The sequence below is a fragment of the Coffea eugenioides genome, chromosome 9 (genome assembly GCF_003713205.1).
Source record: "Coffea eugenioides isolate CCC68of chromosome 9, Ceug_1.0, whole genome shotgun sequence".
Classification (NCBI taxonomy): domain Eukaryota; kingdom Viridiplantae; phylum Streptophyta; class Magnoliopsida; order Gentianales; family Rubiaceae; genus Coffea; species Coffea eugenioides.
The window spans coordinates 492,216-635,612 of NC_040043.1; the positions used below are offsets into that span (position 1 = coordinate 492,216).

Genomic DNA, 143,397 nt, shown 5'->3' on the forward strand with positions numbered 1-143,397 from the left:
TTTCATTATTTTTGTTTTTCTGTCATAAAAAATAAAAATCACGTAAGTAGGATTATACATATATTATTGGCAAGTAGTTGTTCTCATTTTTTGGAGAAAGCATATCACTCAAAGGCTTTATTTGGAAGCAAAGCTTTGCAGCTAAAAGAATATAGTAAAATTTTAGTTTCTTTCTTTTGTTTGAAAATCTTAGGTGTAAAGATGCTGTGAGATTGAGTGGTTAAAGCATTTCCCATACACAAGGAGACAAATGAGAAAGATGTGAGCTAAAGGTTTGTGAACGTTCATAAAATGCTAGTGTAATTAACAAAATTTTTATGAACCAAAAAATTAGTAACCAATAAGTACTCAAAATCCTCCATCGGCCAAAAAAAAAATTTGTCAAAACTTGTTCACCCCTATAAGAATAACAAATTTAGTACTCCAATATAAATCTTAAAAAGATTTTTTTTATGTTTATTCTTCTTTGCTATAGTGACTTACCTTTTTTTTCCCTTTTATTTTATGTCAAAACTTCATAACTAGGACTAAAAGCTAAAATCAAGAATTCAAATAATTTCGCGTTTACTCTTTAGTTAAAGGTTAAGCTTGTCATAAACAGCTAGGTCAAAGTTTCAAACATTGAGATTAGATGAATTTTTAATACGCGTCGTCTCTATAATTTTTCAATACCAATTTGGCAATTATGGAATTAAAATAAATAAGATAAATCAAATTATTAACAAGAGGTTCGCCTTTAAATAATAAGGCAAGTCTCGAGTTACTTTTGCTACATAAGTGTGTAAATTCTTTACACAAGATTGCATGTACTTTTTGGAAAAGTGGTAATTTAATTTTTTTTTTTTATAGTGAACCAAACTTTTTGTCTAATGTGGTTATTCTGTGCCTTTAAATACACGATAAGAAAGAGCCTTAAAATTAATAATGTTACCATTTATGAGAGACCAATATACAGCAACACGGGCCAGGCAACCCACTCTCTAAAGAGAGTACAGGCCTTCCATCCTCAAAACATTAATGTTTGGCCCAAGTATTGTCACTAATTGGCCTGCAACATCCAGTTGTTTTGTTGCCCATGTTTCTATTTTTATACAGATCATGACAAAATTGCAAAAATCCATATTGGCCTCTTCCGTCTGTTTTGAGAGATTCTGGTTTGTTGGGCTCATCAATGTTAATCCACATTGAACGAAGCACAAAAGATGCTGTTTTTGATCGAATATTTCTTTTCTAATATTAGCACAATATTTTTTTATTTTTATTTTTTGCCTTTGGCCGAGAAAGCGGTGAATTGATTTTTTTTTTGATAGAAAACGCAAGGCCAATGTTATTAATGAGTTAGCTGAAAATCGTCCAGCACAATTTGTTTGACAAAGTCGGGAGAAGAATTCCATAGATATTTAGTCTTTAATCAATTGTGTTATCTGCATACATCTAGATATGTTTAATTGGAAATCCATGTGTAAAATAGACAAAATTAAGGGTTGCATTGGCGATGATACTAATGGCTCATCAATGTCACAGCAGTAAGCAACAAGAATGTACGTTCAAGGAAAAAGTTGTAAAGAAAATTAACATGATATTGAAATTTCTTGCAGTCTGTGAAATCCCTTTTCTAGTTAGGAATATTAAGAGTGCTACAAAGTCAATGAGACTGAGAGTATACTTAAGTCAAGTATTTTTGGAAGTAAATTCAATTTAGATGCCTAGAACATCAATTAAGCATCAAAACCTTGACGTCATAAATATCTAATTAGTAACTTGTGGATCGAGTTTAAGGAGGTTGATCATTATTAAAAGTAGATAATCCATATTCAATTAATTCACTTTTTTTAAGATATGCTTTATGCCCCTTTGGAAAACTTTGACTGAGCCTTGACTTGTAGTGTCTAAATACTAATTGAATTAAGTTTTTCAGAAAGAAATTAAGAATTTCAAATAGTGCTTTCCTTCAATCCCAACTGTAGTATTTGAAAAGCACCTGCATTTGTTCCATTAATATGTAAAAAATGGTACACACTAGTTTAAAATACACTTCTTGAAGACCATAGTATTGGTCAAAAAAAAGTACCACAAATATAATCAAATTATACAACGTTATAATCAAACTATGATTCAGTAGAAGAGCTTTGTAATAGGTGGATCGGATGAATGATATTCTCTTGTACTTTGGCCACATCTAGAGGCTGGATTATAATTCAAGGACATATAGAAGTTTCCGACCCCTGCGTCATTAGGATCACCTTAAAATGTTCCAGTCAGAAGGATCCCAACTTTCTACCGGATCATTACTTCATAACTACATCTTTTTCCTATTTCTTTCGTAAAGGCAATCAAGCAAAAAGATTAGTCTTTAACTTGAAAATCTAAAGATTCTTGTGCAAGAAGAATGGAGAAAAGAAAACTGCCACTGTCCAGCTTATTCCCTCGTCAATTGTCCGCTAAAATGCCAAACTATGTTTGCCTTGTGATTCGCCAAATTTGATCCTAAATTTCATTTCTTCACAACAAAAGAAAATAAAGGGCATTATCAGTAACAAGAAAAACATAGAAATGAACAACATAACTGCCCAACCTAGATGATAGTAACTATATATCACATTCTTCCATTTCGATAAATCCAAACTATACTTCCTCAATAACCTTAGTATTCTCCGTTCCTCATCCTATAAATCCCAATCCATTCTACAAAATCAATTCCTCCCTTTCCCAATCCCTTTCCAGCACTACCGCATTTATTTTAATTTCCTTCCCATTTCTTGTTTTCAATTATGGGATCGATTTCAAGACTTTCCCGGGAATCCCAGCAAAATTTGTTAAACAATTATAGAGTGTATGCTTCATTTTGCGGAAAGGATCCAACCTCAGTTACCAATATTTCTAACTGGATAGAATGTTACAACCCCTCCAACAACTCATGGCATAGGGTCACATCCATTCCAGGGCTAATGCAAAATCAGGTTTTGAAAGGGTTTTCAATGGTTTCCATTGGAGACATGCTCTACATCATTGGAGGCCGGCTTTGTCTCAAGGAAACAACCAGTGATTTCTCCAATATTACCGATGAAATCGACATGAAAGTCCTTCCAACAGTGCTCAAATACGATGCTCGACGTGACTTATGGCTGGAGTGTGCACAAATGATCATGCCTAGGTTTGATTTTGCATGCACTGTTTGCAAAAACAAGATTTTTGTCGCTGGAGGACAGACAACGATTGGCAGTGCTAAAGGGATTTCATCAGCCGAGCTTTATGATCCGGCCCTCGATGAATGGAAATCTTTGCCTGACATGAGCACGTTGAGGTACAAATGTGCAGGTGTAACATGGCTAGAGAAAATCCTTATTGTTGGAGGGTTTGCTGAAAAAGGGGACAACGGTAGCCCTGGACCATATATCATGGAAAGAAGTTCAGCTGAGGTTTTTGATTGCCAACTAGAGAAATGGGATTACAAGGCAATGATGTGGAAATTGGACATCCCACCAAATCAAATTGTAGCAGTCAATGAAAGGCTTTTTAGCTCGGGTGACTGTTTGAATGCATGGAAAGGTCATCTTGAATTTTATGATGGGAAATTGAATATGTGGGTTATTGTTCGTGGATCGAGTTTGGACAATTTGTCTGCTCCAATTTGTACAGAAACTGATTGGTCACCATTGCAAAGGCTGTTTTTGACCATGGCTCCAATAGGGACTTATTTGTATTTCTTGGCAGGCTATAAGGTACCAGGGGAAAACTCAAGAACTAGAACTGAGGTCCATGTTTTTGATACATCAGTAAATGGAAATGGATGGAGAAGCTTTGAACCAGTTGAAGAAGAAGGTGAGAAGGAGCTTTGTTGCCACTCCTGTGTCCTAAAACAAGACCACTGATGATCAGTTTCATGAGCAGTTATGATGGAATTGGAGGAAAATTTTACATTGTTTTATAGAGCAAGACATGAAACATTGGAGTACTTGGAACATGTACAAGGATAATGGCAATAAGTTTTACAAGAAATCCTAAATGGAAAAAAAAAATATTTTGTTTTCTTGGCATAGGTACGTGGCTATAAGTTTATACATGAGTAAAAGTTGTTACACACTATAGTGATAATTTATCAAAAATGTGTTGCTCAATATAAAAAAAAAAAAATCCCTAATAATGCTTTCTCGGGACTCGAGATAGGTCCAATTGGCTCGGACTTGGGGTACAAATAATTGTCACGCCAACCATTTTTACCAGTTTTTTTTCAATTTCATAAAATGTATATTCATTTCTTCAGAATGTAACTTGTTTTAAATACAAAATAATTATAGAACAAATTTTTATGAGTTTCACTCATAATCTTATATAGTGCATGCAATAACCTGAGCTTTATATCTTTTTCTTTCGGCCAATCTTAATCATCAACTTTTCAGGACCATCCCTACCAGAAAGCCGGTTGGCCCAATGGAATAATGAACACCATCGACTGCTACAATTCCTCTTCTTCTTCTTCTGTTCTTTCTTCTTTTTTTTTTTTTTTGCGTAGAAACTGCTCCACCTTGCTTCTGTGCATCCATCCCTTTCTTGATAATCAAATAAGGGTTACTAAATCCATCTTGGCTCGAATGAGACCAAGACGCATAGCATCTGTGCGTGAATTACATCGTTGCACAGCGAAGAAAACGATACATGAATACGTTTACTTGTCTCCTCCCTTGTTTGACAGTTTATCGATCTGTATGTCTAGCAGAAAAAAAAAATCTCAAATTTTTCACATATGTTTTGCATCAGAAATGGTCTATTCTAGTGGAATATGCCTCCAATCTCCATACAATACGTAAAAAATCATGATTCGCTTAAATCGCTTTCTTTTCTTTTTGTTTTTTTCTTCCTGAAACGATAGGAGCTTAAATCGCTTTCAGACATAGTGGAAAATAGGACTGTAGACCGTGACAAATCGTTTGGATGACTTCTAAAGACAAGACAAGCCTCCTAAATTATTTATTTGGATTTTCTTGTGGTATTTATCTGAGCCAATAAGTTTATTGATAAGCAGATGTATTCCTCCTTTTGCTGTGCTTATTATGTATTTTTAGAGCATAGAGAATAACGAAACTCGTATTTATTAGTCATGTTGAACCAAAAATAACCAATTTTGAATGGCTATTTTTTTCAGGAAAATTTTACAAAAATTTGAATGGTAATAATGTTCTTCAAATTCTCTTGATATAAACGCCATGCATACAAACTTGTCCAATTGAACCAAAAAAAAAAAAAGCAGTAAAAAACAAAATTCAACTATTCTATCTGTTTCAAAACAAAGCTAATTCAGAATCTTGACATATTCCAGAGAAACGCTCTTTTTTTTTGGTTGGTGTTATCTGCCTGTAGGGAAAATGTGACCTTAATCAACATAATCTGACCAATCAAGTAAAGAATGAACATTTACAGTTCATACCAATGTACCACTCATTCCACATAAAAATTGGAAGGTAAAAGTTGAGTTAAACTTTTTAATCACTTTAGCCGAGTGATTATGGATCACAGGTAGCATACACTACAAGCAAGGATATAATCAAATCGTGTCGATTCAGAGTAACGCACTATTCTAGTATGTAGCATTATTTATAAGTAGGGTTCAATTCTCGAATGGTACTCAAGTTAAAATATTTGAACTCGAGTTCATGGTTATTGACTTCTTAAAAATCAAATCATTATATCATACTCAATCTCAATTTAATTTAGTTTAATTGAACTCAATCAAATTTAATTAAATTCAATTGAATATAAATGTAAACTTTCAAATGTCACGTATTAAATTCAAACTCGAGAGTTCGATTAAGAAAAACTCGAAACTTATGAACAATTCAATTCAACTCTCACATGATTGCAATGCACACCACTATGCATGAGCACTAATTCAGCCAAATTAAGGAGGCTAACCATCTAAATTATCCACCGTTGGTGTGCTGCAAAGCATCAGGACAAGTGGTGTCAGAATGCCGTGGGACTGTGATCAGGATCAAAAGGGCATCCCAGCCCACCCAGCGGGCAGTGCAGAGTGCAGACTACGGATTTCAGAGGTCGTCAAACCATGAAAAGGAGAGAAAAGAAAGAGAAACATTAGAGAAGAAAATTCCAACCACGTGAGACCTCCAAACGTATTACTCCTAGTACTTAGTAGTATTATTATATTAACTGCACGGGCCTCCTCTCCAGAGTCCAGTCTCCTGTTGCGGTAGTGGTCCTAAAGTCCAAAATCTTCTCCCAAATGTTCACCGGTGCTGCAATCTTTTACTCACCCCGTGCCTCGACTGTTTAAACATTTTATTTTTTCTACAAATAAACAAAAAAAATAAGAAAGAAAAAAGAGAGGAGAGATTATTAGGCCTTTTTTTTTTAAAACCCTTTTTAGTTATTAATTAATGCTTCGACCTTTAGAAATATACTGTATTTGTTCGAGTAGAAATATCTTTTTTACAAAAATTTCAAAAACTTGCCATCTAAATTGCTGATGTGAGATAATTAGAGGAAATGTTGATGATATTAAAGTTATACAAAAAATAGTTTGAAAATTAACTCCCCATTTATGAGAGCTAGTTGACATTCTCATGACTAATGTCTTATGCCATCATTAATTAAAGAAAAGAAGAAAAACTTCTATGTGTTCAGTTGAAGTTTTTTTAAAAAAAAAAAACTTATGTACACCATTAGTATTACAATAATATTTTCACAAATCTTAATCATATTAAGAACACAAGAAGTTGTCCCTAATTTCATAAAGATCATGAACAATTTTCATTGAGTGATCAAAATGTATCTTTAAATTAAACACAAAATAGATCTAGCTTTTTCTAACTTGTTTGGAATGCATTTGACAGGATAATGATGGGTTCTTCTATCTTTTTTTTTTCTTGTTTCTAACATATGTTTTTAATTTTATTTAATATATTTAAAGCTTTTTATGCCGAATGGGAGAGTAAATTCAAGGCAAGAAAAGTCACCACTGTTAAATCACGAGTTATCTAACTTTAACATGGGATTATTGCTAACCCATAGAAATTTGACTCTTAAACTAGCTCTCATTGGCCACATAGAATTATCATCACAGTATCTAAGCTCCAACAACATACTCTATAGTATCTCAAATAATATATTTGCAATATTATTTAGGTTGCTATCCATAATCCTCTTAAAATTAAACAAAAAAGAAGAGAACAAACAAATCTAATCCTATTAGTAATCTAATGTAATCAACTCTCATCCCCTAAGGGCCCCAAACATTAGAGCCAAATCCCCAGAAATCAAGAGGAAACTAGCCATAAAATAACTCAACTCTAAACGGAAACCAAGAAACTCCTGCAAATTTCTGAAATCTCTTACCCCATCCCAAAGCACTCTCTCTCCTTCTCTGACCATTCTCTGCTCTCTGACATTTTCTTATTGGGGTATAACCTTGAAAGTTTCCCCTGACCTGATCACCTCACTCCCTCCCACTTCGAGAACTGAAAAAAGTTGTCCATTTTCATCAGCCAACACCAACCTTGTCTCTGTTTCAACAAAACAACCACTGGGTCTTTCTCTGTTTCTTGACTTCTCTCCATTTTCTGCCATTTTTTCTTGCCTTTGTTCCCTGAAAAAACCCAAGAAAAACCATCCCTTTTCACTAAACATGCTGAAAACCCCACTAAGCTAGCATAACATCAGCACCATGAGAAAAAGATCCCATTTTTCTTGCCTTTTTTTGGGTTTCTTCAACCTTTTTTGATAATGGGAATATTATCAGCTGCAGCACCACCACCAAGTATAGCTCCCGCAGTGAGCAGTGGTGGTGGGGTGGAAAGAGATGATCCTTGGAGGAGTTTTGATAATTCTGTTAATGCGGTTTCTTTTGGTTTCGTTGCTACAGCTATTTTGATATCCATGTTTCTTATCATGGCCATTTTCGAGAGGTTTCTCCGGCAAAGATCGTCTGCCGCCGGTGGCCAGAACCGGTCAGATCTCGAGGCACAGTCGAGGGTTCATGGAAAGCTCGACTACCCATCTCCAAAAGTAAGCTTTTTAAAAAAAAAAATCTTGCTAATAAAGTTTATCTAATTCTATGCATATGCTTTTTGGTTCGTAGTTTTTATTCCAGGATTAAGGAAAAGATTAGTGGATTAATTTTGTTAATCATTTTTTAGTTGGAAAATGGTAGTATGGCCTTTAGTGGTTAGTGTATTTTTTTCATGGTGTTTGAGGTGTAATGAGTGGGGTTACTAACTTTGTGATGATAAATTTTTCTTTCTGGCTGTAATTATAGCTAATACTTATGCTTTTTGACTGTGATTATTGTTGTTTTGGAGTAAGGCTTGATAGATTGATTTCCACAAATTGTTAGTAATTCTGTTGTTGGTTAAGGATGGGTCCTGTGTATAATGTCTAAAAAAAATATGTCTGATTTTGTCTGTCTAAGTGTGTGTGAGAGAGAGAGGGGGTGGGGAAGAGAAGATTTGTCGTACCTTAGAGCATTTAATGGGAATAATGCAAATTGTTATGAAATAAATGTCAAAATAGATAATAATTTTTTATGGTATGAGAAAGTCCATATTTTGGTGGTTGTAAATGGTTTCTCTATAGTGGTTTGCTTTTCAAATTGATGTCAATATATATTTTTCCCTTTTATGAGTGATCAGTGAATTATCTACTTGAATAGTATAGATTTTATTTAATATTAAAGAAATTAATTGAACTTTGATTCACCTTGTACATGTATAGAATTTTTTTCTTCGTTGAGCAATATAACCGGTGATGTTAACAAAAAAAAAAAAGAAAATCTATTATGAATTTTCATTGTTGACCCCAAAAAAAGAATTTTATACAAGTCTTGTTAAAATTCCATGAGCAGTACAAACTGACTTTGTTCAGCAGTTAATTGCTTTCTCTTAGTCTAATTATAGCTAACTTCAAATGCCATTTGACTTATATGATCTTAATCATGATTGCTTTAGTAGACACTGTGCTGATTATGATTCGATCTTTCGCATTGGTTTTCAATGAAATATGCCGAATATTGATTAAAGTGGCGTTTTGTTTTGGTTGGTGTCGGATGTAGCTCTGGTATCTTGTATATGTGACATCTTCAGTAAAATATTTTTAGCCCATTCCGGCTTGGATGCTATGGCTTAACAGCCTAGGATTTTGGTGATACTGATAAATTTGTATTATAACTGACCATCAATTTGGTAGATCATGATTTCATGCATACTCAAATTAGAAGTGCATTTTTCTTTATGCTTTCTTTTCTCTGTTTCTTGCTTTTCTTTACCCCTTTAGCTCTTCTTGTTTCAAAAAGTTGTCTCACTAAATCATATGACCTTTTATTCTCCTTCCCCAGAATGCTTTGTCTTGGGCCTTAGGCCTTAGATAACTGCATTTGCGCTAGACCAGAAGGGATGATAAGGTAATTTAGATGAACTTCTATAGCTGATTCCCAACTTGGAGGTGACACCTTTTCTTGAGTAATTATAGGCTTTACAGGATGCAAAGCCAAAGTTGGAACAAATTACTTTCTTACAAGATGTGATTTGTTGTTCTAAAGTGAAAACAACCAACAGACAAGGATGTTGCAATCAGGGTCCCAGTGATTCTATATTACATGCTCTATAAAGATTTCAATAGTAGGCCTTCTTATGTACTCCCATGTTGGTATGTCTCTGGTTTAATGCTACTTAGATGTGATTCAACCACCATAGACATATTTAATTTGAGAATTTATATTTATGCACTGTTTTGTGAATAGAATTTTACTTTTCGACCCATTGGCTTAGAAAGACATAGCATCAGCAGATCACTTCTTTGTGATTTCTTTTTACAAAAAAGACTGGTTCTTGCCGGTTAATTTAATCACCCGACATTTTTCTCTAGAAAAGGTTTGGTTTTTCTCTTATTTTATTTATTGTGGTTAAAACTGTGGTTTGCAGTGCTGAGCATAGTCTGTCACTAGTTGTGGTCTACCGTATCTTAGCTTAAGCTAATGACATAACGTTCCATGATCTCCTTGGAAAAGGAGTGGGATAATTTGGATTTTGTGTGGGCTTTATTCTGTAGTACTATATCAAATATCCTATAAAAAATTCTTAGTGGGCAGTGTTACAACCACCTTGATTTATTGGTTCTTAGAATCAGCAACTTCCACTTCTCAAACTATCAATGGAATGGAAAAGGATACTGCTAGTTTGTGTGCTGCATTTATTTAGTAATATCTGATTTGCCTTTACAAATCAAAACAGATCATGTCTACTAAAGTTGGCAACTTCTTCAATTTATTAATCCATTGTTATTATTAAAAGCTTAGCATCACTTTTCATATCAATCATGCAGAAGTTTCCTTTTTCAACTTTTAAGTGGTAGCTAACTAATTTCAATATTCAGTGATCTGTGAAGCTACCTATATAGGATTTTCTCTTGTAATACAGTTGGTAGAGGACATTGTATAGTGCTGTCTTTTTTTTTTCCCATGGTTGTTTGGGATATGTAGGTCCTCTATTTGTCACAAGCATGTGACATTGTCTAAATTTGTCATTAGAACCAGTATGGTAGTTAGGTTTTATAAATTACAAGGTCTAAAATTATCTGGAAACACAACAAAAGAGTCTCCTGCTTGTATATTTGCTATCAACAATAGCCAGGACCTCCACTTGGGGATGGTTGTTAGAGACTGGAATTGTGTCACCATCTGCTATGACACTTTGCCCTGTGTAAGCAACTTTGATGTTCCCAAGCACCCCTTATGATGTGATTGAGTTGATCATTAAGTAAAGCTAACTTTTTTGTTATCCTCGAGTGGTACCTAATCCTTGCTCTTGCTCCTTTTGCAACTTCTTCTTTCATATGTTTCATTGTCCTTTTCCAGTCTCCTTACCTTTCACCTCTTACCATTTGGACACACCTTGCTTGTAGTAGCGCTGAATTTGTTGTAGCCATTTAAACACCACTTGCTTATCCAAAATTTTAATGGATTAATTAAAAGTTAAGATGTCTTCCGCAGCATCTGCTTTCCTTGAACTCTATTTCTGTCTTTTTATTTCCTACTCATTTTCTCTGTTTTTGCATGTATAGTACCTTGCCCTCACAACAGCGCGCACACGTACATAGAGAATTACAAACAACAGGATATTCTTTTCTTTTCTTTGGTAGGGAGTGCATGGAAGGAGATGATAATTGTCTCTCAATACATGGTACATCCCAAAAAACTCCTCCCATAAATAAGTTAGCGCAATCCACTGTGCATCAGACGGATAAGGTCGCATCCTATGTGTTTTCTGGCCATTAGTCTGCACTAGGATTTTGCCTGTAGGGAAAGAAGGAATTTTTCCTGTTTATATCTGCTCTTTTACTTGAATCATTCAACTTTATTATTTCAGTCTTCAGATTTGTCCACAGAGCAGCTCTCTAATTTACTTTATTTACATTTACAGATGAGTATTTATGCTAGAGGGGTATCAGTGCTGATGCCTGGAGAAGAAATCCCAACCTTCATTGCTCATCCAGCTCCAGCACCATGTCCCATGGAGGGCGTCGCACGGCCCCTCCATCAACATAATCTGCTTCCCTCAAACACTTCAATGCATAGCCGTATCAATCAGTAAATAGAAGAAAGCAAAGCTCAAGAAAGAACACAAGATTGTTCAGGGATTTTTGTGCTCTTCAACAAACTCAAGCCTTTGCAGAATCTGTAGACGTGTAAATCAACTTTAATCCAAAAAAAATTGAACTCTTCGCAATTTGTGTGCTTGTATCATTTTACATGTACAGTGCACGCTAGTTTTTCCAAACAGGTTCTGCCCTAAAAGGTTTTTTTAGTTTGTTGGGCTCTGTTTCTATCTCATGGAAGATCATGGTTATTTGCTCTTGAATTTCTTGTTTTCGCTGTCCCTTTATTGGTTCAAATTTCAGGTACAACATTCGTTGAAAATCTTGGAAGGAGGGAAACAGAAACTAGTAGATGGTAAGTAGGATACAATATTATAAGGTGTCTAAACTCCAGACATTCTAGTTATTAGCTATTCAACTAAATAAAACGAACACATGCAAGTCCAATAGGAAATAAGTGGAACCAATTGTATCTCAATCTGACTTCAAATTTCCCAAATTCAAACCATAGTACGATTGTGCACAAAAATGGGTAGGTAACTAGGCATGCACAGGGCCAAAATCAACACAGATGGCTTATTTTTGTGCAGAATGCAACCAAGCTTCATTTTTTAAATTGAATAAATATGGAAACAATTATTGCTTTAACTTTGTAGCCTTGTGCACACCAAAATATAACATAACATCCAGCATTAGCACTGCCCCATTTTCATGAATGCTGCTGCACTGGCTAACATATTGGATAAGAAGGAAAGAATCCAAGTCAGTCCAACCATCTTTGGATTTATGGATTTCTCATGTTTCTGGGCTTATTCTTTGAATGATGCAGAAGAAGTACAAGGTGTATAATTATATGAGTTGTTTGAATGAACTTGGCGCAATTTTTTTTTTTTGAGATAAAATATTATACTTTCATTAAATCTCCACTAATGACAAAAATTATATCGCGTACGCAGATACAGTAGATTCAAAGAACAGAAAACAGATATTATAAATGTAGAGAATTGATAAAAAAAAAAAAAAAAACATTGTAGAGCTCCAATAGTACTTAAAAATCAGGGTGTAATAGATAAAACATTTGTAACCCCAATATCTTGCGTGCCTTGATTGCGAAATATTTCGATTAATTGCTTTCAAGATCTGATATTAAGGGTGAGATCGGTCGAGATAGACCTAAGAAATTCCATATCTGACAATCAAATTTGAGAAAAACCTCAGATCTAACAACAAAATAGAAAATTCTGCAAAAAAAAAAAAAAAAAAACCCACCGGAAAACTCTAGGAGAGGGGAAAACTATGACTAGGAAACCTAGGAAAAATGAAACTATGGCGCATGGTTTGTTATACAAGCTTGGTCATCTTGAGGTACATAGTGCTATATTTGTGTAATTTCATTGATTAATTTTAGTATAGATAATACAAAATCAAACATATTTCTTGTGTCACAAGATTTAAAAGTTGAATGCTTTGAGATAAAATGAACTTTTGTGTAATACATTTTTTGTAGGTAGTAAGGTTTGGACATTTTTGCTTTTCTTGTATTGTCCTTTTCCTTTTCCGGAAGGGAAAAGGACACACTATCTACAGTATCTAATATTGAACGAAGCTTCTGATTTTCTTTAGAAGAAAGAAGAGAATTTGATTTAGTTGAGCCTAACTTGAACAACTGCTTTTTTTTTTTCCATTTTTTAGAAGGATAGGGGGAAGGAGAAAGTGAAAATACCATCTCACCATTACTAATATTAGACGAAATTTCTGATTATCTGCCAAATTAAAAAAAAAAGAAGAAGGAGAAGAAAATTAATAAATCACTTAAATGTTACCTCCTAAGTCCTAACCAAGAATTAAACAAAACATGTTATTTTTTCATTATGGCATTAAGCGCCAGCAAATGTTTGCAAGACAATTATTATGATAACTAGGTGACAACCAACAAACCATTTATCAATGCACATTAAGAACCGAAATAGAACTATACCAACAGCTGTTTGCTGGTTCAATGAGAGATCAATCAACTGCTTAACTCAACATGAAAGGTTCAAATTAAGTGGAATAGGCCTTTTTTTTAATCTAAATCATGGTCGTCTGAATTGCTATTTTTTGGAGTTTTATAGAAAAATATACTGTAGCGATTTAATATATGTGAGATAAAAAAGTAATTGAAAAATGTATTCACAAAAAATATAAAAAATTTCTGCAAAAAATCAAAATCCAAATGAGGCCACAACAAAAAAATTATCAATTATCGATGCATAAGTCTAGAATTTGATACATAATTACAACCTTAAGGAGAATAAAGAAATGCCCTGTTTATCAAAAAAAAAAAAAAAAGAAAGAAAGAAAGGGTCCCCCGAAAAACATTTGTGAAAAGTAGTACTAAATAGCTATTCATGTGCATAAATAATAATTAAAAAAAACTTCTCAGGTTCAGTGGATGCTATTAAGAGACAACAAAGCTGGGGTCTAGAAAAACATTTGGCTTCTGTTGCCTCATGTGTTTCTACATTATGCAGGGCCAAAAAAAAAAAGCAAGATAATGAAATGGAACCCGAAAAAGAAAATTAAAGCTACTAGCATGATACAATTACCTATTAGTAATTCTTGGATTTCTTAATGCCTTGAATGTAAACTAATGAAAGATTCCAGTTTCTTAAAACGTTGTATCTTTGCTAACAATGCCATGATTTCATGTGTAGTAATAATTCTCAAACAACCCTTTCTTCTACATTGAAGACCAGAATTGTGCTAGTTGCATGACAATTACCATTCTTTGGATACCTTTATCAACAGACACTTAAAGGAAAGGGTGGGGGTTTTACTTGTACTTTTTACCACATTCTTGACTGAAATGAAGTTGAGTTAGAGAATTTTTTTTGTCTTTACCTCTTCAAGAATAAATTGGAATTTTTGAAGACCTCTTCTTTTTTTTTCCCCCTTTAACACCTTGTATTTTCAAGTTGTAATGAATAATGAGGCTAATGCAACCCACCTTCACAAGACAATTTGGCATTCAAGCCAAAAAAAAGCAAAGGAAAGGCACATTGTGCTCTCACCTCCTACCACAGTATTGTCTACCCAAATAGGGAACACAAGAAGTTTCTCCCCAAGCTATTGTCCTATCTATCACACATCCCAATAGGGAATTAGGATTAGTGATTAGGGATATTAGGGATCACTTGCTTTTGAGTCTGGTCCTCAAATACCAAACCAGCCACAACAAAGAGAATTTTCACATCTTTGGTGGATTTTCATGTGCATCTCCAATATCAACAAATGAATTTGATCTTTTTGTTCACTTTCTTGTACATCTCAAACATCAATAAAGAGGGATTCTTTGGAGATTTCAATCAAGAGAAATTGAGCGGGATTTCACTTTAACTTGTTAAATCCTTCTCGAATCAAATGAAGTGGAACATGAGTTTTTAAACCTTTGCCTCTTCAAGAACAAATTATTACTTGAAAAGAGCTGGTAATTTCAATTTGTAATGAGCAAAATTTGAGGCAAATGCAGCCTACCCTCACATTATATTTTGGCATGAAAGCCCATAAAGCAAAGCAATGACCTTTTCGTTAGTCAATCTTCCACCACAATAGGGGGCAAAACAAGAAGTCATTTCCAACCCTTGTCCTATCAGACATCTCAGTATCTCACCGAGGAACTAGGAGTAGGTACATCACCTCATCTAAATGTACGCTATTGACTTTTGGACCTCAATTTGAAAAAAAAAAATCAATATCAGGAATTTTCAGTTTTGGGGTGAATTTTCATGTCTATTTTCCAAAATTATGACATCCTATGCTCCTCAATAAGATAATATATTTACAAAAATCGACTTTGCCATGGCATGGAATGACAAATAGAAAAAGCACTGAAACGACAGAGTATAGAATCTTTAGCATGTTAAACGACTGCGTTTCATGGAACTTCATAATGCTTAATAGCTATAGAAAGATGAAACATTCTAAAGAAACAAGCGGATTCTCCAGGGACTCGCCAGCCTCCCCTGAAACGTCGTCGTTACGTCTCTCAGTGTTGTTGTTCTCTGGCAATACGACATCGTCGCTGCTCTTCTCCACTTTAACGACGTTATCTAAAGCCCTCGCCGGCGACCGGCCACCAGCCCGACCATTTTCACTCAACCCCGGACTCCGGTACCTCACATTCTGACGAGGACCCACTTGGCCACGTGTTACCGGAGACCTCGAACGTCGAGCTGAACCTTCACCGGCGTCTCGCCGGAGACCATTCGGTGGTCCCATTCCACCACCCACATTCCTGCGATGAGAAGCCATCGCCCTTCCCTGCGCCGGCCTAGACGATACAACAGGCTTCTTCTCCGGAGACGGCAGAGGTCGTCTGGCCGGCGATCTGACACTCCTCTCCCTAGCTCCAGCTATATCTCCGGCATTTGTCCTTTTCCGGCGAACCCTGACTGGAGACTTCTGGTTGACTTCTTCTCCATCGTCCCTCTTGTCCATTGCTGTAGCAGTTGTCGTGGTGGAGAAACTCCCAGTGAAACTACACAGCTCCGACTGCTCAGACGCTTCAGAGATAATATCTTCAGCTGGCTTAATCACAACCGTCGACTCTTTGGCTGGTTTAATCTCAGCAGTTGATTGAATTTGAATCTCCAGTTCTTGATTTTCCGGCGGTTTACAACGGTCATTTTTCTTGTCTACTACGTCTGGGACAGAAGGTTTTGGAATGGGAGTTTCAGAGAGGACAAGGACTTCTTTCACAGTTTCTTCTTCCGCCCGGGGCGGTGACCGCAGTGGCTTCGGCGGGGAAGCTCCGCCACATTTGTCACCATCTTTGGACGGTTTTTTTTGAGTGCTCAAACAGCAACCCATTTGGCAATGCTAGACAAAATTGGAGAGCTTGAATTTAGGAGATGGTAAAATTGTCTTTATCTATGTAGTTCAATGGTTTTGGGGTTAGTGAAAATAAATATAAGACCGTTTACACGAGTGTCTAGGGATACTGAGGGGGCATGGGCATTGTTTGGAATGACAGGATTTGGGGGGATTTGCCTTTGTTTTGGGGTAGGGTCCTAGAGGAAGAAGAGTAAAGAGGTGCTATCTGATATTGGGATTCGGAAAAAGAATTGATAAGGTTGCTAAGCAAAGGGCCAGGAGTACAATTTTGCTGTGAAATGGAATATTGTGTTCAAAAAGACTTCATTTAAATTGTGGTGTCATGGATCAAATATACTTTTGTCACTACTACATGGGGTCAGAATGGGTGAATTTGTAAGTATAATTGTGCTAATTTACTTTCTTCTTTAGTAAACTTTCTCCAAGAAACACACAAGAAAGGATTAATGGTCATAGTAGGCTTTGAGTTTTGTGATTAGAATAAATGTGTACTACTTTTGTTGAACACTTCCAAGTTCACATTTTTGTCTGAATCTTATGTAAAGATTTGCTGACCATCTTTTTTTTCCCAACTTAATAGCTTAAAAAAAAAAAAAGAAGCTTTTTTCCAACTTACTAATGCTCATATGGTACTTCCAAAAAGTTCATATGGTAGTGTTGCATATTAATACAGGACGATTAATCTTTTCTACACTTAACAATATATACACTATTAAGTATTATCGTTGAAAGAATAATAATTATATATAAATTTAATTTAAAATTTAATTTTTGTACATATATCATAAATCTAATAATAATAATATATACACTATCAATGTGTATAAGATTTAGTCAATACTACGTAATATTGGCCAAACTGTCATAAGCTACGACACTAATCAAAGCAAAATATCAGCTCCTAAAATTAAACATATAATTTGAAAGTTAACAAATGTGGTGGAGGAATTCTTACTTTACTCTGAAACTAATGTATAGTTGTGCTGATATAAGTCTACAAGTGTAGAACAGTAGAACTACTACTGTATTTTTGAAACTTGAACTGTTAAAGTACTCTCAAAAAACTATTCCCAAAATGCTCATATTATGTTTTCTGCTGAGAATCCTTTGCGTGCCAGGCTTAAAGTTGTGAACTATTTATAGTACAAATTTGCGTCATGGGGTTTTAGTGATTTACTGGCAAGCATTAACTAATTTTACTGTATCACCAAATCCAACTTATCTATTTTTCTTCCAAAATCTTTTGTCCACAATTGTGAACTTTGCAGCGAGACCACGAAAGACTGCATTCAATGCAGGCTGATAGCTCCATTTTGCACAAATGTAAATACTTTATATTAAAAGGATAAAATTTCCACTGCCAAAAGTATTTACTATTTGTCTTGTTATTACTAAAAGACGGCCGGAATAATCCAAAATGTCTGTGGAAAAATTTCAAAATCTCAAATCAAACAAGACAAATTTTGCCGACTGTTCTTAGAGCATCAAGCCCATGTTTGGTACTGCAATAGAATTAAACTCAATAATGGGCTGGCTTGAACTGCTATTTTTAAGAATTTTTATTAAAAAAATATATATTGTGATAAATTGATGTATGTGATATAAAAAAATAATTAAAAAATATATTTATAAAAAACGTAAAAATTTTTCTGTAAAAAATCATAATTCAAACAAGGCCAGTTATTTTGAGCAATTTAAGCATGATCATCTATCACATTCAACCGTTGGGCAAAACCTCAATGGTTCAAAGATAAAATGTAGAGCACACATAAAAATAATAATCATATGCAAATAAACAATTGTTTTTTCTTTCTTGGAAATTAGCTGTTAACTTTGTAGCTGTTCATTAGGATACCTTGACTTCAATAGAAGGGAAAAGGAAACTGCATGTTCCTAAATCAGCGGGCTGCGGAGTTTGATTCAACGGTCTTGTGATTAACAACACAAGTGTATCATTATGCTAATCATCAAAGCAACAGCCATGAAGACTGAAGAGTGTTTGTCTCTTCTTTAGGAAATTTCACGGCTCCTGAGTCCCCACCGTATATAATATACTCCACTCACCAAAACCACGAGGCAACACAACAGCTCAAAAGGCAATCTATGCCAATTTCCAAGTGACAAAAAGTCTGGGCAACTTAATGTGTATTTTTTTTTCTTTTTCTTCTTTTCCCATTCTCTTCCTATTTTATGAAGAAGTTAGAGCAAATGATAAAAGAATATAGAGAGGAAAAACACATACTTGAAAAATGATGGGTTACACCGACCTTTCCAATCTCACATTTTCTTGGTATTCGTACGTCGTAACCACGAGGCTCCATTTCAAATTTCTAAAACTGTCACATTTCCTTGTTTCGCCATTCACGTTTTTAGTCATGGACTAGAAGGATTATTCTCGTGAGGCCAACAAAAGTTGAATCCTCACTTATTTTGACCAGAAAAGAGATGCCACAATAACTTACCGTCCTCTTCAATTTCAGAACGCTTCAGAAATCTAAAATTTGAGATGGGAAATTACAAAGCTCAATTATCTGCGTTGCGGGTTAACGATAAGAAGTAATTTAATGAAAGAAATTCCATCATCACATCTTTAATACTTGGGCATAATAGAGGCACACGACGTACGTGATACATCATAAAGAATGAAGAAAAAATTTGAATACTGTATATCATGTTTGCAATTTTTTTTTAAAAAAAATTGAGTTAGCGAGAAGTGGTTGGAACCTTTCTTTCTTTTTTTTTTTTGGGCAGAGTTTTCAACTAAGTCATGGTAGATAATAATCACCCAAATTTACCATACAGGTGATAATCACGTAATATCCACCCAAATAGTAATTTGGAGGTTTGAACTCACTCATCCAGGCAACAGTCCAGTTAAATACAAAAATCTATCATAAATAAGAGCCCTAAGAATATAATGTCGTACAGAGGATTTTTGTGCTTCAGCCGTTCAAGCACAAAATAACCACATGAAATCTACTTTGACACAAAGATCATAAATTCAAGGCAATTGCATGAACAAAGGCTATCTGATTAGACATACAAAAAGTATTTGGACAACTAGAGACACATTTCAATTGGCAACTCTACAAGCGCACAATGAAATTCAGATGTCCATTGCATTCGCTCCCTGTTCTGTAGATGACATAGCATTATTAAACCGAAAAAAAAAAAAGAGGCTGATTACTAGGAACTTTGTCCATTCCTTCATCCATTATCAAATGGATTTTTTCCTGCCCCTTTTTATTGGGGTTTAAAGGGAAGCCATCGCAGGTAATCCAAGTGCAGCAGAACAAAAGCGAATTTAAGCGCCCCATTCACTTATGCTACAACAATACAATGATAACCAATCACATATTAACCAAGTTAACCTTCCTTCAATCTCATGTTAAGACGTTTTAACAAACCTGCTTTTACAATGATAAACCCAGAATTGGACATTGAGCAAAAACGAAGCCTTTGAGAGTAAGTAGACTAAAGTCCGTAACTCAGTATTATAACATTATCAAAAGAACAAAACCCGGGAAGCCGAAAACAGAATTCGACCTACTAAAACTACTCTGCCTCAATCCTCATGTTTACTTCTCTGATGAGTTTGGCCCCCTCTTCTTTCCAAAGCCAACAACTGCAGGCAATCACAAATTTAAACAAGACTTAATGTGCATTTTCTGTATGATACTAGTACAAAATCGATTGTAAATTATTTGAGATATTTTTACTGTAGCATTTTTTGTGATGTGATGTATGTGAGATAAAAAGATATTGGGAAGATAAAAAGGTGTATTGAAAATTGTAAAGATGATGTAAGCAAATAAAATTGGGGAAATATGAAACAATCCAAACAAACCCGTCGAAGTAAGAAACAAGAACGTTTAGCCATTCTGCAACATATTTCTCTAATATAATCATTGAATTAAGAAACTTTTGATAGCATAAAGCATAGAGTAAGTAATCAAATGGAAATGAAAAAGGACTAACATGATAAATAAATCCCTATAGTAAGAAAACTAATATTTCCGAGGTAAATACCTTTTACACAAGTGAGTCTAGATTGATAAGAATTTTTTTTTTTTACCCGCATTGTTGAAGCTGGAGCTCATTATTCTACTAGTAGGCATATTATCTCAGCCAGTCGCAACAAAATTCTCAATAAACTTAGCAGAAATAACAAATTCATCCTCTAATTTCTAATTTCTGCCCTAGTAATTGCCATGTACAAATGATATGAAGCATAATAAATAAAGAGACAAGAAACGATAAAGTTACCGGCGGTGACGAAGCGGCGGTTGTATTGCATCCGCTTGTGGGCGCGGCCACGGGGCTTCTTCTTCTTATCCTGCTTTGCCACCTTCGGAGTTTGACCTCTCACCTTACCGGCACGAGCTAATGAACCGTGAACCTTACCTGCCGTCGTTCCAAAAAATCAATAACTAATAGTGCCAAAACCTTAAAAAATTCGATTCAATAGCTAGCTTACTACAGAATCCTAGTACAATTAACATATGAATCGATCAATAACTTGAAGGTTGTGGAGATTACCCATGGCTAGTTCTGCTTCTTCTTCTTCTTGTGCTGCTGCCGAGAGGTCTGCTACGAGCGAATCGTGCCGGGAGGATGAACAGCTTTCTCGAATTCTAGGGTTTCTGATTTCGACATAATAAAGGGAACGAGTAGGAACGTGGACCGTCTGGTTTTGGGCCTAACAATTTCAATTTCGTGCAATAATTTGGGCTCATTTTGTTAAACTTAACGTTCGAGGCCCAAATGCATAAATTCACTGGCTTTTTTGGTACCCATTTCTCCTGAAAACGTCACATGGATGAACAAATTACAATTATCGAGCAAATTTTATTTTTATTGTTTTCCCTCTTGTAGTTTATTTTCATTTTATGTATGTAGAATAAAAAGAGAGTCGAAAAGATAAAAAAAATTGGTTGAAAATGCGTATTTAGAGACCAATACTAGAAACTTTTGCATAAGATTATATTTGTCAGCATGTACTCCGGTGAAAACATATTTATCATAAGCTGTGTTTGGATTCATGGATTTGTTCTGCATACATTTCAAATCCATTTATTTGAAATCTTTTGTATGCGAATTACGTTGTTTGGACAAGTAATTTTTTTTTTTTTTTTTGAGAAAATGGTTTCAAATTCATTTGTGAAATCACTGCTTTGATCAATCAAAACTAAGAATTTAAAATCCTTTTTTTTTTCAAGTTAAACGTGACATTATTCAATTAAAAGTTTTATTTTTTGGATATAAAAAACAAGCATCCACAAGGATCAAGAAAAGTTACTACTTCCTTATAGCTTTAACATCTTCTATAAGTTTATACAGAACCTGATTGTGATTTGTAAGGTATACATCTGCATGTATTTATACCTTAGACTTTATTCCTTAATAGTAATGCGACACTTGAGAGGTTCCATCTGCATCCACATGCATTTGCCTGCAGTGGAAGTGGTCATTTTTGTTTCTTCTTTCGAAACTGAGGACATTGAAATGGAGATGAAGGCAAATTTTGGATGCAAATAGGTCTATGAAATTTCATAATTTGTGTACGAAGTTCTTCTCTTGCCCTCCTGAAATATTGATCTGATACTATATATTTGCCCCACTTCACTTTTGCTTTATAGAAAAATTCAATGTCCATTCTTTTTAAAACTTACAAAATATTTATATTCAACATTCACGAGTCACCCTTATATAATGCAGTTGAAGTTTGACAAAAAAAAACATTCACGAGTCACCCCTTTCATCATTTCATGTAATCTGCCATTGAACACTCGTCTTTTATTTCTGAACCATGCAAAAGTAAACAGGCACGCATGTATAAATTTAACCAAGTTGATCATGTTTTGAACAGTCTTTCCCTCTTTCCGAGAGTCCACTTTCTTCCTCTCGAGAGTCGAGCCTGTCTACCCGATTGTGGAAGTTCAAACTTTCAAAACTTTCAAAACTTCATACCTTGATTTTCCAAACTTCTGCCCGCCACAAACCATTATGCCATGAATCTAGAGATAAAATTAAGGAAGCTCTAATGTGTTGGATCTTGTGGTCAGTAACCAGCTTACCTTCAGACACATTTATGACTTTGGAATAAGAGGATCTTTTGGCTCCTTAAGAGGATTGAACCAGAAGCTCACTGGTGAACCAGAACTTCAACTTTTACCACTCGTCTTTGTCAGCGCTTGTGACAGGTATGGTGGAAGCTTTGTTTCCTAATGAGCCTTGTCTGTAGCTGTGGTTTTTTTGACTTTTGTTTCAGTTTTCTATATTAGCTTGCTGACTATAGTTAAGTCTTCCAGTTAGCATTTTGTTCCATCTGAGGGTGTGTGGTTTTCTGGTTTAGTTTTCTTCTTGTTAATAATCGTGTGTGGTATCCTGGAGTATTCCTGTGGAGCACCATGGCGGAGGAACTAGCAGATATTATGCAGAAATTTGCATTATCTGAAAAGGAGTTAGGAGGGACTGCTCTGGATCTGGATGATGTAGATAAAGGTATAAAAGAGTGTCAGCATAGTTTGGTGGGGAAGATAGTAGGAGAGAAAATAGTCAACTTTGTTGGAGTGAAAAACTTTGCTAACCTGGCATGGGGTTACCCCAGAGGGATGGTAGTCATGGTGCTGGGACCAAACATGTTCCAATTTATTATCCCCTCAACAGATGATAGAGAGAGGATTCTAGATGGAGGACCATGGATATTTGATAGCCGAGTTCTAGTGATGGAGGAGTGGTACGAAGGTGTGGAGGAGGACGAAAGAGCCTTTAGGACGGCCCCCCTATGGGTACAGGCATGGAACTTACCAGTGCACTGGATCTCTAAAGAAGTTGGGTGGAAAATAGGTTCCATTTTTCAGGAAGTAAAAGAGGTTATAGTCCCTCAGGTGGGAGGGAAAGAAGGAAGACATCTGAAACTGTTGGTCCTAGTAGATATAACATCACCTTTACTCAGAGGTACCACAGTTAAGCTGAAAGGAGCATTGAAATGGATAAGTTTCAAGTATGAAAGATGTCCGGACTTCTGCTACAGATGTGGAATAATAGGGCATAGTGAGAGGAACTGTAAGGTTCCCATTACAGTGGAGAAAAGTTTATCTGATAATCAATATGGACCTTGGCTCAGAGCAAATTGGGGGAAAGGATCACCACGGAAGGGGCAGAATGCAGGTAGAGGTAGGCAGGATAAAGTTGTATGGGGGTTTAAGGATGGGGAGTTGGTGCCAAATAAAACACCTGAGCCAATCCAAGGAAAAGGACAGGAAAAAACAGGTGCTGGAAAGGCTGAAGCATCAAGTAGAAATTGGAGGCAGACAAGAAAGGAAAATGATGGTAATAGTTTTATGAACTCCCAAACCCCAGCAAGTGAAAACCTCAACATGTACAAACCGAACATTGGAGGAGTTAAGGAAAATCAGGCTCGGGTAGAGGAAAAGATACACTCTAGTAACTCTGTGGAGCAGACTGAAATAGAGGAACAGGGAACGAACAGCCAGCAGACTTGTGCTGGCAAGGGAGTGGATGACACTGGAGCAACAGATGAGATAATGGAGATTGAGGGAACAAACCAAGAGAAAAAGCAAGATGCTGTACAGAAAATGGACAAGAGGATTAAAAGGCAACTAAAATCACCTGTCATCAAGAGATTACCTCATCAGTGCCAATGATGGAAGGAAAAGGGAGTGGAAATGGTGAAGGCAACTCGTTTAAGAAAACTTCTTCAATGTTTTGACGACGGAGCATATTGTACTTCTGATGGACAATGTGCGGGATGTGAGGCGGGCTATCATTGTGGTTTCATTGGTCGACGCATCCCCAAGGCAATGTTCAATGTGTTTGTGGATAGCACGAAAAAGGTCTCCAATGGATCTATTCCTGTGTACCAATATCATACTTATCTGCGGTATTGTTTGAGCGTTTGTTGCATCAATTCCAGGAAGACAATCAGCTGTCTTTGCAACCAATCAATCTTCGATGCTCAACTCAGATGTTCGAAGCAATACTGGATCTTGTGAAAGCTGAGAAAAAACGACCTTGATATATGATTTCTTTAAGCTTCTTAAATTTCAAACCTGATCAGTTCGACGGAGTATCAAAAGAAAGATTCAAGAACAAGAAAGCGAGCAAGAAGTTGCAGAAGAAGGCGTATGTGCGAAGTTGTTCCTTTTTGAAGAGCAATCTTCAAGAGTTTGAGCCTTATATCCAAACAAATCAGTGAAGAAAATGCAGATATTCTGCCGTGGTTTAACCCTCCAAATTTAATGGAGGGGTTTTCCACGTAAAAATCCTTGTGTTTAATTTGTCTTGTTTATTTCTTTCACTTTCATCATTCGGATTTGTGTTCTTGAACTAACAGAAAAGATTAAACGTGTAACAGAATCAATTGATTAACATCTCAAAAGAAGCAAAAGTTTATAAAGCCATTGGCGTCCACAAAATCTAAAAGCAGCAATAATGAAGAAGTTAGAAATAGACAGTCGTTTCTTCTTTCTCGTAAGGTGTGACGTAAATCTATCTCAAGGATATCTGAAGTCAATATGTGACCAGCTTAAATCTATTCAATGAGATCAATGAAGGCACAGTTTCTTTGCCATTCAAGAATTCACACCCTGGGCAAGTTTTCAACTGCATTTACAGCCCTGCAATTTGGACAGTCGAGCAACAAGAGAAAATAAAACAAAACAAACAGCACAGATCATCCAGTGAACAATTCTATACAACAGATGCCTCTCAATTACGATACACAATGAATCTAATCAAGAATCTCCTTTGAAGAGATGGGAATCAATAATTGTACGGGGAAAAAAATATTATGGATGACCATCCATAAAATAAACCACAAAGCCTCAAACGTGGAGTACTCACACAGAGGCAGCAACTGGAATCTAATACGCACAATATCTGCATTTGATAACACATGAGATTCTTTCAGATACAGTATGATTGCACAAATACGTGAACTTGATGGCTTGGAAGATTGCATATGTTATGTCGCTGCCTTGCCGGTAACATCTTCCCGGTTTGAATACAGAAAATGCTGCCTAATACTCCATGGCAAAACTGATAGTAAGTCAAAGTACCGTAAATATGAATCCTGCTTTACAGCACAACTCAGCTGCTTCCAGGTATGGAATCTATGAAGATGATGCAGCACGGTCTGACTCAATCATGGATTTGATATAGTACTCGCCAGCCTTGTAGGAGGACCTAACCATGGGACCAGATGCTACATATCTAAAACCCTGTTTATAAAGGAGACATTTGGGCAAAATTATCAGCTTGATTGACATAGATAGGCTAACAAGCCATTGCAAGTTAAAAATCACTATCCTAATACTTTGAGCACCCAATTCCTGGCATGAAGAAGTGTACTTATGCTAACATAGGAATGAAAAACAGTCATCCTAGGCATCACAAATTCATTCTCAGGTCAACTGTTACAACACGAAGCACATATTTTACTGAAACACTTGCAGTAAGGTAGCTGTACATACAGTCACAATTGTTACAGATAACTCAATAAGTCCCCAAACTTTAATGGCTTGGGTTCAACCAGAAGTGCTAATAGGGTTCAAAAGAGACGACTAATGCAGAAAAGCAGCAAAAGAGCCTGCAAGTATGATAAACACTGTTATACTGGTCCAGAAGATGCGCCAAAATTTTGTTTGCTCCAACTACACAGGTAAGAACAAGATGAGAATAAAATATTTATGGCCAATTTTTGAAAAGGACAAGATGGATAGTAATAAAGGTAAGCCACAGCTTTCAAGCACTTGATTACTAGACAGAAGCTAGTATGCTATAGAAAGCAGAAAGAAAATTCAAGTCTAATCCAGACTTTCGCTATTCACACAAGCAGCCCAAAAGCATATTTTCAAAGGCAATATCGAGGCATAGCAATGCAGAAAGTCTTTAGGTGAAATAGCAGTCTTCGAGCACTTTCTTCTTTGCACAACTTATGGTGACAATGAAAAAGATTTCACAAATATATAAATTTAAATGTACAGAAAAGGTGAATATTATTCAAAAATTTGAGAGATTTGGGGAAAAAGTGATCAAAACCCAAATTTCAACAGCAAGAGTCAAACAACAAAGACAAGAAACTAGTGGCAAAAAGAAATTTCTGACGTCTACATTGTACTTGTCAGTGCCATAATGCATAACAATAGCACCAAAAACAAATTAAGCATTTAAACAAACAAAGTACCAGCAAACTTTTCTACTGAAGGAATTAATAACTATGGGGTAGTGACACGAACCATTTCCATGCCGAGAACTCGGTATTTCTCAAAGGCCTCAGGAGTAATGTACTCAGAGACTGACATGTGGCGTTTTGAGGGTCTCATGTACTGACCAAATGTCATCACATCAACACCTGCCGCCCTGACCTTCTCCATTGTTTTCACCACTTGGTCAGGTGTTTCTCCACACCCTAACATGATTGAAGTCTTGGTGAGTGTACCAGCAGGAGCATAATCCTTGGCCTTCGTTAGAACATCCATGGATTGCTTAAAATTGGCACGATGATCTCGTACTACACTCTGAAGCTCTTCAACGGTTTCTATGTTGTGAGCAAAGACGTCTAGTCCAGATGTTGCTACTTTCTCTACACAGCTAGGATCTCCTCGAAAATCAGGAACTGCAGATTAAGTAATGAAAGACGTATAAATCAGACTAAGAAACTGAAAAAAAGTAGTAACCATTTTCTCAGAGTCAATTATTGGTGATGATCTAACTTGGCACATTAGACCAAAAATTTGGCATTTGCATTATTGTAAGAGGCTTATCTGTGCCAAGTCATAAGGCACGATTGGCGTCCTCTGTATTTAATCATTTCAGCAGATATAATTTTCCATCTACTTCTCCATACTCATATGATTAATTAAACCTTAGAAGCACAAGAGTTCATACCTAATGCTTCTATGAGCATATTTGGCTTCAGTGCCTTCAACTTCTGCACAGTTTCAGCAAAGTGACCACTTCCTTGATCAGGTAAATCATCACGATCAACACTAGTAATAACCACATAATCCAAACCCCATGAAGCTATTGCTTCAGCCACATTTGTTGGTTCATTTGGATCAGGAGGAGGTGGAGTGCGTGAGGTCTTCACATTACAAAATCTGATAACATTTAAAACATTCAGCAAATGACTCCATTGGAGGTGAATCGTTTTTGTCCACTCAACCTTACTTAGTCCCACATTTATTGACCATTCAACAACAGAATATCAAGCAAAAAACAACTTCTCTTCCGACTATTTCCAATAAAAATCGCATTTTTAACATGTTCTACCTTAATTAGATTGTATCATTCACATCCAAAGTATCCGACTTTACACAAAAAAAGATCCCAATAACAAAAACCCACCCATAAAGTGTCCAAAAAAAAACCCAGAAATTAAATTCCTCACCTGCATCCCCTAGTACAAGTATCACCAAGAATCATGATGGTAGCCGTGGCAGTCCCAGTCTCTCCACCAGACCAACACTCTCCTAAATTAGGACATTTAGCCTCTTCACAAACAGTATGAAGCTTTAACTCCCTCAACTTTTTCTTAATATGGGTATACTTTTCTCCGCCAGGGATGGACTCCTTCATCCATTTAGGCTTTGGCAATGGCTTTTTCTTGGTGCCAACTTCCACAGAATACTCATTTTCTGACTGGAGCTTTATGAAATCTGCTAAGGTTGGGGACTCCTCAACCAAACGCTGCCTTAATCCTTCTAGAGTCTGAGCAAATTGGGGTGATGGCTGAGGTGGTAAGGATGGATTGAGGGTTGAGAAGAATTTTGTGGCTTTGAGGGATCTTGTGAAGAGGCCTGTTAGGCGGGAATTCATTGCCATTGTTATTACTGGCTATTGGAATTCTTCTTGTATTCCCCTTTCCCCTGTGTTGATTTCGGGGATTTTGAGGATATGTGGGTTCGATTTTTTCTGGGACGATTCAAAGATTTGTAAAAACTTTGTGGGGATTTTGTTAAGGGATCGGTGGGTGTTTGATGGATGGCTGTCAGATGCTGAGGAGGAGAAAAGGTCATTTCACCAGGATTTCAACGATAATATATTTTTTCCGGACGAAACCACGTCGTTCATATTGTTACTCAATCAAAACTGTGTCGTGTCAAAAGCACATTTGTTTTTAGCTGAATTGACTTTTAGTTAAGGGTGCCAACTGCCAACTAATTGAATCGAATCGAGTTGAATTCGAACCCCACTCCATCGAGTAAGAGAGCTCATGACTTGATTCGGATCGCGGGATAATGTATAGAGTTTATAAATTCGAACTCGTTTCGATAAGTCTCAATCTAGTTCTTGAGTTTTATTGAGTTTGAGTACTCAAACAAAAACTCAAACTTTGTTAAAACATAAATTCATAATGATCATTTCATAACTCAAATAAATATATTATATAAATAATAGAATTACTCAATTAGGCTTGATGAGCACTCGAGTAGCATATAAGAGAGTTTGAACTTAACTTGAGACTTACAACGAGTAATTTGAGTTTAAACCAAATATTTGATAGAATCGCTCACAAGCAATTCGCAAGCATTTCAACTTACCCTGTGCCTCTACTTTTAATTAGGAAAAAAAATATTCAAAATGTTTCTCATATTTTACCAATTGGTTTTTTTCGTCCTTTATTTTTAAAATGATAATTTTATATCCCTTATAAAATCAAGTCAGGTGCGTTTGATAAAATTGAAATTTGAAATTTGAAATCTGAAGTATGAATCCATTAAGTTATTGAATTATTAAGTACTAAATCTAATACATTTAAATGTATGTCATATTTAGTGATAAGTGAATAGCTTATCACTTAATTTTGGGAGCAAATTTTGTCTAGAAAATTTAGTATCATTTAATTAATTCAGATATTTAATTTTTGGTTGTCAAACAGTCTCAATACGTTAAGATCTGAATCCATTAAATTTAAGTATTGAATTGATTTATCAAACATGGCTTGTAAAATTTGATCTCAACATAAGTTTTCGACCATTTTTATCTTGATTTCATCATGTAAATTACATGTGGTTATTTTTTAGAGGCAAAAATATTAGATTCCATTTGGAGTTTAAGCAAATGATCCAATCATATTCATTTTTGTCTTTAAAAAAGTAGGATTTGACCTGAACTATGTTCATTTTTTCTTGAAAAAAATGAGATCTGACCCAATTTATATTCATTTTTACATAAACAAAGTGGAATCTAATTTGTTTGTACATAAAAAATGACTACACATGGATCACGTAGTGATTTCAAGATAAAAAATGATCAGAAACTTGAATTTGTAAAATATGTGAGGTTCAGCTATCGAGCTCTTAAGATTTGGGTTCCATAGTTATTTTGGCCTACTTGAGTTCCAAAAAAAAAAAAAAACCTTAATTCAATCAAATTTAATTGAAATTAATTTTTGTATTTTTAAAAAGGTACGATTGACATTGAATAATAATAAATAGATAAAATAAAAATACATAAGAGACTCGATTAAGCTCGACTAGTTTTTTAGCCTCACACGTACATATTGCAGCTCTATAAATTAACACATATAAGCTACTTGAATTCAATTCAAACTTTAACCATGCAAAGTACGAATGCAATCGAATCAAGTCAGTCTGAGCTAATCGTGAGATTACTTGATCAAAACTCGAATCTGATATACGAAGTTCGAAAGCTCATCTATGTATCACATCACCTAAGCTCGATTAGGTTCCATTGAATTCGATTAAGCTAGATCCCAACGAACTTGAACTCTGACTCAAGTGAACTAAAACTAAATTGAGCTCTGACAAGCCCAATGTACAAGTCTACAACTATCATTGCGAAGAAATCTAAATCCAAGTTGATGTTGTGTTAAAAACCAAATTGGATCCTAACACAAGGCAGCAACATTTTTAGGCAGTTGGACATAATTGTATTCCATGTCGTACGAGGCCCACTCGCATGTTTGCAGATTGTCGGGTGTTAAGTCTTATAAATAGGTTTGGTTCGTAGTGTTTAATGACTAGTGGTAAAAATGGTTTATGGGATTTGGCGTTAGTTTTGTTGGATAGGAGATTCTTTGAAAATAAAAGATAATTTAGAATAGCATGAGAAAAATTTTTGTAATGTAATATATATAAAATAAAAAGGTGATTGAAATATTTATGACGCAAATTGAATAATGTTTGGAATTTTGTTTAACAAACCATGCTAACCAAACAGACCCTAATTTCAAGGATCAATAAAAACATGAGTAGACATTTACATGATAAATTAAGTAGTATAAATTTAGTATACTAATGAGGAATAAAAACCCATCGAAAAATCATTTGTTTAGATAGACACATACTCATCCTAAAATATATGCCTAAAGATATATTGTACGAAATCTTCATACATTGTTCAAATGAAATCAAGTCTATTAAGAAAATATTCCTGTCTTTCACAAAATTAATCATTTGTTTTGGAAACAATTTCTTGCCTTCCTGAGAAGAAATGATGAGGATAAAAAACCCATGTTGAAAGTGCCAACGAAGGAAATTAAACCAAGCTAATTTAGTAATTTAATTAGCTGTTTATTTGGATGACTGTAAAAAGTTTTAGTTATGGAAGTTGCATGGAATCATAGCCCATGCTAAGTTAATTTAGTACGTCTTTCCTTGGTTTTTTTTTTTAGAGGGTAGCCTTTCTTTAATTCTTTGTCATTTGTCCAAAGCCCCAACTCGAAGCTCATTTGGTTGGTAGGTGCAGCTTCCTTACAGTGTAGGTAGTGTCTAGTCCTATTAGTATTTGATTTTGCAAATTTTCTTTTACGAGTGGGTTGAGTCCGTTCGGTAAATTATAAATTGGATGCCAGTGTTTTATTATTATTTCTTTTGAAGAGAGAGTTAATAAAGTATAATTTTAAAGAGATGAGTCCAATTTAGTCGAGTCAATATAGTAGATTTGAAAAAAAATTAAGTCGAGTCGAGTCGAGTCTTGAGAGTGGATTTGAGAGAGAGTCTCATAGTTAAATTTTGTGAATTATCGTGAACAAAGAGTTACAATTTGATATTGTAATTATTGAATTTTAATGCTCCTCATCTTCCCACATATGTGTTAAAATTGCTTCTGTTGTATCTTTTTTTTTGGCAAGAACAGGAGCAGCAAAGCCAATTTTGTATAGGGCAAGAAACTGCAGTTTGTTGATCCAATTACCATAGCTTGACGTGTGAGTTAAAATTTCTTTCCTCAGCAAAATAGAGAAAAGAAAAAATGCTGGCAATTATTTACTCTTGATGATTTCGTGTTGGTAAACAATTGGGTGCATGTTTGTTTGATGTAATACGCTTCTGTGGAGTCTTTCGGCATCAGAAAGTAAAACATCTAAACTGTGAAGGGCTCCACCATATCTAATCAAACGTTGTCGTATGTGAGTACTAGGGTGTAGGGACTGAAATTTGGGATTGCTTATTAGCTGGAAAACAAACTCGAAAAAAAAAGGGAATAAAAACCCTTGGCTGCTCACAAATCCAAAGGTTCAATCCATTATCCCAAAGTAGTCCATATTTATTGTAACAATGAATGTGACATAACGACCTTTTGCTATTGTACTACCTAATCTCAATTGTGAAAGGATGATGTTGGTCCTTCAAAAAATAAAAAAAGGATGATGTTGGCAAGTCTTTATTTCATTTTCACTTGCCAACTTTGTCCTTATAGTTTCCATGTTTGTAGTATAATTATAAATCCCTTTGAATTTTTCTTTTTTTCCTGCTATTATTTGCTTTGATAAATTCGATCCCTCCCAGTTACATTACAAGGAAAAAATGAATATCTTTTCTCGTATATGTTATAAAACATTAAAAATGGCAGGAAACAACATTCTCGAAAATTTGTCGTTAGTTCTAATTAAAAACCACATGCTTTTGGAACTAGACTGTGCTCATTAGAGTTCTCAATTGAATTCTTTTTCAAAAATTGCTTGTTTAATACTTTTGAGTTATTGCAATTTGTAGATATTAAATTATTTGAGTAAAATATAGAGGTAAAAGATAGAGAGCATATAACTTGCATAAACCCTAGAAAGTATGTACCTAGAATATGGCTTTGTTCTAATGAAACTCATGATTTATTTTAGTGGTTCATATTTCAAATTTGATAAACTTTTGTAACATATATATATATATATAAGACTCATGACTAGACTAGTTCGTTAGGTAAAATACGTGGTCATGATAAATTGATACTCCGACATATTTTCAATGCCTCAATCATTTAGTTTGATTTCTTTGAAGAACTAAAATGATGGCTTGATACTTTTCAAGGTTGTATTGCTCATATTTGTCAAAATTTGGTCATCTCAAAAGGTAGCAATAAAAAGACTAAAAAGTTCAGAAAAGTCCCAAAAACAACACGGCAGAGGTTGCACTTTTGGACCAACTGTGCTTCACATTTTCACCTTTCCAGTTGGAAATTTTCTTCCTATTTTAAAAGACCCTTTTCCAATTTGTTCTTTACTGCACAATGATATTGCCTTTTTTTCTACATTGTTTTGCCAAGATCGAAGTTGAGAAGAACACCAAAAAAAAATTACAAAGCATTGTACAGATTATTTCTGTAAATCACATTATTGTTCCCTTTCAGAAAGAATAGATTCATCGGTCGATCCTGTCAGCAGTAAATTGTCATAAATTATTGTACTAGACATTTCTTTTCAAGTTATTAATCCGAAATCAAGTAATTTTTGGATTTCACAAACTAATGAAAAAAATTCTTTTAAGAATCCCATTTTCATCCATCAAATGTAATTACAATCCAATTTACAAGAATTTATTAGTCAAGAAAACTATAGTAATCTCAATTAATGTGAGTTTGGAAAAAGAAAACCCCATTGTACTATAGGGTCTAAAATGTCAATTAAGTGAAATGGATTAGCTTAATCAAGAAGTATGGAGCCTCATCTCACATCCTATGCAAGGAAAGATACATCAGATGGATTCCATGATAAAGGACAGGAGTGGACCTCTTTCAGCTTCAGGGGATAAAGACGTTTATCCTTTCAACCTCATTTTCTTTGTTTATTTAATACATTTCTCTTTCTGTCCGTTGAAAAGGTTTGAGAAAAAAATTAATTAGCTTTGTCAAAAGTGGCTTTCCCTTCCATAGAATTTTGAAGCTTATGTTTACACGCAATAGCCAACATGTTCCAATCTGACGCTTAAAACCCAACAATAAGCATTAACTTCAACATAGTAGTCTTGTACCATATGTTTCTGTATTTTTAGTGGTTGATGTTAACCAGTTTGTTCATTTCAAGTACTAGGATTGATGGTCCAATGCTGTGTTCCTCGCTGTCAGGTTTAGGATTCGAATAATAAAAAAAAATGACCAAAACAATAGATCTTCATTTACCTATCAAATGTCAATTTATGTAATTCAAATTATAATTTATTATCCAATATGGATAACCTATTCTTGTTCCATTATATTTTGTAAAGAATTTATAATTAAATAATAATTTGTCTAAGAATGCTTAGTGGGCATTGGTCAAGATAGTTTTAGATTGTTTAATGATATGGCAGGATGGAGGACGAGTGAGATGTTCTGGTTTCGAGATTTCTCATTTATACACAAGAAAAAGAAGAAAAAAAAAATAGATTTTGTGTTTAAGTGAACTTAAATCGAGTAAGTATTTAGACGTAGCAGATTATGAAATTTCATATCAAACAAGTACTTTTAAAACGAATTATATCTAACATTGGTCTAAATTTAAATTTAATCAAACAGCAAGCAATCTCTGTGTCCTTGACATGATTGGAATATTTTTCTTATGGTATAGAAGAGAGCCGGGAGAGATGCCGATTACTGAGGATAAACATCTTATCTGGAGAAACGCGGATGAACTCTCTAGGAAATATTGCTCTTGAGCAGCTGAGAAATTCAACCATAAACTTCCAAGCAAAGGACATTAATATAGAACTGAGAAAAGTAGCAGCCCCTGAATAGACAACGATACCAAATTTTCCGTTCTTATCAAACTCTTATTCATAGCCAGGGGTCTTTTTTTACTGTTTTTTGAGGTCAAAAGTAGGCATAGGTCAATAGGTAGAAGTTTGATTCTCAAATGGGAACGGGACATTATTGGTTCTTTGGCGTCTAGGCCCTTCGAACCATTTATTTGATCATTACTTACAATTAGGAACGCGAAAAGTTTGACAAGTCGAATTGAATTTGTTCAGGCCTTCAAGATTGTTCTTGAAAGATTACATAAAAATCATTTTCTTTTGAAGATCAAAATGTGCACTAACACATTTAAGAGTAACCCTTATCTACTTGAGACAGTCACTTTTACCTACAAGTTTTAGAGCCATTAGTGACATAGCTGAGTTGCTTTTATCTCTTTTGCTGCTGAGTTTTTTCTTTCTTTTAATAATAAAAAGTTTAAGACAAGAAGACATTTAACCGATTTTACGATCAAAATATATCATTAATACATTAAACAACTTACACTAATTCATACAAATCACATATTAACGGTGTTATATTCGTTACGATCAAAATATGTCACTAATACATCAAATCACTTACAATAGTTCATACAGATTACATATTAACGTGTTATGTTCGGTGGAAGAATTCAAAACCGATTACTCCTATCACAAAGATAGAATCCTTACCACTTGAATCACAACAACATGTTCGATTTAAATAATTGCTGCTCTGGTATCATGCATAGCTACAATCACTAAAAGAGAGAAAAAGTACATTTTGTATACATGGTCGACTAGATTCCAATGTGCCAACCAATATGAGTAAATTAAAAATCTTCCCCCCCCCCCTCTCCCACCCCCCTGTCCAGAAGTTAGAAATCCCACCGGCTGATATATTGTACATGGTCTGTCGATTACACATGTACAAGGCTTTACTATGACATGGAATTCTCAGGAAGTGGGGGCCATTTGTGGTGTACTCATTACTTCTGAAGAAGAACCGTCCTCCTTTTACGTAAAAATTGATAGACTGAATTGACTCTTTTGTTTGTAATGGAATCTTGAAAAAACGGCTCGAAGGATAGAAAATATCCCTCCCGTCTATTTTTTTTTTTACACAGATTAAAAAGTTTAGTTAATGTAATTATAACAATTACTTTTTTGTTCATATTTCCTCAAATGTCTCTTATTAATATTAGATCACTAATTCAAAGTAAGAGACACATATTGCTATATATATATTGTTCTTGAAACTTAGAGTACTAATGTAAGAGTCAATCTAATTCATACAAATCACATTAATGTTGCATGTTTAACTAAAATGAACAACAAAATTAAAATTGTCCAACAATCAAACTTTTTTCGGTTCGAAGCCATTAGAAGGCAACTAATACATTCAAAAATTTTTAATAACTATGTACATTAAATATGGATATTTAGTAAAATAATAAACTAACTACTCTTTAAAAAAGGAAATAGATCTATATAATTTGAGACAGTCACGAAAGAAAATTGAGCCTATCCGCATGAGAGACATTGTTGGTATAGAGAATTTTATGCTGTAATACCATTAGCCTGTCCAGCATAAAATTCTCTATATGCTGTAATACCATTAGCCATAGTTGGTAACTTTGATACTCTATGCCATTAGCATGAACCAAACTTTGAAGCATTCTCAATCTACAAGAAACTAGTAAAGCAAAGCAAAAAGGAGCATGAAAATTTGCCGTCTTGGATTTTAGTAGAGTTCTAAATCCAATTCCCTCACGCTAATAAACTGAATACACAAAAAAACATGCACACAGAAAATCTAGAAGATCAGATGAGCTGTATCCTCTGGCTCGCAGCCCATTGATATTTTACCACCCCAAGTGTCAAATTTTAACAGTGGCGGCTGTTATTTACTCATAATTGTCTGTTAAAATCCTAAAGTAACTACAGCTCGTCAAGAACACCGCCTCACGCGTATTTAGACCACACTCTCCATCACTCTCTGATGCCTACCAATAATATATATTCTTAGATTCGCTTGTTGGCTCTTGACTTCTTGTACTTAGAGGGTACCTTCACGCGCCTGGAGTGAGTCTGGGACTTTCTGTGCACCTTCCTCCTTGTGACTCAAAGCAGATAGATATGCATGTATGACTCCCACTCAAGACTTAAGTAGGTCATTTTGCTGAGCTTTTGTTCTTTTTAAGGCGAGGGGGGGAGAGAGAGAGGGGAATTTATCAATAGCTTCTCTTTGCAACTTTCTACATTCTGCCCTTTTGCCATTCTTTTTCCTTTATCTATTTCCTTCCAGCTTCTCTTCCTCTAACAAAGCTGAGAACTTGTTTCTCATTAGATTTGCACTCTTCAATCTTTGAACAGTGAGGTACAAGGCCCATGTTTTAATTTCTATTTTTATGTTTTGGGATGCTTTTATTTTAGCACAATTTAGCATAAAGTTCTCTGCTTTATGTGAGCTAATCAATGCTTTTGGCAACTTTTTAATGGCATTATTTGCTAATAATTTACTTAACAGTTGGCATGTCAGAAAAGTTTCTTGTATCTCTATTTTTGTCAAAACCTTCACAATTGCTTAAGTATGAAGCTAAATTGTTGTTCAAGAACTTTTTTTGGGCTCTATGAAGTGCATTTCTTATGCAGCTATGAGGAATTGACAATTTTCTTCATCTGGGATTGTGTTTTTTGGGAGGAAGACAGATTTGTTGAATTTTGAACTTTATTAGGATCATGGACATTATTTGCTTTTGATTATAATTTTTTTAATATGTTGTTTGCAGGTTTTGGAGTGTTTTATGTATTGGTTATACAGAGTGATTTTACATTGAAGAAGAAAATTTTGTTTTGGATCAATGAGTAGGAAGAGATCTAGTGCTGCTTCCTGGGGGATAGAGATTTTTCTGGGGTTGATTTTGATATTTGCTGTCAGAAATTCAGATGCATACACCAACCCTGGGGATGGTAAGGTTTCAAAAATTTTTTTTTTTTTTGTGACGGGGTTAATTGCTTTGGTTGCTTTGCTAGAAACAGTGGAATGAATTGTATAATGTTAATTTGGTTTCTGTGGTTGGACATTGGATTTATGAAGTCGGGATAACTTCATTAGTTTGTCAGTTTGGATTGGTTAATTGAAGCTTCTTGCTTTTCCAAATTTAACTGTTCTGGACTTTACCCGGTTGAATCTGGAACTTTTGTTCCGTTTCCCCAGGCCCTGATTTTTAAAGCAAACTAACTGTTCCTTGACTATGAGATGAGAATGTAGATGTATTACCAAGACATAATAGTACACTAATCAGTTGAAGTCAAATGTATTGACATGCTCTGTTTTTCAGCAATTTCATTTGATGTTCATTAACCATTTTGGTTTATGCCTCGTCAGAGCTTCATCTATACTGTCGAACAGTTTCATTGTCATTTATCCTTCTCCATCATGTATGTCACATTTACTGTAAGTTGCAACTTCATGAATCAACGTGCTCACATTGCTTTTGCCGTTAACCTATTATTGTAGTTGCGGCAATTAATAGTCTATACATTGCAATGGGATCACCCACTCTTCCCGGATGGGTTGCTAGTGGTGGAGACCCATGTGGTGAAGCTTGGCAAGGCGTCTCCTGTGACAACATGAACAACATAGTTTCAGTGTATGGATTCTGCACTTTCTTCTTTGGTAAATATCTTAAATTAATTTATTTGTTCTCAAAGCTGTGTTCTCTTGCAGAAAACTCAATGGTGCTAATTTGGGAGGAGAACTGGGTGATAACTTAGGAGCATTTACTACAATTACTACAATGTAAGTGCATATCTCTGTCTGAAAAGTGTGATATATATTCTATGGACTCTATCCTGTAGATATATGCATTTGATTTAATAATGTTGAAAATGTATTTGCCAGAGATCTGAGCAACAATAACATTGGAGGTAGTATTCCATCCAATCTACCAGTTACCATGCAGAACTTGTGAGTCCTACACTCCTTGAATGCAAAATGTTGTATTTGCCAAATTTGTTTAAACTTTTGCTGGGAGATTAAATTTCTAGCTTTATGCTAAGCGCCTGCTTAAGCGAAACATATGATAGTCTTTACCTTTGGCAGTTTTCTTTCAGATAACAAGTTTTCCGGAAATATTCCTGATTCTATATCCAGTCTAACACAGTTGTCAGCTATGTAAGTTTGTAAACACTGCTTCGAGTTACTTTTAGGTGTATGAAGGTTATTTTCCTGAGCCACATTTCTGCTTGTTATTTCAGGTCTCTGAACGACAACCAGTTAACTGGAGAAATACCTGATGCTTTCCAAGGACTTGCTGTTTTGGTCAACCTGTAGGTCCCCATTGCTGAAGCTCTCTATGTTTGGCATAAGAAGGTGGTTGACTTTAAGAAGAACTAATTGTTTTTGTTTTTTAATTTTTGTATAGAGATTTGTCGAGTAACAGTTTGAGTGGGCAACTGCCATCATCAGTACAAAACTTATCTGCCCTAAGCACTCTGTAAGTATTCAACTAATATGGGCATTTAGATGGTACTCTATCTATACAACTAAACTTTACTTCTTGATGCAGCCATTTGCAAAACAATCAGCTTTCTGGAACTCTAAATGTTTTACAGGATCTTCATCAACTAACAGATTTGTACTCTTCTTAACCATTACGTATAAGTTTAATTCATTTTTCCCGAGAATGACTATTGCATTTTTCACTGATCTCTCACCACTCCCTCCTTGTGTGTTACAGAAATGTAGAGAATAATCAATTTTCAGGACCTATACCCGAACAGTTGTTGAACATTCCAAAATTTAAGTAAGTTCCAAATACTGAAAGTTGTTAAATGCCGTTTTATTGTGAAGGAGTTTTAGTTTTACCAGAAATATCTTACAAAAGCTGTTAAGTCTATTTAATTCCATGAAATTGAGGGCATTCATATCGTTCAACTAAAAAGAAAAAACTAGTTTTTCCCCCAGTTTCCTCTCTTTCTTCCCTTGCTTTTCTCTAGCAGGTTTTAAGGTGGTTGATAGGCTTTCCCTTCTCCTTTTCCTTTCCTGTGTGTCCTTTTAGATATGGAAATAGAAGTCCCTGAATTAAAATATCTCAGGTTACTTGACAGATTAAATGGTTGGAAATTAGAATGGCCATTAATTTCACAAATTACAAGTAGAGCAGCTCTTTGTAGTTGATTGACAAGAACTGTACTATTTTTATAGTTCAGTTGGTTCCTATGTATTTTTCCAGTTTTTCCTTTTATTTCTGGTATCTGATTCTGATTTCAATCTTAAAGTTTTAGCTTCTACTTAGCTAACAGGTTTGATCATGCAGAAAAGATGGAAATCCATTCAACAACAGCATTGCTCAGTCCCCTCCACCTGCATCGTCAGCAAAACCACCTCCTGCACCGCCATTTTTTGGGGCACCAACTTCTGTGCAGGCACCACCAACTTCTGTGCAGGCACCACCAACTTCTGGACGAACCCCTGGAAAGCAGGCTGATGGACCATCTGCAACTGCAGAATCAAACAATAAAACAACAAAGAAAAAAAGTTTAACCACCAAAAGGGTTGTCTGGATTTCCATTGCAGCCGTGTTATCATTTTTAATATTGGTATTGGTGCTCCTCTTATGTCTGCCAAGGCGCTTTAGACAGAGGCGTGAAACACACAGAATCCCCAAGCCTCATGAAATAGCTCCATATGTAGGAAACAGAGAGAATCCTAGAGACAACAGTTCCTTGGACCAACCTGGTCATCGTCAAGAGAAAGGTAAGGCTAGTTATGGTTATTTGTTGATCTGTGTAAATTACTTATCTTTATTGAAGAATCTTTATGTCCTCGGTTCCCTTAACTTGTCAAAGCAGATTCGCGGGTGCCAGTTGAAATGCCAAAGGAAGAGCTTCAAACGGGCAAAAGAACAGGAGGTTTCATTCCAAAGCCACAAAATGTGGAGGCAGATTCAAAAAAGATGAGTGCAATTCCAAAGAGAAATGATCATGAGATAGACATGAGTAGATTTGATATTGACTTGATGTCACCACCGCCCCCACCACCTCCACCACCGCCACCTCCACCTCCACCTCCGCCACCGCTGCCTCTTGTTCAGGAGAAGGTTGTTGTAAAGCCGCTTAACACAACTGAAGATACAACAGTGAAGCCTACTGCCAGACATCTTCCACCAACTTCCGTGAGGTCATATACAATCGCAGCTCTTCAGCAATATACAAATAGTTTTTCTCAAGAAAATCTCATTGGAGCTGGAATGCTGGGGGCTGTGTATAAGGCTGAGCTTCCTAATGGGAAGGTATGGTTTGAGTTAAATTTCTTCAATTCCAACATTCTGACTTTTCTTCTAGCTCTGCCTTCTTTGCCTTTCAATAATTTTGCTCATTTTGCCTGGGTTGTTTTCTGATAACATTACTTTAAGCCAGTGGTTCTACTTCGTTACTTCATTTTCTAACTACTTCAGACAGGATTTTCGTCATTTATCATGCATGTTATGCAATGATTCATCGTTGGCTTCTTATCTATGATTTCGTTTTATGGCTTAAGCTTATCAACACGGCTCACTAACTGTTGAGTAAATTTGTCAGAATTTGATTCTGATAGCTGAGCTAGATGAATATTGAAAAGTATGGGTGAGCTGCTAAGGTCTTTAGAGGTTGCAGTCAGTTGAGTTTTCTACGATGCCGTAAGCATTGTACAGTAAATGCATCCTTTTGTGATGATAGGTTTCTCTTCTATTTATTTTGTATGGATGGTTGAGCACATAGAGTTGGAGACTCTGACAGAATGGACTGAATGTCTTGTTTATGCACATTAAAGCCCCTTTTTGAGGAAGTACTAAACATATTTGCTATGAACAAAAATGGATTACAAGTTAGATAATGTTGAGCAGTCAACAGCTAGTTTCTATTTCCCAAAATATGTTTCATAAAGTGCTTTTGTGCGAGAAGCAATCTAGTTAGCCTGGTCAACATCAACTCTTATTGTTTTCAGTTAGTGTTATTGAATGCAATGTTGGCATTTTGAAACATGGGAAGAACTGTCCTTGCAAAGACTTGGTTTTGCATAGCCTCCTTCCTCTGGGGGAAAAGAAAGAAGACGAAGAGATGAAAAACAATTCTCTCTTTATTTTCCAATGTGCATTCTTTAGTTGTCAAAAGTCCTTTTTTTTTAACATTTTGGAAACATGAGCAGATTTTATCATTTGCCTTTCTCTTATTTTGAGCATGTTACATTTCTATATGATTTTCAGCTTTTAATCTAGTGGCGTCCTGATATTAAATTTCTCTTTCGGTCTCCTTTTCCTTTATTTGTAAAGCAGTCTATGAATTTGAAAGAATATACTGGCCTAATAATTAAAGATTGTCGATCCTCCTGCAGTTGCTTGCTGTCAAGAAACTGGACAAAAGGGTTTCTAATCAACAAAAGGATGATGAGTTTTTGGACCTGGTTAACAATCTTGACAGAATTCGTCATGCTAATGTTGTTGAACTCATGGGTTACTGTGCGGAACATGGTCAAAGACTTCTGGTTTATGAGTACTGCTGCAATGGATCACTGCAGGAAGCTTTGCACTCTGATGATGATATTAGAAATCAACTTTCATGGAATGCCCGGATCAGAATGGCTCTTGGTGCTGCAAGAGCTCTAGAGTAAGTATTACTCTCTCTTCCAAGGTGCTTATATTAAAGAGGTTCTATTTGCTTATCGTGTACTTATTAATTTAGGCTGCTTCATAATGCAGCTAAAGTAAGTCTATCTGTTGCAGAGTGCTTATATTAATAAGGTTCCATTTACTCACTGTCCACTTAGTAATTTAGGCTTCGTCATCATCCTACTTCTCCCTTCCTTTCTTACATTTCAATCTTCCCCCTCTCCCACAGGGTGGCTATAGTAAGAAGCTTAAAGAAGGGGGATTTGGGTTCTAACATCTCAAAATATTTTATGTCTTTAATTTTTGAAATAGTTAATATCACTTTGTAAAAGCACTGAAATGTTTACCAGAAGCACATGTCCATGTCATTATCTGGTTGTCCACAGGCAGTGGAATTCTTCTCTTTCTATTCAATGATCTTTGTCTTATGATTTTTCAACAAGTATTCTGCATTACTTGCTTGATATGTAACTCAAACTTATGTAACATCTATACTACTAACATCTGCTTTATATTAATAAGGTATCTGCATGAGATCTGTGAGCCACCTATCATTCACAGGAACTTCAAGTCTGCCAATGTTCTTCTTGACGAGGAGCTAGCTGTGCATGTTTCCGAATGTGGTTTGGCTTCTTTAATAACATCGGGAGCTGTTAGTCAGGTAAATATTATGATCCCTTGCCAAAGTACTTGTAATTTGTATACAAATTTAGGAATGAAGATGCTTTTGGTACACATTTGTACTGACTCGATGCTTGCAATACGGTAAAATGAGAGCGTAACGTAGCTAAAAGAAGATCCATGAATTATGATGATGATCAGATGGTTTATCAGTTGATACTTAAAACCAACAGGTCCATGGATGATAGTGTGGGCAAAAATTAGACAAACCTCCTCTGAAGCAGCAAACTAGAAACAAAATGAATTTGATCCTCGTGATATAGGAAGAGAGAGTAGTCTGCTATGAGTGAGAAAGATTAAGAGGATTTAGTAGCAGCTTGGATAAGCATCTCCTTAGATGAATATATCTTCTGATTAAATGAATCTGCCTCATTAGATCTTGGTTGTATTATCATCAGAATTGGAGGTTAGATTATAGCATCTTGTGAAAGACTGTCTCTGTGGGCAGATCCATTTAAAGGTTAGCTGGAGATGTTTGGAATTTTGGTGGCAATTTCTTGTATGTGTTTGCCCAACTGTGTCAAATATACACACATTGGTCAAGTTTTCTTTACTTTGCTATCGGTGTATTCTCTGACAGTGCAACCCCTGCTGCAGGCTGTCAAAAAAGCAAACGATTTAGAGAGACACATGGGTGGATGGAATTAGAAAATATATCTTGAGGGGGCAAATTTCTATATGTGTAAACTCAAATGTATAAGTTAATTGCGGAGGCAAGAATTTTAATTTATGAAGAGAGTTTTGAAACCTTTTTAATTTCGTAAAAGAAAAAAATTTAAAATTTATAAAACTTGGGGACTGTGGGGCCCACCCCTGGACACATGCATACTTTGTATTTGTCTATTTCAAACATTTCCATGACTTCCCTGGACACATGCATATTTTGTATTTGTCTATTTCAAACATTTCCATGATAAGTCATGCGCAAGCTTGGAGGCCTTTATACTGAGATATTAACTGTATATGCACTTGACAGTATGGGGTTTTCTTTCCAACTTAAAATGGCTATGAGAGTTGAGAATATATATATAGAGAATCTGAAAGGTAAAGCTATTAAGACATGCAAGGCCACTATTTTGTTATGTTTAGATTCTGAAGAAATTGCCACAACCAAATACTTTTTTTTTTTGGGCTCTCCAAACAGTCAAAACAACTTTGACAGCTTAAGAAGAATAAACCGAAAAATATTTATTCTCCTGCCTACTGTAGCATTCTTGAAGACCAGTTGGCAAGCATCTGTTAGAGTTGCTGGATTTAGCAAGGGTTGACTCCTTTAATTTTTTTGATAAACCAACAATTTTATTTAGTCAGTAGATGTGTAGCTGTTCTTTTTGGAGTCGAGAGACATTGGATAACTGACTTGTAACCTCTTATGCTATGCTACTACCAAACATAAAATATGTAACAGTAGCAAAAAACCATGGGGCAGAATGGCAAGAGGACTCTTCAAGCCCTTTGCATAATATTTACGTCAGGCAATAACTTGCAACTCTTTGTAAGTCTGACAGCGATTTCTATTTGAATTTCAGTTGTCAGGACAACTTCTTACTACATATGGATACGGTGCCCCAGAATTTGAGTCAGGAGTTTATACTTCCAAAAGCGATGTTTACAGCTTCGGGGTTGTGATGCTGGAACTCTTGACTGGTCGAATGTCATATGACAGGTATACAACTGCACAGTCGTCCTAATACTATAAATTCACCTTTTCTCATGATCTAATCCAATACTTATCTCTTTAATCAAATATAGGACAAGGACTCGAGGAGAACAATTTTTGGTCAGATGGGCTATTCCACAGCTTCATGATATTGATGCCTTATCAAGGATGGTTGATCCTTCTCTGAATGGAAGATATCCTGTTAAATCTTTATCTCACTTTGCTGACATTATTTCACGCTGTGTCCAGGTGAGTTAAATGTTGTCCTTCTTTGGACCAAGGAGTGCAGGACTTCAATATTCTGTCTGTTTTAGCTGTTGATTATTGCACTAGGAAAGATGAATGCTATATGGCCAAGCTAGCAAAGATGAATAATGATATCCAAGCTATAAAATCCGAAATAATAGCGCATGTTCCTCTATTATTGGGCTAACCCTTGACATTAGGATGGCCTGTATTCAGTGAGGGGAATCTACCTCACTGACTTACCAAACCCACCATAAATTTGAGTAAAATATTGGCTTGTTTTCAGATTTGTGATCAAGTTCAAGGATTTGTTATGATTGGGATGAATGGCCTTAGATTGGTTCCCAACTTCCCATGGTTCAATCCCTGGCTCCCTTAATGGTTGGAAGAGCGAAGATGAGGGGGGTTTAGTAATAAAAAGTAATACTTAAGAGCAAGTCTTGAGAATCTGAGTGTTTAAATTGGTTGGGTCCATCCTTTTACAGGTCCAAATATCACATGGCAGATAAAAGTTACCTTTGATCAAATTGGACTTAAAAAAATCCCCTTTACTTTTAGTACTCAAACTTTAGTGCTAGACTTACCAGATTGTTAGGAAAAACATAATTACAAGCAACTTATATGCCCAAGTTTCTGTGCACTTAGTATAACGAACTAATTGTTTCTTAACTCAATTGGTCTATGAATTACCTAAGGTTACATTACTCCAACACTCCACCTGAGAGAATTATTAATGTTTTAGATTGGAACATGGAGATGCATGCTCTTGTTGTAGTATTAAGCAAGTAGAAGTCCAGATATTCAATTATCTTTCTGCCTATAACTCTGGTCCCCCCTTAGCCCTAGTTTAACCTAAATATACATAGATAACAGTATGCTGGCACATGAAGAAACCTCGGAATTACCTGAATGCAAGATTTTGCTTTGCACTTGCATATAGCATAGTCCGGTGAAAGAAATTTTCCCATGTAATTGTAGGCAGGTGTGGCGAATGGTTTTGCTAGTTCTTACTACTCACGACTACAAGGCCAAGTTAACGGCTGAATGCGACTAAAGCACATTGGGCACCCGAGTTCATTTCTTAGAAAGTTGTATGCAAAATCATTGTTGTTTCATTGGAAAATGAAGGAAAAGGAAAAATTGGGGGGAGGGATGGGTTGGGTGGTATGGGGGGAGAGTAAATGAGAGATTCCAGGTTCGAGACCTCCCACTTACACCCAAAGAGGAATAAAAATAGGAAGAGTTGAAAGGAAAAAGAAGCCACTGGCCATTTGGTCCAGTGGTCATCACCATTAAAGGTGATGCTGGAGGTCAGGGGTTCAATCCCTGCCTCCCACAAATTTGCCACAATTTGTGGCGGTCTTAATTGACCTTCATCGATGGAGTCTGTACTCACATCGAACCCCTCCCCTTTCCCTTAGACTAGGCTAGATTAGGTTATAGGACATCTATCGTTGCGACAAAAAAAAAAAAAAAAAAAAAAAAAGGAAAAAGAATTTTTTTCCTCCATTAGACTAAAAAACTTAAAAAAGGTAGTGGTGAATATTGAATAGGTACATATCAAAATTGTGTCTTTATCCTGCAAAGGAATCAAAACCTCTACTTTCTTGTATAGGAAACATACATAAAAGAGAGTATAACTTTCTTTCCAGGAAGTCTCGAGTACTGTGTTATTGGGATACTCCCATTGGTGGTGTCCTCTTATCATTTCTTCCTTGGCTTCAATGAATAAGTTCTAACATAGTGAGTTTTTCATGCAGCCGGAGCCAGAGTTTAGGCCTCCAATGTCTGAAGTTGTGCAGGATCTCATAGAAATGATACGGAGGGAATCTCCAAACAGATCAGATGGCAACTGACTGAGATTATCAAACAAGAAATGGTGAATCAGTTTCTCTGAAGCTGCAAAACAGACAACATTTTTTTGGAAATTGACTTGGGATAAATGATCAGGAACCAACCATGAACTCGATTCGCCTGCTGACACGACTCTCAATTCTTTCATCAAGGGGGCGCCTGGAAGAAGGTTGCTAATGAGTAGTTCAACAACCATTTGGTTGTCTGGTAATCCTGATTCTTGGAATTGGTTAATTATCGACATTCTAGTATGACTTTTGCAGTGTGTAGATCCACTTAACCCAATTGTTTGATAGGTATTATTTAACATTAATTGTTGATAGTGAAAATCATTTAGCTGTATCTTGTTATTGCTGGGCTACGCCCATTATTTTGTATGGATGTCTGGGGGCAGTGTTGAAAAGCCCTACATTGTACAATAATTAGGGCCTCTAGTTATAGTGTATTTTGATGATGATACCAAATTTTGTTCATCTGAGAATGAAAACTATTGCAATTATGTTAAAAGGTGGTTGTGCAAAGTGTGCTGAAAAGGGCAAAAACTACTACTATGAGAAGAAAAAGCTGTTGTCAGATATTCCTTCAAACTTGCAATTAAGTCATGTGACCCAAAAATTGGATCCATGACTAGTGTTAGTGCCCTCCCGGGTTAGGATCCTGTTTGTTAGATTTCTCTCCTTTGGTCTCTCCATTTATTCATATATAAATTTATATAATGATATAAAATTATGTAATTGTGTCATTATTTTTCTTTTGATCTCTAGATCAATATTTTGAATATTTGATTTACATGGAACATTTGAGCGGTGAAAAATTGATAACATTAGGATAAATTTTATAACGATTAATTAGATGGCAAAACTTGGTCAATTTCATGTGAAGTTCTGTGTGTAACTAGCACAAGTAATGAAACATATTATGATGAAAGTTGATTTTCAAAAATAATTTTTAAAATTAATTTTATTGAGGTGTAATCAGTAATGGAGAGAGATTCTCTCCAATGGGAGAAGAGTTTAATCCGTACACTCCCAAGAAGAAATTTTAATACCATTCTTGAATTGTGTGACAAGAAGAAACTTTAAAGATGTACCCCAAAAAATTTGCTAGCTAGTAAATTGGATTACCCCTTTATTAGTGAGAAATTTCTAAAATTATGCTGATTTTTAAAAAAATTCTACAAAAGGGGCATTTTGTGTATGGTTTTCTATCCTTAGGGTCTTCGCATTTAGCAAATGCGAGTTCTTTTAGCTCACAAAACAATTTCATCTTAAGATATTTTCTTGGGAATAAAATGAGAAACTAGAAAGGAAAGAGGAAAACCCAAAATTAAAAGAATTGAAAGGCTAAAAAAATTGTATTTTAGGAAAGTGATTTGAATATTTTTTTAATCATTTAAGGAGAAGATAGATCTTTGCAATTTCTCTTTTTTAATTTCAATCATTAAGGTGAAGATTTTTGTGGGAAAGAGGAAGAATTAAATAAAGAAAAAAGAGAAAAAGAAATAAAAGAAAGGAAAATAAGGTAAATAAAAAGTCAAAATAATGCAAGGGCAATTTTGTCCTAAAGGGGGTTAAGTGAGCAAAATTAAAGGTTAGGGGGTAAACTGAGAAATGGGGTATTCTTTAAGGGGATAAAATGTGATTAACCCTAATATAAATCCACATAATATTCAACATTATAAAACTTTTAATTCCATTTTGCTGCATACACAAACTCATTCAAATCCAGAACGTTATATACTTTTGAAAATCCATTTTTCTTGATGCATAAATTACATTCAAAGCAACACACACATATATATATATTCAATCTGAAGTGGGAAGTAGCATATAATTTCTACTACCTCTTCCTAGGCACATTAGTTACTTGCTAGCAATGCTAACTTGTACTGACAACAATATAGAGTATGTTTCTTGCGGTAATTGTGCCTTCTTAGAGCATTACTACGGGAGTTGAGGCCAATCCAACCAATAGAAAGGCCAGAAAAATGCATGAATGTGAACATGATCTTGGAGATGCAAAACAAGAGATCGATGATACAATAATGATGCCTGTAACCAATACAACGTTAGCAACCTCAGATTCAGTGCTTGTTACTGCCAATGGCCAGCCATGATCTGTTGGTGTTCCAAGTTCACAAACATAGGCAATAGATTTTTAAGCAACTTCAGAAATGGAAATTGGTCAAGTTGCAATTGTTTTTGTTTTTATGAGTTTGAGATCTGACAATTTTGCTTTCATGGCAATTTTGGTATCGAACTAGTTGAACTGTGAATTTCAAACTATTGTTAGAGTGCATGCACGTACTCATCATCTTGTCAACTTGCTATATGCCTTTTAGAAAAATTGGACATTTTTTTTTAATGGAATTTCTTTTCTATTAGAATTATTTAAAGTGAGGGATTGGAATCTTAACTAATTTGTTTATAATGAGAATGGGATTTATATTAAGTTATATTTACGATTTTAAAGAGCAACAAATCATTGACTCGTCGGGCCAGGCCTTCCTCGTAAAAGCAATGAGAAAGAATATAATGCAATCTAGAGGTTGAAATTTCATCTATTGACCATTATGAGCATCTAGAGGTTGAAATTTAGTTTTCACACCCTTTCTCGAGGTTGAAATTTGCATCCGAGACTTTTATACTATTCTAATTAAATTGTTATTAAATGTGAAGAGCCAGGGAGAAAAAAAATGTACGGCCAGAAGATAATGGCAATTCTTTCACCGGAGACTACATGCTGCTACATTGCTTTGTTCAAGAAACAAACAAAGGCTTTTTTTTTTCTTTTTCTTTTTTATGTTTTTAATGCTTCTCTCCAGCGTTGGGCAATGAATTATGAGAACATTAGTGTAATGTAATGTAATATAATATAAGTTTTGGCACATGTGCAAAGATGATTGAAAATGCATTACAAGTGGAGTCACTTTACCCAAATACAAAAGGTTGCCCCGAAAGCAAAGAGTTGGTTTGGTCCTACCTCAACCAATGTCTATAGATTCAATTATTTCAATGGTGCCCACAAGCCGCGTGGTCCTGGATTATCTCAAGTCTTTTCTTTTCTTGGTGCAGTACTTTTTTATTAGTTTTCCAACTTGGTAGGAAATTTCGTTTTGGAAAAATATGAAATGGAAGATAAGTAATGGATTCCCTGCTTTGTAACGCTAGCTGTTGAATGTTGCTCATCTCTGCCTGCAAAAAATATAGTCCAACTATTCAACTTCAAACAAAGCATTTTACCTTCATCTGTTAAAGAGTTTCCCTTGAAGATGGCTGACACCGTGCTTAGTGTGATCTTGGATAAGATACTTCCACTTGCTGCCGCCGAGACCAGCCGGGCATGGGGTGTAAAGAAAGCCCTTCAGAAGCTCTCCAAGAAAGTAGAGATGGTGGAAGCTTTGATTTCTGATGCTAAATGCAAGCAATCAACAAGCAAAGCAGTGCAACTCTGGCTCAAAAGGCTCCAGTCCATAGCACGTGATGCTGAGATCGTGTTGGATGACTTCGGATATGAAGTTCTGCGGCAGAAGGTTGAGAATCGGAAGCGCGACAAGCTACGCAACCTCTTTTCTATTTCTTCCTCAAATCCTATTTCCTTTCCTCTACAGATGGCTAACAAGATCAAGAATGTTAGCGCATCTCTGGAGGAAGCTTACAAAGAAGCAAAACGGATAGGGCTTCATCCAGCTCAACTACCCATGGCATCTGCTGATCACAAAGAGGATCGGTGGACTGCTCCTTTTGTGGACGAGTCAGAAACGGTGGGAAGGGAGGCTGAGGTATCTAAAGTTGTGAGCATGTTAATTAGCTCAGACTGTAAGAAGGATTTACCCGTCATCTCAATAGTTGGGATGGGTGGCCAGGGTAAAACAACCCTCGCACAGCTGGTGCTAAAAAATGAGAATGTAACGAAGCATTTTGATAAAATAATATGGGTTTGTGTGTCTGATGATTTCAGAGTGGAAAGGCTGTTGAACCATATGCTTCAATCCCTCGGGGATCATTCCCTCGGGGAAAAGAATGCTGAGACGACAACCAAGGAAGCATTGGTAAGGAGGCTTCAAGAAAATCTGAAAGGAAAAAGTTACTTGCTTGTCCTTGATGATATTTGGAATGACGATCCACTGAAATGGAATGACATGAGGATATGTTTGTTAGCAATTGGGGGTGCTCCAGGAAGCAAAATATTGGCTACCACACGTAGCGATGAGGTAGCCTCAGCAATGCAAACATCTGGTTTGCATCATCTAGACATCCTCTCAGATGATAATAGCTGGATGTTGTTTGAAAAACTAGCATTTGCAGACGGTGGTGCAACAATGACTCAAGATCTGGTGGGCATTGGCAGAAGGATACTGAAAAAGTGCGGCGGCGTGCCATTAGCGATCAAAGTGATCGGGGGTTTGTTGTATTCCAAAAAGGATGCCTCTGAATGGTCGAAGCTTGAGAAGAGTGAAATATGGAACGAGTCGACCGATATTGCAAAACGAGTCATGTCTGTCCTGAAGCTGAGTTACGAGAACTTACCTTCATGGTCAGTGAAACAATGCTTCGCAAGTTGTTCCATCTTCCCGAAGGACGCTGTCATGGAAAAACAAAGCTTGATACAGATTTGGATGGCCCAGGGATTGATTAATGATGCCAAGGGAGGAGGAGGTCATTTGCAAATGGAGGATATAGGCAGTGAGTATTTCAACGTATTGCTTCGGAGTTCTTTGTTGCAAGCTTCTCCTGAGTACGGAATCAAGTACGGCGGGATGCACGACCTTGTGCATGATCTTTCACTGCAAGTGTCAAATAATCGTTTCTTCAACACAGAGGATGGCATGGAAGTCAGTCATCATGATGAAGTTATGCATTTGACCATCATTGGGAGTCCAGGGAAGGTGTTAAAGAATATCGAAGGGATTCCTCCAAATTTGCAAACGCTTTATTATCTTGAGGGTGATGGTATTATGCTCGAAGACATCTTGGAAAGGTCTAGATACCTTTCTGTATTAAAAGTAGGCAGCTGGCATGTTACTCATCTCCCGAATGCAGTGGGTAATATGAAACATTTAAGACATCTTGATATCAGTCGAACTAAAATCACCGCTCTGCCAGATTCCATCACAAAGCTCTACAATTTGATGACCTTGAAGGTACGTTGCTTGGAAGAGATACCTAAGAAGTTTGGCAATCTAATTAACTTGAGGCATCTCGAGTTTGCTAGAGGGGGGTCCGGATGTTTGTTCCCTGGAATCGGGCAGTTGGCTAATCTTCGGACGTTGCCCCCCTTCAGGGTAAGCCAAGACAAGGGATGTCAACTTGAGGAGTTGGAACACTTGCGTAACCTCCGAGGCAAGCTAAAAATTTCTGGACTTGAAAATGTGAGCAGCTTTGAATCCGCAGCAAAAGCAAAGTTGTCCGAAAAATCAAGCATTCAAGGTTTAAGACTTTCGTGGAACGGCACGAAAGAAGATTGCGACGACAACAGTATCAACAGTGTCATGGAAGGTCTCCAACCTCACCCAAACTTGAAAAGTTTAGCCATTGAGGGTTTCGAAGGTTCAAGGTTGCCGTTGTGGATGGTACTTCTTCGGAATCTGGTACGCCTCACGTTGGAGGAATTGGGTAAGTGTGAACAAGTACCACCACTAGGGGACTTGCCTTGTCTCGAGTCCTTATGCATGGAGTCCTTACATAATGTGAAGCGCATTGGGGCTGAATTCTATGGTCTCCTTGCACATCTCGATATTAATGCAAGGAGCAGCGCTTGTAGTAGTAGCAGAGAGGCGAAACCAATCACTCTGTTTCCGAAACTGTCGCGTTTTGAGTTGCGGAACATGGGAAGTCTAGAGGAGTGGTCAGATGCAATGGTTCCCTCGGATTCTTCTTCATCAATTAAGGTATTCCCTAATCTCCGGGACTTGACAATTTCCGATCTCCCCAAGTTGGCTGTTCTACCGGATATGGAGAACTTGACATCTCTTAAGGAGTTAGAGATACAAGAATGTGGAAGTTTGGCTTGTATAAGGAATTTGAATAGCCTTGCATCTCTCGAATCCTTACACTTATATAGCTGCCCTGCTTTATTAGATGCTTCTCTGGATATGGAAAACCTACGTGAATTAATCATCTCAGGATGTGATAAGTTGAATCCTTCTTTGAGTAATAATCTTGAGAAGTTCACGTCACTCGAGCGGTTGGAGATCCGCTCTCATGACCCTGGTTGTTGGCCAATTATGGTTCTCCACCGTCTAGCCAACCTCAGATCGTTGACTCTCGGTGGCTTCTCTGACATCCTTGACCTTGATCATTTCCCGTGGCCACACTCCATCACCAATCTCGTCTCGCTGGAAACACTTCGATTGTATGGATGGCCAAAAATCACGTCTCTCCCAGACCAAATTCAGCATATCTCTACCTTGACGTCTCTAGAGATATGGGAGTTTGAGGGGTTGGAAGTTCTTCCAGAGTGGATGGGTAGCCTTCGGAATCTTCGAGAATTGTGGATTGGTGATTGCTCTAACCTCAGACAGTTGCCCTCCGCAGAAGCAATGCGACACCTCACCAATTTAAATGAGCTACGTATCTACAACTGTCCTCTTTTAGCAAAGAGATGCATCAAAGGAAGTGGCGCAGAGTGGCCCAAGATTGCACATATTCCCCTTGTTGTTATCGATTTCAACAAAGTTTGACTGGTTTCGCATTAGGGAAACAAACCCCACTGTAACTGTAAGTAGTTAATAATTATTTCCAATGTTCTGTTTTAATCTCTACTTATTCGGTTTGTTTAGAATTCTATTAGTAGTGCTTTTTTTTTTCTTATATATAATCCCCGGAAGGAAAAAGGAAATAAAAAACGCTACTGCTTCCTTTTAAATGGCCATATCCTTCAATTGCTCTTTACATTTTCTTTTCCGTAGATTCTTTCGTCCTCCTCCTTATCAGTCATTCTTTTTGTTTTTTAAAGGGTCAGAATCAAGGCAACTCATCCATCGTCACAAAAAAGAAGAGCAGTTTTCTCAAACTGCCTCATTATTGATTCCAGATGTCTGCTGATTATTGATTCCAGTATTCTCTCCTTTGAGGTGCATCTTCTCTGTTTTTGTTTCAAGCTGTAACTTGAAAGACAGATTAAAGTATTGATAGACATTTTCCTTTTTTAAATAAAAAGATTCATTACATTGTCTGAAAGACTTCAATGCACCAGGGATTGTTTTAGTAGTTAAAAGTAGTAGACTCTGAAAATTTACATCTTTTTGCTAGAACAGACATGCGCATGTATTTTAAAAGAAAAATTACAAATTGACTAGGAACGGAATAAATACTTTTGTTCTCTGTTGTTATGTAATCAAACTTCGGGCCAATAAAATCTAACAGCTCTGACCTGCACCTCTATGAATGACTCATAACAGGATTTTGGGTTTGGCATTTAATAATGGCTTGCTAAGCTAATTCTTACACGTTCTACTATTTTCCTTTTTTCTTGATTCAGCAAATGACTGCCAATCTATTTCTTGAGCTCATGTCTGTTATGCTGCAGGGACAGCAACCAAAGTATTTCCGTGACCTGAGACCACATTCAAATGTTTGGGGGATTTTGATGAATCCTGTATGTTGAACAACAGCATATAATTTGGGATTGTTTGTTGACGCAGTACCTCAGTGTGTATATCTTTATTGCTGTTTCTCAATGTCCAACTCTATTGTAAAGTGAAACTTATAATTTTCATTAAGATTCAGTGCATTTGGGTCCTTGAGCTTATCAAATAAATATGAATGAGAGCCAAACTAGCAAAGGAGTATGCTCAGTTCTAATCATGGAGTAGTATTTTATTTTTCTGAAAAAGACTTATCATATTTATTATTCAAAGCAAAAGGATTGCAGGTATTCGATTATGTCACATGTTGCCTTCAATTATATACCAATTGTCGCGCCCCACTTTTTGAAAAATAAATGATATGTGAAATGTGTGCGAAGTGTGGTGTGAACGTGTGCAACATGAAAAGTAAAAGGCCATGGGACTTTGGAAAGCGACGATTTGGCCAAATGAAATTTAAAAAGGGTTTTTTAAATATGAAAACGGAGTCGCCACTTGGTATAGATTTGGGGTGTACCAAGTCACCCAAAAAGTGTTTTTTAGAGACAAAGTAGTAAAACCCTTTTTAAAACGACTCCTAGTCCACGTAAGCCAAAGAAAAAGGTTCGGGGGTCACATTTGACAAAGGGGAAGGCAAGGATAGAATCCAAGGCACCCCTTTGACCTAGCCAAGGCTAGTTGCGCGACTTAAACCAATTTTTCCTAGTTTTCTACCCAATGTATGTTCGCACGTTGGATATGACTATATGAATGCAAAACGGAAAGAAAAATGCAATCCTAAATTCTACGATGTCTCTTGTGAGGCTTTTGGTCCCAAACCACATGAATTGTGGCGGCCAACAAAGGAACACCTCATAGAGGTCGATTAATGCAAATGAGACTCAAGTGTGCAAGTGTGAAAGTGTATGAAAGATGCAAGAAATGTAAGTGCAAGTGTGCAAAATTGTATAAAGGTGCTTGTGTGAAATTGTAAAAAAAAATCCAAGTGTTTTCGTGTGCAAGTGTATGAAATATAGTGATAAGTACATATAGGTGTAATTAAGTGCAATTTTGTGAAGTAGAAATCAAAATGAACAATAAGGAAAGGAAAATGTGAATTGAAAAGAATGAGTAAGTGATAAACGAGAATGAATGAACCTAAGGGAATGCATCAGGTCGGGTATGGGAATGACTCCTAACTTTTCGACTTCGATTTTCCCTTTGATTAGAAGGCGAAACTAGCGTGCTAAGGCTATCGAGTAGCCACACTCGCTCGTTTCCCTTATCAGAAGGGGACACTCAAGCAAAATGAACCCTATAACTAGCATGAAATGCAAAAATCCTAAAATGGAGGGAAAAGGGGTTCGAGGATCATGCCAAATGATAAAACTAAGAAAAAATGCATGATATGTAGTGAACAGGCAAATGATGTGCTAACGAGGGGAAATCCCTAAGGGTCTAGCGTTGGACTAGCCCATTCTATGAATTCCGACTAGCGTTGGACTAGCGGAAACGTACATTCATCCATTCCATTCATTCATGGCTATGAAAGCAAGTAGACATGCCAAAACACTCGTAAACACGTAACACGTAACACTTAGCATGCTCGACTAAATGCAAGAGCCTAATAAAGCAATTAAACATGTAGCAACAAAACAAGCAACCAAGGGGAAGGGGAAGTGGACCAGATGCTCTCCGAGCACTATCTATTACAAGCCAAGAGGTGTACACATACCCCATAAAAGCATAAAGGGGAAGGGGAAATGGACCAGATGCTCTCCGAGCCCTATCTATTACAAGCCAAGAGGTGTACACATACCCCATAAAACTTAAATAAAAGTAAAGAGCAAGTAAATGCATGCAAGGAGGTAAGGAAAGCGAAGTAGACAGGCATATTCACATAACACGTAGGAGCACGTAAGGTCAAATGTAGTGCAAATGAGGGATAGAGTGTACCTCCCTTGAATTGACGCCCCAATGAAGTGAAATTATTCAATTACCCTCCAAAATAATAAAAAGGTCAAGGCACCACTTTATTTAAGAAAAATTAAAAGAAATGTGCAAAGCAAAACTCACTTGATCATAAAATCCCTAAAGTCATGACTTAAGCGCAATTGAAACAAAGCATGGTAGTTAATTGAAGCAAACAAGCAATGGAGTTGCACAAATTGAAATTACCAAGGACCAAATTGATGAAAATTTTTAATTACTTGGGTCCTAGTGGAACAAGGAGAGACTTGGGGCCAAAATGCAATTTTGAAAGTTGATTTGCATGCAAACCATGCAAACCCACGAAGGAATCAGGCTTCTGCAACTACTTTCTTCACTCTAGCAACCGAAATGAAATTTGCTGCACTTTCTTTTCCAACATTTCAAACCCAAACATGCAATTTTTGATCCAAACTCTTTCAACCAAACATCAAAACTTTAAACTAGACAAACAAAACACATGATCTCAACATCCAAACAAGCTAAAACTTAGAATGGAATTCTGCAAATCCTGGAAAACATGTAAACATTGAAGAACGAAAACTGCTGCACTTTATTTCTACCATGTCGGCTGCAACTTTGCAGCTTCAACCCACGAGACAAAACACATGAAAACTGTTGTAGCTTTAGGTTCAGCATACAAGCTCACCATCAATCATTTGACCCCTTCTTCCAAAACACAAAAAATTAACTAGCATAAGGTGATAAAACTCGTTTTTGTGGGCTGTTGCATGATAAAAAAGTGAAACACAAGGACGGACGCAGCTTGTCAAGAATCCCGGAAATTTGCAGCCCAACATTCATTACATTCACATGAACTCACGCTTAGGCAAGTAACAAAGGAATTTTGAGGATAGAGAGGGACCAAACATGCATTTTAACTTTATGCAGCCTAGTCGAAGCTCTCCTCTTCACAAGAGCTCCTGCAACTCTCAGGTGCAATGCACAAACATTTTCAGCAGGACAACACAACAAACGTCTGCAAATTTCAGACAAAAAACACCCGTAGGTTTGTCCACCTTATTTCTACATGAACTTCGTCCCATTTTGATCAATGCAATCTCAACAAACCTTTTGAGTATCCAAACAGAAATCTCACAGAAGAGAAAACTAAACTCATTTCTGGCATCTTAAAAATATGGAAACAAATTTCTGGACAGAATGAAATGGGCGAAACATCATGCAAACAAAAACAAAAGACCAGGAGACCATTCTCTTGTGACTTAAACGAAGACTTCAGAAGTCAAAATACAATTAACCCAACCATGAAATCATCACAAAATATAACCATTCCAACTCCCTGATGAATTCCGACCACAGAATAGCTCATTCGCAGCACCGCAAGTCATCAAAAATTCAGGACAAACAGTCAACGCGAGGGAAAAGAAAAATTCACATAATGATTCTAAAATTTCATGACATATTCGGAACCAGCCCATGGGGAAATTATCTTCATTTACAGGCAATAATGGGCATAAGCTAACATGGGAGAAAATATACTCACCTGAGTCGCTGGGACCAAAACAAGAATTTCTGCTGCGTCTCCGTTCGAAGTCGAAACTGGTGCAATAAAGGCAGGGCAGCTCCTTTGTGGCCAGATTTGACGATCTTCCGGTTGTTATTTGTGAAAAATTTCTGAGCAAGGAATCCTCCCCTTACTCCCCACTTGGTGCAGCAACAAAAATCTGCTCAAATTAAGCAACCAGGAAGGAGATAATCGAGTTTCAAGGTGTGCCGAAAACCAGCATGTTCGATGAAAATTTGCAGAAATTGTTTCTGGTTCTGGCCTTCCTTCCTGCCGCTATTCTCTATCTCCCTTGTTCCTGTTTTCTTTGGTTCTAGTTGACTCAGCCCATAGCTTTCTCTCAAAACCTTTCTTGAAACTCTCTCAATCCCTCGGCCCTCTTCCACGGAAGCTCTCAAACTCTCGGCCACCCACTCTCAGTCTTCTCTTCTGTCTTTCTCTCGCAGAGCTCCTTCGCTCTTCCCCTCTTTTCTGTTCTATTTTTCTTTTATCCAGCCAACTCTACTCTCCTCCAAAACCCCCCTTGCACTTAGCCGTAGCTGCCCTTTTGCTTTAGTTTCCCTTCCTCCGTTCACTCCCTGAAAACCTCCAATCCCCCGTCACTCTTAGCTCCCCAGTTTTTCTTTTTTCCGTTAGCTCTCTTCTCTCCGTAGCCTTTTTCTATCTTCACCCCCAAAAAACTCTCCCCGTATCCCCTCCTTTCTTTTTGCTCCCTCAAGCTTTTCTCCTGTCTCTCCTATTAGCTTTCCCTCTACAGCCGTTCACCCCCTCTCGGATTTTAGTTTTGGCCGTCAAACCTTTCTCTCCCCAAACCCTCCCTCTGGTTTTTTTGTTTTCTTTTGTTCTTCCTCCAGATTTTGCAGCCGTCGATCCTTACCTCCTTGGCGGCTGCTCCCTCCTTTTCTATTTATATGAAGCCCCCCTCCTCTAACCTGCAGTCCTTTCTTACCTATTTGCAGCCAAGGCTCCCCAGTCCTTCCTTGCAAATCCTTCCCTGCAAGCTGCGTCAAAACGTTGGATTGAATGCAATCTCAACAAACCTTTTGAGTATCCAAACAGAAATCTCACAGAAGAGAAAACTAAACTCATTTCTGGCATCTTAAAAATATGGAAACAAATTTCTGGACAGAATGAAATGGGCGAAACATCATGCAAACAAAAACAAAAGACCAGGAGACCATTCTCTTGTGACTTAAACGAAGACTTCAGAAGTCAAAATACAATTAACCCAACCATGAAATCATCACAAAATATAACCATTCCAACTCCCTGATGAATTCCGACATTGGATTGAATAAACAAAAATAAAACTAGAAATAACAAAATGCCACTTTCAATCTTCCATTTTTCATTTTTTTCCTTTTCCATTTTCCATTTTTCATTGTTTTCCTTCTTTTCCTTTTTTTTCAAAATAACTTAACAAAAATAAGTAAGATGCTAAAAGATTGATTTTAAAAGACATAAAACACATTTTTTTGGAACACTTTTCTTTTCCCTTTGAGAACTTCTAGCTAAGATGGTTAAAATAACTAAAACTAAATGTAAATAAAACTAAATATGACAAATAAAAATAGAACAAATAAAACGAATAGTAAATAAATAAATAAATAATAAAACACCAAAAATTTGGTGTCTACACCAATGTTAAAAATTTAATCAAATTATTTCTGTCTTAACTCTGAGGACCCGTCCAACATCAAAAAGAAAGGAAAGGATTGGATTGATACATGACTCTAGACCCATGGGTTATTTAGCAATTTGGTTTAATTGTTTTGACCCGCGATTTCAGTTTAAATGCTAACAGATTTTGCATGGTTTTTGCCTGGGTTGAGTCTTGGCCAATATGTTATTTCTAGATCCATGGACTACTTAATAACTTGAGTTAATTATTTTGAATCCATAGTTTTAGCTCAAAAGTTCTTTGGCCAGGATTTAAATTAATCATTTTAAATTTGTGGTTTCAACTCAAAAGTTCCTTAGGTTAGCTCTTGAGGCTAGGGCGTTACAGTACCTAAAGCTTACCATTTTTTAGGCCTAGCATGATTCTTCTCACTAAATTCCTGATACATAGTGTTGAATTTAGATATGCCTGACTTGTGTATATTGACAGTTAAGTTTTCATTGGGAAACACCATTAAAATATATATATATATATATATATATATATATATCACTTCCAAAGGTTTCTAAGGAAACAGAAGAGGGTGAAACGTTCTTTCTTTTTTTTTTTTTCCCCCTAAGGAAGTTAGGAGTGTGTACATTTTAACAAAAGAATCAACAAGTCATTACAAATGATAGGCAGCTTCCTAATTTTGGATCAAGAATCTCGCAAGTTGATTTCTATTCAATTCAAATCGATTCTTTTTATTTTTGTAACTTTTGTTGTAAATTCATACAATTACAGTTTGAATGTAAATCCGAATTTATCAATCTATACAAAAGTTGATGATTATATCAAACTATACAACCTACGCCAAATATAATAAGAATTACACGAATCAGTTTGAATTGGACAAACTTAATTTATTAGGTATCTGATCATCCCATTTTTTATATAACTATGAATTAAGTAGTTGAAACGGTGTTTTGGACATTGTTGTATAATAGTACGAAGAATTACTTAAAAGTACAAAATTGGTACAGCAAAAATCTACAGTTCATAATAATGAATTGCAATTACCGAGTCAGTTAGCCAGTTGGCGGGTCCAAGACACCAATGTTTCCCCAGCTCATATAAACCCAATCCCCTGTCAGGCCTCTGGATCCATTTCTGTCTAAAATTGAGAATTAATTCCGGAATTGAGGAAGATTTGGGGGAGATAGGAAGATTGGGGATGAAGAGTGCACAGACGAGCAGGGAGAATTGGGATAGAGGGAGAAATAGAGAGAGAAAGTAGCAAAAGAGGGAAATTCTGTTATATTGCTGAGATGTCTTTTTCCACCAATCACTGCTGTACAAATAAGATGAAGTAACCGACTCCGAGTGTTGCCAACTAATTCTGTTATGCGGACAAACGACGTCGCGCTACTTAGCTTGGGTCTTCCACGACGTCGTCCGACTTATTACTAACTCTGCTAACAAATAAATGGAACGACAACGTTTGCGCATTGGGGCAAAATCAATTGGTCTAATTTGGGAAATCAATTGCTGCGTCCTGACATTGAACGACAACGTTTGCGCATTGGGGCAAAATCAATTGATCTAATTTGGGAAATCAATTGCTGTGTCCTGACATCCCCCGCCTATTTGCAGCTCCAAAGCCACCGGGGCCAACTTTGGTAGTTTCCCTGATTTTGCCCCTCAATTTTCCCGGGAACCCCAAACGATGTATAAGTACAACCCCATATCGAAAAACATATTAAAACTAAGTCATTTAAAAAAATATTAACAAAAGAAAAACCAAGTCCAATTCTTGATTCCATACGTTCTCATTAACATAACATTCCCATTTTGGCAACAATATCATACAAAATCTTCAAACCCGTTTTATATTCTCCCCAGATCCGAATTTTTGTGTTATTTTCTTGAACATTTTAAAAAGATAATATCATACTTTCTTTTTTGCATTGTGCATTTTCATTAAAGGGTTCTTCTGATAATGGCTGGCCGTTACGATTCCAATCCGTTTGCTGAAGAAGAAGTGAACCCTTTTGCGGTAAATTCCCATTCTTCTTCTTCTTCGTCTTTCAACAATTTTAGAGTATTATTTTTTAAACGTCTCAAATGTTCGAAAGTGTATGTGTGTGCATTCAGTGTGTGTGTGTGGTTTTTTTGTAATGCTTGTTCTTGTTATCTTGTCAAAACTTGTTATATGCTTTGATGAAGAATCGAAAAGTTTGATGGTTTTCTGATAATAAGATTGAAACCTTTTCCTTTTTGTCTGCTAGAATTATTTGCTGATGATCATATTGAGCGTAGCCCCAGTTCCACCCCCCACGTGGACCACGGTCTTCAGTCCCTCAAACCCTCTGTCAACTTCCAAAATCTTCTTCATGGTAATGGTGGAGTGATTAGACATTCCCTGGTTAAACACCTTGTTGAATCTGGGATCGGTTCCGTGATATTCCGTAGGCCCTGTTGAAAGGGATTCCTCCGTCAAGAACCGCATCCTTTAAGTGATACCTGCAGCTGGTAAAATAATTAAAGCAGCAAGCCACTAAATTAAGTGCTCAAATTACAAGTTTATAAAGGATCAATTAGTTGAGTTTTGAGCTGATTGGACCGGAGCTAGCAGCATTAATTGATAATCTCAAAGCATTTTTTTTTTAATTTTTTTTTAAGAAAAGATGCCTTTTATTATTTTTTTTTGTTTTGTTTTGTGGGCAGGGAGCTGATTGGACTCGTAGGCAAAGGTCACACAGAGTACGTATTTTCTCGTTAGGTAATCATGGAATTAGTGCCAAAATGGACACCTTGAGTAAGGAGTGCGCAATTATATCATATGCATCAGCCATAGACAATCAAATTCTGAACAAATAATTATATCATATGCATCAGCCATTGTGTTGAAATTTTAGATACCGATCGACTACAGATGAAATGTATTCCAGTGCAATCAAGGAAATTCTTAATACACCGATGAGGTTCCCCATTTCTTTTATGTTTATGGTTATTTCTTTTATGCAACTTAGCATCCTGTTTTCCCATTTCTTGCCCTTCTTGTTGATCAGTGGAAACACCCTTTTTTTTTGGCTGGGAAGATATCATTGGATCAAGATCCCACCGCCAATTCTTCAAATAGGATTGATAGAATTAGTGCCCTTCTCCTTTGCCAAATTTTGTCATTTCTCCCCATGAAAGAAGCCGCAGCCACCTCAATTTTATCTCCTCGATGGCGATACCTTCTCACTTCTATTCCAGTTATTAATCTCGTATTTAATGACACTTCAGACGAATTAGATCCTATTCAACGTGAAAATTCTCATCTGAAGTTCTCTAGATTTATTGATTTTTGTATTAACTTGATACGGCAACGTAACACAGCTCCCATAAGAAAATTTGGGCTCACAATCTTCCCACCGTGGCTATGTGAACGGTTTCAGTTGCAAATGGACTCCTTGATATCTGCTTTACCGTTGTGCAATGTTCAAGAACTTGAGATTTTTCTGTTTGAAAATGATGCTGAACGATCAAATCTATTGGGAATATTTACATGCAAAACACTAGTTGTTCTGAAAATGGATAGACAAGTTGATTTGGATATACCCAATTCGGTTGCTTTACCAGATTTGAAGGTGCTGTGCCTGGAATGTTAAATTTAAATTTTGCATAATTGTCATTAATCCAACAGTGTCAGTGTAGAAAAGATTAATTTAAAAAATAATCTAGCAAAGAGATTCGCAAATTGTTCCAAACATATTTAAACTAAAAACCAATAACAAAGATAAAGAATACCAAGAGTACCAATTAGACTAGGCCAAATGAGAAACAAAGGAGAAAAAGCAAATAAAAGAATAATAATAAATTAAAAGTATGTGATACTTTTTGGGCTCCTAAAATCGGAATCATGTGGTGGTCAGGCGATGTTTTAAGATTAAAAATCTCCCAAAATAGTTTTTAAAATTAAAATAGTGCGATTTGGAAGTGAGAAATTAAATAAATACAAATGCAACAAGTGAGGGACTATTCCCATCATTTCTCTAGATAAATTACAGATGTTGAAATTGCAGATTTTGGTTAGAAGCATGGCGCCTAGTTTGTATCCATTATAGCACTCTTACCAACCAAATTGTTTGTTTTGCGCCCATTCTAGAACTAGGGAAAAGAGTCTCAATGACCCTTCAACTCTTTCTCAGGTAAAGTTTTAGATTTGGCCCTCGATCTAATAAAATAGCATATTTATGGTCCTTCCGTCAAATCCAGCAGTTAAAATTGACGAGAAGCATCATCTCGTGCGACACGCGACCAAATATCAAGGGCATTATGGTCTCTTTCCTAGAGAACAAGTTCAAGATGTCGCTAGGTCTTCCGGTGGCGGCAACGGCAACTGCGCCGATAACAATGGGGACAAAGAACCTCTACATCATTTCGGTGAAGAGAAGCAAAAGTACTGGGCTGCCTCGGAAACGATTTTATCATGCTCTGGCACATCGCAATCCATTGAGTGATTCCCATTTCCCTGTTCCTGTTGCCCATTCTCAATTTGATTATTCCAGTCATTATCCTCAGATATCTAATGATTCCAAAAAGATTGTTTTGCGGACATAGGTTGTGGTTTTGGAGGGCGTTTAATTAGCCTTTCGACGCTTTTTCCTGAAACCCTTATGATTGGAATGGAACTCAGGGATAAGGTGACAGAGTACGTAAAGGAAAGGATTTTAGCACTGAGGACTAGTAATCCTGGGCAGTATCAGAATATTTCAGTGGTTCGCACTAATTCGATGAAGTACATTCCCAATTACTTTGAGAAGAGGCAGCTTAAAAAGATGTTTTTTCTTTTCCCGGACCCTCACTTTAAAGAAAAAAATCATCGCCGTCGTGTTATTAGTCCTTACTTGCTGGATGAGTATGCTTATGCTCTTGCAGTTGGTGGAATTATTTACACCATTGCTGATGTGGAAGAACTGGGGGAGTGGATGAAATCTTGTTTGGAGGGGCACCCATTGTTCGAACCCCTTACCGTGCAAGAGCAGGAAGATGATCCAGTTGTAAAGCTTTTGAGTACTGCTACTGAGGAAGGACAGAAGGTTGCACGAAATGGTGGACAAACATACCAAGCAGTGTATAGATGCAGAACTGGTCCTATTGAATGATCAATCAGGCTTATCGTGAGGAGAAGCAAGAGCAACGGCAGCAGTGGTGGTGACACAGGTGGTGGGGTGGTGGAGGGGTCGGTGGGGCGGAGGTGCTTGGTAAACCATTCAGAGACTATAATACCCTTGATATTTGATCGCGCATCTCACGAGATAATGCTTCCTGTTAATTTTAACTGCTAGATTTGACAGAAGGGCCACGAATATGCTATTTTATTAGACCGAGGGCCAAACTTTTATTGTTAATTATTGGAGGATTAAAACTTTACTTGGAAAAGAGTTGGAGGGGCATGGGACTCTTTTCCCCTAGAACTATTACCAACCAAATAGTTACTTCTGGACTTTAAATTGGGTAAATTACTAATAATCTTCTAAAAAATTTGTGTATTGTCACATGATTCCTTAATGTTTTAAAATATCTTTATAATCACTCTATAATTTTGTGTAAAGTGAAAAATGGATAAAAAGTACCTTCAGTTATAGCAATTGATTCAAAAAACTATAAAGGTAATGCGGTAATGTGCGAAACCACAAGGGAATTTATTAGTAATTTACCTTTTTTAGTTTGATTTGTATGAGAGCCAAAAAATATTTAACTAGATTCTTTCAAATTAAATCCACCATGAAAGAATAGGGTCGGACAAATTGCCTGGACTTAAAATTATGATTTGTTTCCACAAACCAAGGTTTTGTTCAAGCTTTAATTAAAACTTGTGAGTTACGACGACCATATATCATGTATTATAATCATATAGAATACTAATTTCGATTATTTAAAATTAAGTACAGGCAGCCATAATATAAAAGTACGATAACGTGCCATGCCATGTACCATTTTTCTATCCCAATAAACAATTGGTATGAATTAATGTCTTTGAATCCCAACTAACCATGATATAAATCCACAGAATTTTCAACATTATTAAACTTTTATTTCCATTTTGCTGCACACACAAACTCATTCAAATCCAGAACGTTATATACTTTTGAAAATCCATTTTTCTTGATGCATAAATTACATTCAAAGCAACACATTATATTCAATCTGAAGTGGGAAGTAACATATAATTTCTACTACCTCTTCCTAGGCACATTAGTTGCTTGCTAGCAATACTAACTTCTGCTGACGATAATATGTATTTCTTGCAGTATTTGTGCCTTCTTAGAGCATTACTATGGGAGTTGAGGCCAATCCAACCAATATAAAAGCCAGAAAAATGCTTGAATGTGAACATGATCATGGAGATGCAACAAGAGATGATACAATAATGATGCCTGTAACCAATACAACGTTAGCAACCTCAGATTCAGTGCTTGAGACTTCAGCTCTGCATGTTATCAGAACTTCCATTTTGACCAATATTCAAGAAAAGCACCTCTCTTACTCCAATTCCGCGTTTATCCTGACCTTCTTGTTGTCATTTACTACAGGTGCTCTCCCAATATTCTTGCAAGAGAGTATAATTTTGATGAGAGAGACCTCAAGCGGATCCTACAGAATATCTTCATATGTGATAGCAAAGAGGGGAATATCTCCCAATGGATTCAAAGAGTACGTCAGTGAAGCTGAAGCAGTGAAGGATAAGTGCCTATGGTTCAATTGGCATTGTAAGAGTTCGCCCCCTGCTGTACCTAGCTAGCAAGGTTTAGTTTTTGGGTGATTTTGCAGGCTTGATGTAGATGATTTGTTCAGTGTGAATTGCTAAGCACTTGAATGTATTTAGTGAGCTTTTTGGCCTTGTACAATAAAATTCCTATGAGGTCACTGGTACCTCTGTATTCTTCACTTTGTGGCAGTCACTGTAAAGGTTCTCCTTTCTCTCCCTTTTCTTCTTTCTTTTTCTTGGTTGTCCCGTTGCTGTATTGGCTGTAGCTGACTACCCCTAGGTACATGACATTTCTCTCAACTAAGGTTTTCCGTGTAAAGATCGCATTCACTGAGCTGAGTTGGATTGTATTAGTGGATTGTAAAGATCTCTTATAATTTTGTTGCATTCCTTTACTACTCCACTTCACTGGCTAGTTGGACTGAGACGCAAAATCGATGGATTCCTTTATTTCTGTCTGGTGGCTTGGATGGTTCTCTCAAAGGAAAATTCTTTTGCAGCTGCATTCATATCAGGAATGTCTTTGATTGCAGGCATCATGGGTGCGTTCTTCTTTTTTCTCGGGGTACTTCATATCTAACAAAGAAATACCCAAGTATTGGCTCTTCATGCACTACTTGAGCTTGATGAAGTATCCTCTTGAATGTCTTCTACTAAATGAGTTTGGAGAATACAGAGGCAGAGGGAAATGTGTAGAAGGTGTTGAAGCAGGATGTTTGATGCATGGTGATGCATTCTTGAGAAATCTAGGCATAGAAGAGTCACAAAAATAAAGTAACTTAGTTGTGATGTTGGCTTTCATCGTGGGCTACAGACTTCGCTGTTATCTGACTCTTTGGTATAGATCTTGCAGGACCAGAAGTTAGAAGCAACTAATGATACCCATTGCTGATAAATTTCCAGGGTGACCCTTTGTATATGAAAAACATGAGGAGCAGAGAAATGATCATGTTTTGAGAGCATGTTTTGAGAGTCAATTAGGAGTCTCACAATTACCAGCCTAATACACTTAGACTTGTTATAATGCCACTGCAAAATATTCATGAAATAACACTTTTATCCTTTTAAAAATGATCAATTGTTGAGTGGCAAAAGCTATAGTTGTCATTGCACACGAGGTTTGCTGTAGAACTAAAATGTGTGCTTTGACGATATCATTTGCCAATATCACTTGAAAATATCCCTTAATATAGATCAGATTAGTGATTGACCCAAAAAAAATAATTTTTTTATTCAATAATGCACTGGCATTCTGAGCTTCTGAATAAACAAGAAACATATCATTTCTGTTGTCTTCTGCGTATTTAGTTGGAAGTAGGTGTTTTGAAGTTAATCTTGTCAAACTGATGACCTTATGTATTATATCATCCAAATGAATTAGTTGCATGCTATGCCCATGCACGTGGAAATTGGAATGCATCTTAAGCCTCTGTGCCTGTTTATACAGTGTTGATTTGCCAGTTGGTGAATCAAGTTGAATAATGTCAACTCAGATGGTTGGCAACTAATCAAATCCAAGTACATAGCAAAATATTTCTGCCTGAAGGTGTTCAAACTCAGATTGGATTCATGGGGTTTATCCTGACCTTCTTGTTGTCATTTACTACAGGAGCTCTCCCAATATTCTTGCAAGAGAGGATAATTTTGATGAGAGAGACCTCAAGAGGATCTTACAGAATATCTTCATATGTTATAGCAAACAACCTAGTGTTTGTTGCCTTCCTTTTGCAACTATCTCCTCTTTACTACTCCACTTCACTGGCTAGTTGGACTCAGACGCAAAATCTATGGATTCCTTTATTTCTGTCTGGTGGCTTGGATGGTTCTCTCAATGGCAAATTCTTTTGCAGCTGCTTCAGTGCTCTGGTACCGAATTTCATATCAGGAATGTCTTTGATTGCAGGCATCATGGGTGCATTCTTGTTTTCTCGGGGTAATTCATATCTAACAAAGAAATACCCAAGTATAGGCTCTTCATGCACTATTTGAGCTTGATGAAGTATCCTCTTGAATGTCTTCTACTAAATGAGTTTTGGAGGATACAGAGGCCGAGGGAAATGTGCAGACGGTGTTGAAGCAGGATGTTTGATGCATGGTGATGCATTCTTGAGAAATCTAGGCATAAAACAGTCACAGAAATAGAGTTACTTGGTTGTGATGTTGGCTTTCATCGTGGGCTACAGACTTCTCTATTATCTGATTCTTTGGTATAGATCTTGCAGGACCAGAAGTTAGAAGCAACTAATGATACCAATTGCTGATAAATTTCCAGGGTGACCCTTTGTATATGAAAAACATGAGGAGCAGAGAGTGTTGTTATGTCTTTAAATTAGAGAAAATACCCTTTGTATATGCACTTTTCTTGGTCAGCTCTCTTGGCGTTCCTGATGGTTCGTTAAGCCCGATTGCTTTCAATTGGATTGAAGCAAACTCCTGGTCCTATTTTCAACACTAGCTTCTTGTATGTGATAAATATTTGCATGTGCTGAAGAGAAATTGGAACATCTCTATTTTGTACTACCAGCCAATATGTTAGAATTTAGAGCTTACTTCTACTGAAAGCTGACAAAAAATAGTTTACCGAGACTTATATTGAGAGAGTTGAAAAATGATTTTAGATTTCTCATTAAATAACTCTCTATTATTAATTGAAAGTGTAAGTAATAAGTCTACACAGATTTTTCGCGACAAACCTCAAAACAACACTATTCAAATCTCCCCTAACAAATCTCAACATAACATTTAGAACTCAGACAAATTTGAACTAGTCAAAAGCAAAAAATGTGGTACAACTCTAAGAACTAGGCTTATTCAATTACTAATTTATTTTATTTTAGTGCTAAAATAAATGTAGAAATGTCACATATCTCAGTATATAAACTTCTCTTGGATTAAATGAATGAAGTCCCTGTAATGTGATTAGTTGAATTATGCATCGTGTATTGTGTATATCATATTTGCAATGTTCAGTCAGTAGTTTCTTTATGAGCTCGTGCTGGTGGGCAAACCTTGAATTTGGACGTATGATTAGGCATTTGCATAGATTGCATTATCTTGTCTGACAACGGGAGCCCAGGTCTGGGCACACTTAATAATAATTATTGACCATTATGAGCATCTAGAGGTTGAAATTTCAATGTTCGGCAAAGTTTTCACACCCTTTCTCGGGGAATCTTTCACTCATCCCTTCTTTAAGTTTAACACATTTGCATCCGAGACCTTTATATTATTCTAATTATTGTTATCATAAGTAGTATTTTTGCTTTAACATGTGAAGACCCGACCAAAAGCCAAGGGAAAAAGCCAAAAAAAATGTACTGCTAGAATATAATAATTCTTGGTGGAGACTAGGAAATTTCGTTTTGGGAAAAAAATGAAAGATAAGTAATGGCTTCAGTGCTTTCTTTGTAACTCATAGCTGTTGAATTTTGCTCATCTCTGGCTGCAAAAAGTAGTCCAACTATTCAACCAAAGCACTTTACCTTCATCTGTTAGAGTTTCCCTTGAAGATGGCTGAAGCTGCACTCAGTTGTGTTAGTGTGATCTTGAATAAGATACTTCCACTTGCTGCCGACGAGATCAGCCGGGCATGGGGTGTAAAGAAAGACCTTCAGAAGCTCTCCAAGAAAGTAGAGATGATGGAAGCTTTGATTTCTGATGCTAAATGCAAGCAATCAACAAGCAAAGCGGTGCAACTCTGGCTCAAAAGGCTCCAGTCCATAGCACGTGATGCTGAGATCGTGTTGGATGACTTCGGATATGAAGTTCTGCGGCACAAGGTTGAGAATCGGAAGCGCGACAAGGTACGCAACTTCTTTTCTTCCTCTAATCCTATTTCCTTTCGTCTAGAGATGGCTAACAAGATCAAGAATGTTAGCGCATCTCTAGAGGAAGCTTACAGAGAAGCAAATCAAATAGGGCTTCATCCAGTTCAGCTAACCATGGCATCTGCTGATCACAAAGAGGATCGGTTGACTGTTCCTTTTGTGGACGAGTCAGAAATGGTGGGAAGGGAAGTTGAGGTATCTCGAGTTGTAAGCATGCTAATTAGCTCAGACTATAAGAAGAAATTGCCTGTCATCTCAATAGTTGGGATGGGTGGCCAGGGTAAAACAACCCTTGCACAGCTGGTGCTAAAAAATGAGAATGTAACAAAACATTTTGATAAAAAAATATGGGTTTGCGTGTCTGATTATTTCAAAGTGGAAAGGCTGCTGAATGAGATGCTACAATCCCTCAGGGAAAAGAATGTTGAGACGACGAACAAGGAAGCATTGGTGACGAAGCTTCAAGAAAATCTGAATGGAAAAAGTTACTTGCTCGTGCTTGATGATGTTTGGAATGACGATCCACTGAAATGGGATGGCATGAGGAGCTGTTTGCTCGAAATAGGAGGAGGTGCTCCATGAAGCAAAATATTGGCTACCACACGTAGCGATGATGTAGCCTCAGCAATGCAAACATCTGGTGTACATCATCTAGACATCCTCTCAGATGAATATAGCTGGATGCTGTTTGAAAAACTAGCATTTGCAGACGGTGGTGCAACAAAGACTCAAGATTTGGTGGACGTTGGCAAAAGGATACTGAAAAAGTGCGGCGGCGTGCCATTAGCGATCAAAGTGATCGGGGGTTTGTTGTATTCCAAAAAGGATGCCTCGGAATGGTCGAAGCTTGAGAAGAGTGAAGTATGGAACGAGTCGACCGATATTGCAAAACGAGTCATGTCTGTCCTGAAGCTGAGTTACGAGAACTTACCTTCATGGTCAGTGAAACAATGCTTTGCAAGTTGTTCCATCTTCCTGAAGGACGCTGATATGGAAAAAGAAAGCTTGATACAGATTTGGATGGCCCAGGGATTGATTAATGATGCCAAGGGAGGAGGAGGTCATTTGCAAATGGAGGATATAGGCAGCGATTACTTCAACATATTGCTTCGGAGTTCTTTGTTGCAAGCTACTCCTAAGTACGGAATCGAGTACTACCGGATGCATGACCTTGTGCATGATCTTTCACTGCAAGTGTCAAATAATCGTTTCTTCAATACAAGGGATGGCATGGAAGTCAGTCATGATGATGAAGTTATGCATTTGACCATCCTTGGGAGTCAAGGGAAGGTGTTAAAGAATATCGAAGGGATTCCTCCAAATTTGCAAACGCTTTATTATCTTGGGGGTGATGGTATTATGCTCGAAGACATCTTGGAAAGGTCTAGATACCTTTCTGTATTAATAGTAGACTCCCTGGGTGTTACTCATCTCCCAAATTCAGTGGGTGATATGAAACATTTAAGACATCTTGATATCAGGCGAACTGGTATCACTGCTCTGCCAAATTCCATCACAAAGCTCTACGATTTGATGACCTTGAAAGTATGTTACTTGGAAGAGATGCCTAAGAAATTTGGCAATTTAATTAACTTGAGACATTTCGAGTTTTCATCTGCTATGGGCCAATCATGTTTCTTCCCTGGAATTGGGCAGCTGGCTAATCTTCGGACGTTGCCGCACTTCAGGGTAAGCCAAGACAAGGGATGTCAACTTGAGGAGTTGGAACACTTGCGTAACCTCCGAGGCGAGCTAAAAATTTCTGGACTTGAAAATGTGAGCAGCTTTGAATCCGCAGGAAAAGCAAAGTTGTCCGAAAAATCAAGCATTCAAGGTTTAAGACTTTCATGGAATGGCACGAAAGAAGATTGCGACGACAGCAATATCAACAGTGTCATGGAAGGTCTCCAACCTCACCCAGACTTGAAAAGTTTAGCCATTTGGGGTTTCCAAGGTTCAAGGTATCCGTCGTGGATGGTGGCAAAGGATCACTTGACGGTACTCCTTCGGAATCTGGTAGAGATCAAGTTGAGTGGATTGGGTAAGTGTGAACAAGTACCACCACTAGGGGACTTGCCTTGTCTCGAGTCCTTAGAGATGGAGTCCTTACATAATGTGAAGCGCATTGGAGCTGAATTCTATGGTCTCCTTGCACATCTCGATATTAATGCAAGGAGCAGCGCTTGTAGCAGTAGCAGTAGCAGAAAGGTGGAACCAATAACTCTGTTTCCGAAACTGTCGAGTTTTGTGCTGTGCGACATGAAAAGTCTAGAGGAGTGGTCAGATGCAATGGTTCCCTCGGATTCTTCTTCATCAATTAAGGTATTCCCTAATCTCCGGTACTTGAGAATCGAACGGCTCCCCAAGTTGGCTGTTTTACCAGATATGGAGAACTTGACATCTCTTGCGATGTTAGAGATATGGAGATGCGGAAGTTTGGCTTGTATAAGGAATTTGAATAGCCTCACATCTCTGGAATCCTTATATTTAAATGACTGCTCTGCTTTATTAGATGCTTCTCTGGAATCCCTACGTACTCTAAGCATCTTAGGATGTGATAAGTTGAATCCTTCATTGAGTAATAATCTTGAGAAGTTGACGTCGCTCGAGCGGTTGGAAATCTTCTCTCATGACCCTGGTTGTTGGCCAATTATGGTTCTCCACCATCTGGCCAACCTCAGATCGTTGACTCTCGGTGGCTTCTCTGACGACCTTGATCATTTCCCGTGGCCACACTCCATCACCAATCTCGTCTCTCTGGAGCGTCTTGAATTGCGTGGATGGCCAAAAATCACGTCTCTCCCATACCAAATTCAGCATCTCTCTACCTTGAGGACGTTAGAGATAGGGGAGTTTGAGGGGTTGGAAGTACTTCCAGAGTGGATGGGTAGCCTTCGGAATCTTCGAGAATTGTGGATTGTTGATTGCTCTAACCTCAGACAATTGCCCTCTGCAGAAGCAACACGACACCTCACCAATTTAAATAAACTGTATATCGACACCTGTCCTCTTTTAGCAGAGAGATGCACCAAAGGAAGTGGCGCAGAGTGGCCCAAGATTGCACATATTCCCCTTGTTATCGACTAGGGAAACAAACCCCACTGTAACTGTAAGTAGTTAATATTTCCAATGTTCTATTTTAATCTCTACTTATTCGGTTTGTTTAGAATTCTATTAGTACTTTTTTTTTTCTCATATATAATCCCCGGAAGGAAAAAGGAAATAAAAAACGCTACTGCTTCCTTTTAAATTGCCATATCCTTCTTTACATTTTCTTTTCCGTAGATTCTTTCGTCCTCCTCTTTATCATTCTTTTTTTTTAAAGGGTCAGAATCAAGGCAACTCATCCATCTAATATATCTACCGCACTTCTTATATATATATCTACCTCACTGACTTACCAAACCCACCATAAATTTGAGTAAAATATTGGCTTGTTTACAGATTTGTGATCAAGTTCAAGGATTTGTTATGATTAGGATGAATGGCCTTAGATTGGTTCCCAACTTCCCATGGTTCAATCCCTGGCTCCCTTAATGGTTGGAAGAGCGAAGATGAGGGGGGTTTAGTGTGACAGCCCCACCTCCCCCTAAGGCGAACCAGAGGGTTCGGTGGGCCGCCTGCCCAAGTCTCGTCGGGACTCAGTCATTCACTACAGTCCTCAAATAAATTACAATATAAGTCACAAAAGAAAAATTCAAATTCAAACCATACATGAGATAATCCGTCCATTCACATGAATAAGCACTACAAGCTCTTTCTTCGCCTCGAGCCCTGTGGAGGGGAATAAAATAGTTTTGGGGTGAGCTAAAAGCTCAGCGAGTAACCAATAAAATCAGTAATCAAATCAGTTTCATAATCGTTCATTTCAATGATGTTATGAATCAGAAATCCAATGTACGTTTATTGCTCTCGTGAGCCAGTGAAATCATTGCACCTAAACACCCAACGCTCAAACAGATCCTTTAACGTTAACAGTAAACAGAGAGAGGGAGCCCCTTTTTGAGCTCCAAATAAACATGAACAGTGGTAGAGACGTTGGTGTTCAGCACAGGACTTCCCAAGTACTCATTTCAAGCCAAATCATGTCATGAACTCACATGCAAGCACGCATGATATGCAATTGAATAAATAATGCAAGAAAACGTTCAAAAGTAACTTTGGAACAGTTTGGAGATTACTCACTTCACGGCTCATAGTCCTCTTCCACTATAGACAATTTCATGGATCGAACTCAAGTCCTTCAATTCCAGTTCAAAGCAACCAAATACTATCAAAGTTCGGACAGCATTTCCCCCTCACTTTCTTTATTTTCCAACCTACAAATATTCACCAAATTCATAACCATCAACCACAATTGCACATATAGTTCGTAATCAATAAACATATCCAATTAGGGCCACAAAATCCCTCAATTAAAACCAATTAGAAGCTTATAAGCCAATCTTGGAAAAATTCCCAAATTGAAACCCTAAAACCGGAATTCATACCATAAGCGGAAATTTTCCGCAAACAACCACAATTAACGTATAAAGGGTCCATTTAACACCATAACAATCCATCAATTCAAGACCAATTCATGCTTATCATATAAAATCGGAAAAATGCCCAATAAATCAGAAATTCACCATAACTTCCTTCAACCCATGAAATACTCCACAAAATAACATACATGACCACCACAAACCATTAATTAACCAAATATAGAACAAAAGGGAACTTGTTTATCCAACTCACCTCAAGTTCAAGAAAGCTATCAACTTAGCACTCCCCTTCCAAAACCAATCCATCAAAAGCTTTAAACCACCATAGTGAGCCCTTGTATGAAATATTTTCCAAAACCATCGGTTAAAACCCAAGATTTGAGTAGAAATTGAAGATGGAAGAATGAAGAGTTTTTCTTGTTTTTCTCTCAAAGCTCACGGATGAACCAAGGAAGAAAGTGAGATATTTTGGCCAAAATGAGATAAGAAGGAAGAAAAAGGCAGCCAGTCAAAGTTGACTGTCGGGGATGACGTCACAATCCGGCCGGATTCGAGGCAAAGGCTGATCCAATTTTTTTCAAACCGGCCAGCTATCCGGCCAGAAACTGGCCGGATTTCCGGCCGGATTTGGCCCCTTTCACATTTCCAAAATTTTTTCTTCTTTTCCAAGTTTAAAAGCTGCGTTCCTTCGCTCGTCCAACAAAGTATACAAAATGAAAACCCTATTTTTTTTTTTCGGGGCGTCACATTTAGTAATAAAAAGTAACACTTAAGAGCAAGTCTTGAGAATCTGAGTGTTTAAAGTCGTTGGGTCCATCCTTTTACAGGTCCAAATATCACATGACAGATAAAAGTTACCTTTGATCAAATTGGACTTAAAAAACATCCCCTTTACTTTTAGTACTCAAACTTTAGTGCTAGACTTACCAGATTGTTAGGGAACGCATAATTACAAGCAGCTTATATGCCCAAGTTTCTGTGCACTTAGTATAACGAACTAATTGTTTCTTAACTCAGTTGGTTTATGAATTACCTAAGGTTACATTACTCTAACACTCCACCTGAGAGAATTATTAATGTTTTAGATTGGAACATGGAGATGCATGCTCTTGTTGTAGTAGAAGTCTAGATATCCAATTATCTTTCTGCCTATAACTCTGGTCCCCCCTTAGCCCTAGTTTAACCTAAATATACATAGATATCAGTTCTTCAAAATTAAAGATGCAATGCTGCGTTTGTATAACAGTATGCTGGCACATGAAGAAACCTCGGAACTCCCTGAATGCAAGAATTTGCTTTGCACTTGCATATAACATTGTACGGTGAAAGAAATTTTCCCATGTAATTGTAGGCAGGTGTGGCGAATGGTTTTGCTAGTTCTTAGTACTCACGACTACAAGGCCAAGTTAACGTACGGCTGAATGCGACTAAAGCACATTGGGCACCCGAGTTCATTTCTTAGAAAGTTGTATGCAAAATCATTGTTGTTTCATTGGAAAATGAAGGAAAAGGAAAAATTGGGGGGAGGGATGGGTTGGGTGGTATGGGGGGAGAGTAAGTGAGAGATTCCAGGTTCGAGACCTCCCACTTACACCCAAAGAGGAATAAAACAAGGAAGAGTTGAAAGGAAAAAGAAGTATTTTCCTCCATATGACTAAAAAACTTAAAAAAGGTAGTGGTGAATACTGAATAGGTACATATCAAAATTATGTCTTTATCCTACTAAGGAATCAAACCTCTACTTTCTTGTATAGAAAACATACATAAAAGAGAATATAACTTTGTTTCCAGGAAGTCTCTTGAGTACTGTGTTATTGGAAACTCCCATTGGTGATGTCCTCTTATCATTTCTTCCTTGGCTTCAATGAATAAGTTCTGACATAGTGAGTTTTTCATGCAGCTGGAGCCAGAGTTTAGGCCTCCAATGTCTGAAGTTGTGCAGGATCTCATAGAAATGATACGGAGGGAATCTCCAAACAGATCAGATGGCAGCTGACTGAGATTATCAAACAAGAAATGGTGAATCAGTTACTCTGAAGCTGCAAAACAGACAACATTTTTTTGGAAATTGACTTGGGATAAATGATCAGGAACCAACCATGAACTCGATTCGCGTGCTAACACTACTCTCAATTCTTTCATCAAGGGGGCGCCTGGAAGAAGGTTGCTAATGAGTAGTTCAACAACCATTTGGTTGTCTGGTAATCCTGATTCTTGGAATTGGTTAAATATCGACATTCTAGTATGACTTTTGCAATGTGTAGATCCACTTAACCCAATTGTTTGATAGGTATTATTTAACATTAATTGTTGATAGTGAAAATCATTTAGCTGTATCTTGTTATTGCTGGGCTACGCCCATTATTTTGTATGGATGTCTGGGGCAGTGTTGAAAAGCCCTATATTGTACAATAATTAGGGCCTCTAGTTATAGTGTGTTTTGATGATGATACCAAATTTTGTTCATCTGAGAATGAAAACTATTGCAATTATGTCAAAGGTGGTTGTGCAAAGTGTGCTGAAAAGGGCAAAAACTACTACTATGAGAAGAAAAAGCTGTTGTCAGATATTCCTTCAAACTTGCAAGTAAGTCATGTGACCCAAAAATTGGATCCATGACTACTGTTAGTGCCCTCCCGGGTTAGGATCCTGTTTGTCAGATTTCTCTCCATTGGTCTCCCCATTTATTCATATATAAATTTATATAATGCTATAAAATTATGTAATTGTGTCATTATTTTTCTTTTGATCTCTAGATCAATATTTTGAATGTTTGATTTACATGGAACATTTGAGCGGTGAAAAATGGATAACATTAGGATAAAATTTATAGTGATTAATTAAATGGCAAAACTTGGTCAATTTCATGTGAAGTTTTTTGTGTAACTAACATAAGTAATGAAACATATTATGATGAAAGTTGATTTTCAAAAATAATTTTTAAAATTAATTTTATTGAAGTGTAATCAATAATGGAGAGAGATTCTCTCCAATGGAAGAGGAGTTTAATCTGTACTCTTCCAAGACGAAATTTTAATACCATTCATGAATTGTGGGACAAGAAGAAACTTTAAAGATACCCCAAAAATTTTGCTAGCTAGTAAATTGGATTACTCAGTTATTGGTTAATGTGTGAAAAGAAATTAAGAAACTTAAAAGAAGAAAAATTATGTTAAAACACACAATAACCAAAGTAAATTAAGCTAGTAAAAGAAATTTGAACAACCAAGAACACAACTTCTACGTGGAAAACCCCTATATTGATTTTGATTTTTGAGGGGTAAAAAACCATGGCAGGAACTGTCTCCCTTTCTTAACTGTGGAGTTAATTAGGTAGTTTTAACAAGGCAAAAGTTGCCGAATTCATGACGATCTTGTCCAAATCTTCAAGTGCAACTTCTTTCTCCTCTTCTTTTTCTTCAAAAATTTTCAAGAAATTCATCATGGCCGCTTTTCTCAGCCGTGACAACATCTAGAACAGCTTCAAACATCTGAACCGAGCAGGACAAATTTATGGGCTGCAAAGATAACTTGTTCTCTTCTTGGCACTGACGTAGTAGAGAAGAAAGGTAGGAAAGAGGTATCACATGTTTCTGGTTCTCTTTCCCCACGTACACAGGAATGAATCCACAGGGAAGGGAACTGTTTTGGTCTCTAGACTCTCTACTATTTCTAAATTTTGCAGATTCTGAAATTAACTCAAATTGATCCGCTTCCACAACACTTGATTTTATCCATGCATGTATACGAAAAATACGTACCACACCAGTGGACAATTTTAAACATTAGCCACTTTCATTTTACCTTCTTCTGACTTTCGAACTGCTTGGTAATGCAAAGTTGCAAACAACTTCTAAACTACGTAAAGAACTGATCATGTTGATGAACACAAGTACACAATGGAACGTAACAACGCTGTTCGCTCCCTGTTAAAACCACAAAGCGGTTAATGTCTTGTTAAGTAGAAATGGTTAACTGGTGATGTCAGCCTTTTTTTTCTGGTGGAAACTGAAGAAGAAAAGGGCAAAATATACTTTACGTAAGTATATATAACCTCCTCATGTGTCAAAATGCTAATGCTAATTGTAACACTTTTCAGGCCAAATTAACTGTGGCAGCATGCCATGTCCTGGCATAATTCGGTGATAGCTTCTAGTGCGAAATTCAGTGATATCTTCTTCCATAAAAATTAAGGAAACTGAAGTTTCTTGTGTTCAGTTTATTTAGCACCGTAAGTGTTAAATTGCAAACTCCGGTCTCAATGCCGGTAAGATTGCTAATGTAGAATGTTATTTGGAGCATTAGACTCTTGTGATTTATGAAATAATAATAATATGTTTTGATACTTGGGAGTCCTGGAAAAGACCTAATTCTATATTTGTGGAGCTCCTCCAGTTTTGTGTTGTGGATGGAAATTATACAACCAAATGTTCCATGGGAATTGATTTATTTCCATTCAATTCAGCAGATGGGAATAAGTTGATTCCCAGGCCTCCACGTTCATGGGTGGTGCCGTGAGTCAGTACTTTTCTTTATTTTTTTTTTGGTTGCCTGCCACGGTATATCCAGGGCTTTGCCCTGACTAATCCGTTGGTCGACCCGGGTCGCACACCTGGCTGTGGTGGGTGAGTCTCCCAACAAGGATAGCTGCATACGCCAGGTTTCGAACCCGAGACCTGCTTAAGCGGAACCAAGCTGCTTACCACTTGGCCCAACCCCAGTTGGTACTTTCTTTATGAACATGTGCTGGTGGAGACCACGATTTGGATGTATAGTTAGGCATTATCTTGTCTGAAAACTGGAGCCCTGGTCTGGGCACACCTAAGAATACTTTTGTACCCAAATACATCAACCAACTTGTACAGTTTTTTTTTTTTTTTTTTTTTCTGGGGTAAAACCAACTTGTACTGTTTCAACTCTCAATTAACATCCATAGATTCAATTATTTCAATGGTACCCACAAGCCGTGTGGCCCTGAATTGGTCGTTGGATTGGATGTCATCATTCGTCTTGCTTGGAGCAGTCCTTTTTAAGTTTTCCAACCTATTCAATTACTAATTTATTTTATTTTAGTGCTAAAATATCTGTAGAAAAGTCACATATCTCGATACAACAAATTCGGTCATTATGTAAACTTCTCTTGGATTTAAATGAATGAAGTCCTTGAATTATGCATCGTGTATTGTGTATATCATATTTGCAATATTCAGTCAGTAGTAGGGGTGTGCATCGAATTCGAATTCGGTAATTCGGAAGTTTGAATTCGGAATTTTTCGAAATTTTGGTACCTGGTAATTCGACCGAATTCGATTTCGAATTCACCAATTCCGAATTCGAATTCGTACCGAATTCAATTCGGAATTCGGTAAATTCCGATTTCACCGATTTCACCGAATTCGGAAAAATTTATATATTATTATATAATATAAAATTTATAATAATATATAATATTATATAAATTTTATATTATATTATATTATATTATATAAATTTTATAAATTTTATATTATATTATATAAATTTTATAAATTTTATATTATATTATATAGTATAAATTTTATATTACATGTATAAAAAATATATTTATATATTAAAAACGAATTTGAAATCGAAATCGGAATTCGAATTCCGATTTCGAATTGTGAATTCGAAATCGGAAATTCCGATTTGAAAAACTCCATTACCGAATTCGAACCAAATTCGAAATATATGAATTCGGAAAATCCGAATTCGATTCCGATTTCCGATTTACCGATTTCGAAAATTCCGAATTCAATTTGAATTCGGTCGGTAAATCGGAATTTTTCGATTTTGCACACCCCTAGTCAGTAGTTTCTTTATGAGCTCGTGCTGGTGGAGACCACAATTTGGACGTATGGTTAGGCATTTGCATAGATTGCATTATCTTGTCTGACAACTGGAGCCAGGTCTGGGCACACTTAATAATAACTAGTAATAGTTGACGTGGTGATTGTAATATTCTAAAATATATTATATTTTATATGCTAAAAATTTTTTTATGAAATTTTGGTCATTAATATCATAATATAGTATTTTTATATTATTTTTTTAAGCTAATTACTTTTAAAAATTTTATGAAATGAAAAGAGACAGAAAACATTCCAATGTAGTTGACATATCCCTTAGGATTGAATTTGAAATCATGAACCAAATACTTTTTGATTTATAGCTTGAACTCTAACATATCAAACATTGATAATATCATGTTTCACCAAAATTATTGTATATTCATGACTCTATTGCATATAAACCACAATCATCACAATTTTTTATAAACGAAGAATATAATTAAGTTAGAAAAATAAACATAAGTGTAATTTGATTTCTTTGTATTATGTTAATTCTATTTTTGTCAATAATGGAGTATAAATGATCCACCAAATAAAGTTTTTTTTGGCTAGTGCATTCTAACAATTGAAATTTTATAGATAGAGATAGTTGAAGTTTTTCTATTTTCCTTTTCTTTTAGTCATGTTTTTAGCACAATCCAATGCGAAACAAGAGCACAAGTCTACTTTTTCATATGAGCACAATATTTTTGGTTTTAATATTAGTTTTTTTTAATGATCATGAAATTGGAATGAGAATTGTGGCTAATTAATAATTCTAATATTAGTTTTTTTTTTGTATATTGCAGTGTTTTAGTTTTTAATTGCCAACTTTTAATCCATAACCGCTATCATTATTATCAATTATTGGAATGTATTAAATCTGTCTAATTACAATTGTCACCATAAATGAAATTTACTTAATTTTAAAGTTTTTCATTTCATAACCGCCTCCATTATTCACTAATATTGCAATACAATAAATATATGTAATCATTAGAACAATAAGGGTATTTTGGATATCATTTTCATTTTATCATTCTACATTTTACATTTACTCTTATTATAATTCTTATTTTATCATTGGAGATGGTTTTTGACTTGATAGATGGATTTGGTTTGCTCAAACCAATACAAATGAAGCATTACTATATTATTGTCAATAACAAAAATGTTTGTCTTCTCCTGGATATCAGTGATTTGGATGTTGTCTTTGGTATTATTTGAATTGTATTCTAATTTTTTAATTCATTTGCTATTTACTTTATGCCATTTTATAAATAGTTTTCAATTTTATTTTAGTTTTTCTTGTTTTGATCAGTTGCTATTAATGATAATAGTGGTTTGTATGGTGCTATTTTAGATTTCTTTTTTCTAGTTTAATACTACTATTTCAGTTATAAAGGTGTCATCATTTTTTGTATATTGAAATTTCATTGGGTGCAACATGAAAAATTCTTCATATTGGTAAAAGTGCATAATTGTAAAATTTACTCGTGATATTTGTGTGAAGATATACAGATGAATAAGGGTTTTCTTGTCAGTGTATGTTTCTCCATTTTTTAGAGAGTATCTATTTTTCGAAATTGATTTTTTTTTTTAACAATCTCAACTAATGACTAATGAGAAAATTTTCATGCTTCAATTAAGAAATTTTGGTACGTATAATAATAGCAGATGGAGTCCAAGGGTAGGTAAATAGTTTTTAATGAGAAATTTTTAATTATAATTTCCAATACCATTAAAATGTAATCAATTGGAGTGTTTTATTTCTTTTAATTAGTGCCACATTAAAATGCAATAATTCTAATTAAAAGACATGAGGGTAATTTAGGAATAACAAAAACTAAGATAAGAAGGTGCTTACACTTGCACTCCTTAATACCAACATTGATACTTTTGATATAGTAATGATAATGATTAATGACCATTATGAGCATCTAGAGGTTGAAATTTCAATGTTCGGCAAAGTTTTCACACCCTTTCTCGGGGAATCTTTTTACTCATCCCTTCTTTAACACATTTGCATCCGAGACTTTTATACTATCATAAGTACTATTTTTGCTTTAACATGTGAAGACCCGATCAAAAGCCAACGAAAAAAAAAAATACGGCCAGAAGATAAATGGTAATTCTTTCACCGGAGACTAGGGATCAATGGAAGATACATTGCTTTGTTCAAGAAACAAACAAAGGCTTTCTTTTTCTTTGGGTAATGTAATGTAGTAAGCGTAGAGGCACAGATAAGTTTTGTCACATGTGCAGAGATGATTGAAAATGCATTACTCGATTGCAAGTGTAGTAGTAACTTTACCCAAATACATGAATGCTGCCACGAAAACAAAAAGTTGGTTCGGTCCTATCTCATTTAACGTCTATGGACTCAATTATTTCAATGGTACCCACGAGCCGTGTGGCCCTGAATTATCTCAAGTCTTTCATTTCTTGGTGCAGTACTTTTTTATTAGTTTTCCCACTTGGTAGGAAATTTCGTTTTGAAAAAATATGAAATGGAAGATAAGTAATGGATTCCCTGCTTTGTAACGCTAGCTGTTGAATGTTGCTCATCTCTGCCTGCAAAAAATATAGTCCAACTATTCAACTTCAAACAACGCATTTTACCTTCATCTGTTAAAGAGTTTCACAGACGATGGCTGAAGCTGTACTTAGTGTGATCTTGGATAAGATACTTCCACTTGCTGCCGACGAGATCAGCCGGGCGTGGGGTGTAAAGAAAGACCTTCAGAAGCTTGCCGACAATGTACGGACGATGGAAGCTTTGATTTTTGATGCTAAATGCAAGCAATCAACAACCAAAACCGCGCAGCTCTGGCTGAAAAGGCTCCGGTCTATAGCACGTCATGCTGAGATCGTGTTGGATGACTTCGGATATGAAGTTCTGCGGCAGAAGGTTGAGAATCGGAAGCGCGACAAGGTGCGCAACTTCTTTTCTTCCTCAAATCCTATTTCCTTTCGTCTAGAGATGGCTAACAAGATCAAGAATGTTAGCGCATCTCTAGAGGAAGCTTACAAAGAAGCAAATAAGATAGGGCTTCATCCAGCTCAACTACCCATGGCATCTGCTGATCACAGAGTGGATCGGTCGACTGATCCTTTTGTGGACGAGTCAGAAACGGTGGGAAGGGAGGCTGAGGTATCTCAAGTTGTGAGCATGTTAATTAGCTCAGACTATAACAAGGATTTACCCGTCATCTCAATAGTTGGGATGGGTGGGCAGGGTAAAACAACCCTTGCACAGATGGTGCTAAAAATTGACAGTGTAGTGAAGCACTTTGATAAAACAATATGGGTTTGTGTGTCTGATGATTTCAAAGTGGAAAGGCTGTTGAATGAGATGCTACAATCCCTTGAGGGAAAAAGTGCTGAGAGGACAAACATGGAAGCATTGGTGAGGAAGCTTCAAGAAAATCTGAAAGGAAAAAGTTACTTGCTTGTCCTTGATGATATTTGGAATGAGGATCGAGAGACATGGACTGGCATGAGGAGACGTTTGTTGGCAATAGGGGGTGCTCCAGGAAGCAAAATATTGGTTACTACACGTAGCGATGGAGTAGCCTCAGCAATGCAAACATCTGGTTTGCATCATCTGGACATCCTCTCAGATGATTATAGCTGGATGTTGTTTAAAAAACTAGCATTTGCAGACGGTGGTGCAACAAAGACTCAAGATCTGGTGGACATTGGCAGAAGGATACTGAAAAAGTGCGGCGGCGTGCCATTAGCGATCAAAGTGATCGGGGGTTTGTTGTATTCCAAAAAGGATGCCTCGGAATGGTTGACGATCGAGAAGAGTGAAATATGGAACGAGTCGACCGATATTGTAAAACGAGTCATGTCTGTCCTGAAGCTGAGTTACGAGAACTTACCTTCATGGTCAGTGAAACAATGCTTTGCAAGTTGTTCCATTTTCCCGAAGGACACTTTCATGGAAAAACAAAGCTTGATACAGATTTGGATGGCCCAGGGATTGATAAATGATGCCAAGGGAGGAGGAGGTCATTTGCAAATGGAGGATATAGGCAGTGAGTATTTCAACGTATTGCTTCGGAGTTCTTTGTTGCAAGCTGGTGATAAGAATTCCTTTAATGAAATCGAGTACTGCCGGATGCACGACCTTGTGCATGATCTTTCACTGCAAGTGTCAAATAATTGTTTCTTAAATACAGAGGGAGGCATGGAAGTCCGTCATGAAAATGAAGTTATGCATTTGACCATCATTTGGAGTCAAGGGAAGGTGTTAAAGAATATCGAAGGGATTCCTCCAAATTTGCAAACGCTTTATTATCTTGGGGGTGATGGTAGTGTGCTCGAAGACATCTTGGAAAGGTCTAGATACCTTTGTGTGTTAATAGTAAACTGCCGGGATGTTACTCATCTCCTGAATGCTGTGGGTAACATGAAACATTTAAGACATCTTGATATCAGGTGATAGGGTGTTAATTGTTGGTATTTTAATTATTAATTTTCCCTTCTATCCCTGACAAATATTGTGTTAATTGCTGATATTTACTCATATTTGGTATCGGGACTTAATTTCAGGAATGAAGCAGAAAACTACCAAAAAGGAGGGACTTTATGGAGAATATGGAGACTTCTAAGGGCTTCAATCCTTAGGCCTTGGATTGGTGGGGACCACAAAGCTATAAGTCATTTGGGCTCTTAAAAGAAAGCAACGTAGAGAGACTTGGAAGAAGGAGTAATTTTGGAGACTTTGTCCACATGTGTGGGGACCACCGGAGATAGCTTTTAGTCATCTTACTTTTGGCTTTTTAAGGAGAGGACGTACAGAAGCAAGGGGGGACCTCTAGTTTAGCTTTTTAGTTTAGTTCTAGTTTCCTTTCTCTGGACTGGCCTCTGACACACGCCAGGTGTTCGACAATATTCCCCAACGGGAAAAACATCTTTTATTCCTTGCTTTCTAGTAAAAACGCAATGCCTTTGCAATCCAGTACTTTTGGCTGCAATTCAACTATGAGGAGTGGCTAATTTCTTCATCTAGTCAGAGGTTAAATCGAAGCTTTGGTTCGACAAAACTGTGAGATCGAATTGATTTCCCTACGTTCTTTAATTTGCAAGTGTTTATATATTTCCTGTTCACTTATGCATATGATTATTTCTTGCAATTAAATACTTGATCACTGTTTAATTGTGTGAGTAATTAACAGCCATCTAAGAGTGCTCAATCCGTAATTGTTGGGTAATTTTAGTGCATGTGGCAAGTGATATGATTCAATTGTAGTAGAAACTTTTGAGTCGTTGTTGCGGAAATATATGATATAGCCTAAATAAACCGAGCGTGTGTGTTTGTTGGTTATAATTGGTGGCCAGTCTAATGATTAATGCTGTCAATAGGTTAAATCCTAAGAGCGTGTTTAGGACTGCTTAATTGGCTAGGGCAATAACTACAGAGCTTGTTGTGGTTATCGAATCAGTAAGGTTAGGCAGGTTGTCAGAGCTTGTTGACAACCATAACCAGTTTATTTGTAAATGAAAGATTTTATCTCTGCATCTGTGATCAGTGATTCGAACCATAAGTGGAGATTATACCTTTGACTAGAGATTTTCCTTCCGTCAATTTACTTTATATTTTTAATTTGAGCAATTAAATTAGACAGTTCCATATCAACTTCCCCCATTTTTATTTAATGTTACATTCATTCAAAATAAATTCCCAAGTCCCTGTGGATTCGACCCTGCTCGCTGCTATATTCGAATTTTGTCTTTCACGTAATTAATACACTTTGGTATATCGGATCAAGCAAACTCTGGCACCAGGGTGAAGCTAGTAACCCATTGCACAGCCTAAGTCCCTGCTCCAGTACCATAGTGGACTTAATTCGTGACTTAAGAGTAGGAATTTTATTTTTGCTGGTTTGACACCCAACAAATTTTGGCGCCGTTGCCGGGGACTTGGTGTCAAAATAAATTTATTTTCTTTGAATTTTATTTTCTTTGTTTATTTTTATTTTTTTTATTTTTATTTTTATTGTTACTGGTTTATGCCTAGATCTTCTCGTACAGGTGAACTGCAATATAATCCTGAGATAGAGAAGACTGCTCGTGCATTGAGAAAAGCAACAAGAGAACGAGCAGAGGCATCCTCCTCATCTACTGGACATAATTCAGTAGTAGATTTTGTGGATTCATTTAGTGAGACGGAAGAGATAAATAGCGCCATGGCTAATGAACGGACATTGAGAGAATTGGCTGCACCAGATTTAAATCAACAGCCCCTATGCATTACTTATCCTACATTAGAGGTTGCATTTGAGTTAAAATCTGGACTAATCCATTTACTTCCTTCTTTTCATGGCTTACCAGGTGAAGATCCCCACAAGCATCTCAAAGAATTCCATGTGGTTTGCTCGACAATGAAACCTCAGGGAGTCACAGAGGAGCAAATTAAATTAAGAGCCTTTCCATTTTCCTTAGCCGATAAAGCTAAGGATTGGCTCTATTATCTGCCCTCTGGGTCAATATCCACATGGACAGACATGAAGAAGCATTTTCTAGAAAAATTCTTTCCTGCATCCCGAGCTGCAAGCATTAGGAAAGACATCTGTGGAATTCGACAATTCAATGGAGAGACTCTACATGAATATTGGGAAAGATTCAAGCAACTATGTGCTAGTTGTCCTCATCATCAAATTCCTGACCAACTCCTCATCCAGTATTTTTATGAGGGTCTGTCCCAAACTGACAGAAGAATTATTGATGCTGCCAGTGGGGGCTCCTTAGTGAATAAAACACCCACGGAGGCAAGAAATTTGATATCGAGTATGGCTGCAAATGCTCAACAATTTGGAGACAGGCAGGATAACACGACTCGTAGAGTCAATGAGGTAAGTAATTCTTCAATAGAGCAAAGATTAGATTGTCTAACTTCTTTGGTTGAAAAGTTAGCTATAGGACAAATGCAGCAATTGAAAACATGTGGAATCTGCTATGGTTCGAGTCATCCAACAGATATGTGCCCCACACTCCAAGATGATTCGACTGAGCAGGCTAATGCAGTTGGATTTCCAGGACCACCTCAGAGACGGTATGATCCCTATGCAAACACCTATAATCCAGGATGGAGGGATCATCCTAATTTTAATTATGCAGTAAGGCCACCAGGATTTCCACATCAGTCACAATATCAACCTAGACCTCAACTTTCACAGCAACAACCTGCTCCTAAATCAGGTATGTCACTTGAGGATATTGTGAAATCTTTGGCTACTAACACTCAACAATTTCAACAGGAGACGAAAACTAGCATTCATAATTTGGAGAATCAAATGAGCCAGTTAGCTTCCACAGTCAATAGATTGGAGTCCCAATTATCTGGAAAGCTACCTTCGCAGACAATTGTCAACCCCAAGCAAAATGCTAGTGCCATCACATTAAGAAGTGGCAAAGAGTTGCCTGAGCCGAGCAAGAAAATTTCTGAACAAGCAATCGAGGAAGAGCTCGAAAAAGAGGGGAATGTGTCTCAACCTAGAGCCTTGGAACAACCAGATTTTGGAGAAAAATCAACACAAGTGGTTACACCTCCGCCTCCATTTCCTAGTCGACTGGCAAAGTCCAAAAAGCAAGAGCACGAACAGGAGATTTTGGACACTTTTCGAAAAGTTGAGGTAAATATCCCTCTTTTAGATGCAATTAAGCAAATTCCTAGATATGCTAAATTTTTGAAGGAATTATGCACTGGTAAGAAAAAGTTGAAAGGAAACGAGAAAGTGCATATGGGAGAAAATGTTTCGGCAGTTTTGCAGAAAAAATTGCCTCCTAAATGCAAGGACCCAGGTATGTTTACTGTCCCTTGCAAAATAGGTAATATTAAAATTGAAAAAGCTATGTTGGATTTGGGTGCTTCGATAAATGTTATGCCTCGTTCTATTTATAATTTGATGAACATTAGGCCTTTAAAAGAGACGGGCGTAATAATTCAACTGGCTGATCGATCAAATGCCTATCCTGATGGAGTTTTGGAGGATATTTTAGTGCAAATTGATAATTTGATTTTTCCTGCAGATTTTTATGTGCTTGATATGGAGGATGATAATTCTAATTCATCTCCAATACTGTTAGGGAGACCATTTTTGAAAACTGCTAGAACAAAAATTGATGTTTTCACTGGCACATTGACTATGGAATTTGATGGTGATGTTATTAAATTTAATATTTATGATGCCATGAAATATCCTGGTGAATCTCATTCAATTTTTGTTATAGATGTAATTGATTCTTTAGCGCAGCAAAATTTTGAATTTAATAATGACGATGCGTTGAAGGTTGCTATTTCTACTGGTCTCTGTCAGGAAAATTTGCAAAAGATAAAAGGGAAGTTTGTTTTTCCTTTTGAATTGCAGGAAGTTATTTTTGAATTGAATTCTCTTTGTCCAGAATTTTCCAATGTGTCTTACTTGGAATTACCTCTGTCTCATTCACAGCTTTTGCCATCTATTGTGCAAGCCCCGAAGGTGGAATTAAAGCAGTTACCGGATAATTTAAAGTATGCATTCTTGGGAGATGGAGATACACTCCCAGTAATAATTTCCAGTAAATTGACTGCTTTAGAGGAAGAAAAACTAATTCGGGTGTTGAAGGACCACAAGGAGGCAATAGGATGGACAGTGGCTGACATAAAAGGATTAAGTCCAGCCACTTGCATGCATCGCATCTTGTTAGAAGATGGTGCTAAGCCTTCGAGAGAGGCTCAACGGAGATTGAACCCACCAATGATGGAGGTAGTGAAGAAAGAAGTTTTAAAACTTCTTGACACAGGTATAATCTATCCCATTTCGGATAGTAAGTGGGTAAGTCCTGTTCAAGTAGTTCCTAAAAAGACAGGAATTACTGTTATTGAAAATCCTAAAGGTGAGTTAGTGCCCACTCGAGTTCAAAATGGGTGGAGAGTTTGTACCGATTTTAGAAAATTAAATGCATTAACTCGTAAAGATCATTTTCCATTGCCTTTTATTGATCAGATGTTGGAAAGGTTGGCAGGAAAATCTCATTATTGCTGTCTTGATGGTTTTTCAGGTTTTCTACAAATTCCAGTGGCGCCTGAAGATCAAGAGAAAACCACATTTACTTGCCCTTTTGGTACATTTGCCTATAGACGAATGCCTTTTGGTCTTTGTAATGCGCCTGCTACATTCCAAAGGTGTATGGTTAGTATATTTTCTGATTATGTGGAGAATATCATAGAAGTGTTTATGGATGATTTTACTGTCTATGGTAATTCTTTTGATGAATGTTTAACTAACCTCACAAAAATTCTTAAAAGGTGCATTGAGACTAATCTTGTTTTAAATTATGAGAAATGCCATTTTATGGTGGACCAAGGCATAATTTTAGGCCATGTGGTATCTGCAAAAGGAATTGAGGTAGATAAGGCTAAGGTAGAAATTATCAAATGTTTACCTTACCCTGCAAGTGTGCGGGAAGTTCGCTCTTTTCTTGGCCATGCAGGTTTTTATAGGCGTTTCATCAAAGATTTTTCAAAGATATCCCATCCTCTATGCAAATTACTTCAAAAGGATGTGGTATTTCATTTTGATGATAATTGCAAGAGTGCATTTGACACGCTCAAGGGATCATTGACTTCAGCACCAGTGGTTCGACCACCAAACTGGAGTCTTCCTTTCGAGATAATGTGTGATGCCAGCAATTTTGCTGTTGGTGCAGTACTTGGCCAGAAGGAGGGCAGAGCTTCTTATGTCATTTATTATACCTCGAGGACCTTGGATGGTGCCCAGTGCAATTATTCGACTACGGAAAAGGAGCTTTTAGCTATTGTTTTTGCTTTAGAAAAATTCCGTTCTTATTTACTTGGCACTAAAGTCATTATTTATTCTGACCATGCAGCTTTGAAATATTTGCTCAACAAGAAAGAGGCCAAACCACGACTTATAAGGTGGATTCTCCTACTCCAAGAATTTAATTTGGAAATTAAAGACAAAAGGGGTGCCGAAAATATGGTTGCTGATCATCTCAGTCGTTTGATCAATAGTGAAGGACCTGCTCCCTTGAAGGATAATTTTCCAGATGAGCATCTTTTTGTAGTTCAAAAGACAACTCCCTGGTATGCTGATTTAGTGAATTATCTGGTTACTAGAACGCTACCTAATGATTTGTCTAGAGCTCAAAAGGAAAAAATTAAAAGTGATGTTAAATATTATGTGTGGGACGAACCATACTTGTGGAAATATTGTTCTGATCAAATTATTCGCAGGTGTGTGTCTACAGAAGAGGTTCCATCAATTTTATCTTTCTGTCACTCATATGCGTGTGGTGGACATTTTGGCCCTAAGCGAACTGCAAGAAAGGTTTTAGAGTGTGGTTTATTTTGGCCAACTTTGTTTAGTGATGCATACTTATTTTGTAAATCATGTGCAAATTGTCAAAAGACAGGTAATTTAAGCCATAGAGATCAAATGCCTCTTACTCCTATACTGGTTTGTGAAATTTTCGATATATGGGGTATAGATTTTATGGGTCCATTTCCTTCCTCTTTTGGTAATATGTATATATTACTTGCAGTTGATTATGTCTCAAAGTGGATAGAGGCTAAGGCAACTAGGACTGACAATGCTAAGGTTGTAGTTGATTTTATTAAATCTCATATTTTTGTCAGGTATGGCACGCCAAGAGCAATTATCAGTGACCGAGGGACACACTTCTGCAATCGAGTAATGGAAGCATTGTTGAAGAAATATGGCGTCACTCACCGGGTTTCTACGTCCTATCATCCGCAGACTAGTGGTCAAGCAGAAATCTCCAATAAAGAAATCAAGTCGATACTTGAAAAGACGGTGAATCCCAATAGAAAGGATTGGAGTTTGCGCTTAGATGATGCACTTTGGGCTTACCGTACAGCTTTTAAGACCCCCATAGGTATGTCTCCTTACCGATTAATTTTTGGCAAACCTTGTCATCTACCTGTGGAATTGGAACATAGGGCATATTGGGCAGTTAAAAATTATAATATGCGGATGGATGAATCTGGAGAACACAGGAAGTTGCAATTGCAAGAGTTGGAGGAAATCCGAAATGATGCATATGAGAGTTCTTGCATTTATAAGGAGAAGACAAAAGCATTTCATGATAAAGCAATTTCAAGGAAAATTTTTTGTATTGGTCAAAAAGTACTTCTTTTTCACTCTAGACTTAAACTTTTTCCTGGTAAATTGCGTTCTCGTTGGATTGGACCTTTTATTGTGACTAATGTGTTTCCTCATGGTGCAGTAGAAATTCAAAGTCTTCACACTGACAAGATTTTTAAGGTTAATGGTCATCGTCTCAAACCTTTTTATGAAGGATTTCAAGTTAATAATGTTGAGGAGGTGACCCTTGCAGTGCCTGAACTCTCTGATTGAAGCATTATTTTGTCTAGCCAAAGACTTTAAAGAAAGGCGCTTTTGGGAGGCAACCCAATTGTTCATTTTAATTGTTTGTTCAATTCCGTGTGGTAGTTTAGAGGTGTTCTCCTTGAATTCGACTAATTTTGGGTTTCAGTTTTCGTTTTTGCCGATTTATAGGTGCCCTTCAGTTTTGACGTGCCCGCGTGATGACGTGCAGGAAGCTCACAATGAGAATCGTCCGAAAGCCACAGTGAAACGCGACTAGAAAACGCGAGTTGAAGGCGCGTTTTCAATCGCGTTTTCACTCCTGCGAGATTTGTGCACAAAACGCGACTTATAAAACGCGAGTTGAAGGCGCGTTTTCAATCGCGTTTTCATTCCTGCAAGATTTGTGAAGGAAACGCGACTTATAAAACGCGAGTTGAAGGCGCGTTTTCAATCGCGTTTTATGTGTCCCAACAAAGGCTTCAGAAACGCGATTTCAGCTCATTTCTTCCTCTCTTCTTAGTTTTCCAGGTTCAGACTTTGGAGGCTCGCATGGTCAACGTCGATGCCAATGTCGCCGGCATGGCACATGATTTGGCGCAGTCTCTGTTTCTTACAGGCTTTGCACCTCCGTTTCCACCTCGCCCTTCACTATGCCCCGATTTCAGGGAAGTGTGGTTGCTTTCCCTCTCACTTTTGCTTCACTTTTGCTTTTTATTTGTCACATTGAGGACAATGTAGGATTTAGGTGTGGGGGGAGCAGTTATGGTGCTAGTGTCTTTCATTCATTTTCTTTTTCTTCTTTTTAGTGATTAGCTCGTATGTGATGCCAAGTTTGATGTTGGATTGTTGCCTCTATTTCTGCTATTGCCAAGTTTTAATAATAAAAGGGTACCAAGTTAATGTGGTTGAATCCAAAAACATCTCTTTGGTGAATATCAATGATTGTTTTACTCTTATAATTTTTGGTTAACTTTCCTAGGCATAGGGAATGATTATTGGCATTTTCGTGTGAATTGGTCCGGTTATTAACTTTAGTTCTCCATGTTTGAAAATGAGGCTAGCTGATGCAAGTTTTCTTTTGGTTTTTGTGTTATATTGAGTTTTTGTGATTTTTAACTATGAATAAACTTGACTGTACTCCGCTATTAGTTACTACTGAGTAACCGGGGATCTGCACCTAAAAGTGTTGATTCTCGCGTCAAAAGGTAGTAACTTCTATGAGTACGTGGTCACGTGGCGATAGAAGCTGAGTAACCGGGCTCCTTCATCTGGCCAATGTTGGAGTTCGCGTCAAAAGGCTCAAATGGCTAGCGACTAAGTCTTTTGTTACTATTGAAAGAAAAAAAAAAGGAGAGAAAAGTAGAAAAAATGTGAAAAAAAGTTGAAGGTTGTGTTAGTGTGTAATAAAAGTCAGCTTGCCGAATTATGGATTTAATGTTGAGATTTTGGTTAATAGTTGGACCATTTGCTGATAACTGTTGTGTGTCATTCCTTTTTCTTAGATTAGTTAACCTGGAATTAGAGGCATTTGTGGTTTAGAAGCTAACCGGAGTGATGTTTCTTGGACTTGACCATTGATGCTTGAATATTATTTTTCTTGGTATCTTGGCAATTTGTTGGATAGAGCAATAGCCACTATCAAATATTGGTGTTTGTTTCTTGTTCTCATGCTTGAGGACAAGCATGGTTTAGGTGTGGGGGGAATTGATAGGGTGTTAATTGTTGGTATTTTAATTATTAATTTTCCCTTCTATCCCTGACAAATATTGTGTTAATTGCTGATATTTACTCATATTTGGTATCGGGACTTAATTTCAGGAATGAAGCAGAAAACTACCAAAAAGGAGGGACTTTATGGAGAATATGGAGACTTCTAAGGGCTTCAATCCTTAGGCCTTGGATTGGTGGGGACCACAAAGCTATAAGTCATTTGGGCTCTTAAAAGAAAGCAACGTAGAGAGACTTGGAAGAAGGAGTAATTTTGGAGACTTTGTCCACATGTGTGGGGACCACCGGAGATAGCTTTTAGTCATCTTACTTTTGGCTTTTTAAGGAGAGGACGTACAGAAGCAAGGGGGGACCTCTAGTTTAGCTTTTTAGTTTAGTTCTAGTTTCCTTTCTCTGGACTGGCCTCTGACACACGCCAGGTGTTCGACAATATTCCCCAACGGGAAAAACATCTTTTATTCCTTGCTTTCTAGTAAAAACGCAATGCCTTTGCAATCCAGTACTTTTGGCTGCAATTCAACTATGAGGAGTGGCTAATTTCTTCATCTAGTCAGAGGTTAAATCGAAGCTTTGGTTCGACAAAACTGTGAGATCGAATTGATTTCCCTACGTTCTTTAATTTGCAAGTGTTTATATATTTCCTGTTCACTTATGCATATGATTATTTCTTGCAATTAAATACTTGATCACTGTTTAATTGTGTGAGTAATTAACAGCCATCTAAGAGTGCTCAATCCGTAATTGTTGGGTAATTTTAGTGCATGTGGCAAGTGATATGATTCAATTGTAGTAGAAACTTTTGAGTCGTTGTTGCGGAAATATATGATATAGCCTAAATAAACCGAGCGTGTGTGTTTGTTGGTTATAATTGGTGGCCAGTCTAATGATTAATGCTGTCAATAGGTTAAATCCTAAGAGCGTGTTTAGGATTGCTTAATTGGCTAGGGCAATAACTACAGAGCTTGTTGTGGTTATCGAATCAGTAAGGTTAGGCAGGTTGTCAGAGCTTGTTGACAACCATAACCAGTTTATTTGTAAATGAAAGATTTTATCTCTGCATCTGTGATCAGTGATTCGAACCATAAGTGGAGATTATACCTTTGACTAGAGATTTTCCTTCCGTCAATTTACTTTATATTTTTAATTTGAGCAATTAAATTAGACAGTTCCATATCAACTTCCCCCATTTTTATTTAATGTTACATTCATTCAAAATAAATTCCCAAGTCCCTGTGGATTCGACCCTGCTCGCTGCTATATTCGAATTTTGTCTTTCACGTAATTAATACACTTTGGTATATCGGATCAAGCAAACTCTGGCACCAGGGTGAAGCTAGTAACCCATTGCACAGCCTAAGTCCCTGCTCCAGTACCATAGTGGACTTAATTCGTGACTTAAGAGTAGGAATTTTATTTTTGCTGGTTTGACACCCAACATCAGGCGAACTGGTATCACCGCTCTGCCAGATTCGATCACAAAGCTCTACAATTTGATGACCTTGAAAGTAAGTTACTTGAAAGAGATACCTAAGAAGTTTAGCAATTTAATTAACTTGAGGCATCTCGAGTTTTTCAAGGATAGTGAGGAATGTCTGTTCCCTGGAATCGGGCAGCTGGCTAATCTCCGGACGTTGCCGCACTTCAGGGTAAGTCAAGACAAGGGATGTCAACTTGAGGAGTTGGAACACTTGCGCAACCTCGGAGGTGAGTTGAGAATATTTGGACTTGAGAATGTGAGCGGCTTTGAATCAGCAGCAAAAGCAAAGTTGTCCGAAAAATCAAGCATTCGAGGTTTAAGACTTTCATGGGGCGATACAAATGAAGATTGTGATGACAACAATATCGACAGTGTCATGGAAGGTCTCCAACCTCACCCAGACTTGAAAAGTTTAGCCATTAATGGTTTCAAAGGTTCAAGGTTTCCGTCATGGATGGTGGCAAAGGATCACTTGATGGTACTCCTTCGGAATCTGGTACGCCTCAGGTTGGAGAAATTGGTTAAGTGTGAACAAGTACCACCACTAGGGGACTTGCCTTGTCTCGAGTCCTTAAAGGTGGTCTCCTTGCACAATGTGAAGCGCATTGGGGCTGAATTCTATGGTCTCGATATTAATGCAAGGAGCAGCGCTTCTTGTAGTAGCAGCACCAGTAGCAGAGAGGTGAAAGCAGTCACTCTGTTTCCGAAACTACAGCGTTTTGTTTTGGAGGACATGGGAAGTCTAGAGGAGTGGTCAGATGCAATGGTTCCCTCGGATTCTTCTTCATCAATTAAGGTATTCCCTAATCTCCGGGACTTGAGAATCTCAGGGCTCCCCAAGTTGGCTGTTTTACCAGATATGGAGAACTTGACATCTCTTGAGGAGTTAGAGATACAAGTATGTGGAAGTTTGGCTTGTATAAGGAATTTGAATAGCCTCACATCTCTTGAATCCTTGTACTTAAGTGACTGTCCTGCTTTATTAGATGCTTCTCTGGATATGAAAAACCCCCAATCCCTACGTACTCTAAGCATCTCAGGATGTGATAAGTTGAATTCTTCGTTGAGTAATGATCTTGAGAAGTTCACGTCGCTCAAGTGGTTGACGTTCATTTCTGATGACCCTGGTTGTTGGCCAATTACGGTTCTCCACCATCTAGCCAACCTCAGATCGTTGACTCTCGGTGGCTTCTCTGACGACCTTGATCATTTCCCGTGGCCACACTCCATCACCAATCTCGTCTCTCTGAAGCGTCTTGAATTGCGTGGATGGCCAAAAATCACGGCTCTCCCAGACCAAATTCAGCATCTCTCTACCTTGACGTCTCTAGAGATATGGGAGTTTGAGGGGTTGGAAGTTCTTCCAGAGTGGATGGGCAGCCTTCGGAATCTTCGCCTATTAGGGATTATTAATTGCTCTAACCTCAGACAATTGCCCTCTGCAGAAGCAATACGACACCTCACCAATTTAAATGAGCTATATATCACCAGGTGTCCTCTTTTAGCAGAGAGATGCACCAAAGGAAGTGGCGCAGGGTGGCCCAAGATTGCACATATTCCCATTGTTTATATCGATGGGATGCCCGTGTAACTGGTTTCGCATTTGGGAAACAAACCCCCTGTAAGGCTGTAACTGTAAGTAGTTAATATTTCCAATGTTCTGTTTTAATCTCTACTTATTCGGTTTGTTTAGAATTCTATTACTAGTACTTTTTTTTTTCTTATGTATAATCCCCGGAAGGAAAAAGGAAATAAAAATTTTAAAAATGCTAAATGATACTAGGATAAAGCTCAAGGTAGATTTCTAATATTATCCCTATGTAGTACTCGCTACTCACCTTAGAAACAGAACTTGTGCACAAGTTTCTTTCCCTGGTACATGTTTTTATTTCAAACGTTCACAGGTATGTAGACCATTTGGACGGGAAAGTTCATGAACACTTGCTTTTTTTTTTTGAGGGTATGAACACTTGCTTCCCTAAAAAATTTTCAAGTGCAATTGAATACAAATTTTATAAGTTTGCATTTTGTAACTTACTCTCAAAGACAAATAAGTAGGTAAGAAAACAAATAGTGCAATATCTCTTTATTTTGATAGCTTAACTAAAGCTAAAAAAAAAAATAATTGTAACTCCACAGGTTTAACATTTTCCCAGAACACCACCTTTTGATTTTTTTTTTTTTTGGGTAATAACAACAACTTCAGGCTTGGCTGTAAGAGGTCTCCAGGGTATCCTAGAATTCTTTCAATTTCTCAATGCTTGGTCCTTGGGTTGGCAAGTATAATGTATTCAATGGGATTGAAAAATTTCTGACCTAGTACTACTAGTAGGGTGGAGAGAATTTCTGAATAGACCCTATCTAATAGCAAACCAATAATAGCCTTCACTACTTTTATATTTATGTATTTCCAAAGTTCGATTTAATGAACTTAGATTGAACAATTACTATAGCAGACATGGCTTTACCCAAACGAATTTCATTCATGGAATTGCACTGTGTGGAATTTTCAGGGAATATTCTATCTAAAGTTCCTGTAGCAGCAGTGTGATGATATTTGGTCAAAAAGTAATTCTTTAGTATCCATATTTAGTCTTTAAATTTCCAATTTTTTTACCTTTCAAAGGACACACGGTCAGGTGATCACCTTGCCACTCTGTCTCTTAGCCCAACTTGTTAGGTGCTATGGTTAAGGTGATGTGGGCATATTGTACTTTTTGATCAACCAAAAAATATTTGTATATATTTTTCTTTCATACGTCATAAAAATTAGCCCATATCTTTCACCAAATAAAAAAAAACTAGCCGATGGAGGCAAATAAAGTTGGTTGAGCCAAGGTTTGATGTGGGCTTATCATCTTTTATAACCAACAGTTAACGGTTAAGATTTGCTTTAAAAAAAATATGTAAGGTTCAAATCACTATAGGTACATCATTTTTAATTTCATGTGTAGGATTCACAAAAATTTATTTCATAGTTACTTTCTTTTTAAAGTGAGTAACATCTTATAAAATTAGACAAAAACCGGCACGTATGGAAGAAAAGTATGAAGACAGATTTGTCATTTATGGGCTGCAAAGATAACTTGTTTCTTCTTGAAACTGATGCAGCAAACTCTAATTAATCACTAGGGAAGAAAAGTAGGAAAGTGGTGTGACATATTTCTTGAAAGAAATTAGCTTATCAAATATGAATGCCAGCGAAACTGGCTAGTATGTTCAGTTCTAACTAAGGTTCTGCAACTAATCATAGTATTTTATTTTTCTGAAAAACACTTATCTGTCTTAACTGTGAGGACCCGTCCAACATCAAAAAGAAAGCAAAGGATTGGATTGATACATGGCTCTAGACCCATGGGTTATTTAGCAATTTGGTTTAATTGTTTTGAACCCGTGATTTCAGTTTGAATGCTCGTGGATCCAATACAAATGGCATCAAAACAGATTTTGCATAGTTTTTGCGTGGGTTGAGTCTAGGCCAATATATTATTATTTCTAGGTTCATGGACTACTTAATAACTTGAGTTAATCATTTTGAATCCATAGTTTTAGCTCAAAAGTTCTTTGGCCAGGATTTAAATTAATCATTTTAAATTTGTGATTTCAACTCAAAAGTTCCTTGGGTTAGCTCTTGAGCCTAGGGCGTTACAGTACCTAAAGCTTACTATTTTTTAGGCCTAGCATGATTTTTCTCACTAAATTCCTGATACATAGTGTTGACTTTAGATATGCCTAACTTTTGTATATTGACAGTTAATTTTTCAATGGGAAACACCATTAAAAAAAATTATTTCCAAACGTTTCTAAGGAAACATAAGAGGGTGAAACGTTTCTTTCTTTTTTTTCCCTCCTAAGGAAGTTAGGAGTGTGTACATTTTAACAAAAGAATCAAGTCATTACAAATGATAGGCAACTTCCTAATTTTGGATCAAGAACCTCGCAAGTTGATTTCTATTCAATTCAAATCGATTCTTTTAATTTTTGTAACTTTTGTTGTAAATTCATACAATTACAGTTTGAATGTAAATCCGAATTTGTCAATTCATACAAAAGTTGATAATTACATCAAACAATACAAACTACGCCAAATATAATAAGAATTACACGAACCAGTTTGAATTGGATTAGGGAAGTGACCTTGAATCTAGAGCTCAGAAAAAAAAAAGAAAATAAATCGGCATTTCCTATGTGTACTGATTTTGTTTCATACTTGCGGTTCCCATGCAGATTATCTCAATCCCTTCCATGCATATGATGAGGGCAATCTTTCCTGGCTGGTAATGTGCATAATGGTTGATTTAATGTGCTCGAATTTATTACTAAAATATGTATCATTGATTTTATGTTACCAGTTGCTTCAGTAGTAATGCAGAAGCAGTAAGTGCAGTACTCACTAGTTTCGAGGTAAAGCATAGAGATTTTGATACATTCCATAATGAGATTCTCCAACAGGCTGCGGCTGAGGCAGAGGCTGCAACTATGTCAATGATGAGACGGGCAATACCATATGCTTCTTCATTGGATGAAGCTAATCAAATAGTTCGTGGAAATTGGCTGAATGCAATTGAAGAACACCATCGGAAATATTCAGAAGACAATATTGTCAGAGAAATTCTTGATATCGGATGTTCAGTTGGTGTCAGCACAAGGTGCCTTGCTGATAAATTTCCCAATGCTAGAGTGACTGTAAGTATTCTAGCCAGTTTCTCCACTCCACAAGTGAGATGATCTAATATGCAATAGTAACCTACAAAATCAATGCAGCATCTACTTAAGTAACCTCTTCATGGTACCTATTTTATTTACTCAGTCTGTTACAAGAAATAAAGGTTGAAAAGTAGAGCAAGTCTCAAAATAAAGAGATCTGGCTAAAAGATTTTGCAATTGGACTTCAAACAGTACTTCAGGTGAAGTAAATCTACGCTCTGGTACACTTTCCAGTGCTCTAAAATCTTATTGCTGCATTTTCTGCAGGGCCTGGACCTGTCACCATATTTTCTTGCTGTTGCTCAATATAAAGAAAAGAAAAGCAGCCCAAGAATGAATCCTGTCTGTTGGGTCCATGCTAATGGTGAAAGTACAGGCTTGCCTTCCAAATCATTTGACATTCTTTCTGTTGCTTATCTGGTATGTCAAAAATTCCTGACAGAATGCAAGCATGTCATAGATTTTCTGTTGGAATGAGTACTAAATCATCATCAGAGAGTGATGTTGTTCTTCCTAAAACTGAACATTTTAGGAGAAAACTCTTTTATAACATGTTGTGGCTCTTTCTACTTTTAGAAGTTTGAGCTGTAATCCATGCAACCTTACAATGTCATGGATAAATTACCAATTGAAGAGTAGCATCTTCACTTGCTCAATTTTCACGCAAGAAGCATGTTGCATGATAATTGACAGAAACATTCTTTGGTGTATAAGCCTCCACAAGTTTTGCCTCGGCAGCTGCTGTAGCACTATTGCCCATGGTTGCACCTTTAGATTTTTCAAGTGCATGCCATGCTCTGTTTTCCGGTAACTCTTGAAATAATAATGCTATGATTCAGAGTCTCAATCATTTGAGCTGTTACAGTTCCATGAATGCCCTGAAAGAGCAATAAACAATATGGTGAGAGAAGCATTTCGACTGCTTCGACCTGGAGGAACTTTTGCAATCACAGACAACTCGGTAAATAATTCAACTCCTGAGGTTTTGAATTGTATATTTACCAAGGGATCATTTCAATCTGATAAACTCTTGTTTGCTTTTGGCAGCCAAAATCAAAGATTCTTCAGGCAAGTTTTCTTCTCCTATTCCTTTTCCCTGCCTACAGTTTGCGTGATGGGGCAAACTAATAGCTAGCACTACATGTTCAAAATTGCTGCACACGTTGCAATAGGAAACAACATTGTAATATATGCAATACAGATGTAATACAGAGCAAAATCTTGGATTCATATCACTTAGCAGCTCAAAGCCTTTATTATAGACCATGAAAGCATTAGTTCATAGATGTTTCCGTTCCCAACCACCTCCTGCTCTTCAAAAATTCTCAAGATGACTGGTATAATGTGGTTTTCCTAGCCAACCTGCTGAACTATATTCTCCCTGTACATGTTTCAGGAATTATCACCGGTGCTATTTATGCTAATGAAGAGTACTGAACCATTCCTGGATGAGTATTATTTGACAGATCTTGAAAGAGTAATGAGAGAAGCAGGCTTTATCAATGTAAATACAGTTCTCACGGATCCAAGGCACAGGACAGTGACTGCAACTGTGCCTTACTAGCATCACCCTCAATCTGGCTCATCATTAGCGTTACCAATTGGAGTTCACATCTACAGAGTTCATGTACTAAATGTTCACGTTGAGGAATCATTTTTTGGCAGCGTACTAAGTCAGCTTCTCAGCTGTGCTCGTAAGGAAATTTGTCTGTAAATTAATAGGCTATATAGGAATTTGAACTTTTGAAATCGTGTCAGAAGGAAGTGGATCCATTTCTTGTTACAAACAAGCACGAAAAGTCACCAAAATCACTGTCTTGGTTGAGTTGTGCTGAAAAGAGTTAGCATGGAGCAACTGTTGTTCCAATGCAGCCTCTGGTCCGTGAGAATCTAACCTTTTGATTCAGCTAATTTATGCTCTTCATTGCAAGTTGATAGCAGGAAGCTGTAAGGTGATTTTTGTACATTTTCACTCATCAACCGATTATACTTAGCTGCCAATGTTTTCTTGAACTTCTCCAGCTCTGAAGAAGCAGCAAATTCTCAACTGATCATATTGCCAATAGTCATTACAAGCAAAAAGACTGCTAAGCAAAATCTAGGCTCTGTATTTCTATTCAAGCTGAAACTATATGACACAGTCCAAACTATACAGTATACACCACATATGTTGATAGCAGGAACCTCTAATACCATGTTTGTGTTCGATAATTTTCATCTTGATCTACTGATTCATAACCTTTGAAGTACCAATTGAAGAGACATCATCTTTATTTTTTTTTTCCTTCGATACAAATAACAACATATAGTACTAGTAAGTTGCTTTGCTAGGTGAACAAATGGCTGAGTTATTGCAGAAGAGATGGCAAATATCCGGATATTCTCTACCAACTTTGGAATAATACCTTGACTTTCTTGTAAGTTAAAAGAGTGGTTGAGACTTCCAGGTTTCAATCTCAATTTTCTTCATATAAACACCCTCAAACTTCTTTCTATATTGATGACTATGCATGTATGATGGGAAAATTTCAACTCTTTGTTTTTTGAGTAAAAAAACACATAAATCTGAATTCTTTTCTTTTCTTTTTTCTTTCCCTGCATCTAATCTCACCTAAATTCAGATAATCATAAGGACTTTACTGGACCTCCTTTGCTGAGAAATCAAGCAAACCACCATACCAACTCATGAACAACAACTGGTTGACTTCCATAGTCAAAGATCCGACGGCTGAAAGCCTACAGAATGCTTCAAACATACGGTCCATGATAATCATAATCAAACCGAAGTATACTACTCGATCAGAATTAGATAGTCGCATCAACTCCGGTATCCTATTTCTAATAAAATTTTTAATATTAGTCACCCACCTTCTTGTTTTCCAAATTCCCAGCCTACCCCTATTCTAAAATTCATTTTCCCCGGACACATTTTGCCAATTCCAGATTGGAAGCGAAACAATCAAGAACGTCAGAGCAGTTAAATTACAGGGGTTAAAAAAAGAACGCACTTTTTGATTGCATTAATTTTTCATTCCCCTGAGAAATCCCTTTTTGAACAGCAATCACATCAATGGAGAAAGAAAAGAAAACAGATGAAAAAGAAGAAATTGAAGAAGCTATTGAGCTGATTCTCTTCCATGTCTCAGAATGCTACGTCTATTTGGTACTCCCTCTCTCTATTCGCCAGTCCCTTTTTTCCTTAATTTTTGCTGAAAAGAGTATAAAGTTTCCATTTTTGGGTTACTTACTGAAAAGGGTTTTGAAGAATTAGTGATTTTGTGCTGTTTGTAGTATAAAGTTATGAACTTGGTTGGTTCGATTACAGGTAACGAATTGGGGTCAATTTTTTTTTTTTTTAATCTGCTTGTTAGCATATTTTATGGGTTTAGCTTACATATATATATGTATACAAATTGTGGGTTTAGTCATTTTTTGTGTAAAAAAAATGCTTTTCTTCAACTGAGGTTAAGTTTTGTTTTTTTAGATTTGAATTGTTGAAATTACTTCAATGCAGGCGCCATTTATTTAGATTGTATCGTCGAATGGTGAATTTTTTGAGATTAATGCTTCGTCTTTCGGTGACTATTTTTGTGAATTGCTATGTAATGTATTTATCTGTGTTAGTTATTAATCAATCTAGTTCAATAATGCCCAGTTTTTTAGGTGCTGCTGTACTGTGGTTTGCAAAGTTGTGAAACTAAATGCTTGATGGGCAAAAGATTGATGTATTCATTTCCAGAAGTTATAACTGTAAGCAAATTTCAATGCCAAAATTGTTAACATATCATTTTCAAACATCTTCAAGTGGAGCTTGCAGTTTCAACTATCCTGCTTCAATAGAAAATTTACTGTACTAAAAAAAGTTCTCCAACTATGCAAAATTTATGTCTAGATTGTATGACTGATGACAAAGGGGAGAAGCCAATATTTGATTAATTGAAGAGAAGAAATTTCTGAACCATTTCTAAAATATTCATTCTTACAAATTGAGGTCGAGTCCAGAAATGAACTTGTATGAGCCAAATTGACAAGTTGAGAGCTGACGCTTGTGGAACAAAGTAAATTTTTGAACCTCAAAAAGTGATGGGTAAGATGCACAAGTCAACTCCATCAGCCACATCTTTGCTGGACAAGAAGTCCCGCCGAAAATGTTGTATCAAGATCCAAGAGGTCAGCTCAATTGAAAAATTCGCAGAGTTTAAAATTCATTTTATAAAAAAAATAAAAATAAAAAAAGAAAAGCTTGAAAACAAATGCCAAAACTTGGTGTAAACATATATTTGATCAATTTAACTATTTTTGGTTGCATTGTTTAACTTAATTAATTATACGAGTTAGTGAAATGTCGTCATTAGAACTTTTTCATGTCTAATCTATAAAAGTTTGCGTTTTTATTTGTTTTTTTTTTTTCAAAGAAACTACAATCCTCTTATACCGAGAAAGGAAAAGAGCATGTTTTGAGAGTCAATTAGGAGTCTCACAATTACCAGCCTAATACACTTAGACTTGTGATAATGCCACTGCAAAATATTCATGAAATAACACTTTTATCCTTTTAAAAATGATCAATTTTTGAGTGGCAAAAGCTATAGTTGTCATTGCACACGAGGTTTGCTGTAGAACTAAAATGTGTGCTCTGACGATTTCATTTGCCAATATCAATTGAAAATATCCCTTAATATAGGTTAGATTAGTGATTGACCCAACAAAAATTTTTTTTTTTTATTCAATAATGCACTGGCATTCTGAACGTCTGAATAAACAAGAAACATATCATTTCTGTTGTCTTCTGCGTATTTATTTGGAAGTAGGTGTTTTGAAGTTAATCTTGTCAAACTGATGACCTTATGTATTATATCATCCAAATGAATTAGTTGCATGCTATCCCCATGCACGTGGAAATTGGAATGCATCTCAAGCCTCTGAGCCTGTTTATACAGTGTTGATTTGCCAGTTGGTGAATCAAGTTGAATAATGTCAACTCAGATGGTTGGCAACTAATCAAATCCAAGTACATAGCAAAATATTTCTGCCTCAAGGTGTTCAAACTAGATTGGATTCATGGGGTTTATCCTGACCTTCTTGTTGTCATTTACTACAGGAGCTCTCCCAATATTCTTGCAAGAGAGGATAATTTTGATGAGAGAGACCTCAAGAGGATCTTACAGAATATCTTCATATGTTATAGCAAACACCCTAGTGTTTGTTGCCTTCCTTTTGCAACTATCTCCTCTTTACTACTCCACTTCACTGGCTAGTTGGACTCAGACACAAAATCGATGGATTCCTTTATTTCTGTCTGGTGGCTTGGATGGTTCTCTCAATGGCAAATTCTTTTGCAGCTGCTTTAGTGCTCTGGTACCGAATTTCATATCAGGAATGTCTTTGATTGCAGGCATCATGGGTGCATTCTTGTTTTCTCGGGGTAATTCATATCTAACAAAGAAATACCCAAGTATTGGCTCTTCATGCACTATTTGAGCTTGATGAAGTATCCTCTTGAACGTCGTCTACTAAACGAGTTTGGAGGATACAAAGGCCGAGGGAAATGTGTAGAAGGGTTGAAGTAGGATGTTTGATGTATGGTGATGCATTCTTGAGAAATCTAGGCATAGAAGAGTCACAAAAATAGAGTAACTTAGTTGTAATGGTGGCTTTCATCGTGGGCTACAGACTTCCCTGTTATCTGACTCTTTGGTATAGAGCTTGTAGGACCAGAAGTTAGAAGCAGCTAATGATACTCATTGCTGATAAATTTTCTAGGGATTGTTTGGACAAGTAGAAGCAACTAATGATACCAATTGCTGATAAATTTCCAGGGTGACCCTTTGTAAATGAAAAACATGAGGAGCAGAGAGTGTTGTTATGTCTTTAAATTAGAGAAAATACCCTTTGTATATGCACTTTTCTTGGTCAGCTCTCTTGGCGTTCCTGATGGTTTGTTGAGCCCGATTGCATTCAATTGGATTGAAGCAAACTCCTGGTCCTATATTCAACACTAGCTTCTTGTATGTGATAATATTTGCATGTGCTGAAGAGAAATTGGAACATCTATATTTTGTACTACCAGCCAATATGTTAGAATTTAGAGCTTACTTCTACTGAAACAAAATTTAGTGCTGCCAAAAAATAGTTTACTGAGATTTGTATTGAGAGTTGAAAAATGATTTTAGATTTCTCATTAAATAACTCTCTATTATTAATCAAAAGTGTAATTAATAAGTCTACACAGATTTTTCGCGACAAACCTCAAAACAATACTATTCAAATCTCTCCTAACAAATCTCAACATGACATTTAGAACTCAGACAAATTTGAACTAGTCAAAAGCAAAAAATGTGATACAACTCTAAGAAATAGACTAATTCAATTACTAATTTATTTTATTTTAGTGCTAAAATATCTGTAGAAAAGTCACATATCTCGATACAACAAATTCGGTCATTATGTAAACTTCTCTTGGATTTAAATGAATGAAGTCCTTGAATTATGCATCGTGTATTGTGTATATCATATTTGCAATATTCAATCAGTAGTTTCTTTATGAGCTCGTGCTGGTGGAGACCACAATTTGGACGTATGGTTAGGCATTTGCATAGACAACTGGAGCCCAGGTCTGGGCACACTTAATAATAATTATTGACCATTATGAGCATCTAGAGGTTGAAATTTCAATGTTCGGCAAAGTTTTCACAGCCTTTCTCGGGGAATCTTATACTCATCCCTTCTTTAACACATTTGCAAAGTTATCTCTGGCTGCAAAAAATATAGTTCAACTATTCAACTTCAACCAAAGCACTTCACCTTCATCTGTTAAAGAGTTTCCCTTGAAGATGGCTGAAGCTGCACTCAGTTGTGTTAGTGTGATCTTGAATAAGATACTTCCACTTGCTGCCGACGAGATCAGCCGGGCATGGGGTGTAAAAAAAGACCTTCAGAAGCTCTCCAAGAAAGTAGAGATGATGGAAGCTTTGATTTCTGATGCTAAATGCAAGCAATCAACAAGCAAAGCGGTGCAGCTCTGGCTCAAAAGGCTCCAGTCCATAGCACGTGATGCTGAGATCGTGTTGGATGACTTCGGATATGAAGTTCTGCGGCAGAAGGTTGAGAATCGGAAGTGCGACAAGGTACGCAACTTCTTTTCTTCCTCAAATCCTATTTCCTTTCGTCTAGAGATGGCTAACAAGATCAAGAATGTTAGCGCATCTCTAGAGGAAGCTTACAGAGAAGCAAATCAAATAGGGCTTCATCCAGTTCAGCTAACCATGGCATCTGCTGATCACAAAGAGGATCGGTTGACTGTTCCTTTTGCGGACGAGTCAGAAATGGTGGGAAGGGAAGTTGAGGTATCTCGAGTTGTAAGCATGTTAATTAGCTCAGACTATAAGAAGAAATTGCCTGTCATCTCAATAGTTGGGATGGGTGGCCAGGGTAAAACAACCCTTGCACAGCTGGTGCTAAAAAATGAGAATGTAACAAAGCATTTTGATAAAAAAATATGGGTTTGCGTCTCTGATGATTTCAAAGTTGAGAGGCTGCTGAATGAGATGCTTCAATCCCTCGGGGAAAAGAATGTTGAGACGACAAATAGGGAAGCATTGGTGACGAGGCTTCAAGAAAATCTGAATGGAAAAAGTTACTTGCTTGTGCTCGATGATAATTGGAATGACAATCGAGAGAAATGGGATGGCATGAGGAGCTGTTTGCTCGAAATAGGAGGTGCTCCAGGAAGCAAAATATTGGCCACCACACGTAGCGATGAGGTAGCCTCATCAATGCAAACATCTGGTTTGCATCATCTAGACATCCTCTCAGATGATCATAGCTGGATGTTGTTTGAAAAACTAGCTTTTGCAGACGGTGGTGCAAGAAAGACTCAAGATCTGGTGGACATTGGCAGAAGGATACTGAAAAGGTGCGGCGGCGTGCCATTAGCGATCAAAGTGATTGGGGGTTTGTTGTATTCCAAAAAGAATGCCTCGGAATGGTTGACGATCGAGAAGAGTGAAATATGGAACGAGTCGACCAATATTGCAAATGGAGTCATTTCTGTCCTGAAGCTGAGTTACGAGAATTTACCTTCATGGTCAGTGAAACAATGCTTTGCAAGTTGTTCCATTTTCCCGAAGGATGCTGAGATGGAAAAACAAAGCTTGATACAGATTTGGATGGCCCAGGGATTGATTAATGATGCCAAGGGAGGAGGAGGTCATTTGCAAATGGAGGATATAGGCAGTGAGTATTTCAACGTATTGCTTCGGAGTTCTTTGTTGCAAGCTGGTTATAAGAATTTCTTTAATGAAATCGTGTTCTGCCGGATGCACGACCTTGTGCATGATCTTTCACTGCAAGTGTCAAATAATCGTTTCTTCAATACAGAGGATGACATGGAAGTCAGTTATCATGATGAAGTTATGCATTTGACCATCATTGGGAGTCAAGGGAAGGTGTTAAAGAATATCGAAGGGATTCCTCCAAATTTGCAAACGCTTTATTATCTTGGGGGTGATGGTATTATGCTCAAAGATATCTTGGAAAGGTCTAGATACCTTTCTGTATTAAAAGTAGACGGCTGGCATGTTACTCATCTCCCGAATTCAGTGGGTAATATGAAACATTTAAGACATCTTGATATCAGGCGAACTGGGATCACCGCTCTGCCAGATTCGATCACAAAGCTCTACAATTTGATGACCTTGAAAGTACTTTACTTGGAAGAGATACCTAAGAAGTTCGGCAATTTAATTAACTTGAGGCATCTTGAGTTTTTGGAGATTCATTTGGACCGATGTTTATTCCCGGGAATTGGGCAGTTGGCTAATCTTCGGACGTTGCCCCACTTCGTGGTAAGCCAAGACAAGGGATGTCAACTTGAGGAGTTGGAACACTTGCGCAACCTCGGAGGCGAGTTAGAAATATTTGGACTCGAAAATGTAAGCAGCTTTGAATCAGCAGCAAAAGCAAAGTTGTCCAAAAAATCAAGCATTCAAGGTTTAAGACTTTCATGGAATGGCACGAAAGAAGATTGCGACGACAACAATATCAACAGTGTCATGAAAGGTCTCCAACCTCACCCAGACTTGAAAAGTTTAGCCATTAATGGTTTCGAAGGTTCAAGGTATCCGTCGTGGATGGTGGCAAAGGATCACTTGATGGTACTCCTTCGGAATCTGGTAGACATCGAGTTGAGAGGATTGGGTAAGTGTGAACAAGTACCACCACTAGGGGACTTGCCTTGTCTCGAGTCCTTAGAGATGGCCTCCTTACACAATGTGAAGCGCATTGGAGCTGAATTCTATGGTCTCCTTACACATCTCGATATTAATGCAAGGAGCAGCGCTTCTTGTAGCAGCAGTAGCAGAGAGGCGAAACCAATCACTCTGTTTCCTAAACTGTCGCGTTTTGTTTTGGAGGACATGGGAAGTCTAGGGGAGTGGTCAGATGCAATGGTTCCCTCGGATTCTTCTTCATCAATTAAGGTATTCCCTAATCTCCGGTACTTGAGAATCTGTAGGGTCCCCAAGTTGGCTGCTTTACCAGATATGGAGAACTTGACATCTCTTGTGCAGTTGAGCATACAGAGATGCGGAAGTTTGGCTTGCCTAAGTAATTTGAATAGCCTTACATCTCTCGAATCCTTATATTTAGATGACTGCCCTGCTCTTGAATCCTTATGCTTGAAGAGCTTGACATCTCTTGCGAAGTTAAAGATATGGGGATGCGGAAGTTTAGCTTGCCTAAGTAATTTGAATAGCCTTACATCTCTCGAATCCTTAATCTTAAGTGACTGCCCTGCTTTATTAGATGCTTCTCTAGATATGAAAAACCCCCAATCCCTAAGTGAATTAACCATCTTAGAATGTGATAAGATGAATCCTTCATTGAGTAATAATCTTGAGAAGTTCACATCGCTCGAGGAGTTGAGGATCCGTTCTCGTGACCCTGGTTGCTGGGCAAAGGGTCTACACCATCTAGCCAACCTCAGATCGTTGGTCCTCGGTGGCTTCTCTGATGACCTTGTTCATTTCCCGTGGCCAGACTCCATCATCAATGTTGCCAGCGATGATGCCAAGGATTCTACAATACAGCGTCTTATCTCTCTGGAGCGTCTTGAATTGTGTGGATGGCCAAAAATCACGTCTCTCCCAGACCAAATTCAGCATCTCTCTACCTTGAGGACGTTAGAGATATGGAAGTTTGAGGGGTTGGAAGTTCTTCCAGAGTGGATGGGTAGCCTTCGGAATCTTGGACAATTGGGGATTGTTGATTGCTCTAACCTCAGACAATTGCCCTCTGCAGAAGCAATACGACACCTCACCAATTTAAATTATCTATGGATCAACAGCTGTCCTCTTTTAGCAAAGAGATGCACCAATGGAAGTGGCGCAGAGTGGCCCAAGATTGCACATATTCCCCGAGTTGAGATCCATTGAACAAATGTTTGCGCCTTTTGGCTGTAACTGTAAGTAGTTAATATTTCCAATGTTCTGTTTTAATCTACGTATTCGGTTTGTTTAGAATTTTATTAGTACTTTTTTTTTCTTATATATAATCCCCGGAAGGAAAAAGGAAATAAAAAATGCTACTGCTTCCTTAAATTGCCATATCAATGTCAAATCCTTAAATAAAAAACGCTACTGAGTGCCCTGTTGTGTTGGAATGAGAGTCAGAGCATGCGTCCAATTATGAGTGACTGAGTCCACAAGCGGGAATCGACAATGGTGCAGCAGTGAGGAAAAGAGTTGCAAAGCGGTGAGCTGAGACCACATTCAAATGTTTGGGGGATTTTGATGAATCCTGTTCTGACTAACTATGTTGAACAACAGCATATAAAGGGATTGTTTGTTGACTCAATACCTCATCGTGTATATCTTTATTGCTGTTTACATGTTTCTCTCTATTGTAAAGTGAAACTTAATTAACATTAAGATTCAGTGCTTAGTCCTTGAGTTGGCAAGTATAATAATGTATTCAATAATTGAAAAATTTATGACACAGTACTAGTAGGGATATATATATTTCCAAAGTTCGATTTAATGAAGTCAGATTGAACAATTACCATAGCAGGCATGGTTTTACCCAAACAAATTTCATTCATGGAATTGCACTAGTGTGGAATTTTCAGGGAAAATAGCTACTCCTGTATTCTATCTGAAGTTCCTGTAGCTTTGTGATAATATTTGGTCAAAAAGTTATTCTTTAATATCCATATTTAGTCTTTAAATTTCCAATTTTTTTACCTTTCAAAGGACACACAATCTGGTGATCACCTTACCTTATAAGGTGCCATGGTTAAGGTGATGTGGGCATATTGTATTTTATGGTTAGAGGTGTCAAAATGGATGATTTGGGCGGGTTTGGGTTGGTTAAAATGATTAACGGGTATAAGTGAGTCAATTTATTTATACCAATTTAATTAGATAAGTATAAATGGGTAAGTCAAAAAAAAATTTGGGTAACCTAATTACCCATTTATAACGAATTTATTTTAACTTTTTGTAAACTCATTTAAATTCATTTTTGCAAACTAAGTTATCAATTTATACCATTCTTTGCACCTATCATTAGTTTTAAATATTTACTTATAATGTTCAATAAGTTTAATTACCAATTTTTTTCTATCCGTATTCTGTGTTGCAAAATTACATACTATTTAATAATTGAACAATAAGAGTATAAAAATTTGAACTAAGTATTATAAAATTTAACATAAAAACTTAATTCAAAAATTTTGAACCCCTAGCATTTTTTTCATGTGTAAATTTAAAATTTTATTTTAGAAAGGTATAAAAAGAGATTAAAACTTGTCAGTTGTGTTATTTTAATAAAAGTATTTATTAACTGCTTAAGTGCTTTTAAATATTTTATTTGAAGACATAGTTTAATAAGTAGTTATTGTATTGAATAATATGTACTTTTAAAAATTTTTAAAAGTGTTTATCTCTTTATTTGATTCATAATATAGGACAAAATGATTAAATTGGATGTTTTATTTTTTAAAATCACAAGAGCTATTCTAAAAGTATCAAATTTGAACTTTTATTAAAAGTGTTTTTAACATAAAAAACTCTACTCCTAATTTTAACCCCAAACGGACCTGAAGTATTGGGTATACTTGTTGAAATGGATTGTTTTTTTTATTAAGTCTTTTTTTTATTGCGTATTTGGTAGAAATATTTAACCGTAAAATGTCTTTTTGTTTGGGCACTTTTCGTAGCCAGTCATTTACATGTGGGTTAGAAACAATTATGGCCATAATTGCATTCATTTTGGTAATTGAAATTTTTTGGCTATACCTTTTTCACTTGCAACACCGAAAAAAATGAAAGATAAAAAAAAAGAAGTGCATGGTTTCTCACTTGGAGAAACACAGCAAGTACAATAGCAAACAGAGTAGCATTGACAATTACAAAGTATCATGAAATTTCCCTCAAAAGGAAAGGCAAAGGTAGAATACAGGCCAAAACAAATAAAGAGAAAATAAATCCATGTAACACTATTCATGCTTCCATAATTCTATCGTAGGCAAAGGGTTTGGCTGCGTTATGACTTTGCACCACCCAAAACAATTCAAAGCAAATTAGGAGTTCTGCAATATCAACCCTAATTGTCAAAGTTTCTTATCCTCGTTTTGCTTCCACTCCACACCAGAACGATTAAATTCTGACCGTAGGTCATGGTCAAAGCTACTACCATTAACTTCTCATCCAGGTAACGAAAAGATTTGAGTAGACTATAGTAGAAACTTGAGTGCAATTATGTTGGAAGGCTGATTGAATAAAATGTGTAGAGACAGGACACAAAATTCCGGACCAAATTTCTATGGCATGGCTAATTAACAGACTGTGAACTAATCTACATGTTAAATTCAATAGCCAACTAGTTTTGTACCCGTTCATTGAACGGCAATTGTCGAAAAATAATAAATTATTTAGTCAATTTTATAAAAATGTCGATATAAAATATAAATTTAATGTATAATCTATTATAACTTGTCTTAAGTATATTATTATGTGCGCATTGTGATATAAAGTATTCTTATAACATAAATTTGAACATCTAATTCAGTAAATAATAATTCAAAAATGAAAAAAATAACATTCAACAATACCATAACAATTCAAAAACTTAAAAATAAATAAAAAGTGCAGTAAATAGTATCAAATAATATTCTACTCTTCAGAAACCTGTTTTTGTTTTTCTTCTGTTTGAACATTCTCCTCGATTTGTCCGTGCAAATAAGCATTTATTGATTTTCCATTATCATTGCATGATAGCAAAGCAGGATAACTAAGTATAAAAAAAATAAATGATTTATAGCATTCAAAATTGTGTATAACAATACGTAAAGATTATAATTTAAGAAAGTAAAATAGTATATTAAATCTACCTTCTCATGTAAATCTTTTTATGACGATTCCTTTCCTCTGTGATTTTTGTTGAACTCTCTGATAAATGATTCATATGAAGTATATTGAAATGTTGTTGATTAGAATCATCTATTATACTAATTGGGGTTTGGGAAGAAGATGTTTCAGGTTGGTATTGGTTGTCGGTTCCACCAATCTGATAATGATTTATCAAAATTAAAGGCAAAAATATTATATGAGATATAATATGTGAAATATAAGAGAAATTTATTGCACATTACCTGTGAAAGCATGAAATGCGTTTCTCTCCCGAAATCACAGTGAAACCATCTAGTCACTGTAAATCTATTACTACCTTATTTCAGATTGTAATTGTTCAACTTGATTTGGAACACAAAAGGTTTCCACGTGATCTTATTTATAATTGATGACACGATTTCCTCTAGCAAACTTCAGGCTTCAGCCATAGGGGCCACAAAACTCAAATGACAGCATCCTTTTAGATGTCTCATTTGCTCGTAAATGCATCTTAAATAGGAATTTATATTTGACCGTACGGGTTTATAAGAATTTACAAACCCGTGCTTAAATAGGAATTTATATTTGACCGTACGGGTCAAATACATATAGTTAATTGGATTCAATTAACTTTTTCTTTTCCATAAATTTCGTGCTATGCACTATGTCTTCATAACGCACTTAATAATAAAATTTATTAAGAATCCTATTCTAACATCAGATATTGGCTTCTGTTATTAATGGTTCCTTTTTAAATTAGTTACTTTTCTACTTCTTGTAATGATAACAATTTTTATTTACTTCGGTTCCCTATGCAGTACACAAATTATTGGCATGAATTTGGAGATATATCTAATAGAGATATTTATGTCTCTTTTATGTATATCGCATTACTTTCCAGTTCCTTTTTTGGGTAGGGAATAAAATTCTTATAATATTGAGAATTCTTATAGGAAATAAGAATTGATATACATCCAAACAAAAAATGAGCAAGCCACGTAAGAAACTACTTGCCGTCTCGTTAAGCCACATAGGAAAGAGAAAACATGAAGGGATAAGAATGAAGATACGACATTATTATAATATATATATATATATATATATATATATATATATATATGATACTGGCAAAGACAAAAATCCTAAACCAACCAAGACTCTACAAGTATTTGGACTTCAAAATTTTTTAAAGTCAATAGTAACCAATCTAATCTGAATGGATAAGCCCTTCAGATTGTATTATAACATATCCATTCTCTACAATTATTATCTTTTTTTTGTTAGATACTCACAATTAATGATCTAGTAAAAAATGAAAAGCAACTGATAAACCAACAAATAGCTCGAGTTGTTAAAACCTTTATTCATCATTTTTTTTTCAATTCCTTCAAAGACACAAAATAGAATGGGAAACCCCACAAAAATGACAATCTGCATCTCAAAGAAAACATAAAATGAACTTGTGGGCGGAAGAGAAAGAAAGCAACTTGGTTGAGAGACTACCCATAAGTATTCCTATGCATATCATCAGATATGCAGAATGCTTTATGAAAATAAAATGAAAAGCAGATTATTCATCTTCAGCAGATTATGTTCCATGCAAAAAGAAATTGGGATATATAAATTGAAAAAGCATTCTGAAAAAAACGGCTACTTTGCAGATGCTTCATAGATAATGAAGAGGACCTAAATTGATAATACAGACAATGTGGTACTGGTGAAGTGTTTTAGTAGTTGAAATTGTGTGCATCTGAGAAATCCCTCATTGACGCTGCCAAAAAAGGAAAATCAAGTGAATTATAAATGGATTAAGTACAATAAGAGTGTTGGCCCGCTCGCAAGAGAGGGCTGGAATTTAACATGGGCATGGATATCCTCAAAGGGAAGAGTGTATTCAGAAATAATTCCACCACTCGATGGGCAGTAGTTCTAGAGTCATCTACTATCTTCACTTGTAATATAGGAAAAGTCAACTCCATTTGGATTACCTGTTTTTTGGAATGTTTTTGAAAAATTTTACTGTAGTAGAATTTTTAGAATATATTTTGAAATATTTTTAGAAAATATTTTGGAATATTTAAGAGTAGTAAAGTTTTTAATATATATTTTGAGATATTTTTTAAACATTAAAAAAATTTAGACTACATTTTAGAGTAACTTTTAAAAAATTTTATAGTATTTAAAAAACTAATTTTTGAAAAATTGAAGGATCCAAACAGATTTATACAACTAATTAAATTAAATTTAGTGTCAAAGTCACTACTATTAGTTCAAAAAACAAGTCATAGCATTAAATGGAGCTAAACAATGGAGAATTGAGTAGTAGTGGCATCAGTACATAGTGAACAATAATAGTAAGAGCAGGAGGAGGAGGTAACTCACAGAGAGTTGACTATCGAGGTGGAGTTGGTATTGCTGAGAAACCGATTCCAATATCTCAATCTAGTATAGCAGCGGTGCTGGTGTTGTCTTTTTGTTTGTTGGGGGGGCGGTGGCGGCGTTGTCCGGCTTGTTTTTCATTTTATCTTTTCCTGTCAATAACCAGATTTTGGTTTAAGGGAAGACCAAAAATGCAAAAATCAAACACGTCTCCAGACCAAAAGCACCAGGAAAACTATTAATAGTAGAGAATCCAAAAAGGGAAAAAGGAAAATTGGACAGACCAAGAAGTTCAATATAGAAAAGCCGGCCAACAGATAAAACACTTCTAAGAGGAAATTAAATTAAACAAGAAGAAATGCAAAATTAATCAGGATTGTAGAACTGATAAGAAAAAACACATCAACCTCTATAGACAAATCCCAAAAGAAATTCGATATGCATTTAATGTACAACTTTTGAGATTAATGATTAACGAAATCTGCGTGGTTGATAAAAACTCAGTCACAAATTGGAGATCTTTTGCTAATCTTGAATGGAAAGTTTGACTAAATCACACAATCCTGGAATTCTTTTATCATGTTTATAAAGTTACATGCTGCTTGAACTTATTAAACAAAAATTAAGCTAATTTAACTAGAGGACGTTCCATAATTGCACTTGTAACCATCAACTTTTGCCCGAAATACAACTCTATCAACTTTTGCCCGGAATACAAGTTCAGCAACTTCAAAATGCAACTAAAAATGATGCAAGGAAAACCTCAAATCTTCAACAAAAGAAAGGCGGTGGGGGAATTTGCAAAAACATATACTGATCTGTAATCGTAACCGAAAGAGCCAAAAAAAAAGAATTTAAGAAATTCAAAAGCACATTATATGATCATACCTTGAAGACTTTCACTGGATTGGTCAGTGCTGTAGCAATGGCAACAGAAGATCCTCAGTCAATGATGTGTTGTAAAATATATAGTATTTCAAAAATATTCTTTGTCCCACATCGAAAAATGAGAAGTATTGCTTTTCTGTCCCACATTGAGAAGTGAGAAGAGTTGCAGTCTTTGTCCCATATCGGAAGTGAGAAGGGTTGCACCTCATTCTGAAATCTATAAATAGGATCCATTCCCTCCTCAGAAAATCACCCCAGTAGCTTCAGTTGATATCTTTCTGATAGCTGCTCTATCTCTCTCTCTCTGTCTCTCTTTTATTTCTGTCAGTTGATAGTTTCCTGACAATTCTGTTCTCATCTTCTCTCTCTATATCTGCTGGTTTTAATTTGCTAGTTCTGGTCCTTCTAGTTTGCAACAAGAAGCAAGCTTGTCTTTCTTATTCGCATCAAATAGAAGAAGGCTTGTTTAGTCCTGGGGAGACATTTCAATTTCATGAAATAGTTTCTTAGGACAGTGCTACGCAAGACTCAAGCAGATAGTGTTAACATTGTTGTGGCCATTTCGACAACAATCTAAGAAACTATGGCCTCCGACAATGTTAACATCACACAACCTTCATCCGCAGCAGCAGCAGTCGACATTCATGAAGTAGCCTATGCACTGACAGAAACACAACCATCGGCAACTACAGATGTCAAGACGCAAGAATCCTGGCAATATGCCAATAAGATATGTCGGCATACTATTTTACAAACACTCTTAAATGAATTATTTGACATATATTGTAGCTATATGCAAGCCAATAAGTCCCAGTATAATAGACCAAAAAATCTCAACTACAAGCCTAATATTCCTAACTTTAAGAAAAAGAAAGGCAATTGCCATTATTGTAGAAAAGCAGGACATTATGCTGCCCAATATAGATACAATAAAGGTGGCAAAGCAAATGCTAATCCTCCTAAGGTTAATTTAACCAAAGGAGATGAAATAATTACTGCGGTCATCTCTCAAGTGAACATTGCAGGTAATGTTAAAGAATGGGTGGTAGACTCTGGGGCTATTCGGCACATATGTGCAAATCGAGAAGCGTTTTCCTCCTATACTTCAATAGGGGATGATGAAGAAGTAGTCTACCTTGCAGATTCACGAACTGCTAAAGTTCTGGGTAAGGGCAAAGTACTCTTGAAACTCACTTCAGGAAAAACTTTGGCTCTTAATGATGTGCTGCATGTTCCAAATATTCGGGCAAATCTTGTTTCTATGGCTTTGCTTGAAAAAGTTGGGGTGAAAGTGTCATTCGAATCTGATAAGATTGTAATGATAAGAAATAATGTGTTTGTAGGGAAAGGCTATTGTAACCAGGGACGTTTTGTACTTAACATTTTCAATGTGATCAATGAGAATGCTTCTTCTTCTGCTTATATTGTTGATTCAATTTCTTTATGGCATGCAAGATTAGAACATGTTAATATGAGTTATATAAAGAAAATGCAATCTTGTGGTCTAATTTCTGGTATTAATGAAAAAATGGACAAATGTGAGATATGTGCAGAAACTAAAATGACAAAGAAGACTTGTATAACTGTTCAAAGAGAAACTGAACTATCAAATTTAATTAATACAGATTTAGGTGATTTAAAACAAACTATGACTAGAGGAGGCAAAAGATATTATGTTACTTTTATAGATGACTACTCTAGATATACTAAACTTTATTTATTTAGAAATAAAGATGATACTCATAATGCCTTTTTATCTTATAAGTTTGAGGTTGAAAATCAACTTAATAAGAAGATAAAAAGAATTAGGTCTGATAGATGAGGCGAATATTTAGCCTTAGATAAATTTTGTAAACATGAAGGCATAATACACGAAATAACACCTCTTTATTCACCCGAATCTAATGGAGTAGCTGAAAGGAAAAATAGAACACTAAAAGAAATTATGAATTCTATGTTAGTTAGTTCTTATACTCCTGATAATTTATGGGGAGAAACTATCTTATCTGCATGTCACTTACAAAATAGGATATCTCATAAGAAAACTGGCAAAACCCCTTATGAGTTATGAAAAAATTATAAACCTAATTTGAAATATTTGAAAGTATGGGGGTGTCTTGCTAAAATATTGTTGCCTGAACCTAAGAAAAGAAAATTAGGTTCTAAAACTTCTAATTGTATGTTTATTGGATATGCTGAATATAGTGCTGCATATAGAAGTGATGTGCTGGATTGTAATACAATTATTGAGACAAAGAATGCTGAATTTTTTGAACATATTTTTCCACTGTCTAGTAAAATTTCTCATGCACCTGTTGAAATAAATGAGGAAATTATTCCAATTGAGGAATTAAGAAGGAGCAAAAGGCCAAGAAAAGAATTCTCATATGGAAATGATTTCCAAACTTTTCTTATTGATAATGATCCTTTAACATACTCCAATGCTATTTCTTCTCCTGATTGTAAATTTTGAAAAGAAGTAATTAAATCTGAAATTGATTCTACCTTGACAAATAAAACTTGAATTTTGGTAGACTTACCTCCTGATGCAAAACCTATTGGTTGCAAATGAATTTTTAAAAGAAAATATAACTCTAATGGCTCTATAGAAAAGTACAAAGCTCGTTTAGTAGCAAAAGAATTTTCTCAAAAATAAAATATTGACTATTTTGATACATTTGTACCAGTAACTAAAATTGCGTCTATTCGAGTTTTATTTGCTTTAGCTTCTATCCATAAACTTGTTATTCATCAAATGGATGTCAAAACAGCTTTTTTAAATGGTGATTTGGAAGAAGAAATTTATATGTTTCAATGTGAGACCCCGAAAATTTTCTTATTTCTAGACATTTATTTTAGGCTTTTAGGCTTAGTTTTAGTGTTTTCTTTAATATGTGAATATTCTGAGGGATTTTATGAGGAAATATGAATTTTACATCATTTTCTGGATATAGGTAATTTTCTGTGTTTTTAGGGGTGTGTAGTGGTTGTGGGACCCACTAGGGCGATCGGTGCCGTAAAAATGTAGTTGGGGAAAATTTATATACGGAGACTTTATTACATTGTGTTATGAGTTAATTAGAGATTAGCTAGTGTAATTAAGCATTACAAGACAAGGGAATGAGATAAACTTGAGGAGGCCACTTGTTGCAATTCTATTGGAGGTTAAAATTTTGACTAGTCTTGCACCTTTACTAAATTAAAATTTGACCAAAATTTCTCTTCATTTTTCATCCTCTTGGCCGGCCAACTAGAGAGAAAAGAAGAGAGGAACTTCTTCAATTTTCCTTCTTCTCTTGCCCAAACCTTGAAATCCAACCGTTTATTTCTTGAATTCCTCCATAAAACCTTCTTGCTAGGAGTGATCGAAGTGCTTGGTGGTTTTTGCTTGAAGGGAGAGACCTCCATCAACCTTGTATCTAGTATTTGTAAGGTAAGTGAGCAAGAAATTGTTTCTTTGTTGGTTATAAGATGAAATTGGTTGTTATTAGTGAATAAAGATGCCATTTTGTGGATTATTTCATGACTTATGGATGGGTTGTGGTAATTTTTCTATTTATTGAGGAATTTTCTGTTTTATATGAATTCTCATGATTAATAAGGTGTGATGGCTTCATATTGAATGATTTAGAGCCTATATGTGTTAGTGGTGGTTGATTGCGGAAAATTTCCGCATTTGTGAGAAATCCCGGTTTTAGGGTTTAGTGAAATTGGGGCTTTTCTAGATATGGCTTTCATACAAATAATTGATGTACACTTGAGCTTATTGTGACTCAAATAAGGTGTATGGACTAGTTTATGATACATAAGTATATCTGTATGAGTTGGATGTTGTTGGTTAGGTTGAAAATGTGAAGAAATTGTGGGGAAATGCCGCCCAATTGGTTAGAAATGTGAGTGCCCTTGATTTGAGAGGCATTTGTATGGAAATGGAAGAATGTTGAAGTGGTTCACGTTCCACACCTTTGTTACTCCGTTTTACTTTTGAGCATCTTGTACTAGTAAGTTAATGTCTATACGTTGATTCGTGATTGAGTCTCAACTATGTTCTCTTGCTTGTTTTAGGTCGTATCAGTGGTCCGGGGCCTATTTCTGACGCGAACGTGTGAATTACTTGATTGCTTGGTGAGTGTATCATTGAATGGTTGAATGTACTTGTTATGTGACTTGAATGACTTGAATAGGTCAAGAGTATACTTTATCGCTCTTGACCGCTTACTTGCATTATTGTTACTGTTGGACTATGAAATTCCATGTGTATATGGTTTGACATCTGCTAGGGCTATGCCCTATTATCACTGTGAAATCTGAGCCCCTTCCCTTAGGCCGTTATTCGAGTCGAGCCGGCGAGAGATTGGGCGAATCGATAACGAGCCTTTGGGTCACTGATAGTCGAGTGGAGTATTAACTCCTCAACCCCATGGTATACTCGAGTATTACCTTTTGTAACTGTGAGGTGTTCGGGCCCGGTAAGGGGGTGAATGGTGGAAGGAAATGGTGTAAAGAGGAGTCTATGGTTTTACTTCTCCCTAATAGTTGACGGAGTGTCAACGAGTACAATCAAGTATGGCAAGTGGAAAACGGCTCTTGAGGGCCGACCGTATCCTTTTATACATGTTTGGTTTAATAAAGGCACTCGTATGTGTGTTTGTTGGCTTGCATAATTTATTTGTGAATTTGGTACCTCACGAGCGTAAGCTCACCCCCCCCCCCCCCCGCGTTGTTTTGTTTTCCTTACAGGAGCACTGTTGGACCCAAGTTTTGAAAAATTGAGTTGAGCTAGTTAAGTAGCTAGTTTTGAGTAGCTCCTCGAACACTTGGAAACTTTGATGTATGTGAATTTAAGTACCTTTGAGTTGTACAATTGAACCTTTTCATGTATATATATCCATATCAAGTCTTGGATTAACTGTGTTATATGTTTAATGTGTTTTGAGTGAACACCGGTTTCGAACAAGGAAAGAAAAGTTTTGACGAAATTTACTGTTCATGAATCCGGCCAAGAATCCGGCCAATTTCTGGCCGGATACAAGGCCGGATATGCAGGGGGAAAAGAAAAAAATTTTGCATTTGGCCTCTGGCCGCAATCCGACAGGAGCAATCCGGCCAACTTCCGGCCGGATTGACAGGGGACTTCAACCCCTTTGGGGGTTTGGCCACTGCCCCATATCCGGCCAAGAATCCGGCCGGATAGTGACGTGGCCCGTCACTGTTCATCCGTGGAAAATTTTGGTTGTTTTCGTTTTCTTGACCGATCTAGTGCTTGAGCACTACTTTTTCTTCCGTGGTCATATTATGGTGGTATGAGTAGCTTAATAAGGGCTAATCGCTTGTTTTATTGAATTTCTCTTGTGAGTTAGGTACGGTTGGTGTGTTTCGAGTTCGTAGTCCTGGCGAGAGTTGGGCAGGCCGTCCGTTAACCCTTCTGGTTCGCCTTAGGGGAAGATGGGGCCGTCACATTCAACCTGAGAGATGTATTGTATCTGGACAAGAAAATAAGGTTTGTAAACTAATTAAATTTTTTTATGATCTAAAACAAGCTCCTAAATAGTGGCATGAGAAATTTGATCAAGTATTGATAAAAGATGAATTCTCGTCTGTAGAAGTGAATAAATGTGTATATGTCAAAATTATAAATGATCAATATGTGATAATCAGTTTGTATGTGGATGACATGCTTGTATTTGGTACTAGTCTAGATATTGTAAATAGTACTAAATATTTTTTGTCTTCTAATTTTGATATGAAAAATATGGTTGAAACCAAAATGATATTGGGTGTTAAAATCATAAGAAGAGGTGATGGTATAATGTTGTCACAAAAACATTATACAGAGAGACTTCTTATGAAATTTGAAAATTATGATGTGACTCCTGTTAGTACTCCTTATGACACTAACACTCAGTTAAAGAAAAATAATGGTGACCCAATTGCTCAATCTAAATATGCTCAAATTATTGGGAGTCTGATGCATCTGATGAATTTCACTAGACCGGATATAGCTTATGCTGTATATAGATTGAGTAGATATACTCACAATTCCAATCGTGAGCATTGGTTTGCATTAGTCAGACTAATGAAATATTTGAGAGGTACCATGAATTTTGATATCTTGTATAGTGGATTTCCCACTGTATTAGAGGGTTACAGTGATACTTATTGGATCTCTGATTCAAATGATACAAAATTCACTAGTGGTTATGTGTTCACCCTTGGTGGTGGTGCAGTAGCATGGAAGTCAGCCAGACAGACAATCATTGCTCGGTCAACTATGGAATCGGAGTTCATAACTCTGAAGTTGACTGGTTCTGAGGCAGATTGGTTAAGAAATTTCTTAACCGATATTCCTCCTATTAAGGATCTGTTGCCTCCTATGTCTATACACTATGACTGTCAAGCTACTATTGCTATTGCAAAGAATAAATCTTATAATTGTAAAAGTCGACACATGAGATTGAGACATGATGTCGTAAAGCAGCTGCTTAGAGATGGAATTATTTCCATTGATTATGTAAAGTCAGAGTTGAATTTGGCCGATCCTCTGACTAAACCCATAGGAAGAAAATTGATTCTTCAAACTACAAAAGAAATGGGATTTCGACCAACAAGTTGTCAATAGAGACAGTAACCCAACCTATGTGATTGGTGATCCCATGAAGTAGGTTCATATGGGTAATAACAAGTCAATATTAATGGTAAAATACTTCAAATTTAAGTCCCTCCAGAGATAAGTGATTTGAGTAATTGTGAGGATGAGTTAAAATTCTTAATGAATTCATATCCCATTAGGGAGGTGTAGTTAAAGCAATATACACTTGATGAATTCACCTATATGAGAGTGGAGTGGGACCGCTCCTATAAGATTCATTGATCAAATCTTTAGAGCTCTTATGAAATAACCAGACAGGCGCACGGTCTAAAAACGCAAAATCGCGTTAACAACAAATTATGGGTTGAAACGTGATTGATAAAATTTCTGTCATACATCAAGAGTTATTGGTTCATAGAAATTTATATTTCACCAATAATTCTGTAGATCATGTTTTATCAATCTATGTTTGGTTCATATTCCAAAAGACACCAATCTAATTACATTTCAACCAAATCCATCAGAGTACTTTTTAAATTCTTCCTTTATCCAAAGAATTTTTTTGAAATAGGAAGGAGATTGTTGTAAAATATATAGTATTTCAAAAATATTCTTTGTCCCACATCGAAAAATGAGAAGTATTGCTTTCTCTGTCCCACATTGAGAAGTGAGAAGGGTTGCAGTCTTTGTTCCACATCGGAAGTGAGAAGGATTGCACCTCATTCTGAAATCTATAAATAGGATCCATTCCCTCCTCAAAAAATCACTCCAGCAGCTTCAGTTGATATCTTTTTGATAGCTGTTCTATCTCTCTCTCTCTCTCTTTTATTTCTGTCAGTTGATAGCTTCCTGACAATTCTGTTCTCATCTTCTCTCTCTATATCTGCTGGTTTTAATTTGCTAGTTCTGGTCCTTCTAGTTTGCAATAAGAAGAAAGCTTGTCTTTCTTGTTCGCAACAAATAGAAGAAGGCTTATTTAATCCTGGGGAGACATTTCAATTTCATGAAATAGTTTCTTAGGACAGTGCTACGCACGACTCAAACAGATAGTGTTAACATTGTTGTGGCCATTTCGACAACATGATGATTGTCTGGCTTCCTATTATCTATAAACAAAAAAGACAAATAAAAAGATGAATTCATGTAAAAAATAATTTTTTTTTTACAAAAAAAAAGAAACCAAATTAGCGCTTCTTTAGATTTCCTGCAAATTTTACCCGCTCATTACAGAAATACAATTAGAGGAAATCTGAAAAAGCTGAATCCTAGAACAACAAAAGGATAGCATAAAACTAAACCGAAGAAATCGTGCAAAAATAGTTCAAACCAGATCAATTCACGGCCGAAATGCTGAAAGGATAAGAGGGAAAAGAAAAACTCATTACTTGACACTATGTCAGCACTTAATATCAATAAACAAAAACAGAACCAAGAAAATGACAGATTGATGGAAACATGGTTTAGAAAAAAAAAATCTGTGCTTATTGCTATTTTCTTGAAATTTTATCATCGGAGTTGCAAAAAAGTTGGCCAGCATACTTGAAGTCTCGCAATCTTAAACGATGGTACCTTTGATTCTTCCCCCGGAGAATTCGAAGAGAAAGTGCAAAAAATCTGCTTGGAATTGGAATCTGTGGAACGAGCAAGAGACTGAGAGAGTAGAGAAGAAAGAGTTGCCCAGTGGAAAAAATTTGTTTGTGGTCTGCCGCCGCCACCACAAACAAAACACCCACGTTTCACAAGAATTAGCCTCTAATTCTTTTTTATGCATTTTTTTCATAACTTGACTCCATGTAGACTATAGTTCCAGTTTCCCTTCTCGCGTGCCAAAAATTTGCATTCGCTGCTCAAAGTTTCCAGCGTATGCTTTACTGGCTCCTGGTAAAAAATTGCCAGGAATCTTGAATGCTGCTTGTATGCTAAAATAAACTATAGCAAGTCTTTAAGGGAGAAATTGATAGTGGCACCGAACGTTCACTATAAGAAAATTGTTCATCAGTGACAACACAAAATCATCACAGAACATACAAATATCGTCACAAATGCCTTTTATTGACGACTTTTTAATCGTCACAAAGTCGTCACTAAGTCCCCGTCGGTAAAAGTAAACAGTGACGACCTAAAATGTCGTCACTAAATAGTTCTCATTAGTGACGACTTTAAGTAGAGCATTTTTGACAAATGATCAAGTCGTCAATAAAACACTTCCAGATTGTCGTCACTAATGACAACTATTTAGTGACGACCTGAAATGTCGTCACTAAATAGTTGTCATTAGTGACAACAATCCGGAAGTGTTTTATTGACGAACTGACCTTTTGTCAAAAATGCTCTACTTAAGGTCGTCACTAAAAAGCACCGAAAACCATTGTATATAACTATTTTACTGACAACAATTGTTGTCACAAATTTAGCTTAGATTTAGTGACAGTCTCTGTTGTGACAAGGAGTTTTTATTTTCTATTTTATGACAACTTTTTTTTGTCATTAGATAATTTCTCAATAGCTTAATAGTCATAATTTGGTCTGTAATCATTGCTAAATCATTGATTTTAAACAAACCATACAAATAAACATGAACGATTGATAACCAAAAGTATTTGCATTAGATTACATGGTAATAATATAGCATTCTCAAATGCCAAATTCAAGTGTACATTACCCAACTAATGCCTACAAAAATAACAGTTGTCCAAAATATCACTTGTACATAAGGTACATTTACAAAAGCAATCACAGTTTAAGAAATTGAAGAACATCTAAATGAACCACTCCATGAGCAAAAGGCAATTTTGTCTTCAACATTCTTCAACCATAACCATAGATATCTTCCAAAAGCTAGTATGAATAGCATTTATCTGTCATAAAAGAGTAAAAGAAGTAGGTAAGGGGAGGAGTACAATAATAAAGAACAAGTAATGAGACTTAGATTATTAAGACAAAAATTACAATTCATTAAGAACCTCATATAATTTGGGCCCACATATTACAACACCAGCAAGAAGTTAGAAATCACAGTCCAATCTATACAAATACAACACTGCATAAGCTCAACTAAAGAGCTCTCTAAAACAGTTTTTTTTTATTTTCTTTCTTCTTCTTTAAATAGCTCAACTTATTGAACAATTAAATTGGACTCCCACAGTAATTATTGTTTAATCTTTATGCTTTTGGTTGTTTATATATTAAAACACAGAAAGCAACTTATTGTACGAGGTGTGAATACAGGAGGTACTAGCCCTCTTTGATTTTAGGAGTTTATGCTTCATAAATCATGAAGGAAACGATGCCTCTGTAGGATTAAACTGTGCAAAGAGAATGAGCTATTTGCCTCACAATGTGAAAGTGAAGACCATCTAAACAGGTGAAACCAATCAAAGTTCACAAACGCCCCCTTTGCATTATATTCATTTCTTTCAAGTCACTACATAGGCAAAAAGAAGATTGCTATCCATGCATGGTCTGTCGCTTGTACTTGGAAATAATATACTATTGCAGATGAACAATCAGATTTTTACCTCTCTATTGATAATCCTGGATGAACCAATTGAACCATTCAAAGGTTGAATATTTCCTAGGCAGATTTCCTGCAAAAAATACATAACTCAATTACCCAATTAAAAAATAAAACCCACCATTAAAGGAAAACCATGGCTGTAACATGTCAAATTTGTCTTCTTTTTCTGCTGCATTAGGGAGCTAAAGAACAAGTTTTACTTTAAAAATATGTCTGGTGACCTTAAAATCTTATTGAGGTTCAATTACTTACTGAAGGGATTATGATGACGAACCAGGCTTTAAATATAAATGTTCATAATAAAAAATATAGACACTGAAAGAGAAAGAGAGACTGAGATATTGTCTATGCAGGTCTGTGGTAAATTTATAGCTCTGTCCTTTAGAAAATGGAAGGCTTTAATGATCATAACAGCTGTAGCCAACTTCCTTTACCGGCATCATTTACTGAGTGGAGCAAATATACCGACAAACACGCAATAGTTATCTGATTCCGCTCAATCAGGTGTTTGGTAACACATTTATTGTGTTACAAGAATACATCAACACTAGATTTCCAATTGTACTAAGAGAAGCTCAAGGTAAAAAGGCTGCAGCTCACAATGTATTTAACCTTTTAAACTCAGTAAACAACTTCAGTTAATTTGGTTACAGGTGGTGATACCATTCCATTCATATAAAATGCAAATTCCGTTAATCCGAAGAAGTTAATGAACAAATCTAACTGTGCTGTATTAAATTTATACGTTGTATTATCAAGTTTAGTGTTTCTGTGCATAAATTACCTGGGTTACTTACTTAGAGATGTTACATTCATCATCATCAGCTTCACTATGAATTTGAATTAGGCAAGACCAGAGTTAATTTGAAAAGGTTGAAAGTATTCAAGAGACCAAAGTTAATTTTCCCAGGTAACACAGCAAGACCAGAATGCAAGTGATATGAAAAAAGTTGAAAAGGAAAAAATTTAAATTTAAAATTAGAAAAGCAAAAAGGAGCCAAAGTGGAGTATATCTTAGTATTGTCAACTGAACAGCAGCCCCAAGTTCAAAACAATTTAAGGGGCAATTTTGGCAAGTTTTGTGAAACGGTCAAATATATGCCCTCAGGTGAGGTAACACAATCAAGACCAGATTCCAGTTTCACAAAAGAACAATCAAAAGATGTCACAAGGTTGAAAATATGAAGAAAAAGAAAAAGCAGCAAAAGGAAAAGATCTTAGAATTGTCAACTGAACAGCATCACCTACACAAGTACAAAATAGTTGAAGAGCCAATTTTGGCATGTTTTAGGAAACACTCAACAGTTGCTCACAAATAGGCCTACTGAATAGTGCTTCAGAGACAATTTCAAATATATGGCTTTATTGGGTAACTTTTAGATACTTCAAATGACAAATTACATTTCAAAGGATGAAAATGAACTTCTAAAGAAAGGTGGTTAGTCATCCGCATAGATCACCTCTTTGGAGGCAACATTGGGAACATCTTATGTTTCACTTCTCATGGCTATATACTCTCATTCACGGAAAGAAAACAAGATTGACCAAGAAAACCGAAAAGTAGCATGTCGAATTCTCTCCAGCAGTGGATTTGCATATTTACCTTATATATGAAGCTTCATATTAACATACGAATGATGTTGAAAACTCAAAATCAGTGAATAGTATGTTATGCTCTTTCTTGATAAATAGCTAGAGAAAAAAAACTATTTTCCCAATTGTTTTGTCAAATAAAATCAAATTTCTCGACACAAGGGGACATTGATTCCATATTTGGAAAAATATATGCTTTGGACTGGCCAGAGTCTCTCTCAAATTAAAAAAACATAAAATCTCCTCTTTTGGTTCAAGATTTCCGTTCGGGCATTTTATCAAACACTAAATGGGCGTGAAAAACTTCAGCATATTGTGCTCAATTGAGGTTATGACTAGCCCAAAATTTGTTATAAACACGAGATAAATCAGTCCAATCGACACCTAGAGCCTGTATATTCTAAAACCATAAACAATCAACAAGAAAATTGTACTAACAGAGACACGGAAAACATGCTTTGGGAGCTCAGACGTTTGTGCTTGAATGGGAACTGAAGTTCAAAGAGGGAAGACGACTTACAAGGCTTTCTTGGTGAAATTCGCAGGCGGCAATGGATATCCGATGGGTGGTGACGGCTCGGTGAGTTGGAAATCTCCGCTGCTGTTGCTGCTCAAGCCATCCACGGAAGAGGAGCAGGTGGAGAAGAATTTGATGAGAGTCTCGACGTCGTAGCTGTTCTTGCCCTTTTCACCGAGAACAGAAAGGTTGCTGAGGATGAGTTTTTTTTTGGGCTTGGCGCGGATAGAGACGGCGGTAAAGGGGAAGGGCTGTGGTGGAGGCGTTGGCAGAAAAGGCTTGTATTAGAAGTGGGGAGGAGCAGAATGGGAAATGAGGGGTTTTTGTGGAGGATTCGTTTGGGGAAATTGGGGGGAATTTGAGGACGGAGGGTGGAAAGAGAGTGGTGGCAGCCGGCAGCCGGTTGAGGTGGTGGGAAATTTGGCAGTGGTGATTGGAAAAATTTTTATCGGATGATTGAAGCTGAAACCCCCATTTCCCTTTTGTGTGTTTTTTTCGTTGCTTGTTTCCTCCATTTTTTGCTCAGCCCGCCGCCTGGTTCCTCTTTTCCCTCTGCTTTTCCTTTTTATCCCTCGCGCTCTTCTTCTTTTTTCTTTCTTTCCCAGTTCGCCGAAGCTTTCATGCCCAAAACCTAGCCGCCCCTCTCTGTTTTTCTCCCTCTGCTCCCTTTGCTTAGCTTTCTTTCCCCTTTTTTTTTTTGTGTCCGAAGCCTCTCCTTGCTCTCTTTCTCCTATGGCCCTAAAAACTCCATCTTTTCCTTTTTTCCTTTTTTCATTTTTTTCCCCCAAAAATTCCTTAAACTTACCAAGTGTCCCTAACATAAAAGAGACACTTGTCCAAATGCATGCCTCCCCACTTGTCACTTTCACTCTTTTTTTTTTCTTTTCTCTTTTTCTCCTTTTTTTCTTTGTTTTCTGAAATTTATATGAAGACAAAAAATAAAATAAACCAGAACAAAAATAAAAAAAATAAAATAAAAAATAAAAAAACCCTAGAATTGAAACAAATAAACCTATTAAATTAATTAAACAAATAAAGTTAAAAAATCAAAAATTTGGTGTCTACAATGTAATTGAAAATAATTAAACTCAAATTATATGGTTATAACATAGTTTCAATAAAAATAATCATTTTCCCAACATTTGAGACCAATCATCATGCTTTTTTTTATTTTTAATTTGGTTTGAAGCATAGATTTTATTGCTATAGTATTATTCTTTATTTTTTAGTACAAAAACACAAATTTTCATCAATATAGGTGGCAAAATTTGTTAATTACATATAAGTGAAAATATACTTTTATAATTTGCAAATATTTTAGCCCTGCAATTTTTTATAATTGCAGCACTAAAATACATCATTAATTGAAAATAACGAAAGTCAAATTCTATGGTTATAACAGACTTTCATTAAAAATAATCAAATGCTATTAATAAGACATTATTGTTAAGTCAAAATCAAAGAAAATTTAGTGATGACATAATGTTATCACTAATTTATTCAAGATTATAATGACAAGAAAAGTCGTCACTAATTAAATTGCTAGTTTTTAATATTGTCAATTGCTAGTTTTTAATACTTTTGTGAAAATATTGATAATGGTTGAGAAAATTTTGTTACATTACTGCAAGTGATAAATGTACTTTTGTTCTTTTTCAAACATTTATTTTAATGTTTAATTTTGTTTAAAACTATTGTACTAGTATAGATTTGCAAGACAAAACTTAAGTTCTCAATAGTTAAAAAATTCATTACAGAGAAAACACAAAGTAGTAGTTGCAAAATGTGTATAAATTACAGATATTTTAATGTGTATAAATTACAGTTTATTTTAATGTTTAATTTTGTTTGAAACTATTTTACTAGTATAGATTTGCAAGACATAGATTTATGGGTAATTTCTTTTTTTTTTGCTTTCACATATTTAATTTATGTTAAATACAAAACCTACCAGTTTCCCTTTCATAAAAATATTAGTGCAACACTTTTTGAATTTTACTTACAAACATTTATGTATTTAACATAAATTAAATGATTTAGAGTGAAATGCCCATAAAGAGCAGAATATTTGTTCATGTAATGGAAGAAACCCACAAAGAGTTGGTACTTTATGGGCCATTTCTTTTTTTAAAAAAATTTAATTTATGTTGAAAAGATAACCTGCCAGTTTTCATTTTGTAAGAAATCAGTGTAACACTTTTTGAATTTTACTTACAAATATTTATAAATTTATCATAAATTATATGTTTGAGAGTAAAATGCCCATAAAAAGTTGGTACTTTGAATAGATAATGCTCATTTGCCCATAAACTACACTCCCTGAAGGCTATTTTGTTAATTACTTTGTAGTACTTTGTTATTCCTTTGCTAATACTACTTGGCATGTAGTACAAAGGATAAATCTGGCATAAATTTCTTATTCCATTGATAAAAAGACCTGCCTGCCTTATAACTATTATAATGAAAGATATATCTTTAGAGTTTATAACAAATTATTACTTAAGTTTGAGAAAATTATAAAATATTTATGCATAGTTTATCAAGATACCATTCGCAATTTCCTAATAAAAAAATAGGGGCTAAATTGTAAAAGCTAGGGTGCCATAATAGAAATAATAAAATTGGTGTATTACATATGGGGGTTAAATTGCAAAAGTTAGAGTGCCATAGTAGAATTAATGAAATTGGTGAATTACATATGGGGCTAAATTACAAAAGTTAGGGAGTAATAATAGAATTAAAGAAATCGGTGTACTACATATGGGGCTAAATTGTAAAAGTTAAGGTATCATAATGGAATTAATGGAATTTTTTACAACATTTAGGGCTAAATCGCAAAAGTTAGGGTGGCACAGTAGAATTAATGAAAGTGACTTAGAAATAAGTACTTTAAACAGTGACGATTAATTCTTGTCACTAAATCCGAATCGGTAGAGTGACAGTGATGATATTAGAAGTTGTCACTATATAGATCATTTTAGTGACAACGTTTTTCAAGGTCGTCACTGAAGACTTAGTTGCTTTGAGCAATTATGACAACTTTCCTTGTCGTCACTAAACAACCACATTTTGTGACAACTTTTGTCGTCACTAGAAAATGTTGTCACTAATGACCATATTTCTTGCAGTGTAGTTTGTGACGAAAATAACGGGTCGTCACTAAACATTTAGTTACTTTGATGCAATTGTGACAACTTTATGTATCGCGACTAAAGAAGCTCCTTTTGTGACGACTTATTGTCATCACTACAAAATGTTGTCACTAATAACTTTTTTTTTTAGTGGTCAGTGACGACAACAAAAAGTCGTCCGTAAATAGGCCAAGCAATAGTGATGATGTTCTTAATGTCGTCACTATTGTGTATTCTAAACACTCCCGCACTCTTGCTAAATCTTGGCGGGAATTTACTAGTGACGACTTTTCTAAGTCGTCACAAATGAGTTGGCTCCCATTAGAGGTTTGTGACGAGTTAGAAAGTTGTCAATAAAGGATCTCCTTTTGTGACAACTTTTTTTCGTCACAGAGAAAAGTTGTCACTGATGACCAATTTTCTTGTAGTGGTTAAGGGGGTAAAGTGATGATAACTCTTCTTTTTAGTACTTAATTAAGGGTAACGCTGGTATTTTAACTAACAATATTACATAGTTTTTTCTTTCTCAAATATCTACTTTACACAAAATTATAAGGAGGTTATATAGATATTTTGAAACTTTAAAGGTAATGTGGTAATGTGCGAAACCACAAGGGAATTTATTAGTAATTTACCTTTTTTAGTTTGATTTGTACGAGAGCCAAAAAATATTTAACTCGATCCTTTCAAATTAAATCCACCATGAAAGAATAGGGTCGGACAAATTGCCTGGACTTAAAATTATGATTTGTTTCCACAAAACAAGGTTTTGTTCGAGCTTTAATTAAAACTTGTGAGTTACGACGACCATATATCACGTATTATATTCGTGTAGCACACTAATTTTGATTATTTAAAATTAAGTACAGGCAGCCATAATATAAAAGTGCGAAAACGTGCCACGCCATGTACCATTTTTTTATCCCAAGAAACAATTGGTATGAATTAATTTCTTTGAATCCCAATAACCATAATATAAATCCACATAATTTTCAACATTATTAAACTTTTAATTCCATTTTGCTGCATACACAAACTCATTCAAATCCAGAACGTTATATACTTTTGAAAATCCATTTTTCTTGATGCATAAATTACATTCAAAGCAACACATATATATTCAATCTGAAGTGGGAAGTAACATATAATTTCTACTACCTCTTCCTAGGCACATTAGTTACTTGCTAGCAATACTAACTTCTGCTGACGATAATATGTATTTCTTGCAGTATTTGTGCCTTCTTAGAGCATTACTATGGGAGTTGAGGCCAATCCAACCAATAGAAAAGTCAGAAAAAATGCTTGAATGTGAACATGATCATGGAGATGCAACAAGAGATGATACAATAATGATGCCTGTAACCAATACAACGTTAGCAACCGTGATCCATAAGCTCTGCATGTACTCATTATCTTGTCAACTTGTTATATGCCTTGTAGAAAAATTGGACATTTTGATGCTTTTCTGATAATAAGAATGGAATTTCTTTTCTATTAGATTTATTTAAAGTGTGGGATTGGAATCTTAACTAATTTAATTACAAATTTCTACAATATTAAATTTTATTTACGATTTTAAAGAACAACAAATCATTGACTCGTCGGGCCAGGCCTTCCTCCTAAAAGCAATGTGAAAGAATAAAGCATTAAAAGCTTTCGACGGCCATTTATCATAATAAGCTTCGTAAAAATAACTGATCACTTAGCCCACTCATGACTTTCACATAAAGGAAATGAAGGAATTAAACGTGCCTCGGCCACCTATCATACTATATTGTGAAATACCATCTATTGATCGAAAGTGTTGGCAACTTTAAGAAAAGTACTAAAGCTGACCATAGCATTTCTTATTTTATTATTGTTATTCTTTTTTTTTTTTTTGGGTTCAATAGAGACTAAACCTTACAACAAGAAGGAAAAGAAAAAGATTTGAAAGTCGAATACAAATTTTGTGGTCACTTTATGTTTACCACGTGATAAATCTTCTGCATCTTCATTCAAGGCCTATAAATTTGGCTCGGAATAGCCAAATTATCCCACATCTACTACAAACAACCTTAAGGGACTACCTTTTCAAGTCATCGGTCAGATCTTGGAATTGAAGATCAAATGGCTCAGCTAGCCTCTGTTGTGGTTCTTCTGCCTCTTGCAACTTGTCAGTATCATTCATCTTCCAAAACCCTCCTCTTGTTCCTCATGCTTAAGACTGCTATTGTGAATTTTGCTCTGTCATGCATGTTCATGATTGTCATATAAATTAAATTTATTCATGCCATACATGCGTACTATCTCTGTCCAACGCCAACCAATGTTTTTAAACTCGGACCGGTCAGTGAACCGGAGAGGTGGCCGGTTCGCGGTTCGACCGGTCCGACCGGTCCAACCGGCCGGTTCAAAGGTTCACTGTTTTTTTTTTTTTTTTTTTTTTTTTTTTTTTAGTGTTAAGTACTAAGCAGGTTTCATTCTACACTTGAACTTTACCAACATAACTTAATTTAAGTTATGATAATAATAAATTTTCTAAAAGTTATACACAAAACATGGAATGATAAATATAATTAAAATATCATAATTCACCACAAGTTTTCATAAATTCATTATAAACATAAATAGATACAATCCAAATGTGCACCAATTATCACAAATAAAAACACAAAAAATAAATTAATTAAATATTGAAATTCTTTTACAACCCTTAAAAAAATCCATAAAAGAGTTCAAGTTAAGACAAACTATTTGAATAGCAAACTTTTATCAGTGGCATGATAAGCAACCACACCACCTTCACAATTTCATCAACTTAAGCTGAAAAAGTTAAAATTTTATTATAAAAATATAAATCTAATTGCTCAAACTAAAAAAAACTAAAAATTTTTGAAAAACAAATATACAGTTAAACACATAAAAAATTAATTGCTACTAAACATTACTAATTAACATGTTATATTAAATTCAATGATCCTATACCATTAATTATTTTAAATTCAATTATCAATAGCTTCGATTATGTGCCAACTACCATATTTTTGACCAACCCAATGTTATTATTTGTAATTCCTACCCAATTCCTACACGGATGTGCACTACTTTTGCAAAAATTTCATCCTTAATTAATCGAATAAAAATAAAACAAAAATGAGGGAAACATATGAAAATTGAGGGGAAAAAGAAGAAAATGCAAAAAATCAACTAAAGATAATAATATAGAAAAAAACCTTGAAAAGAAAAAAATTAAACTTACTAAAATGTTGGAAAACAAGAAAAGTTGAAATTTTCAACTTGTTTACAATCTGCTAAAGATAATAACCAGATAATAATGGTGAAGACTTGAGAAAATCTTATTGTGGATATTTGGGTTAAAAATGGTTAAGAAGAAAAAATTGAAAAAAAAAATAAGAGAAGAACTTGATGTTTTAATATATTTTTTAGTCAAGTAGAATTCTCAACAAACTTAAGTACAGTCTAGTGGTAAGATTGTCATATTTAAACTTGGAGACCCAGGTTTGAATCTTAGCTACACCATTCTTGATATTTTGTTGAAGAATTTAAAAAACCGCCGGTTCACGGTTCTTAACGGTTCGCGCGGTTCTTCCGGTTTGTCCGGGTTTCAACGGTTCTCCATGAACTTCCGGCTTTAGCATTAGACCGGACCGGTGACATGGCCGGTTCGCGGTCCAACCGGTCGAACCGGCCGGTCCGGTCCGGTTCTGAAAACATTGACGCCAACTGAAAAGGGCAAACCTTTACCTGCGGAGTATGCAAAATCCATGGGACAGACGTTCAAAATGAGCAGTGTTTTCTATAAAAACAATACGGTCCCTCTCTAATTTTTGGAACAGTTGTGTAATAGATAGATTTACACACTTTGTAATATTTTCAGGTCTATCATTAGCAAACTTTTAGATCCGTCTCGCTACATCCACAAAAAACTTTTAGATCCGTCTCTTACTCCAATTCCTCGTATATCCTGACCTTCTTCTTGTCATTTACTACGGGAGCTCGCCCAATATTCTTGCAAGAGAGGATAATTTTGATGAGAGAGACCTCAAGAGGATCCTACAGAATCGATGAATTCCTCTATTTCTGTCTGGTGACTTGGATGGTTCTCTCAATGGCAAATTCTTTTGCAGCTGCTTTCAAATCAGGAATGTCCTTGATTGCAGGCATCGTGGGTGCATTCTTCGTTTCTCGGGGTACTTCATATCTAACAATGAAATACCCAAGTATTGGCTCTTCATGCACTATTTGAGCTTGATGAAGTATCCTCTTGAACGTCGTCTCCTAAATGAGTTTGGAGGATACCAAGGCCGAGGGAAATGTGTAGAAAGCGTTGAAGCAGGATGTTTGATGTATGGTGATGCATTCTTGAGATATTTAGGCATAGAAGAGTCACAAAAATAGAGCAACTTAGTTGTGATGTTGGCTTTCATCGTGGGCTACAGACTTCTCTGTTATCTGACTCTTTGGTATAGATCTTGCAGGACCAGAAGTTAGAAGCAACTAATGATACCCATTGCTGATAAATTTTCTAGGGATTGTTTGGACAAGTAGAAGCAACTACTGATACCAATTGCTGATAAATTTCCAGGGCGACCCTTTGTATATGAAAAACATGAGGAGCAGAGAAAATACGCAAGAAACCTAAGAGAAGGATATTTCTCCAGAGCATATCCTCATATCTTGAGTTCATATCTTGATAAGTGATTGTTGACAAATAAAATGAACAATTTCCACAGTCAGTTAAATGTCAACTTATAGCGCATGAGTGCATGACTAGTTGGTTATGAATCTTCTTGCAGAGCATATTAGGTCTACCTTGGAATTTGGAAGAAGAGTCAGATTTCCTCCAATACGTCTACTTTTCAATAGAAAATGCTGCTGCAGTGGGAAAAGAAGTTGAAAGCTTTGAGGGGAACCGAGACCACATGCACTTTTCTTGGTCAGCTCTCTTGGCTTTCCCGATGGTTTGTTGCCCGATTGCTTTCAACACTAGCTTCTTGTATGTGATAACATTTGCATGTGCTGAAGAGAAATTGGAAAATCTCTACTTGTACTACCAGCCAATATGTTAGAATTTGCATGTTAGAAACAACATTTAGTGCTGCCAAAAAATAGTTTACTGAGATTTGTATTGAGAATTGAAAAATAATTTTAGATTTCTCATTAAATAACTCTCTATCATTAATCAAAACTGTAAGTAATAAGTCTATACAAATTTTTCGCGATAAACCTCAACACATATCTGAATCTCTCCTCGCAATTCTCAACATAATATTTAAAACTCAAATAGACTTGAACTAGTCAAAAGCAAAAAATGTGGTACAGCTCTAAGAAGTAAGAACTAGACTTATTCAATTACTAATTTATTTTATTTTAGTGCTAAAATAACCGTAGAAAAGTCACATATCTCCATACAACAGATTCGGTCATTATATAAACTTCTCTTGGAGTAATATTATATTTGCAATATTCAGTCCGTAGTTGCAATATTCTCCACAATTTGGACGTATGGTTAGGCATTTGCATATTTTGCGTTATCTTGTCTGATAACTGGAGCCCAGCTCTGAACGCACCCTTTCTCGGGGAATCTTTTACTCATCCCTTCTTTTAAGTTCACACATTTGCATCCGAGACTTTTATGCTATTCTAATTATTGTTATCATACGTACTATTCTTGCTTCAACATGTGAAGGCCCTACCAAAAGCCAAGGGAAAAAGCCAAAAAAAAAATGTACTGCTAGAATATAATAATTCTTTCAATGGAGACTAGGAAATTTCGTTTTGGAAAAATGAAATGAAAGATAAGTAATGGATTCAGAGCTTTGGAACTCATAGCTGTTGAATGTCGCTCATCTCTGGCTGCAAAAAGTAGTCCAACTATTCAACCAAAGCACTTCACCTTCATCTGTTAAAGAGTTTCCCTTGAAGATGGCTGAAGCTGCACTCAGTTGTGTTAGTGTAATCTTGAATAAGATACTTCCACTTGCTGCCGACGAGATCAGCCGGGCATGGGGTGTAAAGAAAGACCTTCAGAAGCTCTCCAAGAAAGTAGAGATGATGGAAGCTTTGATTTCTGATGCTAAATGCAAGCAATCAACAAGCAAAGCCGTGCAGCTCTGGCTCAAAAGGCTCCAGTCCATAGCTCGTCATGCTGAGATCGTATTGGATGACTTCGGATATGAAGTTCTGCGGCAGAAGGTTAAGAATCGGAAGCGCGACAAGGTACGCAGCTTCTTTTCTTCCTCAAATCCTATTTCCTTTCGTCTAGAGATAGCTAACAAGATCAAGAATGTTAGCGCATCTCTAGAGGAAGCTTACAGAGAAGCAAATCAAATAGGGCTTCATCCAGTTCAGCTAACCATGGCATCTGCTGATCACAAAGTGGATCGGTTGACTGTTCCTTTTATGGACGAGTCAGAAATGGTGGGAAGGGAAGTTGAGGTATCTCTAGTTGTAAGCATGCTAATTAGCTCACACTATAAGAAGGATTTACCTGTCATCTCAATAGTTGGGATGGGTGGCCAGGGTAAAACAACCCTTGCACAGTTGGTGCTAAAAAATGACAGTGTAGCGAAGCATTTTGATAAAAAAATATGGGTTTGTGTGTCTGACGATTTCAGAGTGGAAAGGCTGTTGAATGAGATGCTACAATCCCTCGAGGGAAAAAGTGCTGAGACGACAAACAAGGAAGCATTGGTGAGGAAGCTTCAAGAGAATTTGAAAGGAAAAAGTTACTTGCTTGTGCTTGATGATAATTGGAATGACAATCGAGAGAAATGGGATGGCATGAGGAGCTGTTTGTTGGCAATAGGGGGTGCTCCAGGAAGCAAAATATTGGCTACCACACGTAGTGATGAGTAGCCTCAGCAATGCAAACATCTGGTTTGCATCATCTAGACATCCTCTCAGATGATCATAGCTGGATGTTGTTTGAAAAACTAGCTTTTGCAGACGGTGGTGCAACAAAGACTCAAGATCTGGTGGACATTGGCAGAAGGATACTGAAGAAGTGCGGCGGCGTGCCATTAGCGATCAAAGTGATTGGGGGTTTGTTGTATTCCAAAAAGAATGTATCGGAATGGTTGACGATCGAGAAGAGTGAAATATGGAACGAGTCGACCAATATTGCGAATGGAGTCATTTCTGTCCTGAAGCTGAGTTACGAGAACTTACCTTCATGGTCAGTGAAACAATGCTTTGCAAGTTGTTCCATCTTCCCGAAGGACACTGCCATGGAAAAAGAAAGCTTGATACAGATTTGGATGGCTCAGGGATTGATTAATGATGCCAAGGGAGGAGGTCATTTGCAAATGGAGGATATAGGCAGTGACTATTTCAACATATTGCTTCGGAGTTCTTTGTTGCAAGCGACTTCTGAGAATTCCATTAACGGAATCGTGTCCTGCCGGATGCATGACCTTGTGCATGATCTTTCATTGCAAGTGTCAAATAATTGTTTCTTAAACACAGAGGATGGCATGAAAGTCAGTCATGATGATAACGTTATGCATTTGACCATCATTCGGAATCGAGGGAAGGTGTTAAAGAATATCGAAGGGATTCCTCCAAATTTACAAATGCTTTATTACCTTGGGGGTGATGGTATTATGCTTGAAGACATCTTGGAAAGGTCTAGATACCTTTGTGGATTAAAAGTAGACTGCTGGGATGTTACTCAGCTCCCGAATTCAGTGGGTAATATGAAACATTTAAGACATCTTGATATCAGTGAAACTGGTATCACCGCTCTGCCAGATTCGATCACAAAGCTCTACAATTTGATGACCTTGAAAGTAAGTTACTTGAAAGAGATACCTAAGAAGTTTGGCAATTTAATTAACTTGAGGCATCTCGAGTTTGTCAACCTTCCTTGGGATGTGCCCAGATGTTTGTTCCCTGGGATTGGGCAGGTGGCTAATCTTCGGACATTGCCCCACTTCAAGGTAAGCCAAGACAAGAGATGTCAACTTGAGGAGTTGGAACACTTGCGTAACCTCGGAGGCGAGTTAGAAATATGTGGACTTGAGAATGTGAGCGGCTTTGAATCAGCAGCAAAAGCAAAGTTGTCCGAAAAATCAAGAATTCGAGGTTTAAGACTTTCATGGGGCGATACAAATGAAGATTGTGACGACAACAATATCAACAGTGTCATGGAAGGTCTTCAACCTCACCCAGACTTGAAAGGTTTAACCATTAGTGGTTTCGAAGGTTCAAGGTTGCCGTCGTGGATGGTGGCAAAGGATCACTTGATGGTACTCCTAAGGAATTTGGTACACCTCAGGTTGAAGGCATTGGGTAAGTGTGAACGAGTACCACCACTAGGGGACTTGCCTTGTCTCGAGTCCTTATGGATATACTCCTTAGACAATGTGAAGCGCATTGGGGCTGAATTCTATGGTCTCGATATTAATGCAAGGAGCAGCACTTGTAGTAGTAGCAGTAGTAGAGAGGTGAAAGCAGTCACTCTGTTTCCGAAACTGTCGCGTTTTGAGTTGTGGGGCATGGGAAGTCTAGAGGAGTGGTCAGATGCAATGGTTCCCTCGGATTCTTCTTCATCAATTAAGGTATTCCCTAATCTCCGGTACTTGACAATCTATGAGCTCCCCAAGTTGGTTGTTTTACCAGATATGGAGAACTTGACATCTCTTGTGGAGTTGAGCATACGGAGATGCGGAAGTTTGGCTTGTATAAGGAATTTGAATAGCCTTACATCTCTGGAATCCTTATCCTTAGAAGAATGCCCTGCTTTATTACATGCTTCTCTAGATATGAAAAACCCCCAATCTCTAAGTGAATTAATCATCTCAGGATGTGATGAGCTGAATCCTTCACTGAGTAATAATCTTGAGAAGTTCACATCGCTCCAGCAGTTGAGGATCCGTTCTCGTGACCCTAGTTGTTGGGCAAAGGGTCTACACCATCTAGCCAACCTCTGCGAGTTGGAACTCGGTGGCTTCTCTGACGACCTTGATCATTTCCCGTGGTCACACTCCATCACCAATCTCGTCTCTCTGGAGCGTCTTCGATTGCGTGGATGGCCAAAAATCACGTCTCTCCCAGACCAAATTCAGCATCTCTCTACCTTGACATTTCTAGATATACGGCAGTTTGAGGGGTTGGAAGTTGTTCCAGAGTGGATGGGTAGCCTTCGGAATCTTCGAGAATTGTGGATTTATTTTTGCTCTAACCTCAGACAATTGCCCTCCGCAGAAGCAATACGAGCCCTCACTAATTTAAATCAACTACGGATCTTTTGGTGTCCTCTTTTAGCGGAGAGATGCACCAAAGGAAGTGGCGCAGAGTGGCCCAAGATTGCACACATTTCCGAAGTTGTTATCATTTGACCGAACTTTGACTGGTTTCGAATTAGGGAAACAAGCCCCACTGTAAGTAGTTAATATTTCCAATGTTCTGTTTTAATCTACTTATTCGGTTCGTTTAGAATTCTATTATTACTTTTTTAAAAAAAATAATCCCCGGAAGGAACAAGGAAATAAAAAAACGCTACTGCTTCCTTAAATTGCCTTATCAATGTCAAATCCTGACTCTTCCTTCAATTGCTATTACATTTTCTTTTCTGTAGATTCTTTCCTCCTTCTTATCATTCATTCTTTCTTTTTTTTTTTCCAAAGGGTCAGAACCAGAAAAGTTAAAAGACAGATTAAAGTATTGATAGACTTTTTCCTTTTTAAATAAAAAGATTCATTACAATGTCTAAAAGATTCCTATTTCTTGAGCTCATGTCTGTTATGCTGCAGGGACAACAACCAAGAACGACCAAAGTATTTCCATGACCTGAGACCACATTCAAATGTTTGGGGGATTTTGATGAATCCTGTACTCTAACTAACTATATAAAGGGATTGTTTGTTGACCACAGTACCTCATAGTGTACATCTTGATTGCTGTTTACATGTTTCTCTCTATTGTAAAGCGAAACTTAATTTTCATTAAGATTCAGTGCTTAGTCCTTGAGTTGGCAAGTATAATAATGTAATCAATGGGATTGAAAAATTTATGACACAGTACTAGTAGGGATATATATATTTCCAAAGTTCGATTTAATGAACTTAGATTGAACAATTACTATAGCAGACATGGCTTTACCCAAACAAATTTCATTCGTGGAATTGCACTAGTGTGGAATTTTCAGCTACTCCTGTATTCTATCTAAAGTTCCTGTAGCCGCAGTGTGATGATATTTGGTCAAAAAGTTATTCTTTAGTATCCATATTAGTCTTTAAATTTCCAATTTTTTTTACCTCTCAAAAGGATACCCAATCAGGTGATCACCTTGCCAATCTGTCTCTTAGCCCAACTCATAAGGTGCTATGGTTAAGGTGATGTGGGCATATTGTACTTTTTGAGCGACCAAAAAATATTCGTATATATTTTTCTTTCATACCTCATAAAAATTAGCCCATATCTTTCAAAAAAAATAAAAAAATTAGCCCATAGAGGCAAATAAAGTTGGTTGAACCAAGGTTTGATGTGGGCTTATCATACTTTTATAACCAACAAAAAATACTTTGCCAAATTAGTTTTATTTTTTTTTTCTTTTACACAAATACCGGCACGTATGGAAGAAAAGTATGAAGACAGATTTGTCATTTATAGGCTGCAAGGATAACTTGTTTCTTCTTGAAACTGATGCAGCAAACTCTAATTAAACGCTAGGGAAGAAAAGTAGGAAAGTGGTGCGACATATTTCTTGAAAGAAATTAGCTTATCAAATAAATATGAATGGCAGCCAAAGTTGCAAAGGAGTATGTTCAGTTCTAATTAAGGTTGTGCAACTAATCATGCAGTAGTATTTTATTTTTCTGAAAAAGACTTATCATATTTATTATTCAAAGCAAAAGGATTGCAGATATTCGATTATGTCACATGTTGCCTTCAAATTATTAAACTTATACCTCAGTATACCAATGTTAAAATTTTAATCAAATTATATCTGTCTTAACTCTGAGGACCCGGCCAACATCAAAAAGAAAGGAAAGGATTGGATACATACATGACTCTAGACCCATGGGTTATTTAGCAATTTGGTTTAATTGTTTTGAACCCGTGATTTCAGTTTAAAAGCTCGTGGATCCAATACAAATGGCATCAAAACAGATTTTGCGTGGGTTGAGTCTAGGCCAATATATTATTTCTAGGTCCATGGACTACTTAATAACTTGAGTTAATCATTTTGAATCCATAGTTTTAGCTCAAAAGTTCTTTGGCCAGAATTTAAATTAATTATTTTGAAATTGTGGTTTCAACTCAAAAGTTTCTTGGGTTAGCTCTTGAGGCTAGGGCGTTACAGTACGCTTACTATTTTTTAGGCCTAGCATGATTTTTCTCACTAAATTCCTGATGCATAGCGTTGAATTTAGATATGCCTAACTTTTGTATATTGACAGTTAAGTTTTCATTGGGAAACACCATTAAAAAAAAAATATCATTTCCAAACGTTTCTAAGGCTGGGGCGAGGTATTTTCTTTTCCATTACCTTGGCTTTTTGGTGACTCCTAAAGCTTGTTTTTCCGATGTTCACTTCAATGGGATCTTTACCTTTCAAGAAATGATTTTTTTTTATTATGCTCTTATTTTGCATGATGGCACTTTGTCATTCCCCACATCCATTACCTGTTTTCATGAACTTGACCGATTTGCATCTTGGATTCCGTGAGCAATCGTTTGGTCCTCGTGCTTACCAAATCTATTGGTGGAAGGTGTTGCCAAGATTGCTTGACAATGCCCCAAATCTTGAGGTTCTTTTCTTAGATAATGTGAGTTGTAATGAATCTCCGTATTATACTACTCATCATAGTAGTCTTTTCTGGTACTTAGGTTATTTTTAAAATGAATAGGTGTTTTGGAACAACTTCGAACAAGACAAGGAGTTTCAGAGTCTTCCGCCAGTAGCTTTTCCAGTATCCTGCATTGAACGTCTCAAGGAAATGGAGATCAAATCATTGTAATGCTTCAACACAATGGCCCTTTGG

General features: G+C 36.4%; 13 protein-coding genes and 1 pseudogene across 14 annotated transcripts; 11 read left to right on the plus strand and 3 right to left on the minus strand.

Annotated features, from left to right (window-relative positions):
* Positions 1-2,771: 2,771 nt before the first annotated feature.
* Positions 2,772-3,872, plus strand: LOC113783165 (kelch-like protein 1). Its single transcript, XM_027329230.1, has one exon. The coding sequence runs from the start codon at positions 2,772-2,774 to the stop codon at positions 3,870-3,872; it is 1,101 nt and encodes a 366-aa protein (XP_027185031.1).
* A 3,412-nt stretch (positions 3,873-7,284) lies between these two features.
* LOC113783373 lies at positions 7,285-11,834 on the plus strand. Its single transcript, XM_027329491.1, has 2 exons — positions 7,285-8,019; positions 11,427-11,834. Exons 1-2 carry the CDS (start codon positions 7,738-7,740, stop codon positions 11,595-11,597), a joined length of 453 nt encoding a protein of 150 aa, XP_027185292.1. The 5' UTR covers positions 7,285-7,737; the 3' UTR covers positions 11,598-11,834.
* A 3,709-nt stretch (positions 11,835-15,543) lies between these two features.
* LOC113783166 (neurofilament medium polypeptide-like) lies at positions 15,544-16,452 on the minus strand. The gene has a single exon (XM_027329231.1). It carries the CDS (start codon positions 16,450-16,452, stop codon positions 15,544-15,546), a length of 909 nt encoding a protein of 302 aa, XP_027185032.1.
* A 3,319-nt stretch (positions 16,453-19,771) lies between these two features.
* Positions 19,772-21,099, minus strand: LOC113783150 (40S ribosomal protein S30). The gene is made up of 3 exons (XM_027329212.1): positions 21,016-21,099; positions 20,743-20,880; positions 19,772-20,101 (listed from the first exon to the last, which is right to left on the minus strand). The coding sequence occupies exons 1-3, from the start codon at positions 21,017-21,019 to the stop codon at positions 20,055-20,057; spliced, it is 189 nt and encodes a 62-aa protein (XP_027185013.1). The 5' UTR covers positions 21,020-21,099; the 3' UTR covers positions 19,772-20,054.
* A 3,907-nt stretch (positions 21,100-25,006) lies between these two features.
* Positions 25,007-28,488, minus strand: LOC113783538 (lipoyl synthase, mitochondrial). Its single transcript, XM_027329696.1, has 4 exons — positions 27,893-28,488; positions 27,391-27,602; positions 26,739-27,118; positions 25,007-25,721 (listed from the first exon to the last, which is right to left on the minus strand). Exons 1-4 carry the CDS (start codon positions 28,324-28,326, stop codon positions 25,614-25,616), a joined length of 1,134 nt encoding a protein of 377 aa, XP_027185497.1. The 5' UTR covers positions 28,327-28,488; the 3' UTR covers positions 25,007-25,613.
* Positions 28,489-36,652: 8,164 nt separating this feature from the next.
* On the plus strand, positions 36,653-47,033 carry LOC113783604 (protein STRUBBELIG-RECEPTOR FAMILY 3-like). Of its 2 annotated transcripts, XM_027329787.1 has the most exons (17): positions 36,653-36,810; positions 37,223-37,403; positions 37,954-38,086; positions 38,164-38,235; positions 38,338-38,403; positions 38,539-38,610; positions 38,694-38,765; positions 38,861-38,932; positions 39,005-39,073; positions 39,176-39,241; positions 39,755-40,194; positions 40,290-40,729; positions 41,812-42,083; positions 42,608-42,746; positions 44,296-44,432; positions 44,519-44,675; positions 46,433-47,033. In XM_027329787.1, the coding sequence occupies exons 2-17, from the start codon at positions 37,295-37,297 to the stop codon at positions 46,526-46,528; spliced, it is 2,412 nt and encodes an 803-aa protein (XP_027185588.1). In that variant the 5' UTR covers positions 36,653-36,810; positions 37,223-37,294; the 3' UTR covers positions 46,529-47,033. The 2 variants fall into 2 exon arrangements, with proteins under 2 accessions (XP_027185588.1, XP_027185589.1); XM_027329788.1 differs by lacking the exons at positions 36,653-36,810; positions 37,223-37,403; positions 37,954-38,086; positions 38,164-38,235 and having other exon boundaries at positions 38,550-38,610.
* Positions 47,034-49,797: 2,764 nt separating this feature from the next.
* On the plus strand, positions 49,798-52,289 carry LOC113783168 (putative disease resistance protein RGA3). The gene is made up of 2 exons (XM_027329235.1): positions 49,798-52,116; positions 52,275-52,289. Exons 1-2 carry the CDS (start codon positions 49,798-49,800, stop codon positions 52,287-52,289), a joined length of 2,334 nt encoding a protein of 777 aa, XP_027185036.1.
* Positions 52,227-53,680, plus strand: LOC113782814 (putative disease resistance protein RGA3). Its single transcript, XM_027328739.1, has 2 exons — positions 52,227-53,245; positions 53,484-53,680. Exon 1 carries the CDS (start codon positions 52,354-52,356, stop codon positions 53,206-53,208), a length of 855 nt encoding a protein of 284 aa, XP_027184540.1. The 5' UTR covers positions 52,227-52,353; the 3' UTR covers positions 53,209-53,245; positions 53,484-53,680.
* A 7,526-nt stretch (positions 53,681-61,206) lies between these two features.
* On the plus strand, positions 61,207-62,863 carry LOC113783169 (putative FBD-associated F-box protein At5g56410). The gene is made up of 3 exons (XM_027329236.1): positions 61,207-61,263; positions 61,935-61,970; positions 62,240-62,863. Exons 1-3 carry the CDS (start codon positions 61,207-61,209, stop codon positions 62,861-62,863), a joined length of 717 nt encoding a protein of 238 aa, XP_027185037.1.
* Positions 62,864-63,530: 667 nt separating this feature from the next.
* On the plus strand, positions 63,531-64,360 carry LOC113783170 (annotated as a pseudogene).
* Positions 64,361-69,388: 5,028 nt separating this feature from the next.
* Positions 69,389-96,427, plus strand: LOC113782812 (putative disease resistance protein RGA3). The gene is made up of 3 exons (XM_027328737.1): positions 69,389-69,511; positions 82,804-84,573; positions 94,660-96,427. The coding sequence occupies exons 1-3, from the start codon at positions 69,477-69,479 to the stop codon at positions 96,284-96,286; spliced, it is 3,432 nt and encodes a 1,143-aa protein (XP_027184538.1). The 5' UTR covers positions 69,389-69,476; the 3' UTR covers positions 96,287-96,427.
* Positions 96,428-97,153: 726 nt separating this feature from the next.
* Positions 97,154-100,966, plus strand: LOC113783172 (demethylmenaquinone methyltransferase-like). The gene is made up of 7 exons (XM_027329239.1): positions 97,154-97,240; positions 98,844-98,972; positions 99,148-99,381; positions 99,670-99,822; positions 100,268-100,363; positions 100,450-100,470; positions 100,799-100,966. The coding sequence occupies exons 1-7, from the start codon at positions 97,154-97,156 to the stop codon at positions 100,964-100,966; spliced, it is 888 nt and encodes a 295-aa protein (XP_027185040.1).
* Positions 100,967-106,702: 5,736 nt separating this feature from the next.
* On the plus strand, positions 106,703-109,968 carry LOC113782813 (disease resistance protein RGA2-like). The gene has a single exon (XM_027328738.1). The coding sequence runs from the start codon at positions 106,728-106,730 to the stop codon at positions 109,833-109,835; it is 3,108 nt and encodes a 1,035-aa protein (XP_027184539.1). The 5' UTR covers positions 106,703-106,727; the 3' UTR covers positions 109,836-109,968.
* Positions 109,969-139,535: 29,567 nt separating this feature from the next.
* LOC113783803 (disease resistance protein RGA2-like) lies at positions 139,536-141,379 on the plus strand. Its single transcript, XM_027330025.1, has 2 exons — positions 139,536-140,790; positions 141,163-141,379. The coding sequence occupies exon 1, from the start codon at positions 139,555-139,557 to the stop codon at positions 140,746-140,748; it is 1,194 nt and encodes a 397-aa protein (XP_027185826.1). The 5' UTR covers positions 139,536-139,554; the 3' UTR covers positions 140,749-140,790; positions 141,163-141,379.
* Positions 141,380-143,397: the final 2,018 nt, after the last annotated feature.

Excerpts from the sequence above, each read along its gene's own strand:
- LOC113782813 (XM_027328738.1), top strand. The coding sequence starts at position 106,728 with ATGGTGGGAAGGGAAGTTGAGGTATCTCGAGTTGTAAGCATGTTAATT.
- LOC113783373 (XM_027329491.1), top strand. The coding sequence starts at position 7,738 with ATGGGAATATTATCAGCTGCAGCACCACCACCAAGTATAGCTCCCGCA. Across the intron at positions 8,020-11,426 it reads TCGACTACCCATCTCCAAAA|ATGAGTATTTATGCTAGAGG; the intron begins GTAAGCTTTTTA and ends TTACATTTACAG.
- LOC113783165 (XM_027329230.1), top strand. The coding sequence starts at position 2,772 with ATGGGATCGATTTCAAGACTTTCCCGGGAATCCCAGCAAAATTTGTTA.
- LOC113783172 (XM_027329239.1), top strand. The coding sequence starts at position 97,154 with ATGGCTTTACCCAAACGAATTTCATTCATGGAATTGCACTGTGTGGAA. Across the intron at positions 99,823-100,267 it reads TTCTTTCTGTTGCTTATCTG|TTCCATGAATGCCCTGAAAG; the intron begins GTATGTCAAAAA and ends GAGCTGTTACAG. Across the intron at positions 100,364-100,449 it reads TTGCAATCACAGACAACTCG|CCAAAATCAAAGATTCTTCA; the intron begins GTAAATAATTCA and ends TGCTTTTGGCAG.
- LOC113783803 (XM_027330025.1), top strand. The coding sequence starts at position 139,555 with ATGGAAGGTCTTCAACCTCACCCAGACTTGAAAGGTTTAACCATTAGT.
- LOC113783150 (XM_027329212.1), bottom strand. Across the intron at positions 20,102-20,742 it reads CCGCCGCTTCGTCACCGCCG|TTGTTGGCTTTGGAAAGAAG; the intron begins GTAACTTTATCG and ends GATTGCCTGCAG.
- LOC113783604 (XM_027329787.1), top strand. The coding sequence starts at position 37,295 with ATGAGTAGGAAGAGATCTAGTGCTGCTTCCTGGGGGATAGAGATTTTT. Across the intron at positions 40,730-41,811 it reads CTGAGCTTCCTAATGGGAAG|TTGCTTGCTGTCAAGAAACT; the intron begins GTATGGTTTGAG and ends ATCCTCCTGCAG. Across the intron at positions 44,433-44,518 it reads GGTCGAATGTCATATGACAG|GACAAGGACTCGAGGAGAAC; the intron begins GTATACAACTGC and ends AATCAAATATAG.
- LOC113783166 (XM_027329231.1), bottom strand. The coding sequence starts at position 16,452 with ATGGGTTGCTGTTTGAGCACTCAAAAAAAACCGTCCAAAGATGGTGAC.
- LOC113783538 (XM_027329696.1), bottom strand. The coding sequence starts at position 28,326 with ATGGCAATGAATTCCCGCCTAACAGGCCTCTTCACAAGATCCCTCAAA. Across the intron at positions 27,603-27,892 it reads ACTTGTACTAGGGGATGCAG|ATTTTGTAATGTGAAGACCT; the intron begins GTGAGGAATTTA and ends AAATGTTATCAG. Across the intron at positions 27,119-27,390 it reads TATGCTCATAGAAGCATTAG|TTCCTGATTTTCGAGGAGAT; the intron begins GTATGAACTCTT and ends CTTAATCTGCAG.
- LOC113782814 (XM_027328739.1), top strand. The coding sequence starts at position 52,354 with ATGGGAAGTCTAGAGGAGTGGTCAGATGCAATGGTTCCCTCGGATTCT.
- LOC113782812 (XM_027328737.1), top strand. The coding sequence starts at position 69,477 with ATGGCTGAAGCTGCACTCAGTTGTGTTAGTGTGAT. Across the intron at positions 69,512-82,803 it reads CTCAGTTGTGTTAGTGTGAT|CTTGGATAAGATACTTCCAC; the intron begins CTTGAATAAGAT and ends ACTTAGTGTGAT. Across the intron at positions 84,574-94,659 it reads TTAAGACATCTTGATATCAG|GCGAACTGGTATCACCGCTC; the intron begins GTGATAGGGTGT and ends ACCCAACATCAG.
- LOC113783168 (XM_027329235.1), top strand. The coding sequence starts at position 49,798 with ATGGCTGACACCGTGCTTAGTGTGATCTTGGATAAGATACTTCCACTT.
- LOC113783169 (XM_027329236.1), top strand. The coding sequence starts at position 61,207 with ATGGCTGGCCGTTACGATTCCAATCCGTTTGCTGAAGAAGAAGTGAAC. Across the intron at positions 61,264-61,934 it reads AAGAAGTGAACCCTTTTGCG|GGAGCTGATTGGACTCGTAG; the intron begins GTAAATTCCCAT and ends TTTTGTGGGCAG. Across the intron at positions 61,971-62,239 it reads GTAGGCAAAGGTCACACAGA|CATCCTGTTTTCCCATTTCT; the intron begins GTACGTATTTTC and ends TATGCAACTTAG.